Source organism: Chanodichthys erythropterus, chromosome 21 (genome assembly GCF_024489055.1).
Source record: "Chanodichthys erythropterus isolate Z2021 chromosome 21, ASM2448905v1, whole genome shotgun sequence".
Taxonomy (NCBI): domain Eukaryota; kingdom Metazoa; phylum Chordata; class Actinopteri; order Cypriniformes; family Xenocyprididae; genus Chanodichthys; species Chanodichthys erythropterus.
The window spans coordinates 28,881,566-29,024,016 of NC_090241.1; the positions used below are offsets into that span (position 1 = coordinate 28,881,566).

At 36.5% G+C, this 142,451-nt stretch overlaps 1 protein-coding gene across 2 annotated transcripts; it reads right to left on the reverse strand.

Annotated features, from left to right (window-relative positions):
• Positions 1-8,882: 8,882 nt before the first annotated feature.
• Positions 8,883-68,510, reverse strand: cntn3b (contactin 3b). Of its 2 annotated transcripts, none has more exons than XM_067372930.1 (22): positions 68,456-68,510; positions 64,202-64,337; positions 51,345-51,520; positions 46,213-46,308; positions 42,305-42,508; positions 39,369-39,471; positions 37,617-37,801; positions 33,999-34,135; positions 32,441-32,570; positions 31,831-31,981; positions 31,607-31,734; positions 27,642-27,817; positions 23,913-24,030; positions 23,057-23,215; positions 22,438-22,587; positions 22,026-22,096; positions 20,478-20,712; positions 18,164-18,273; positions 15,349-15,535; positions 13,053-13,165; positions 10,806-10,971; positions 8,883-8,983 (listed from the first exon to the last, which is right to left on the reverse strand). In XM_067372930.1, the coding sequence occupies exons 1-22, from the start codon at positions 68,508-68,510 to the stop codon at positions 8,889-8,891; spliced, it is 3,081 nt and encodes a 1,026-aa protein (XP_067229031.1). In that variant the 3' UTR covers positions 8,883-8,888. The 2 variants fall into 2 exon arrangements, with proteins under 2 accessions (XP_067229031.1, XP_067229029.1); XM_067372928.1 differs by having other exon boundaries at positions 64,202-64,346.
• Between the last annotated feature and the right edge of the window lie 73,941 nt (positions 68,511-142,451).

Sequence of the window (142,451 nt, forward strand, 5' to 3'; positions counted from 1 at the left end):
CAACTTGGCAACAACACTTTATTACAACAACTCTTCCTCTTCTCTAAAGCAGGCCAACATGGCCTCACCCCTGTTGTTGCGTGTTTCTGGGGGCAGGTTTATGTAAATTTTGGGGTTTGCGATGTCAACAACCAGACAAGAAGTTCGCTGTAGTCCCTACCAGCCGTTTGTTGAAGTCCTTAAAAAGCGATTTCTGTAAAAGAAAATATCTCCATTTGCATTGAACTTTGAGTGTCGTAACTTTGCAGATGTTGTTTGTGCTTAAACAACAACATTACACATTAACTAAAGTTAAAAAGTGAAATCACAACCAAGGACCCCTTTAAAGGTGCACTAGAACTTTTTTTTAAAAATAAAATTTTTTGTAATATAAGTCTAAGGTGTCCCCTTAATGTGTCTGTGAAGTTTCAGCTCAAAATACCCCATAGATTTTTTTAAATTCATTTTTTTAACTGCCTATTTTGGGGCATAATTAGAAATGAGCCGATTCAGGGTGTGTGGCCCTTTAATTCTCGTGCTCCACCCCCCAAGAGCTTGCGCTTTCCTTAAACAACATAAAAAAAAAATTAAAAAAAAGCTTATATAACCCTCAAAATGGATCTTTATAAAGTGTTCGTCATGCAGCATGTCTAATCGCGTAAGTACAGTGTTTATTTTGATGTTTACATTGATTCTGAATGAGTTTGAGGCTGTGCTCCATGGCTAATGCTACACTGTTGGAGAGATTTATAAAGAATGAAGTTGTGTTTATGAATTATACAGACTGCAAGTGTTTAAAAATGAAAATAGCGACGGCTCTCGTCTCCGTGAATACAGTAAGAAACTATGGTAACTTTAACCATATTTAACAGTACATTAGCAACATGCTAACGAAACATTTAGAAAGACAATTTACAAATATCACTAAAAATATCATGTTATCATGGATCATGTCAGTTATTATTGCTCCATCTGCCATTTTTTGCTATTGTTCTTGCTTGCTTACCTAGTCTGATGATTCAGCTGTGCACATCCAGACGTTAATACTGGCTGCCCTTGTGTAATGCCTCAATCATGGGCTGGCATATGCAAATATTGGGGCGTACACCCCGACTGTTACGTAACAGTCGGTGTTATGTTGAGATTCGCCTGTTCTTCGGAGGTCTTTTAAACAAATGCGATTTATATAAGAAGGAGGAAACAATGGAGTTTGAGACTCACTGTATGTCTTTTCCATGTACTGAACTCTTGTTATTTAACTATGCCGAGGTAAATTCAATTTTTGAATCTAGGGCACCTTTAAAACACAGTGTAAGGCTCCTGTTGTGTGTCATCAAGCTAACACAATTAACTTTTGACAGCCTTAGCCATACTTAAAATAAAATCAAACATGAAAAGAATTTAAAGTAGTAATTAATTTAAGTGATGGGTCTTCTGACCAAATGGCAGCCGGTTGTCCCAACGCACAGCAGAGCTTGTCTTACAGAGCCAAACAATAGATGCAGTCCTCTTAAAACCCACACTAAAGAATCCCTCGCGTCAGATATGAACCAGTACGCCATGATAATGAGGAGCATCGCCCCATGTCCTCACGCATACGACTACTTCAAAGGATTTACATCTGTGCCAGCAGACCATGTTGATTAAGAATGTTAGCCCTCATCCGCAAACAGCCTCAAATCAGCTCTCAAAACGCCAACATGTTATGCTTTTTCCAAGAGAAACTGGTGCTAGCATATGATAGAATCTGTCATGGATCATATGCTGGATTTATATACTGCAAGCAGAGTGCATGTCTGAAGACCTTAAGGCTAATGAGTGAATATATCTGTCCACTGAGACAGACAGCGAGAGACTTACTGGAGAGATATTATCTGGATAATAAGGACATTTGGGCAACTCCTTTTGACAGCAGCGTGATGAACCGCTTAGTGTGCTTTTACTCCAGTCTAACACAAACTTGTTATAGTTTGGAGATGAATAAATTAAGTGTACATATCATGTAGAGTAATTTTAAGGTCAGCCATATGTGAAACATCCATTATCACATGTGTAACAAGTTCATTTTTGAAATTCCATTCATCAAAACCTTATGAAATGAGTTAACAATCACCAATTTTCTTTTCTTTGTTGACATTTTTGTAGGGGGCAGGAACGGGACACACTGAAGGGCTCCTATTAGTTTGTCACAGCCCATTAAAATTGGACTTGACAGCTTGTTCTGTCTATGAAAGCAATGAAAACACTTTAAGTTAAAATAAATTCAAGCCACTTCCTACGCAACTGATCAATGGGTGGGAAATAAAGTGCAAGTGTTAATGTAACCACTGCCAACAAAACCAATTTTTGGTTTTGTTCAGAAATTGTACTGGTCCAGTTCATAGTCAATTATCTGACCATCATGTTTTACTTGAAATGAGCAAGGAAAAGTAAAGTGTGACTTATCGGTTATAATAAAATTGAATTACAGTTTGAAAGGAATGAGTTACCACCACTATTTCTTATTAATGCCAGTCATGACCAATCACAATGGTATGTGTCATGTCAGTGTGTATTTGCAATTAGGAAAGAGATGCCGACTTCCTCCAGACAGGCTGTTCAGTAACAAAATCTCTCGCTGGCATTAAGATGGAGCCTGGGCGTCTTCCTGACGAGCTTGGCATTTATACTTAATTAGGAAAACACTCTGGTCTGCTGAACCTTTAATTACACACCATTCATCCAGCTGCTGGATATGACCCAGACCAACCCTTTCCACACTCATCTGAAATTAGGCTTGTTTGGGGAGTGATACATCACTGCATATCGAACAAAGCGGCGATAAGTGGCCGAAAATAAGTGTGTGACTCAGCTTTATCTGAAGCAAAGTTTAGAGTCCAGACATGAGCTCCCAAGCTGCTTCAAATATTGATTAGCACGACCAGCTAATTAAATTACCATTAGTAGGCTACTATTATCAGGATAATATCACTTGTCAAAGGAGCAATTAAACGCTTATACTACTCTTGACATTTCAAATGAATATAAGCTATCATATGACATGATCACATGATTTGTTCTACTTTGTTGTACAAGCAGCCATTGCAAAGCTTAATCCAGTTTAAATCCCACAGATTAAAAACAGCCAGCGTATTATTCATGTACAATTTGGGGCTGGCCCAGCAAAGATGCTCTGAATTCAACAATCTAGCATTAGATTACATCTAAGAAGCTACATATGAATATTAAATGAAATGTTGCCTGTATAGTTACTGTTTCAGGTAAATTAGTTTTCTGTTTTGTTGGTTATATTTGGTGTAAAACACTTGAGATCCTCATTGTTTTATGCAACATAAATACAAAGTTCTCTCATGAAACGTTAGATGGTGCAGGCTAATAGGTCCTTTGACTCAACCTGCTGCTGCTCTACAATGTAGCATAGACAGTAGCAGATCTATACAGGTGGAGCTGGGGAAGGTGGAGGGTTACTGAAAACGCACTGCAACTGCTACAGCAAATGCTGACCAAGTATATGAAGGTTGAGCAGCAAGCTCATTGGCTACTGATATAGCAGGAACCAATCAGCTGTGCCGTATATGCGAGTGCGATCAGAGTCAAGCATTAATAAGTACAGCTTGCGCCGTGTAGAGATTCATGTCAGAACTTTGTATTCGAAAAATTATATATTAAGGATAGCCAAGTTACTGTTGTGAAAAAGTACAGTAGCTACAGTGCTACATTACAAGCTGCATAACTAGACTGAAATTAGTACCTTGAAATTACTAGTGGCTTGTAAAGCAACCATCTTCCTGCTATGTAATGTAATTGTAGCAGTTTAAAGCCCCAAATGAGATACACAAATGAGCCAGGCTTTTGACATTTTTATTAAGTTTTTAACAGGATTATAAAATTCAACACATATGCACCAAACATTTTTCCACATGCACAGTTTTAGTATACAAGACAAAACAGTTACTTTTCAATATGAAAATGTCATGTTATATGTAAGTCATCTCATAGAGATTATTCACTAATACATCAGTATTAAATTCCCAGGGCCGTGTGCAGTAGAAAACGTCAGTTTATCAATGCTGTCCGACTCTAAAAATATATAGTCACTATTTACATCTGGCCAAGGTCGTCGTTTTTCATTTCAGATTACTTAGAAACATAATTGGATTGTAGTGATAAGATCTGTCATTAACAGCTCAGATTTTCATATCATATCAAAGTTTTGCCAAAGGGAAACCATAATGTGAAGAAATGAAACTCACTGATTATACGGCATACACAAAATTAGACAAATTAGACTTCACAATTTTAAGAGTACCAAAGAAATCATTGCTATTAAACAACAATTATTGTTTCAGTGTTTATATGCATCATTACACAGATACTGTAACTGAGGGTTGATGGGGCACATTAGAACATAGTAGGAGAAAAACAGCAAATGGAAAAACTAACATGTTATTTCTGAAGAAGGTGTGATATGCAGCGCTAATTGTTTAATACGAAATGCTTATATTACATATCAAATATTTCATTTTCTTATGCTGAAAAAAAGAACAATGAATGCTATGTCTGAAATAATAGGCAACCGTAATTCCAAAGAGATAAACTCAACTATAGAACTATAAAGAACACTTGACCATAAAATAAATGTAGAACTGTTCATGATGCTGGCTTTAAAATGAAAATGAAAAGTGACTGCAACCCACTTTACTTCTGTAATGTAACAGGTTGAATTGTATGCAATATATCCACTGGGGAAAACTTAGATCAAAAGCGGTTTCATATGAAAGGTGTTGAAGAATAAGAGAACTTGGTGACATCAGTCGAAATGGAAAGTCGTTTGAGGGGTGAAGCCTATTTGAAATAAGTCACAATGAAACCAGGAATGCTTAAATGACTTCAGTGATGCTTAAATGTCATTCAAACTTTTGATTTCATTTGAAAGAAATACTTCTATTCAGCAAGGATGCATTACACTGATCAAAAGTGACAGCAAAACATTTACAGTGTTACAAAAGATCTCTATTTCAAATAAATCCTGTTCTTTTGAACTTTATAATTCATCAAAAAATCTTGACAAAAATGTACCACGCTTTCCACAAAAATATTAAGCAGCACAACTCTTTTCAATATAGATAATATGTGTTATCTTGACCACCAAATCATCATATTAGAATGATTTCTGACGGATCATTTGACACTGAAGACTAGAGTAATGATGCTGAAAAATCAGCTTTGCCATTGCAGGAATATTTTACATTTTAAAATATATTAAAAGAATAAACAGTTATTTAAAATTGTAACAAGAGTTCACAATACTACTGTTTTAACTGTATTTTTTGATCAAATAAATGCAGCCTTGGTGATCATACAAGACTTATTTCAAAAACATTAAAAAAAATCTTACCGACCCCAAACTTTTGAATGGTAGTGTATGTCTGCATATCCTGAAATGTAGTTATTTTCTCCCTCCACTGACACAGATGTATCGAATTGTTCTTCAAGGAACTTTTCAGCATTTTCTCTGCATCTTTTTGCTAAAACTTCAGTCTATCTGAGCACTGAATGGGAGAAGAGGGCAAGGACATCTCAGACACTCAAAGCACAAACTCCACTGACATGGAGATGGCTGACAGGAACACCGACATCAGTCAATCAAGAGTCTGCATTGTGACAGAGCAGAAAAATCAATATCCCATTGACTGGGCCACTGCAGCCTAATCAAGGTGCCCAGGCCTTTATGAAAGCTTGAAGGAGAACAGATAGGCTGTCCTGATTTAGACTCTGCAGCCTTTTTTTTTTTTTTTTTTTTATCTACCTCGCTAACTTTTTAATGTCTTCATAGGCTGTTCTGCACCTGTTCTGGAGTCTTGAACAGGAAGGCTGTGTCACCTTGGTTCACTACCTTGTGCTTTCTTCTGACTTTGAGAAGAACAAGTGCAAATTATGGACTCTACAGCCTGATACTGCCACGACAGAGCCAGGAACATATTGTCCAGTGAAGGCACTATTCCTTGGCAGCGAACCTCTGCGTTTAAAGGTCACCCCCAAAGTGCCTTGGCTTCTTGTCTCATCGAGGGTAGAAATGAGAAATTCGGAATTCAACGCGCATTACATGGGCATCGACATGAGATAGGATCTGCATATATTGGTAATGCAATATCATAATGTGACTTTTGAACAATAAGTACAGGATCAGAAAGGAGAACCACCTTGGTAGGGACTTCCGGGGGCTATCAAACATTGTACTTCTTTGCAAGGCTTTCAAAACTTTTTACATCCGCAAGGCCATTAGAGCTATAAAAATTTGATACGAGTCCCACTTCCAGCAGTGTTCCACGTCTTGTCACTTAGTTTTAAATTGTTTTGCAGTTTATGTGCCATTGCCAGTTTACTAACATGCACAGACAGGTACAGGTAGACATGTATGAGTGCCTTTCAAAAGCTTGTTTTTCAATATTCAATGTCGACTGTTAGGCTGTTTTGCATTTTGTTACAGTTTATATAAAAGTGCCCCATTATGCTTTTTCAGACATTAACTTTCATGTGTTGTGTTGCTGTTTGTGAAAGTAAAGTGTTTCCAAAATGTCAAAGTTAGTCAAAGCAGTATAAATGGAGTTGTCTCCCAAAAGAGACAACCTGAAGCGAGTCGTCAGTATTTCCAGACTAAAGGTGTGTCCACGCCATGTTGTAATAACCGTAGTTACGAGATTTCAGCTTGTAAAAAGCATTTATGTCCTTGCTGAGCTCATAATTACAGCATGTAAGATGGGAATTTTCTGAGAATTCTTACTTGTATCACTTGACCGCTGTACCAGCTGGCTGCTGCAGATTCATTTAGGCGTTGATAGCATTGCCTTCAAAACAAATAATACTCTGAGGACGTGAACATCTCCGAATAGAATGTCACGTGTTGCCATCTCGAGACTATGGTAATTACGGCATGCCGTGAATGCAGCAAAGCTTACTGCACAAACCTACGTAGGTTTGTAATACATTTTGTAACATATTTGCATAATCCTAGCCTAAGGTCTTCATTGGCTGCCCATGAACAACATCTACTTTGACCTGCCCTCAAACACTGTAGTTGTAGCTAGGGCCTGAGGAAGAGTTGGATGCAGTATAGGTCACCCTCTCCATGTAATCTAATGGGACGTGAGACAATCAAGCAACAGGCAATTGTTTTTCAAAGATGGTTTCTGCCATTTTAGGTGGTTTTTATCATGCTGATGTGAGATAAAGTGTTCTTTATTTAAATATGTTTGGTTTTAGTTAGTTATTTAATGCTATATAAAATGGGGGTGTGACGTCATGATTGACAACTGAGATGATGGTGAGCGGAGTAGTCACTGAGGCACCAACAGACTTTTTTCAGGATTTTAGGGAGGAGATTTAAACTAACTTTATTTCTACATTTCCGTAACTGTTCATTTTACACTGCCATAATGAGTTGTTCTGCAGTAAACGGTACTAACCATTTCTGCAGGAGTATGGACGGGGCCTTGAACACACTACTGCGCAGACTCGGATTCCAAGATGTCAGTACCATATCGGGACATTGGAGGCTTCACTTTTCTACAATGGAAGAGGTGCATCGTCCATCTTTTTTTTTTTTTTACAGTCTATGTTTCAGAAACTGTGACAAAAGAGGTGATGCTGCAATGTATATTGCGTGAAAATGAAAGGTTTTTTTTTTTTTTTTTTAACCTTGGATGCATGTAAACCTATTTTGGAGACCTCCAAACCAAAATTAGCAACCTTAAAATAGCATAATAGGGGCACTTGAATAGAATTAGTGGGGGGGTTTAGCTGGATGACATATATACGGAACAAATTCTTACAGGAAATGTAAGCCTTAATTGTGCAGAGTGTCTAATGCTTAACACATCAATAATTTAACTGTCATGATGTGTCAAACAAAATGCTAATACCCATCAGAGAGACTGAGAGGGAGCCTTTGGAGTCGATGGCACTGTAATTGGGGCGGGACGGCGTCGCTCATTTCCTAACTAATGGAGGATTCCCATTAGGACAAATCAATGCTCAGCTTTGTTAACCCAGACCCAGAACTTAGTTACCACAAAAGAAGCCACAAACGGCTCCAAAAATCTGCATTATATTAGAGCAACGTCCACCAACACTGATTTCTTAGCCCTTGTCCTCAACTGCAAAACTATTTTCATCTACTTTGGTGTGTACATGAATTTAAGGCATTGATTGTTCTTAAAGATCAGAGGAAAAGATGTCGCACACATTGGCACACTGCATAAAGAAGCGTATTATACAAAAACAAAAGCATTTTGTGTTTTTTTTTCTTTCTGGTTTTAGAGTGCCAAAGAAACATATTAATCGCAAAAAATCATTTTCTTAAACTGTTTTTTTGTCTTGTGTTCCAATTATAAAAATATCTAAACACTGAAAACAAGATCATTTTAGTTTAATTTATAAAACAATAAGCATAATATTATTAGTTACTATATTACATAACAAATATAATATAATATAATATAATATAATATAATATAATATAATATAATATAATATAATATAATATAATATAATATAATATAATATAAAACAAGTCTTAATATTTTATGCAGTTTTTTCTCAAGTTAATTTATCTTTTTTTAAGGATGTTTAGATATTTTTACAGGGGAAAAAAAAAAGAAAATTAAGAAAATGTTTTTTTTGCAGTTTGCTCTAGACCATCCCAAAAACCCTAATGACTTTCTTGTCTCTTGTCTCTGCTATGTTTACTAATGATGAATTCCCCAAGATTCCCATGACATTTCAATATCCGGCTCTTGTATACATGTTGCCGGTGCTGGGGAATCCCATCAAGCCAGACTGTATGAGCAAAGAGCAGAAAGTATGTTTCTCTTGGTGCGGCTGGGTCTGGTGCTCATGGGAGGCGAACATCAGGAGGCACTGAGCGTCGACAGAGCGCAGATGAGGAGCGGAGAGAGAGAAAGTGTGCACAGCCTTCCCGCTCTGGATCCACGTGCACCCATGCCTGTAAGCAAACGCAAACACAGCCATTTAACTTCCCAAAGGAGAGAAAGAGAGCATTGTGGTTTCAATTCTCAGACAGCTCCTTCCAGCATCAAAGAGCAATTGTATATAAGGTCAGCTCCACAATCTAAATTATTAGGCAATTTCCAAGAACAAAATATGGTCTGAAAATCTACAATATGTAAAAATCTAATACATTTTTTAAAATAATATATGATAATGCTTGAATTCATTGGTTGAGCTTGTCAAATGAAATGAAACATGATACAGTCAAACCAAAAATTATTCAGACATTTTTGATATATTTTCACTAGTGGGTGCAGGACACTATAGTTCATTTATGTAAGTGAGGATAGCAAAATAAAGTAAACTGTGACATATTATATCCAAAAATTCTTCATACAGTGGACTACCAGTAAAATTAATAAAAAATGTGGAACCAAAAATTCTTCAGACACTTTGACCTGACCATGTTTTGCTTAAAGGGATAGTTCACCCAAAAATGAAAATGTGATGTTTATCTGCTTACCCCCAGGGCATCCAAGATGTAGAGGACTTTTTTTCTTCAGTCGAACGCAAATTATGATTTTTAACTGCAACCGCTGCCGACTGTCAGTCAAATAATAGCAGTGATTGGGAACTTGAACAATAAGAGTCAAAAAAACTTCCATAGACAAATCCAAATTAAACCCTGCGGCTTGTGACGGCACATTGATGTCCTAAGACACGAAACGATCGGTTTGTGCGAGAAACCGAACAGTATTTATATAATTTTTTACCTCTAAAACACCACTATGTCCAACTTCGTTCAACTTCCGGCTAGTGAGGTCTGATCGCGCTCTGACAACGGAAGTGATGTCTCGCGCTCATTGAAGTATATGGGCGAGACATCACTTCCGTCATCACAATGCGTTTTTTGACCTCACTAACCGGAAGCTGAACGAAGTTGGACATAGTGATGTATTAGAGGTAAAAATTATATAAATAATGTTCGGTTTCTCGCACAAACCGATCGTTTCATGTCTTAGGACATTAATGTGTCGTCACGAGCCGCAGGTTTTAATTTTGATTTGTCTAAGCAAGTTTTATTTACTGTTATATTTGAATTTCCCATCTACTGCTATTATTTGACTGACATACGGCAGCGGATGCAGTTAAAAATCATAATTTGCGTTCGACTGAAGAAAAAAATTCACCAACATCTTGGATGCACTGGGGGTAAGCAGATAAACATAAAATTTTCATTTTTGGGTGAACTATCCCTTTAAGTGTTATCTGACATAATTAAGATGACACATTTTTTTTAAACTATAGTGAATAAACAATATTAATGAATGAAATGTTCAAGGTGTATACATTTTGGTTTGACTGTATATCTAACATATCTAATAGTTATAACCATAACAATAAAAAAAAGAAAAAAAAAAAAAGATTTGTGCCTCTAATGTTCATCACACCAATTCATGTTCATGAGGTATTGAGGAAAGAATCCTGTGATGAGAATGCTCGGGTTGAATCTGAAAGCAGATCTCTATAAGAAGGGGAAGGGAAGTAGAGCACGTTTTGATTGCTGCCCATTTGAGGGAATGAAGGAATTGGGGGTGATTCTCACTCATTTATATGCCGCTCGGGCTCCGCAGTGACAGAGATAGATAGCGGAGGAGTGTGTATTTCTTGAAAGGTCGGATTCTATGACACACTGAAAGACTGAAGCGAATAGAGCTAAATATTTAGGCATCCAAACTGACTGAATCCCCATTAAGAGCTTATCAATGCCAGTGGAAGACGAAATAAAAGACAGCATCAGGAAATGAGAGACTTACTGAGTTGGTGGATGTGGATAGGCTCGCTTCCTTCCCCCAAGCCCCCTTCACTGAGGGTCTTGATTTGAATGACGTAGTTGTCATTTGGATTGAGGGTCAACTCCACCGAGGTTTTGTTGGTGATGACGGAGTACATGTCGTTATTCCGGTGTCTTCTGTACAGCACCTGCGGATGATGGCACCCCAATCAATCAAAGTTTCATTCAGAATAATTAAAACTAGGGCTGTTAAAGGTGCCCTAGAATTAAAAATTGAATTTACCTTGGCATAGTTAAATAACAAGAGCTCAGTACATGGAAATGACATACAGTGAGTTTCAAACTCCATTGTTTCCTCCTTCTTATATAAATCTAATTTGTTTAAAAGACCTCCGAAGAACAGGCGAATCTCAACATAACACCAACTGTTACGTAACAGTCGGGCTCATTAATATGTACGCCCTCAATATTTGCATATGCCAGCCCATGATCGAGGCATTGCACAAGGGCAGGACGTCTGGATCTGTGCACAGCTGAATCATCAGACTAGGTAAGCAAGCAAGAACAACAACAAAAAATGGCAGATGGAGCAATAATAACTGACATGATCCATGATAACATGATATTTTTAGTGATATTTGTAAACTGTCTTTCTAAATGTTTCGTTAGCATGTTGCTAATGTACTATTAAATGTGGTTAAAGTTACCATCGTTTCTTACTGTATTCACCGAGACAAGAGCCGTCATTATTTTCATTATTAAACACTTGCAGTCTGTATAATGCATAAACACAACTTCATTCTTTATAAATCTCTCCAACAGTGTAGCATTAGCCATTAGCCACGGAGCACTATCAAACTCAGAATCAAATGTATACATCCAAATAAATACAATACTCACATAATCCGATGTATGCATGCAGCATACATGACGAACATCTTGTAAAGATCAATTTTGAGGGTTATATTAGCTGTGTGAACTTTGTTTATGCAACGATAGAGTTGAGAGCTCGGGAGGAGGTGGAGAGCGCAAGAGTTTAAAGGGGCTGCAGCCTGAATTGGCACATTTCTAATGATGCCCCAAAATAGGCAGTTAAAAAAATTAATTAAAAAAAATCTATGGGGTATTTTGAGCTGAAACTTCACAAACATATTCAGGGGACACCTTAGACTTATATTACATCTTGTAAAAAAATGTTTGATGACACCTTTAATCATTTTATAAAAATAAAATTAATTACATTAAAAGTCCATCAATTACATCTACTGCAATTAGTCACATATTTGCTGAGAAAAGCTCCAAAATTAATATAATTCTAAGACATTACATTTTTTGTAGCATTACCATACATACCGGACTCGTTAAAGTGCTTTTTTTTTTTTTTTTTTTTTTATAAAATCTTTTTATTAATTACACTGAATTAATGCATCAAAATTGACAGCTCTAATAAAAACTGAAGCAGATTTTTTTTTTTTTAATTATCTGGATAAAATAGTGCTTTCCCATGCAAAAGTCATAGCCATGAAACTAAAATACTATGGGTGGTTACCAGGGTGTTGCTAGGTGGTGTTCTGAATAGTTGCCAGGGTATTCTGGTCCCTAAAAATGGCTCACGTTTCTCCTTCAATACAAGCCTATTTTATCACTGACACAAGTCAGATCACTTGGAAAAATAACATCATATCTCTTCTCAAAAAGCTGATTTGAGGCATCATTCGTGTCTGTAGCAGTCTAAGTATAAGTAATAGCAGTGATGTTTGCCTCAACAAGAAGCACTAATGTGAGAGCGACATATGTATACAACCATGAAAGGAGTTAAACATAGGTGATGCCCTGTTATTCTAGATAATGTTTACTGATGCTAATGGCTAGTGCTTTTCCCCTGAGCTTCATGACTGTTTTCCCTTGTGGGGAAATTAGCACTGTGAGAGCTGTTAATTGCATGCATGTGTAATTAAGAGAGAGGTGGAACGAGACATGAAACAGCATATGCTGTGCCCTTATCTATAAAAACACACAAATGAATGTTTTTTGGGCATGTAACTGCCATATCTTTGTAGCTAAATTACTGCACCCGACAACCCTTATTATGTATATCAATAGTATCAGATGCAAATATGCATTGCAGTTCTTGTCGTCATTGTTTGGCTCACAATGTAGCAATGGATATGCCTGCATGCTACATGGAAAACAATAAATTACCTCCAGTAAAACTCTCATAAAATATCCTAATGCATTTTTCCTGGTGAAAGGAGATAATGTCACTCACTATGTAGCCGGTGACCTCAGATTCAGTTTCGAGAGCGATGACGGGATCCCACTGAAGCACAAGCTGAGAGCCAATGAGATTCCACTCTACATTCTGAGGGGGCTGTCCAGGTGCTGAGGTTTGCATGTGTGTGAAAGATATGGACAGAAGTAGAAAGAAAAGTTTCCCAATGTGCAATCAATTGTGTTATTGCATTCAGTAACATAAAAATGTTTGACAATTTTGCATTGCTAAATTAAAACCGTTTCTTTCATAGACTGACTTGGAAACTGTGATTCATACCAATTAGAATTGATTTTGGTTTTAAGCCTCTACAGTTTGATATTGTTTGAGCTATATCTCAGACAGTATCAAAGGGCTGAACATCTCACAAAAATTGTAGTAGTAGACAATAAGAAAAAACATAAAATAGAAAAAGAAAAGATTTTGGTTTTAAGCCTCTATAGGGCTTAAAACCAAAATCTTTTCTTTTTCTATTTTATGTTTTTTCTTATTGTCTACTACTACCATTTTTGTGAGAGATGTTCAGCCCTTTGGGTCAATTTCTGCTGCTTTTAAATGATTTACAAATAAAAATAACTTGACTTCATTTGACTACTACAAAAATAGATGGTTGAAAACTCCTTCATTTGGGAAAAACGCCTTCAAGTCATGTCACAGCAGTTTCTGTGAAAGGTTTTATCAACAACACAAAAGAAATTTACAAGCAATGTCTAGACTTAGCCATCTGTCCAAAAGTTATACGTTCTGAAAATTTTACAGGCATAACTCACAACACAATTCTGCTAGTTTATCTACTACTCTGTGCCTCAGGCAAACATGTCTTTGACAACTTTGAAAGATTTGATGATCCTTAAAAAAAACCTCTGCTGAATGTTTAAGGAGTTTATTCCTGCAGAAGAGTAAAGAAATAAAAACATAATTGTGAGAAGTGTAAAAAAGGAGACCTACTATGCCCCTTTTCAAAGTCTTGAATTTGCTTTTGGGGTCTACTAGAATAGGTTTTCAAGCTTATTTTTCACATATTTTACATTGCTGTAGCACCTCTCTTACCAGTCTGCCAGTAAACCTCTATTTAGTTCCCGTCTCTATGAAGCCCCTCCTTCTAAAAAAGTGCAATGTGCTCTGATTGGTTGACTAGACCAGTGTGTTGTGAGCGTGTTTCAGAAATGTCATGCCCTTACCGTATGCCCTTGTCAGGAATTATTTAAATGAGGAATATTAAGATGTATATGTTTCTGGAAGAAAACTCAAGACTACAGTTGAGGCATTTCAAGGAGTTCAGAAAGAATAGGGTTTTTTGCATTGAATAGTTCTAGGAACTCAGTTATAGGAACTACCCGCTAGGATAGTTCCCTGGGAACTAATTTCTCCCCCGGGCCATGTTCCTGGTCGCATTCCCACCGGGAATAGTAACTCTGAAGCGGCAGACAGCAGCATCTTTAAGCGCAGCATTTACAAACGCTAAAAAATAGTGAATGGAGGATGTCGTGATCGTAGCTGTGTTTGTTGTGTGTCGTGGGTTTCGTAATAACGGAGATGGAATGTAAATGCATAATTTACAAGACTGAAAGAGCAAAAAGTGGGGCTAAGAGACAAAACATCCTATGACAGTTATCAATATTGCATATCATTGAGGCGGAGAAAAGAACACAACCCTGCAGACAACAGGTAAATGGCGTTATCGCTATTTTCCATCTTCGTGAAGTAAATATGTTTACACTGCCATTTAAAAATGCCAGGTGCCAGTGTTTGACATGCGTTTGACCAATCAACGCACACTTACTTCACTGATAGTTCCTATAGTGCTGATTTAGACCCTACTCTGAAGTAGGAGCTAATTTAGTTCCCCCAAAAGGAGTTCCTAGAACTAAAATCGTTCCTTGTTCCTGTGGTGCAAACATGCCAAAATCCGGGTAATTCAGCCAATAGTTCTAGGGACTATGAAAATGTTCCCCCAGTGCGAAAGCCCCTAATGACTCTTTGGAGAGGACTCTGTAACTTTGCAGACCTTTTTCATGCTCAAATAGCAACATTACACACTAAAGAAATTTTTAAATTTAAAAAAGCATAATAGGACACCTTTTAAAAAAGATATATCTCACAGTTGTGAATATATTAAGTCAGAGTTTATTTATTTTTATTCTGACATTGAAATGGGCTTCCACTGAACCTCCCAACAGTGAATATTTTACCAACGTATTGTGGATGAGTATATAACATCTTCCAATTAAAAACACATACATCAAATAAATGTCTAAAAAATGTTTGAGATGGACATGGACAGAGTACTCACGTGGTTTTTTGGTGGTAACATTGACAGGTACAGACTGGGGGCCGGTTCCTGCAGTATTGAAGGCACACACCGCTAGGTAATACGGAGTGTTCCCCTGGAGGCCGCTGACATTCACTGCTGTGTAGTTTCCAGTGATCCGCACTTTTCCCACTGTATCCGGCTTGGTGTCATCTTCCCAATACACCACCTGTTCGCCAGGACACACAACAAGGGCATTTTATATATCCTTGACTATGATTTTACATGTAAACAACTCTCTGCCAATACAATTGCTCACTCTTGCAACCCACTGTGACCCTAAACATGCAGATTTTTCACAAAGTGCTACTACGCAAATAAGAGTTTTTGGCATGTTCGTTTAACTCAAACGACTGCTATCTCATAAATTCAAATACGTTAATTGGGTTTACAGTGTTAAATATCAGGAAAATATACAAAGTAAATGCCAAGATTTTTTTAATCAGCTGCCAAAGAAGGTGAGACATGATATGCACAAACTTCATTACAGTCATTACACTCGGCATGAGATTTCGAATGAGTCTTTGAACATGGCATGGTTTCACGAGATTTCACAGTATTTGATTTCATTTTTACCATTTACTTCATTCAGCTGATCATTTGTGTCTTTTCTGCAACTTGTAAGCTTGAGAACATATCTCTGGCTGTCTGGAAAAATGATATTTTTGTAAAATTGTATGGGGATTCTCTTGAGGATATGAAATTTCAATTAACTTTTAGCTGTGTGCTAGGTGAAAAACAATTAGATAGCGGAAATTAAATAATCAATTATTAACCTTGAGTCATATTTTATATCAATATTGAGGCATTAAGTATTTGATTAGATAATAATGAGATTCACCTAAGGGACGAATATTTCTAAATTATTTCTTTTCTTTTTGCACTCTGAAAGTGTATTTGCAGGATGTTACACATACAGCAGGGTTGTGCGTCATTCAGACTTAAATTGAGAATTCAGTTATTCATTCCAGTCCAGTTCCTAAATTTGAACTGAGGCAGCAAACAGGTTGCAGAATTTATATTCAAAATTGAATGCAAGGAAGTATAACTAAACAAATACAATGAAAGTCATTTAACTGTATTTTTCTAACTGACAGACAGACATACTTTTGAATGTATAGACATTTTTGTTTACACTACTGTTCAAAAGTTGGAAGACGGTAAGATTTTTAAATATTTTTGAAAGATTCTCAAATTTATGTGATTAAAAATACAGTAAAAAGTAATATTGTGAAATACTATTACAATTTAAAAGAACTTTTCTTTTTAAAAATAGTTCAAAATGTAATGTATTCGATGATGGAGCTGAATTTTTAGCATCATTACTCCAGGCTTCAGTGTCACATGATCCTTCAGAAATCATTCTGATATGATGAAATGGTGCTCAAGAAATATTTCTTAGTATTATCAATGTTGAAAACAGTTGTTCTACTTAATATGTTTATGGTAACCATTTTTTTCAGGATTCTTTGATGAAAACAAAGTTTAAAAGAACAGCGTTTTAAATATAAATTGTTTTGTAACTAAGTAAAAGTCACTTTTGATCAATTCAATGCATCCTTGCTTAAAATAATAAATGTCTTTAAAATAAAACTGACCCTAAACTTTTGAACCGTGAAGTATATGGGTCATTGACTAATAAAGCTTTGAAAAAAAGGCGTTTAAAAACTGATATAATGCATATTTGAGTCATGAACAATGTGTTTAAACAAATTTTGTTAACATTTCAAAATGTTTAAATTCATTTTTTGACTCGTCAGGCTGTACAACCAAATAGTTGTATGTATATACTGTAGTTGTAGCACCTGACATGGAAAGTGACTATTATTTAAATGTACTAAAAATTTATTCTAACTAAACAGTTTTTTTTTTTTTTTTAGAATAAAGGGATATATGTCATGAATTTATCAAATTTATTTAAAAGGAAACAATGTACAAAATATATGCATGTCATGTCATTGACCCATATATTTTCTCATATGCATTACCTGTGTTGAATTACTTTGATTTGTACTCAAAGTAAATCAAAGTAAATTCCTATTTCTGTTCCAAATGTAATTCCAAATGTTATTCCAAATCTATTCCAAATGTAATTCCAGTTTAGCATCCTGTGGGTGTGACTCAAATGAATGAAGTCATGAATTGAAAAGTAGCATTAAGTAAAAAAAAAAGCAAAATAGATGCATTTGCATTAGTGGTCTCTGACTTTTGGAGCTCACTGTTTGGTTTTGTGCAAGAGGAAATGCAGTGATGGTTTAAACAGGAATTTTCCGTTTCAAATACTGCAGGTGCTTCAAAGAACTGTGAGCACATATAAATGGTATATATACGGCATACAGCGCAGTTCCTTGATCCATGCTGCTTTGATTCGGTCTTTCAGTCCTCACTAACCAAAGACGAGACAAAAATAAAACCTAAAAAGTTTTATTTTTTCCTCCTCATCTAGAATCTAGTGACATGATAGTTCTATTCTTTCCAGACAATATGGCAGCTACCATGGCAACGTGGCGGTTTTGTGCCTCAGGGCAGGGGTGACAGAGATGGAGAGAGTGGCTTGTGAGAAAGCGAGACTCTCTTTGCATTCTTGAAAGGCCAGTGGAGAGCTTTCATCCAGCTTCTGAGAGACGCAGACATTTAACAAAGCAGCGGCGCTGTCTAAACACTGGCATTCTCGATGTTTGAGGTGGCATGGGAGAGGTGAGAAGCACTTTTAATAATTGCTTGAGATCCGGATTGCATTATTAAAGGGGAATCATGACATTCAAGGTAGCGAACGGCAAGACAATGTAAATCAAACCTCATATCCGAGAACTCTTTCAGGGGTGGACGGAATCGGCTCCCAGGTAACTTCGATGTCGGCCGCCGACAGACTTTTTGCTGACACTCTCTCTGGCGCTACGCTCGGCACTGCGAAGGAACAGAAAAATGTTGAGGCTCTAATTCAAAAAGCTTTACACAGCCAACGAGGTAAAATTGGATTAAGTCAGAGAATGAAGCCCTGGTCTCACCTGAGAGGGGCCCTACTTCATTTTAATGGGAACTGTGACTGACAGAGAAGGAGACAATCTGCTGGGAAAATTCAATTAACACACTAGCACATGAATAGGCCTGTAAGTGTCTAGCAGGATTTGTTGTAACCTATAGCAGCAATAACTAATATAAGGTTGTCATTCGCAGCTTGAACGAGGGAGGAGGGGCGAAAGCTGTCTCAATCAACTTATTCCATCATTCTCATTCAAGGTCACACCTGTATGCGCGAAGGGAGGGAACCGAGAGTGTTCGAGAACGTGAAGGGACTACTGCTGAGTCGGAATGTGTTCCTAATATTTTAGCTCCACAGGCCCACACAATGTATCACTGACTGGCCTATGTTACTATTTGTGGGTGATTAGGCCAGTATTGAAAACAGATAACATCAGCGCATATGCTATGAGGCTGATACGTAGGATTAGTAATTTGGGCTAATTGTACTATTTTGCTTTTATTTTCTATAATAATTATTACTATTTTCAATTTTAATAATGGTAAAATGAATGTAGCACATTTCCTCTCTTAAAGGTAGGGTAGGCAATTTTTTTCATAAGTACTTTTTTGTTATTTTTTTTACACAGCGTGTATTAAAAACCAGCCTATAATGATAAAAATCCACCCACTTCTTTTTTTATAATCCCCATAAATCATAAACAGTCTCTTCAAATGAACCATTCCAGATTTCCCCCTACTCTTACATAACAGGACCAACTTTGGACCACTCAGCAGCAGTCCAGTCCTTTTTGTCTTTAGCCCAGGCGAGACGCTTCTGACGCTGTCTGTTGTTCAAGAGTGGCTTGACACAAGGAATGCGACAGCTGAAACCCATGTCTTGCATACGTCTGTGCGTAGTGGTTCTTGAAGCACTGACTCCAGCTGCAGTCCACTCTTTGTGAATCTCCCCCACATTTTAGAATGGGTTTTGTTTCACAATCCTTTCCAGAGTGCGGTTATCCCTATTGCTTGTACACTTTTTTCTACCACATCTTTTCATTCCCTTCGCCTCTCTATTAATGTGCTTGGACACAGAGCTCTGTGAACAGCCAGCCTCTTTTGCAATGACCTTTTGTGTCTTGCCCTCCTTGTGCAAGGTGTGCAAGGTGTCAGTGGTCGTCTTTTTTACAACTGTCAAGTCAGCAGTCTTCCCCATGACTGTGTAGCCTACAGAACTAAACTGAGAGACCATTTAAAGGCCTTTGCAGGTGTTTTGAGTTAATTAGCTGATTAGAGTGTGGCACCAGGTGTCTTCAATATTGAACATTTTCACAATATTCTAATTTTCTAAGATACTCAATTTGGGATTTTCCTTAGTTGTCAGTTATAATCATCAAAATTAAAAGAAATAAACATTTGAAACATATATACACACACATATATATCACAGACATAACCAACAGTGTTTGTGAACTTTGTGTGTTTTTGACATAACCTTGTGAGCATTTGACAGTTTAAGTGCAATAAAGCGTGTAAGAGAAATCAGACAGCGCCATCTGACAGCTTTCCGTTGCGTGTGCTTCGGATGTGTATGCTCAGAAAACTATATCTGAAGCACATGCAGAATTAACTTTCATGATGACGAAGAATTTCACGTCAGCATGGCCGTGATCAAGATGATAATCAAAACCAAACAGCAGAGTATCTGAGGCACGAGTTGTACAGGCTCCACCCTTTTCTGGAAAGCGGGATGGGGAGCAGCAGCTCATTTGCAGTCACATGCATGGAAACAGCTTGTTTTTCCTTCCACTCAAAAATTTACATCATGGTATAATAAATGATCAGTGCTGAAACTTCACAGACACATTCTGGGGACACTTGAGACTAATATTAAATCTTGTAAAAAGGGGTATAATAGTTCCCCTTTAATTACATTAACACTATTGTCTGTAAAATAATAATTATAATATTTTTAATTATTTTATATGTTAAAATGATTATGAAATTGGCCATCACATACCAGTAAATACAAGTAAATACCAGTTGTTTTTATTACTTAAAATCTGTAAAAATATGGTTAAAATTAAATTATTCTATGCACATGTGTTTGTGATTGTGAGTGTTAATGTACACAAATACAGCTTTACCTTCCTCAGCAGAGAACACTGTTGCAATAGTGCTGAAAGGTCCTTCTCCGCGGTTGTTGAACGCTCCCACTTTGACATTGAATGGCGAGAATGGTGGAATGGTGTCATTGCGGAAAACGTAGCGGGTGACGCTGGGTGCAGAGATCACGGCGCGGGTCCAAGTGACCATGCCCACTGGCCGGAAAGCAATGATATAACCAAAACCTTCTCCGTTCTGCAACTCCTCTGGAACAGGCTTAGAGTGGAACACAAAACTATAGTGATATTAAAACAAATTGAGGTCAACACACCAACTGACCCACATGACAACAGGGCTTTATTAGCGCTTAGTTTAAAGAGCACTTTCTTTCTCAAGCCTTTTTTAATTATTATGCATGCAAGTTTCATGACCTCATATTAGCAGAAAGACTTCATGGAACATTTAAAGGACTTAACTTCCTAAAAAAAAAAAAAAAAAAAAAAAAAGCGAAATGGTAATAAATATAGTTTAAAAAAAAAAATCAATACTTTCCTCTTCTACATACACTATCATTCAAAAGTTTGGGGTTGGTAAGATTTTTAATGCTTCTGAAAGTCTTTTATGTCTACCAAGACTAAAAATTGTTGATTAAAAATATCAGTTTCTATTTCAATATACTTAAAATGAAATGTATTTCTGTGATGACAAAGCAGAATCATTAAACCAGTCTTCAGTGTCACATGATCCTTTGGAAATCATTCTAATATGCTGATTTGCTGATCAAGAAACATTTCTTATTATAAACAATGTTGAAAACAGTTGTGCTGCTTAATATTTTGTGGAAACTGATAAATATTTTGTGGAAACTGATAAATTATTTATTTTTTACTTGAAATGGAAATCTTTTTTAATATTATGAATTTATTACTGTCACTTTTAATCAATTTAATGCATATGCAATAAAAATATAAATTTCTTTCTTTCTTAAAACAAATCTTGCTGACCCCAGATTTTTGAAAGGTAATGTACTTATTTAACAACATATCTAACTTGATTGATTAAGCAGCATTCCAAATTTGTTTTACTGTTTGTATCACTCCACTTTTGCAGAAATTGCTATCACGTTACTCCACTCACTACTGTACCAGGATAGTTACAGAATAGTATGCAAAAATGGCCCTCCATCATGTGTTAGTTAGTATTTAGGTTGGCTTAAATGCACTAAATCACTGCGACAGTTCACAAAAGACTTTGAAAGTCAAATAGAGCAGCACATTTCTGCAGTATTTCTTATGCCCAACAGCAAAATAATGCCAGACTTTTCCCCTTCTGAACCCTTACTTCCTCCATGATGTATCAAAACTGAATGGAGCCTATTTCAGGTGAAATAAACTTCAAAGAAACTCTCTGGCCCTGAGTTTACTTCCATTTGGAGGAGAAGTAGTAAAGTCTGGAGTCCAGAGGCCATGAGGGAGGGGTCTTGGTGCAAGCAACCATCATAAAATGGCTACATTTCATTCTACACAATTAAGTACCGGCATTTAGCCCAGGCTGGTCGAGGTAGCAGTAAAATCTGACAAATGACCTACCTCCCATGTTATCACTAATTCCGATTTGGTACCTCCTCCGCCTCCGACATCAGTGGGAGCTGTGTCAGGCACTGCAGACAAAAACACAAAGAAGAGATTAAAACGCTGCCGGCAGAGCTGTGATTGGGATTTTTCATTGCAAGTGTGAGCATTAAAAGTGTATTTATATTTTCATCACATAAATACGCTAAACTATTACTCTCACGGAGGTTCTACCTTTTTTAAACCATGCCTCAGGAATTTATGAATAAAAGAATGCATAGGTTTGAGTGTTGCATGTGGAATAAAAGTGATGGATGTGACAGATGACAGGAGAATTGAGGATGTATGGTTTGCTCCAGTGCTTTCAATTTCAGTGCCTGTCTGAAATAAGGCGAAGAGATCTAGGGGAATCTCACACTAGCATACTTACTTGCATCTTCAGTTCTGATCTTGGTGGATGGGGGACTGGGCTCTCCCATCCCGACACTGTTACTGGCCAGCACTCTGAACTCATATTCCACCCAGGCGTTCAAACCCACAACGGTTGCGGTCAAAGTGTTCCCATTGATCACCTCAGGAACTGAGGATAAGAAGAACAGTAAAATACAATAGCAACAAACTGAAACAAAATATGTTTAAGTTAAAGCACTAAAATGACTTAAGTTAAACATTAAAACTGAAATAAAAATAATAATAACAAAAAACAAAAACAGAAAAACAACTAATATTATATATTTTAATTATATAAAAAATTAAAACCTAAAAATAATCGAAAAATATAATTATAAATTAAATTAAAATTAATTTAATTTTATACAACAATTACAATTAAACTAATAAAACAAAATACATATATGTAAAAAGTAACAAATTACAAAAGCACACACACAAAAAAAAAACTAAATATATATAACACCAAATAAATAATTTAAAAAATATATATTATTTTAAAAATGTTTTTAGTTTATTATTTCCATGTGCTGATCACTGAATCAAAATCAGTTCACACACATAAACACAATGGCATGTGTCTGAGATGGGTAATGTACCTGTGTCGACAGCTTGCCAGCCGACAGTAAAGGGAGTCCTGCCCTGGATGACATATCCTGTAATGGGACTTCCGTTGTCCTGGCCTGGGCTCCAGGACAGCTGGGCCGTGCTGTCTGTGACCTCCTCCACCACAACCAAGTCTGGGGGGCTGGGGGGACCTGACTCAATCACATAGCCCATAAGGAATTGAATTAATGAAGAACATTTGATTATATTCCACACCTGCTCAAATGTTACATTCGGCCCATGCATTGTGCATATTGATGACTTGAAACTGCCTCACTCTGATAAGATGAAGACTATTTATTTAGGAGCGTGTGTTCTAAGGTGTTAGACATGGCAAGCTGTTTGTGCTTGTGCATGCTTGCATCAGTTCTAGCAATGGCAACAAGTTGTGTGTATGTGTGTATGCTTGTATATGCCCAACTAAATGATTCACATTTCTGCTCTAAATAACTCTCTGCCATTTAAATGTTTTCTCTTCATTTGCACTGCATTCTGGGGCCCGTCGTGCTGCTTAGCCGATGTGTAAATGAGCCAATTAAAGACATCCTCTATGATAAACAGCTCCTCTCCAAACACCTGGGACAGAACCGTGATGTGTAATGACCATGAATACCAATGTGACTCACAAAAACACAGCAGCGAAGACGAGGCCCCATAAAACATCCCAAGTGACACATTTAGCACTCTCTGAACTCTTGCTACATTAGCAGTGCCCTTTCATTGAAATACACACCTCGCAGGAAACTCTTCACTGTGGAAGACTGTGTTAAATATACTGTATATAACAATGGACACAGAAGGCAAATATTGTGAATGTGGACATGTAAACCGAAGACAATTTTTTCCTACCTTTAACGACTAATATTGCATCAGCAGACAAGCTCTCGACGTCTGTGTCAACAAGGCAAACGTATTTCCCACCGTGATTAAGCTGGATGTTTCTAATCATGAGATCACCAGAAAAGCTCTGTTGAAAAAGTGGAAACACGATATAAAGATTAGTGATTTAATAATTAATCATGTTGTTACAGCACAAGACACCAAATCCACTCTCTACTGATAAACACAAGTTTCTTAAAGTGTGATGCCTTATCATTCAGAACATATTTCATGAATCAAAACACAACCTCAAGCACTGTATTATTTGACTCGTACCATTAAATTCTGGCACTATTTCCAAAAATGAGAGAAAAGGAGTTGCAAACAGGTAGTACAAATCAAACAGGATTCAACATAAATTATTTTATGATTCACACCAAAAGTAAATCAAGCATAAAATAAAATTGAACTTTATGGAAGCTTGTTTCCGCCACTAAATAAAGAAATAAAAAGGTAAAAAGGCAACTTTTTATCTCAATTCTGACTTTTTCTCACAATTGCAAGTTTGCAACTCACAATTCTGACTTTTTTTTCTCAGATTTGCTAGATCATGAGATTTAAACATTTCTGCAACTGCGTGTTATAAAGTCAGAATTGTGAGATATAAATTTTCTCATGAAATTCTTACTTTATAACTAACAATTCTGACTTTATAACTCGCAATTCTGGCTTTATATCTCGCAATTGTTCGTTTTTTTTCTCAGATTTGCGAGATTGTCAGAATTGTGAAATTTAAACACAATTGTGAGTTATAGTCAGAATTGCATCTTATGAAGTAAGAATTGCATGATTTAAACTCGCAATTGCATCTTATAAAGTCAGAATTACGAGACAAAGTTTATATCGTGCAATTCTGACTTTATAACTTACTGTATATCATGCAATTCTGAGAAAAAAAGTCAGAATTGTTAGATATATTCTCGCAATTGCAAGAAAAAAAATTGTGAGAGTTGTGAGATTAAATGTCGCAATTACTTTTTTTATTTCATGGTGGAAACAAGCTTCCATAGAAATTGCATTAGATTGATGTAATAAATAAATAAATAAATGCATGAGCCAAGTGTTCACACTAAAGTCAAACTGCGAAAAAAATCGTATTTATTCCCACATATAAAAGTGGCTCAGATCAAAATTGTAAATTTTATGATTTTTACTGTTTACACAGTCATCCAAAAAACGAACAAAAAACAAAACAAAAAAAAAAACAAAAAATCATAGCTTCAGTAACACAGAGCCTGTTTTTAACAGCAATATGTGCTAGTACATTTTATTATGTAATTATCACCAGAATAGAACTGAGGCAGGTGTACTGATCTTCCCTGTCATGCTATCTGCAGATTTCTGCATACTCAAACACTCATCCATCCCTTTAAAATGGCTGCTGTGCTCTTGAGATACGTGTGGACCTACATAAACAGTCTCGGTGACTAGCCTCCGGGATTCACTCAGATCCAGCTCTCTCAGCCACACAGGAGCTCAGTAAAACACACAGACTGTGGCTAATTGGCAAGACGATACTAATTATTCCACAATTACATAAGCCAGGACCAGGTAAATGAACAAAGCACATGCAAAGTGAGAGTGAATATTGTTCCAGATAAGCATACGGCACATTAAAGTCACAAAGGCATTTCTGGTACAGACTTCATTTTAAATGAAGATGCAGCTAAGAATAAGACGGCACAGTGTGCGAAAAGAAGCATATTAAATTAACACTTAAAGTCTTTATTTGAAAGGGTTTTATGATTGAACGCTGTGGTTTTGATGAATTAACATAGACTTTCTAAAAATAAATAACTCCAAGATTGCAGACACAATTTATCTCCGTGTTTCTCCCTGGCTTTTAAATAAAGTATGCCCAGAAGTTCACAGAAGCTAAACCCTGCATATCACATTGATGTCTCTAGTGGTCTACCAGCCCCAAACCACAGACCACCATTCTACTGTAATAGTACATGAAAGTGTCTGATGCGCTCAAAACAGGACCAGCACTTATGTTTGACTGTTGTTTCCTCTCATTCAAGTTCAGTTCCTATGAAACAATGCCTTAAACTCAATCAAAATATAAATAAGAGAGCCTATTCAATGGTTAGACTCCAAAATTTCAGGATTGGATGGGAAGACTGCAGAGCGGGTGATGTTTAATTATGGTAATGTACTCATCAGAGGCTGCTGAGATGGAAGGCGTAATCTTTGGGAGCAGAGAAAGTGTGAATCCGTGAAAGCCATATCTCATTATAACCCACATCTGCATGTGTCAATGTCATTTGTAATTGCCCTTGAGAGAAACCCATGTATGAACTTTATGCAGCCACTATCACATGTCATGACAATGAAAGGCAGGGACTGGCTGTGGGTTTGAGTGGCCCGAATCAAGTGGTGTGGGTGGGGAAATAACGAAAAACATTAAAACGTAATATTTTATTGGCATTTATTTTATAATAAATAAATTGAGTATTTAATAATTTATTTTATAATATTTTTTAAAATATATAATATAATATAATATAATATAATATAATATAATATAATATAATATAATATAATATAATATAATATAATATAATATAATATAATATAATATAATATAATAATATATAACTCTCTCAGCTCAATTAAATACAGGAAGTTATGATTTGCCTATAAAACTGACCATCTAAGGACCCCCTCGTACAGGCAGGAAGGTGCTAAGGTTCTGTTCTTTTCAAGAACCTTAGTCTGCACTCAGGTTTCAAATCTTAGAGCCAATTCTAGCCAACCAAGGAAAAATCTAAACTAAAACAGCAAAATGGAATGTGAAAGGATTTCTTATAAAGCAGGATTTCAATTCATTGGAGTTCTGCTGCAATAAGGAATTGTCTCCCCTGAGATGTAAAATATCCTGTGAAACTGAAAGGGTAAAATGGGAACAAGACTCTTAATTGATCTGGCCTCTTTCCCTGGTTCAGTTTGTAAAGACCAGCTGTTTGGTATACATGTTGAATCATTCACATTCAATGTAGGTCAACAACGGAATGACCCAGAACAAGGCGGCAAAATTCATCCCAAGAATCCAATTTCAAACTACAGACATAACGGCTGGCAAATCTCTTTGAGAGAGAGCATTCAATGTCCCAATAGCTTGTTCCTGTTCAGCACAATGATTAGATTAAAACCCAGTTACAGTACTTCAGGTTCTTGTGTCTGACATATATTCAATATAATGGACTGTATGCCGGGTTGTTTGGTTTGATTCAACTGATGAGCACAAAACAAACAAAACTATTTTTCATACAAATGAATTTTTTCCATCTCCTCCTAATGCTCAAACTCATCTTACTTTGAATTTAAGAAATTACAACATGCAGTTTATTGTAAAGATTTCTCATGCCAAATATCTTGTATGTTATTAAAAGGATTAATATTCTGCACATTTAGGGCATTTTTTTATGAAATGCACACAATGTTGGACAAGATTTTTTATTTTAATTTAATCATTTATTTTAGACCTGTGCGCTAATGTACCTTTAAGACTTGTTTGCAGTCAAGTTTTCATAAATGATTTGTGAATGTTAAATTATGCCTACACAGTACATCAAAACAGCAAGGAAAATCTTGTTTTCCAAGATATGTTTCCCTATGAATGTTTCAAGTTTGGAGGTGGTGGTGTGGGATGAGGATGCTGAGGTTGCAATATTGCCCTATAACCACAATACTCACCCCTCCTACTCGCTCGAAGTGGTCCACGTCTTGATGGAAATCGATGGGCTGACCATTGAAGGCCCAGGAGAAGGCCACGTCCAAGGCTGGATCAGCAGTCACCTGGCAGGGCAGCACGATGCTCTCCCCCACAGTGATTTCCGTGCTGCTGGGGCCCTGGCTGATCCTTGTGGGCTCTGTTAGTTACAGTGCCAACACAGTCTGTCAGTTTAGCTCTGGGACACAAACTAAAGCGAGAAAATTTCTTCTGTGACCAAGACAATTACTCTTTTCCAAAAACCTAGTGTGCTGCCTCTGAAAGCAGTATTTTAAGCTCCCAACACAAAGGCTGTTGCAAAAGGATAGGCTGCATAATTATTCTGCATTATAATATTAAAATGCACTGCAACAATCTCAGTAAAAAAAAAAATAAATAAATAAAAAAATTCAAGATGTCGAACAAATTGAGACAAATGTCAATTACAAATACACTTATTTCACTAAATAATGAAATGTATAAATATATAATAGTGCAAAATAGTTAAAACTCACCTTTTTAACTTGCATATAATACACTAATCAATTCACTAATTTACAATACAAGGCTTGATTGGATGAGCCACATTTGAACTGTTAAAAATAAAACAAAGGACTAAAAAAGACAAACAAGACTAAAATTATATTGAGGACATAAGGAAAAAAATATAAATGAATTATAAATAAATAAATAAATAATAGTTGCTTATAACATGATATAACAAAATATGGATAAATATTTTATCTGCAGAAAGGGAAAAAAAGGAAAAATCTGTAAAATTCTTAATTTTTCAGTTTATACCATTTAGATATTAAAAAAATGAGACACTAATGTTATTCAAAAATTATTTAGAAATTAATTAAAATATGTTGTGATTTTGTGATAAAACAAAACTTCCACTAAAATTACCAATATAATATATTAATTAAAATACTGTATAATAGGGACATAAAAATTATCTGCATGGTGAGAATGACCCTATTGGATTATTATTATTATAATTATTAATATATGTATTGAACATCGGTGTCTTCCATTGCCATAGTCCTGATGAGCAGTAGGCCGCTCGAGGCTGTGGGTAAGCAATTTTACCACAGCCTGCAGTGGTTTATTGCTGTAATAAATAATCTTAATTTCTAGGTGCTATACTTAGATTTTTGGCTGCTGTCTTTCCATATGGGGACTATTAATTTGAGAAGAACATAAAGTGGATTTTAATAAGAGCCAAATGAATTGGCAGCATGTCTGTGAGCAGAATACAGTTGAGTGAACTGAAGGCATTTTGTAAGGGAAAGGTCATTTTAATTAAATTACATTAAGCGGGTCAACTGCTGGTGCATGACAAAAACATAATGAGAGAAAAATACAAGGACGAGAAGAAAGAAAAAAAAAAAAACCCTACAAAAGACGTATGGGCTCACACAGATGCCTCAATGGCACACAGCTAATGAGTTTCTTCTGATTTGCCATGAAAATACTGCTGATTAAACCCGTAACCTATGTAATGTAGAACAAAAGTGAGGAATAACATTCATCCTATATCTTAACGAGGAGATAACAATCCACATGGATAATGGCCGCAGCAATTAAGAATGACCTTAACAAGGAGTAATTAGCGTAACGTGGACTGGACTGTGTGGAAGATTGCAGCAAGAGGCTATATGAACTAAGTAGAATTCTAGATAAGAGTATGTTATATCTCCACAATATAGACAGCTACTTTAAAGGGCCAGTTCAACCAAAAAGAAAATTTTATGGACTCAACTTCATGTTGTTCCAAACCTGTATGACTTTATTTCTTCAGTGAATCACAATGTTTTTCATGCAATTGACCCTTCGGAGGGAGTTTGATTGACAAGCGATCTAACCAATCATAATGCCGAATCCGCCATTTTGTCAAACAAAGCAGTCAGTAGTTAGAAAATTAACCTCAGTGGAGTTAAACTTGAAAAATTGTGTATATTGATGTCTTTCCGCGTTTGAAACAACATTCCTTCTCATGTTCATTCATGTTTATTTGATGCTATACATGAACTAGTAGAAAGAGATGATCAGTTTATGAGCCTCTTGAGCTGAGGCGCTACAGCAATCTGTCACCACCATGGTCACGACACATTAAAGAGCCACAAAACGTGTTTTATTGTTTGAATTTCTTAAAAAAAAACTACACAGTTTTAATATCATAAGTAACCTGCTCTGTCTTGTCTGTCGACGTGTTGTCAGTGTCCTCTTTGCTCTGCGCCATGGCTTGTTGGACAAAGCAACAGTAACTAAGGGGGGGCGGGTCTTTGCGAAGGATCAATTACAGTAAACAAGGAAAGGCCACAAAAGCATTAAAGGTGCAGTAAGTGATTTGTGAGAAACACTGTTGATATTTGAAACAAACAAACACACCCCTCCCTTCATTGCTCCGCCCCCAAAATGCAGGAACACGCAATGCAAGAGTGGATGTCCCTTTATCATAGCTGAAGCAAAGCAAAATAATGCTTTGCAAAAAATAAAGCAAAGATGACAAACAAACAACAAGGAAGAACAAAAACAGCTCTTGCCTCTAAAGTTCTTGCCTGATTACAACCCTTCTTTTTCCAGTGATATTCCTTTTTCTCTTTTGTAATGTCTCTCAGCCATCTCTCTTTCTACAGTCTTTCTTCAAATCTCCCTCTTGCTCACTCTCTCTCCTCCCCCATCATGAGTGTATACGTTCAACAGCATTTCTCAGAAATCACTTACTGCACCTTTAAATTGCATATATATGACTTGGAAATCGAACCCATAACTTTGTTGTTGTCAACGCCATTCTCTACTAGAAATCTACCTTGAATGATTCATTCAAGTATAGATGTTTGATTTGTGAATGAAAGATTCTTTTGAGTCAAATCTTACCAATGAATCAGTTTATGCGGTTCACAAAACTGAATGATTCGCTCACACATCTGACTTATTCAGTTCTCGAGTTCAACTCAACACCTTATTACCTGTTTCACAGTTCGTAGCTCAATGGAGGGGAAGATTAATAGTGAACAAAGACAGACAGACTTGAAATACTGCACACGACTCATATGGACTACTTTAATGTGGTTTTGCATCCTTTTATAAAACTTTAAAGCTCCAGCCTCCATTTGGTGCATGAAAAATAAAGCACAGTCCATTCTTTATATTTTCTCTTTTTGTGTTCCACATAAGAAAGAAAGAAAGTCATAAGAGTTCTGAACGACATGACAATAAGTAAATGATGACAGAATTAACATTTCTGGGTGAACTATTCCTTAAATAGGAGTTTGAAAAGATGTCTTAAAACTTTTAAACATAGAGACTTGACAACAAAAGCTATTTGTCTTGAAATAAAGTAGCGGCATTGTGTAAGACTTCTCAGTCTGCTTGATTATATAAAACAAATCTTATGCTTTGTGATTTTTGACTTGAAAGGCTGACAGCAGTGACAACGTAAACTTAGAAGAATGGAGCTGTCAATTGGCTAATATATTTCTTGAAACAGCTGAAGCAATGGATCATGATATATGCCAGATGTGGCATTTCATTCAAAGCTAATCATAGTTAAACCATCAAGAATACAGTATCTGAGTCAACAATAAGAGTGAACTGGACTGTGTATTGTCTGCACAGCAAAAATAAAGCTGTTATTCACCCAAAGCTACTTTAGAGCCTAAAGATAAATGCATGTTTATCAAAAGAATCCCACAATATTTTGAGACGGATGAATCAGCTTTTTTTTACAACAAAGAAATTACAATATGTCTTTGCTTGGAGAATAGTTTCTTTCATTTTTTATTGTTCCATTTGGCTTTTTGTTATTTTATTTTTTATTGTAATGAAAAATAGAAAAATAGTTAGGTGAGAGAAACAAGATCTGGAAAATGTTGCAAGCAGGATTCGAATCTCAGTGTGCACTAAAACACTTTTATCTAGATTATAAAACACAATGACTCACCTGTGATTATCAGTCTTCCTGTTGTGCTAGCTGTGCCAAACTGATTTTTAGCGATGCACGTGTAGCTACCTCCATCTCGCTTAGTTACATTGGCAATCTTAAGAGTTCCATTGGGGAAGAGGGAAATCCTTGAGAAAATTTGAAAAATCGATTAACATCACAAAAAATAAATCACATGGCCAAAGTCTTCAATGTGATAACATATAATCTTGAAAGCTAAATACCGTTCGTTTCTTTGCAGTATCTCAGTCCCTTTTTTCCACAGGCTAATGGCTCTGGGTGAAGCATGTGGCCTGCAATCTAGGCTAACGTCACTACCCGAGCGAGCCTTAAGCACTCGGCTCAAAGGATTCTGGGAGAAGCTGGGAGCAGAGGCTGTAGGAGACAGAGAGATTTGGTCCTCAGACTCACACTCAATGGAATCTGTGATGAACAGCAATTGACGTTCAAACAGCCTCTGGCAAAAAAAGGAAGAAAGCCTTTTTGAAAAGTCTAAAGGACTTAACAAATAGAGCCGTCCATTTCCACTGGCTGCTTCCAGGCCATTTGTCTTTAACTAAACTTACATTTTACTGTGCCATTCTGTGCCGTATCTTCAAAAGACACCATTTATTTGACACTGGCCTTGAACGGACAATACTGACCAATGTATTGTGATTAAAATGCATAAATTCCAGAATCAATATCGGGGAAATATGAGTGTTACAATGAAGCATTAAATCACACAGATGTTTTCAGTGCTGCCTTGTAATTTGAGCTTGGGCTGTGACTACACAAAGTTTTATCATTCAAATGAAGGATGGAGAGCAGGCAGTAGAAACACAGAGGTCGTACCAAGCACCATCAGTTCGGCGCTGGAATAAATGATGCCGTGCTTGTTCTCTGCCACACACTGATACATCCCGCCATCTGAGAGGTTTAGCGAGGAGATGGAGAGAGCACCGTTCTCTATTTGCACTCGGCCCTGTAGACACAAACACAAACAATCGGAGTAAAATGGTTGCTATGCGGTTGCTAGGGCATTGCTGGGTTGCTTGATTTCATGGTTGCTTACTGGCCCAAGTCAAAAGAGACTACTGCCAATTTTCTCTGATATTCTGGTCACAAGATATGGTTTGGGTCCCTCTTTCAAAGCAGGGTTATTATAGGTAACAAAAAAAAAAAAAAAGTTGAAAATGAAATATTACAAAAAATAAACTTATATTATTTCAGCTAGCTGCTAATTAAAACATCTAATTTTCATTTAATTTAACTTGATGTACTAAAATAACTAATACTAAACTAAAAATTTAAAACATATAAACAAAAACTAATAAAAGAATGATAAATAAATGAATAGGCCTATGACAAAAAAAAAAAAAAAAACTTTGACAAAAAATAAAATGAAAACAAATGATAAAAATAAAAGCAAATTTAAAACTATTAATAATAAAAACTATAATAGCATTTCAGTGATACTAAAATAATAACACTGCTTTACTGTAAGTCTATGGGATTTTGCCTTAATATAATTCAAAATAAAACATTTAAAACTAAAACCAATTTTGAATTTTAAAAGCTTCAAGTGAATTTATCCATTGCAACTTTGACAATAAATATTAATTTTATAATTTGCCACAAATTATACATTTAACAATGCTATTAAATTATCTAAATGTAAAAATATGGAAACTGAGCAAAAAAAAAAAAAAAAAAAAAATTAAATCAGCCAATGTATATCCAATATCAACCAATAAAAAAATAAAAAAATAAAAAAAATAAAAAAAAACTAATATTGACCAATAACCAATATATTGTGCATCCCTTGAATAATGGCTTGTTTTTAACATTGCTGCACTGAAAGTCTGTCGGGTTGAACATCTAAAAACAAGTTTGGAGAGGGTGGAGGAGGTTACAGAGGAGAAAGATGGAAAAATGCTGACCCTATGCTCCGATGAACAGAAAAGAAACGTTGAACATAACAGTGAAATACTAATGGCCAATTCATTTGGCATGGGCGCCCAGTCGGAAAAGTATGTGAGACAGGTAGGGAAGTGTTGAGCTGATGGTTCTGCTAATGGCATAGCAGACATTTAAGCCTATCGGCTGTTTTAAGGGCTGAACTCAGCACAAAGAGTCACAGGGAGAGATTGACGTGATGTGTGATGGAAGGGAGGGGAGGAGGTACGGGTCACTCTCGGTTTGAATGCAGGTCACATCTAATGGAGTCTCTCTGCTGCCTTATAACTGCTGATGTTTGTTGATGGGAGTCTCTCCTACTTAAACAGCTGTTGGCTTCTTTTTTACCTTACTTTTATGTCAGCAATGAGAATTTATGTTTGCATTGACCTTGAACTACAGTAAGAGCAGATAAAGCTTTTAGTCTCATTGTCTTTCAAAAGCTCTAAAGTACCTCTGATATAAGAGTTTCTCCATTCTTCAGCCAGCTGTAGGAGGGCTTTGGTTTCCCGTTGGCTTTGCACTCCCAAAACAGATTCTCCTCAATGGACAATGCTGTGTCTGCCATCGTTTGCAGCCAATGAGGTGTGGCTATGGAAAGAGAGCACACTGATAAATCATGCATTGTATAAAGGGTCGATGATGGACATATTCATCAATACACATAAATGAAATGTTACACTTGCATATTAAAACCACCCACATTACCCAAGGCTGATGAAGTCAAAGGTCTTGATGACAGAAACAATTAAAGTTAATTAATTGTTAATTTGTAACAGACCGGGGTGGGTTTAAATAAGTTTGACTTCTTCCCACTCCGTTTCGAGCAATTGATTAATTATGTTGTTTATGTAAGGTGAACTTACCTTGTATAATCAAATGCTTCAATTGCTTTATGTCACTATTGCTCGAAATAAATAAATAAATAAATAAATAAATAAATCAAGTAAAAGTTCACCCAACAATGAAAAATTCATCATTTGTTTTCTCACCCTACAGGTCTTTTTAAACTTATATGGCTTCCTTTCATCTGTGCAAATCTAAAGGAGATGCTACTGTAGGCTGCTCCTGGTCACTTCTTTTCAATGAAAGTAAAGAACCAAATATACACCGCCGTTTAAAAGTTTGGGGTTGGTATGATTTTTTAAAATGTTTTTTTTTTTGAAAGAAGTCTATTTCTCTCATTATTTAAATTGTATAGAATTGATTAAATGATACAATTTAAAACAGTTTATATTTGAATATCTTTTAAAATGTAATTTATTCCTGTGATAGCAAAGCTGAATTTTCAGCATCATTACTCCAGTCTTTACTGTCACATGATCTTTCAGAGATCATTCTAATATGCTGATTTGGTGCACAAGAAACATTTCTTCAAATAATTGTGCTGTTTAATAATTTTGTGGATTCTTTTGATGAATGGAAAGTTGGAATGAATGGAAACTCTAGATGGTGCAGGCTAACTCATTTGGTAGGGATCACATCATTATCTACATAGCAGCTGATTGGTTGTTTATGCAACAGAGGCAAATGAGCTGCGGCTCAACATTCCAACAAATACCGGTGTGTTGCTGGTAGTAGTGTGCAGGGCACTTTCAGAAACCCTCCTCCTTCCCCAGCTCCACCTGTATAGATTTGCTACGGGGTTCATTTATCTATGTTACATAAGCAACAGCAGCAGCAGCATGTCTTACATGCTCACAGCAATGTCTGTGAATGTAGTGGCAGTAGCAAGTCTTGGTACTTGCTCTGCAGCAGCAGCACCAGCAGCGTATCAGATCTATTCCACCAAGCCTAATTCATTACCATACCAATCTCCCGAGAGTTGTCATGACAGAACAACATTTATTTTTGCATTAATTTTGCATCAATGTAATACATTATTGCTGAATAAAAGTATTAAATTCTTTAAAAAAATAAAATCTTACTGAGCCTAAACTTTTAAAAGATAGTGTATATCATTTTTCGATGTATACAAGGAAATAAGTCTTTTTGTGTGCCATAAATCAGATTCATGAGGGTGAGCAAATGATGACACGATTTTTTTTTTTTTTTCATCTATTCCTTCAAAGTTAGTTGACTCACAGACAACAAATCCCATCCCACATTCACTCAAATTGCTCAAATCACACAGTGTGACCTATGAATTAATAATTAAAATAATTATCATTATCAGAAAAGGCTACAATCACATAAGCTGCTTCACCACCTCCAAAAAGGCTTGCCATACACCCATTAGCAAGTCTGTATAATACTAACTGCATGCTTGACGCTCCTAGAAAAACAAACAATAGACGACCCATTTCACAAGAACCATGTGAATATAAATCTTACTACTGAAGTGAGATGCGCAGTGAATAAGTCAATTCGATCACACCACGGGCACATGCTCTGTTCCGTGCTACAAATCCTTTGACCTCCTTCTGGAAGCTTTATTATCCTTTCGGCTGGCAAACATTCCAGTGCCACGTACAGAGCCTTGAGTTCAATTAACAAATTCGTATGATTGCATTTCTCTCCACAAATGTTAATTAAAAAAACCCAGGATAAGACCTATGAATCCTTTAAGACCGACACCAATCCAGTGCTTTTCAAACTGCTTGTTTTCTGCACAACGTTAAATGGTGGAACAGAAAATCTATTTTGGCAAGGCATACTCCCAATACTGCAAATACAGAAAATCCAAAAGCAGAGTGTGTGTTAGATATCTATAGAAGCTTGTTTCCACCATGGAATAAAAAATTACAAAAGGTATTTGCAACTATTTATCTTACAATTCTGACTTTTTTTCTTGTAATTGCAAGTTTACATCTTGCAGTCATGACTTTCTTTTTCTCAGAATTGTGAGATGTAAATTCGCAATTGCAAGTAATAAAGTCAGAATTATGATATAAACTCACAATTCTGAGAAATAAAGTCACAACTGACAACTTGCAATCTCACAATTTTGAGAAAAAATGAGATTAAAGATTTTTCAATTTGTGATGTAAACTTTTGCAAGAAACAATTTCAAGAAAAAAAGTAAAGTGTGACATAAAAAGTCACAATTATCTTTTTCGTTTAGTGGCGGAAACAAGATATTCCATACATATTTCATTAAAGGAATAAAGGTTATAAAATTATTAATACAACAACACCATACATTTCAAATTAAGCTTGACTTTTCATGGAATGCCACTGTGACCTTCTACAATGAGGTGCTTATTGCAGAAGGTCACAATCACGTGGATCATGAAATGTCATGTCTCTCAAGGACACAAGTCAAATGAGACACTTGTTATGACTTGTCCTCACTGTGAGTTATGACATATATGGCATAGCGAGGTTGTGTGCAGTTTTATGTGCTATAATGACAGTGGAAAATATCATAATCATGCCACTCCAGGTAGTATAGAACCTTATAAAACTGTTATAGAATATTAAACTTAAAATAGCTTTGCTTTCTTTCTGGTAAACATTGTTTTAATTACTGAAATATTTTCTTTACTTATTTGATTTTTTTTTTTTTTTTGGCCTTAAATTAAACTTTTTGAAAGGTAAATACAAAATAATTATTTTACTGCAAATAAATAAAGTTTAAGCAAACAATTTTTATTGATTAAATTCATGTCTTTTTAATAAATTGCTATAGAGGCAGCTGAATCTCCTACAAATTCAAATTAAGTGAACCATAATCATTTTTCTCAAAAGATAAACCATGATTCATAATGTTTTTATTGCAGAAATATAATTATATTTCTATACAACACCTCCAAATTAAACTACAACTGATGCTACTATTTACTGATTTATTGCTGCAGTTTCAAGGTGGGGCAGAACTGCCATATGGCAACAGTCATATTTCTTACTGTATTACTGTAAATCTTGATGATACAAGTTGATCTGTCAACAAAAACATCTATTTATACTTACCAAATAACAAATTCCAGTGGTAGAAAAAATACACACCAATGTATAACAATAAAATTATATGTTGACAATGGTGTTTATGATATATGATGGAAAGAGAATGAGGTATTAAATGAAAAAATCCATAACAACTAGAAATCGAGGATGAACGAAAACAACTCACCATGGAAAGACACACGACCCCTTGCAGCATTCTTTCCACGACTGTTTTCTGCTATGCACTCATACGTCCCTGTGTCCTCTTGTTGAAAACTCGGAATCTCCAGAATGGCGTTCGAATTTTTCAGTTTTACTTTGTTTGGGAACGAAACGTCACTGGTTCTTCTCCAGCTGATCTTAGGAACTGGACTGTGAAACCAGAGCAAAGCCATCATTAGCAGTTAGACAAATTCATTTGAAAGATACTTTCACCTAAAGCAAATATACCTTTTGTACTTCAGTATGTTAATTCCCTGGAAATTAAATCCATGACCTTGGCATTGCTACTGTAGAAGTTTTTGACAAGCGCTTTTATCAAAAGGGACATTCACTGCATCCAAGCTACGCGTTTTATTATTGTACATCTTGCATTTACATTTATGCATTTGGAAACCACTTTTATTCAAAGCATTCAAGGTCTTTAATCATTTATGTATTCTGTAGAAATTAAATTCATGACTTTGGCATTGCCAACTCCATATTCAACAAGCTACAGGAACTTTTTTTTTTTTTTAATCACACAATTCTATTTTAGGTTTTACGTAGAATTACGTTTAATGTAATGTTTGGTGAGAGGAAATCCATTTGGCAGATGCTTTTATCTAAAGTGTCATACAATTAATTCTAGCTATGCATTTGATCATTATTAATTATTGTTAATAATTATTATCATTAAATAGGTAAAAGTTCAAGGTCAGTAAGTTTAAAACAAAAACAAACAAAAAAAATCAGCAAGGATGCATTCAATTGATCAAAAGCAACAATGAAGACTTTTGAACTGTTACAACATATTTCTATTTAGAATAAATCAAAAAAAAAAATCCTAAAAAATGTATCACAGTTTCCACAAAAATATTAAGCAGCACAATGTCTCTTAAGCACCAAATCACCATATTAGAATGATTTCTGAAGGATCATGTGACACTACAAACTGGAGTAAAGTTGCTGAAAATTCAGCTTTACCATCACAGGAATAAATTACATTTTAAAATATATTAAAATAGAAAGCAATAATTTTAAATGGCAATAAAACTGCACAAAAGAGACTTTTTTCAAAAATGTTACTGAACCCAAACTTTTGAAAGTGGTATTGATTTAAATTTCATTCAACTTAAGAATTTTGATCAGTTGTATTCCAGAAATCAAATCCACGACACTAGCATTGCTAGCATCATGCTCTACCAGCTACAGGAACTCCCGCTCTACCAGCTACAGGAACTCCCATAATCCCATAATGTTTAGCAAAAGAAAATCCATTTCCCCCTTATTTCTTCAAAGACATACCCTATTAAGAAAATCTGAGTGTGAATGGATCTGATTCAGGATTGGATCTGGGGTGGCGCACTCCTTGTATTGTGTGAAAAGCCATCATCTCCCACTTCTTGAAAACCTGCATTACCCCTCTTTCTAAACGACAACCCTTCTGCTCTTGGTTTGAAAAGAAGCTTGCAGCTCTATTTCCACACTATTTAAGGAGTAAATCTTGCGGGTCATTGCTCTCTGCAAAGCAGACTATTATAGTGAAAAGGCCTCTGTAAAAAGCTTCCGTGACAGATTGCAAATCGCATTAAGAATGAACCTGAAGTGCTGATCACAAATTTGGTGTATTTTATAACGCAGGATAAAATTAAACAGCACTAAGCAAGGGTGTGAACTCTGGCAACAATTTGCAGAGAGAGGACACAGACAGACGCAGGTGTGTGCATGTCGGACTTACTTTCCCAGGGCGAAGCATTCTAGCTTCAGCGTGGATCCTTTAGCAGCTGGAATGGTGTCTGGGAAATGAAGCTCTATTTTGGGCTCATACTCTCCCATCGCTCCTGCCATGGGCAGACAATACACCACAGATGCAAACGGCTTTGTCATTCATGATTTACGATATACAAGCTTTGTACTCCAGAATACAAGCAAAACAACAACAAATGGCAAAACACAAAGACCTGTCAATGAGCTGGGGAACCGAGAAGATTGTGCCAAAAATACAGAGACACGTTATTAAAGATTTATGGAACAAGCATAATAAAAACAGGATCCATCTCAAATGGAAATGTGGCCTCCTTTGAGGCATTGTCAAGGGTGCAGGTTAGTGTTCTTAAAAGAGGCAGTTTAGCTTTCAAGACAGTGGCATAAATACACTCTCTGACATTTACGAATTTCTCCCTAAAAATGTCACATGCTTCTTTGACCCATGTGAGATACTTTGAAAAAAATCTGTGAAATCTACTGTAAAAAAGCTGTGTCTACCAGAACTTTACCATAAAAAATATGCTAGATACACTTTAAGTTTTACAGACTGAACAAATATATGTAAAAAAAAATTAAATAAATAAAAAAAACATGTATATTTCATTAATTGACATACCCTATTACTAAAATCTGTTTCTTACCTTTATAAAATACTGACAACATTTAAACAGGTGGCAAAGAGAAAGCTTCACCACATGTAGCTTTTCCATAAGCTGAGGTAAATACTAATATATAGAAGGTGTCATACACTCTAACACAAACCACCATCATCTAACACACTAAAATAATGCAAGATGTAACATAAAACCTTAATGTACATAACTGAAAAAAATAAAATAAAATTATAAGAAACAGTTATTTCTAGGGGTGTGATGAGACAGGTATCTCACGAGACGAGACAAGACTCGAGATTGAGTTCACGAGACGAGACAAGATGGCGAAATACATGACTAGAAAAAATATTCTGCAGGTGTATTTGAAATGTTTTAACTAATCATCTTGTAATGAATGTCATTTCAGTTCTACTTTCTGAGTATGAATTATCATATGCAATAAAAGACAACAATACTCAAGCACTATAAAAGGTTTTGCCACAAACTCAACGGACTGACTTCTCTCCTGTATGATTTCAGTCTCTTCAAATCTTACTGTAGATGATTTATGAGCTTCTTCAACTTTTGACCTCCTAACTGAACTCCTTTCCACAAACTGATCACATGAGAAATAAAACAGTATAAATGGAAATGTTAACACTTTACAATAAGGTCTCATTTATTAAGATTAATGTATTAACCAACATCAACTAACAATGAGCAATATATTTGCTACAGTATTTATTGATCTTTGTTAGTTGATAAAATATCATTGTTATTTCATTATAGTTCACAGTGCATTAACTAATGTTAACAAATGAAACATTATTGTTTGTGCTTAATAAGATTAAGAGAAAACTGTTATTCATTTTTATGGTAACACTTTACAATAAGTGCAACCATAATCGCACTCTCTCACTATTCAAAGTGCGAATAAGACCAAGATTTTCTTTGATACAGAGCTAAGGGATGGTTACAACTACACTGCCCAGCCTAATATAGCTTACATATTGAGAGATCTCTTTATTCATCAGGGAGCTGCTTTCAAAATGCGGGGTATTGATATCGCGTTTGAATGTGTGCTTGTTTACTTTCACTTTCGTGATCGCGCATACTCTGTAAATATAGAGCAGCGGCGACTGTCATCCAACTTAATTAATTTTTTATATTTAAATACAAAGCAAAACGACAGTGGAGGCGTAATGTAAACGTAGCGTTGGCATATTCTTTCCTAATCCTCCTAACACACAAGACTATTTTTCATCTCGATGAGAAATCTAATCACAGTTTAGTCTCGCGAAATCTCGTGACAAGAGATCTCGTCACACCCCTAGTTATTTCAATGAAAAATATGAGTTGTCACACAGAGAATTCTGGCAAAGTCTAGGTGACTTGTTCTTCACTTCCAAAAACTGAACATTTAACTGTATTTTACTGTAAAATTATGTGAAATGTCCCATTATATCTATTACAGTTTTTCACAATACAGAGTAAAGGTTCCTAAGGCCCTGATACACGCAGCAAAGTTCTTTTTCGGTTTTCGCTTAGGGTTAAAAAGAAGTTCGAAATACGTGACCAGCCGTGCCCAAGCTGCTGCGAATGCTGTTTAAATAAATATGTTAACGTGCTGCGCGCTTTCCTCCCAATAACACAATTAACAGACAACAAAAATGACGGCAGGGAGAAAACAAGAGTTAAGAAAGCATCTGAACATAAGAATGTGGATTTGTTTGCACCAGCTCTGCAATTCAGCGTTCAAGTCACATCACGTTTACTTATATAGCACTTTATACAATAGATTGTTTTAAAGATAACAGCTTTACAGTATTAACTGTGACAGTGTCGCTTTTGATTAGAATTACAACTTCATTGTCTTTAAATCAACTCTCCAGCTGTTTTTACTCACAGACGTCCAACCTCGACAGACTGAACAAAACAAAATGAACCATAGAAGATTATAGGTGGAGCCTCAGCAGACACCTACCTATTACATAATCACCAGGGACCAATGGTAGTACAATGGTGTTTACCAGCTGTAGCTTTTCTGGAAAGGTGGCTTTGGCAAGCTATTTCGAACTCCTGAAATGAACTCTAAACGAGCTTCGTTTTGGCCTGATTTTGTTCGAAATAACTTCACATCAGTTCGTTCTTCGATATCGCTTGAAGTATATCAGGGCCTTTAGTGTTAACCAAGTAACAGATTTTTCAAGTAGCATTTACAGTGTTTTATTGTTAAAATGCCAATCATTTTTTTACAGTGTATGCTCCTATATGGTGCTTAAACTGTACATTATTTGACAGACACCCCTCTTACCATCGTTTCTCAGCACTAAAGGTGTCGGCGAACTGAACACCCTCTCCTTGGTAATAGTGTTATTAACCACGCAGGTGTAATTCCCTACGTCAGATGGTTCCACTTTAGCTATGTACAGATTCCCCGTCTCCTGGGACACAAAGCGCCGGCTGTCTTGCTGGACGAAGTGAGGGTACTCGTTGAAGACCCAGGTGAATATGAGCTCTAGAAAGATGTCAGAAAAAGAGCGTTAGATTCTGACACAGACATTTATACTTTCAGAAAGGTGCTGAGTCACATTGTTCAGTAAACTATAATCTCAACTAGAAAGCGCGTACAAAGTGTCTGTATTACACCACTTGCTAAGCCTCGGGCTGACCTCCTTAGGGCAGGTGAGGCTCAGTAAACAGAGCGACTCTTCCTTTGTGAGGCGGCAGGAAAGGGAGCGAAACAAACTAGATTAAAGCGCCTCACTGGCACTCTTATGACACATGCCCTGTCCGGCTTCACCGTGGCTGGGGACGAAGGCTTCTCTGCTGGCGTCATTCATGCATGGCTGGCTCTTACTGAAAAGGGCTGAACCAAAGAAGACCGAAGGCCCTGCCACAGTGCATTAGTGTGTCATCTACAGGAGACTAAGAGGGGGAAGGGAATAGGAAAGAGAGGCTCGTGCACATGATGCAACTGTTGGAAAGGTATATGGGATGGCTGTCACTCAAAAAGTGTCTCCAGAGACAGCGCCGCCCATCCTAAGATGGGGAAACATGCTGGCAGGATGGCTGTTGTGAAGTTGAAAGCAATTCTTTATGATCAGGTTGGCCTGGAAATCCTTGCATCAGAGCTCAGTTAGCTTAATAAGAAGTGATAGCCTTTGTCAAAAGTTGCTGATCATAGAAGAATCGAAAAGACAGAATTGTTACTGAAAACACAAACAAACATGCTGTTTAGAAATGGAGGAGCCCATCACTGGGACGAATGAGGCAATCATGGGGTACATGACATGTCCTCTGCATTGTGATATACACTACAATATAAGAGATGTCTATGCTCTATTCTGACAATGTAAGGAAGTGAGGCATAATAGAAATGCTGGAAAATGGCCTACAGCTTGAAAATAATGGTGGACAAGGACAAGGTCAAAGAGATACATGCTCTGAATGCTCTACCATTCATTCAAAATATGTATGTTTATACTTGTAATTCATAGCAAATATATTCACCAACAAAAAGAGGCACAAAATCCAAAAGGTGTACTACTACATGTTAGCCTGTAACATGTCAATTCATAGATACCTAAATCATATGCTTCTATTCAAAAGTTTGGAGTAGGTAAGAATGTTTTTGGAAAGAAGGTTGAATTAATTTTATCAAATATACAGTAAAAACAGCAATATTGTAGAATATTATTACAATTAAAAAAATAACTTTTTTATTTGAATATATTTTAAATGCAGTTTTTTCCTGTGATGGCACCGCCTAATTTTCAGCATCATTATTCCAGTCTTTAGTGTCATATGATTCTTCAGAAATGATTCTAATATGCTCAAGAAATTATTATTAATATTATTATCATTGTTGAAAACAACTGTGCTGCCTAATATTTCTGTAGAAACCATGATATTTTTGTCCCCCCAAAAGCTCTAAGCTTATTTGAAATAGAAATATTTTATAACATTATGTTTTTATTGCACTTTTGATCAATTTCATCATTGCTGAATAAATTATTTATTTAAATGGTAGTGTATGTGGATTGATATTGTGCCATTTGATTTAGCAAATGTAGAGCAGAGAAAATGGTTTGATCACCCACTACTGTATATTTCAACAGATAAAATAGATGCACTGGTAAAAAAAAAAAAAAAAAAAGAAAAAAAAAAAGTGATTTAAATATTACTAGATTAGAACAATAGAGCTTCCTCCACTATGATAAAACAGGTTGGTAATAATAACCAATATGTTTTTTTTTTAGTTCAGCGATCTCAATAGACAGCTAGATCATGGGTACTTTGATAACAAGGCATTCTGATCTAGCAGGAAACTGCAAATGTGGTGCAGAGAAAACTTGCTTTTAAAATGTTTGATCACATGCTGTTTTACAACAATGAAAACATTCAGCATTGCTCTTGGGGAAAATAACTTAGATGTTTCAAATATTACTAGTGCAATAGCTTTTTCCACAATGATAAAACAGGTTGGTAATAATAACTCATTTGTCTTCTGAGTTCAATACGCAGCCTAAATCTAAACAGATAAAGAGCAACTATATTGTAATTCTTCAACTTATGCACAGCAAAAACTTTTATAATAGAATCACTTGGAAATATGCAAAGCTTAGCATTCTTGTTTGCATTTTTCAGTGATAAACAATTGATTACCTACTCTGCACAGAAAATGCATTTGTCTAAAAAAAAAAACATATTTCCTACTAATTGAATTGAGACTTCAATTTCAGGTCTTTATTTCCATTTGCCTCCAGATTCAGGTCTGATTGAAAAGAAAGTGATCCAAATGAGAAAACAAATTGAAGTCAAACAAATGATGGCAGGATCTGCGATCCATAGTAAATTAGTTTCTTTAGAAGGCCTAATGCTAACCAGCATGCTTACTCCAAGTAAAATGGCCATCAGTGGTTCAGAAACGGGTCTGCTTCACAACCAAGTGTGTTGATTAAATTTCTGCCTTCTCCAGCTCTTTTGAATTATTTATTTCTGGCTTTTTACTCATAGTTAGCCTACGTTTTCAATCGTTTGTGACATTAAAGCCAAACATTAGAGAATTCTCATATGAAATGCTCCTCTTCTGGGTTCTCTAATTAAACAAATGCTTAATTATAGATTTATCTCCGCAAACTATAATTGCCAGCCTATCAAACAAATTCACATCTTCTAATTTCTGACATCTCATTTGTCGCAGTAATAGTCACGACCTCTAATTGATATTGATGTCTCTCACTGCCTGGTTCTTGTTTGCACTTGGGGTCTAATGACTTCTGTCCAATTACAGCTGGTTGAATTACAACCTCAGTCTTCTCTAAGGATAGGCGCATATATGCCTAAGAGAAGCACAATTACCATGAAAACATGCATTTCCACCACATTTCTGTTCCAGCTTGTGAAACTGCAACATCGGAGTGTGAGTTTTTACTGTCTTTATCATACTTCTCAAATAGTAGTTTAAAACAGTCTATATCAATGGAGGCAACGTGAAACTTTTTTTTCTTTCCAATTTATCACCAACAGTTCATCTAAAAAAAAAGCCCTACACAAGTTTCACATAATTTCCCAGGGATGATGAAACAAGGACAAAATGGTTTCATGTTATTCAATGGGATGAAAGGAAGCATTTTATGATTCTAAGAACAAGAACATATGAATGTAGGCAGCACTTCACAGATTTGGACTGCTTTTTATTAGTCGAAAGTGAATTCATGTTTGCAACCCCGTTTTACTTGCATAATTTGACATTTTCAAGTGAAACAGGAACATTCATCAAGAAAAAAAAATGTAGGGCAGGAATTTCATCCATCAGGAAATGATTGGATGGTGAAAAGTGGGTGTCCCATACCAAAATGTAGCCAGACTGAACGACAGAATTCACTAAAACATTGCCTAAATATCTATTTGGCTATTGGTTAACATTATCTAATAACTTGTGCGACCCAGTGTTGTTATTGTTAATTAAAATAAACTATTAAAACTCATTTCAATTAAAACCAAAAACTGAAAATAAATTATAATTAAAAAACGTTGTATATAAATGATACTAAAATGTCATTGCTGCGGCCTAGGTGACATCAAAGGAACAGCAATGTTATTGCAAAAGGATTAAAGATTATGGAATCATGTTTTGTTTGATAAACCTATTAATCATTCAAAATAAGACAAAACACTCAATCACTTTAAAAGGCAAGATATACTGTACAGACTTACCTCCAGAATGCAAAGGTGTGCCACATAACAAAACAACCCCTTGGCCTTCCCTCACGTTGACAGCACTTCTTGTCTGTGTTTTGAAGTTTTCCAGATCTGTAACACATGAAATGTGGAATGAAATACATTTGTATGAGATAATTATGTTGCATACATAATGAAACCGCACTTTATATTATACAGTAGCAAAACAAAAAATGAAAACGCAATGTCGACTGCAACCATTTAGTAGCACTCAATATTTGAGAAAGCAAAAAGAAGCAAACAGAATCAGTGATTCAGAAAAGTCCAAAGCATACAATGCAGTCTAGTGAAACAGTATGATGGTGTATGAAAAAAGCAATGCTAACATTGCCTCTACCTACCAGCATCATTACCAGAGATATCTTAATCTCACCCACTGAGCCAGTAGCTTCCCTGTCAATACATGTCCACATGAGTCATCCTCACAAATTAACAGGAGGAGAGGAAGTTGGCAGCCAGCTCGTATACCTGGCATGATAAAAACCTTCTCCTTGTTTCGTGACAGAGAAGGCCTTCTGTAACGGTGGCCTGCTGTGCCAATTCCACACCCTTAAGCAAACAAGCCAAGAGCCAGGCTCCCAACACAAAGAATATAGAGTCAATGTGACCGATAAGACAAATTACAGATTAAAAAAAAAAACAGAAAAACAAAACAAGCAGAAAAAAAACATCAAGATTAGAGAGAGGTGGTGGAAAACAGTGGGAAAGATTAATGAGAGAATCCCCGCTGACCAAAAAGAAGTCCAATCGGGTCGTACTGAGCCTTAGTGGAAGTGGAAAGAGCAGGACTTGCTTGGCTCATAGAAACAGGATGAATGGCTTTTGAGCTGGAGCGGCGGAGCCACAGATGCTGATTAATGGTCTCTTGTGTTAAAATCCATAAGGCTGGACTCATGTGATGGCTGTAGACTGTGTGGTAAGTCAGACATCTTCACAGTAAATGCCGTTGCTTCATAAATGGAAAACATTCATATCTGGATTTGAAGGTCATATATTTGAGTGTTTATGGATTCATTTTTTATTACTCTTATTGATTCTTTCTTATGTGATGATGGAACATTCAACTCAAAGATCACGTTAAAGTGCCGCTCTTATGCTTTTTCAAATATTACCTTTCATGCTGTGTCATATAGCTGTTTGTGAATGTAAAAAGTCTGCAAAGTTAAGGTTCAAAGTGCACAACAAATAAATTTGTCTCCTAAAAGAAAGAATCATTTCTGAACTGCTAAAAGGAGTCATCAGTAATTCCAGTCTCACTTACTGTTACGCATCTACGTAACAATGTAACAAATTTGCATAATACCAGCCTATGGTCTTCACTGACTGTCCACGAAAGATGTCTGCTCTGACCCACCCTCAAACACTGTAGTTATAGCTGAGGCATGGAAGAGTTTGGTTTGTGTTGTCGACATGTCAAGAAGATGCTGCAAATCCATTTTTTATGCATTTCAAAAGGATGAGTAGGGCCCTATAATTTCCGCGATCACGGAATCGCGGAAACCATTCATAAAAACGGAATTTACTATATAACGCGCAATGTCATGGAATTTGTCAAATTTGATGAATGAATTAAAAGCAGGTCAGTAGGCCTACACGTAAATTAAATCGCGATATAGACTAGTGACTGAATATTAAACCGCAAAAAGACTATTTAAACATGAATCCTGCATGCCTGTGTGACTCAAATGAATGATGCGGAAGCGCAGTTTCATTCACCTCACACCGCCTCACACACAATCGCTCGGGCGCACGCACGCTGAAGCACATGCGACGCTCGCAGTGTTTTCGTCCTCTGTCGCCTCACTATATGAACGCACGAATTCATCTCCAGAGCTGCTCTGAAAGTCACTTCATCAGCATTTAACCGCTTTGTTTGAGAAAACTACCATCATAAACACAGAGAAACTCAAAGCTCTAGGCAAACCGTCAAAATTAAAGTTCGATTTAACTTGACAGAAACATACTGTTGTACAGTAGAATTTAGATAAATTAATTTAATAATAAATTATTAAAATATATTTTAAACAATAATCTCAGTGTTTCTTCCATGTTTTAATTTTAACAGTAAAGCTCTGTTGTGCAGCACATTGTTTGACAAAAAAGTTTAATTTCATGATTAAAAGATAAATTAAATGGTATGCGTTCATTTGACTGCTAGAAAAATTTAAATACACAACAGAACTTTTGAAGAAAAATGAATTAATATTGTTGTTTTTAAGAATTCAATTAATTAGACATGCTTTTTTGATTATTCAAATGGATTAAACCATTAAAATGGAATCCAGAAAACAGAATTTGGTAAAAAATAAAATTTGAGGGGAAAGAATAAAATGTAGGGCCCTAAAAAAAATGTAACTTTTTTGTTAAACTTTTATGAAATTGTTGGTAAATTGGACAAGATTCATTATTTGAATAAATTAGACATGCTTTTTGATTTAATTTAACCATTAAAATGGAGCCAAAAAATAAATAAAACGGAAAAAAACGGAATCCAGAAAAATTAAAACGGAAAAAAACAGAATTTGGGAAAAAATAAAAACAGATTTTATAGGGCCCTAGATGAGGACATGAGCTGGAATTGATAGAGCAAAATTGACGCCATCATTCATATCACTGTTTATCAAGCCCTAAGGAATCCTCCAGAGCTGAAATTCAGATATGTTAATAGGTGTTTTGTTTCCAACATGCGCTGCAAGCAGTAGGCCAATAACAGCAGATCGGGCTGTCTGACCAATCAGAACAGAGTAGGCTCACGGAAAGGAGGGGTTTAGAGAGACTAAATCTTTGAACAAACCGTTTTCAGGCTCTTTGAGTAATCGGGTGATGTGCAATGTAACTAAAACAATGATAAACCGAAAACTAAATTGAAAAGACGAGTTGGAATTTATGATATGCAAAAACAAAGAAAACAAAAGCATGCATATGATGATCACCCCGTCACAATATATATATGAGAGTCTACTGGTTAAATATCTGACTAATCCCAGTTGTTACAACTAGAATTTGCATTCTAGAGCGCTTGTGTGAGCCAGGGTTTGTCAGGTCACAAATCTGCTCTGTTGCTATTGCACCCTTGAGAAAGGTACTCATTCCAAACTCGCCCCAGGAGAAGATTACCCCAATACACAGCCAACAGAAAGCCACCAAGGAATAAATCTCCCAATGACAAATTTTACAGTTAAGCATGTATCTCAAACTGGCTTGAAAACGCAATGGGATGCAGTTTTCAACAGCTGTCTGAAAGATAAGAAATGCCACAATGACATATTATCAAAGCCAGCGGCATTATCATCTTATTAAAATCATAATTCCCCTTTGGCTAACCAATGATCAATATAGGAAATAAATGTCAAGCAAGTCCTGTTAACCAGTCCCCTAAAGTGAGATTCATTATCCCACCCATAAAGATGAAGAATCTGTCTCCTAAGGGGGACGTATGATGCTCTGTGTGGATCAATAGGTAGACGGCGTAAGAGTGAAGAGTCTTCGCCGTCAGACAAAAGAAGTCCATGGCCAGGCGTGTTCTTATCTCAAACAATCCTTCTCCCATCTTTGAGAAAAGCTGATTTGAGCATCTGATTTTTCTGAGCATGCACAAGGACAGCATTTTAAATCAACGGCACAGAGGCCAGGTGGCTAGATGGCTATTCTCATCCTTGGCAGTTCACTTTGTGGAGCAGATAATACGGTATTAATATGGCGAGTCAATACAAAGATGCTATTGAAGCTGGTGACTAATGAGAATGAGTGATGGAGTTTGAAGTCGATGAAATGGCACTTCACCCTGTGAAATTGTCACATTTGACAGCTCGTTTGATTGCTCTTTTTTCAGCAATGCCATGTGAATGCCAAATACTAAAGCTGGTGCTTTTACAATGTCGCTTATATACATCCAAGCACGCCTCCCATTTGCCATTGTTGGGACGAATTGTTAATCCTGCTCCAAACTCACTGGCATGGGTTGAGTTAATGTACATACACACATAAGCCCCCTTCATACATACAGTCTTTACTTGTAAAGTATTGGTAAATTACAGTTAAGAGATCATGTGTGAACAGGACCTTTTCAAAAATACCTGTAAATGAGTTCTGACAATTTCCTGGTATAAGAAGATGTAAAATTAACAATAAATTACTGGTATGATGGTGTGTGTGAACAAAGAACAGGATTACCAGTATAAGCATGTAAACATGTGCTAGAAAGGACATCGGACTGTTCTGCCACATCTCGCTCTCGAGACCATTCCTTCTTTTCTATTAATCTGTGCTGTGACTCTGCAGATACTATTGTGCACTATAGTAACTGTGGTACTATAGCTATTATGCGTCTCGTGTTTTTAAGAGCAAAAATTTGCAAAAAATGTAGTCGAATTGCATAGAGTGGTACTAAAGCACTTCACCTTATCCAGGTGGACGAAGAAAAATTCTAGGACATTTCAGATGATTGACATCAAAGAGTTTTCCTGTATTTTGGTACTAATGTGTGAATGGTATCTTTCTGGTAAAAAGATGGAACACAGATGCTTGTGTGAACGGCACATTTGTGTATTTACAAGAAAATTAATTCTGGTAATTTTTCAGTAATTACCGGGATTTCGGTGTGAAAGGGGCTATAGACTACATTCAAAAGTTAATAATGTGAAGTATTATTACAATTTAAAATAATGTTTAGTATTTTAATATATTTTGAAATATTATTATTTATTCCTGTGACCTCAAATCTGAAAAATTTCAGCATCATCACTCCAGTCTTCAATGTCACATGGTCCTTCAGAATTCATTATAATATGCTTATTTTGTGTTTAAGAAACATTTTAAAAGAGTTGTGCTGCTTAAAATGTTTGTGGAAACTTGAGTGGAAATCTTGATGAATAGAAAGTTCAATATAACAGCATTTATTCACTTTTGACCAATATAAAAGTTTAATTTCTTAAAAAAAACTAACTGACCTCAATCTTTTGGTAGTGTATGTATGTATGTATTTATAGTGGCTTTGGAAAAATGCATCTGTTGAATACATAAACTTATAATTAGACTGAAAACCCAAATTTTAACAATAAGAAATGACACACAGCATCTTTAAAAATATATGCAAATACATAACTCACATGCAAATTGTAGTGTGGCTCTCTGGCTGAGAATGGTTCCCCGGTTGTTGAAGGCAGTGCATTGGTAGACACCGCTGTCTTGGTCTCGATCCAGGCCAGTAATGATCAGGTTACCTCCAGACAGGCGACGCCTCTCGTCACCATGAAGATCAATGAGCGTTCCGTTTAGAGACCATCTGGAGAGACGCAAACACAATCAGGAGTGTGGTCTCCAGAGAAGCTAACTAACCAATATTCATCACATGCATCGATCTGATGAAGCCAGCTTCATTATACAGCCAGATTCAGCATAAAACAAAGCTCATAGCTGACATTTGTTTTCCTTCTTTGTTCTTTTGCAGTACAGTCTGACTAATAACTGATGAAAGCAAGCAAAACAGCACTCAAGAATCAGAAATGCCTAATTATTTATTGACCTTGAAGATGTGCAATGTGTAGTCATGAGTAGGCTGGTTTTACTTTCTAATTATAAAAAAAAAGCTTTCACACTCAACTATGAAACGTTCATTATTTTTCAGTATGATTTCAATTATTTAGCTACACTTGCATGTGTAAAATACAAACTTTTCAACATGGAGTGTGAAGAAATAGAGCAAATTAGCAACTCGGGCTGCTTGACAAAAATAATGCAGTATCTTAAGACTTATTCGGATTGCAGTAATCATTACTGGTTGCTGCTAAATGTTTTATTTATTTATTTAAATTTCATTTTACACACAAAATGTATGAACCTTTATCCAACTGAACCTAACTTTTAATGGAAGTATGAAGTTAGTTCACCCTTAATTGTAGCAGACATGTTGGATTACGGACATGTATAAGGTTTGATAATTTGTTTGAAAAGTGTGCTTAAGCAGTCTCTCTTTAAAATATATGCCAATTGGTTTAATATTTTGTTATGAAATGCAATGACATTCCTACTGTTTTAGAAGTCCAAATACTTTCTGGGCCACTTTACATCCAAGAAGGGTGTGATTTGTGAAATAATATTTTTTCTGCTTAGAAAAATCTTATTAAAAAGATACTAAAGATATCATTAAAATAGTTGACGTGACTTCAGTGGTTCAACCTTAATTTCATGAAGAGACGAGAATACATTTTGTGTGCAAAAATGAAAAAAAAAAACAAAACAAAACAATTTATTCAACAAGTTAGGAAAATTGTATTAAAAAGAAGCACATTTTCCATGAAAAAACAAACAAACAAAATAATCAATAACCTCAATAAAAAATGTATACCAACATATGTGACATGGAAAAACTGCATCAATTTGCACCTTTCAGGATAAATTATAGAACTCTACTATTCAGAATTGACCTTAAAAATCACCCATAGTTGTGCTAAATCAGGTATTTTTAGTTTGATACAGTCAAAACTTGGCAGAAAACCTTAAGATTGAGAAAAACAATAGGGGAAAAGGTTGGCAGGATCTACATTATTCCACTTGTATGAAAAAATAATAAGTAGGGTGGACAACGCAGTTTTAAAAAGTAACTTTGTAGACTCAAGTCTCTCCCAGATCTGACAGACAATAAAGCGTAGATCTACTGCAGCTCTCGGAAGCCCATTTCTACTGCATTATTTATTGATCTCAGTGTGGCACTCGAGTTAATCTGACTCCTTTAGTCATCATTTGTGAGTCTAATATCATAGCCACTGTATTTGATATCATTTACTGTGACATTCGGCCTGCAGCCTTATTCAGTTGATTACTGCGAAGCTGCTTGTTGTAAATATAGACAATATTTGTGTTCTCACAAAGTATCAAATATTATATTACAACATCAAACTAATCTAGTTTTCTAATACACTTTCAATAGCGTGATAAATCAACAAAGCTCCTACATCCCACATACAGTGGGGCCCTGTGTGTATAAAATGAATGAAATAAGTCTATTATCTTGAAAGGATCTAATATCATCTGCGTTGGTACATACATGCCTGCACAAAATAATGTTGTCATCAATTTCTTTGGTTCTCAAACATTTTAGGTAACTTTGATGAAACGAGAACATCCACAGACCATCTAAACACAACAACAGTTCCTCTCATTTTTTCACAAACTGAATATTTGTGAGTGTATGCTTGAGAAATGCTGTCACTATAACACCATATTTCAGTTAATATAAATATTAAGATGAACCACGATGCTGTAAAACCATCATTTGTGTTTTGACCAGCCATTTTGAGATCTATGCGAGAACCCTACAAGATAATACATGTGCATGTGTTAATATGCAAATTTTCCACTCTTTATTTGTTTCATTGCCTCAGCTATAACTGTTTGAATAATATATGTATTTTTTTGTTTTTTCAGTTTGAACTACAGGATTGGACATATCCCAGCCCTCAGAGGGGAGCTACTTCTGATGGATCAATAGCCTTAGAATTATATGGAAATAAGAATTATTGATTTCTAGCACGTGCTGAGATGCTGTATGAGTATTTAAGGTCATTCAATGATGAGAAAAAATTTAATGCTAATAAAATATCATGCGCTCTTTCAACCTTTCTTCCCCCCTTCTCTTTATCTTATGTAAGTGATTATATAAATCTTGTTTTTGCAAAAGTGCTACTCATTTTATGAACTATATATTTGTTATTGAGGAGAAAATTTACTCTGAAAAAATGTGTATCTTTAAAGTCGAAATGCAGTGTAAGTAGAGTTTTACTAGAGATCTTTTTTCCTACGTAATGTAATGTATATCCGAGTAAAACAGTTTATCATTGAAGAAAAAAAAAAAGTAGGACGGGGACTTGGTTCAATCTATTGGTTGTTGATTGAAAGTAGTCAAAGATGAATTTGTTATAAAGGGATGGGGTTAAAGGATTAGTTCACTTTCAAATGAAAATTAGCCCAAGCTTTACTCACCCTCAAGCCATCCTAGGTGTATATGACTATTATTTCTGATGAACACAATCAGAGAAATATTAATAAATATCCTGATGTATCCGAGCTTTATAATGGCAGTGATAGGGTTCAATGAGTATGAGCTAAAGAAAGTGCTTCCATCCACATCCATCCATCATAAACATGTACTCCCCATGGCTCCGGGGGGTTAATAAAGGCCTTCTGAAGTTAAGCAATGCTTTTGTGTAAGAAAAAATAAAATATCTAAACAAGTTTAAACAAGTTATGAAGTAAAATATCTAGCTTCCACCAGACCGCCTTCCATATTCAAGTTACGAAGAAAGTGTAAACTGGTGTCGCGTCAGTTACACTTTTTCCGTAAGTTGAATAGGGAAGGCGTAGAATGTAGCGTAAGCTTTGTGAACTGCAAGAGTTTTACACTTTCTTCGTACACTGAATATGGAAGGCTGTCCGGCAGAAGCTAGATATTTTACTTCATAACTTGTTATTTTTTTACACAAATGCATCGCTTTGCTTCAGAAGCCCTTTATTAACCCCCTGGAGCACATGTTTATGATGGATTTATGTGGATGGAGACACTTTCTTTAGCTCATACTCGTTGGTCCTGTTCACTGCCATTATAAAGCTCAGATGCGTCAGGATATTTAGTAATATTTCTCTGATTATGTTCATCAGAAAGAAGAAAGTCATATACACCTAGGATGGCTTGAGGGTGAGTAAAGGTTGGGGTAATTTTCATTTGAAAGTTAACTAATCCTTTAATGAAAACAAAATGATTGGATAAGCATACATCACCAGAGAGAAGACTGTCATTTCACCTGAAGATTGAGGTCAAATAATAATAAAAAAAAGCACATGCATGGATGAGTAGTTCACAATTAAATCAATAACATGCATTTAACAAATAGACTTTAAAGGTGCTCTAAGTGATGTCACACGTTTTTAGGCCAAAACATTTTTTGTCACATACAGCAAACATCTCCAAACTATCCGCTAGCTGCCTGTCCACACTGTACAGGCACACTGTAAAAAAAAAAGGCGGTCTCTGTAGTCACCATAAGCTCCGAAAACGGCAATAAAAACAAACTGGCGCAGTCTGGACCACGAATCATAATAAACATGCTCCAGCCAATAACCGACAAGAATGATTTTAAATGCACGTTCAGGAGGAGGAGGGAGGGTCTAGCTAGTCTCTGTTTTGTTTGACAACACTTCGAACGTCAACAGGAAGTTGCTCCACCCAGGATCACTTAGAGCACCTAGAGCACCTTTAAGGGTACAATAGCTTGTTACTGGGGCAGTACCTTAAAAGCAGTGTTTGTGAAAGTTACTTTTAAAAGTAATGCATTACAATATTGCGCTACTCCCAAAAAAAGTAACTTGCATTACTTATTTGAAAAAGCAACTCTAACACATTACTTTCAAATGTGCAACAAAATGTCTCTGTACTGATTACTTGAAAAAGTAATCTGATTACATAACTCGAGTTACATAGGGCTGAACGATTAATCGAAAAGTAATCGAAACTGAAATTCAGAACCTCTAACCGACTTAATTTTCCCATGTCAGTTATTTCGTTTTTTTAATCCCGTTAATACTTCGCCTACAATGAGCAGAAATCTGTAAGAAATGATACGAACCATAGATGACCAAAATCACTCTTTCAATAGGAAAAAAATAGCCCACCTTTAATAGTCAAGCAAATTTACAGTACAAACCTTGTCAGTGAACTATGAGGGCACAAAAAAAAAAAAAAGGTGGTGACAGACTATAGCTATCGTGGCTATAGTTTATGACTGATGATCTGCTTTCAATTTGTCCTTTTTTATTTAAAATATTCACAAATTTGTTAACTATAGCATGAAATATCTGATATTCCGATTGTCAGATATGTGCAAGTTGATGTGTTTTGCTGTTTAAACACCTTTGTGTACTGATATGAATAAAGCGTGTCATCTAATTATTATGGAAATTATGGCTTCTATAGACATTCGTGTGTATTTTACAAACACTAAATGTATTGTTTTGTTAGTACTCATGTGTATTTAAATGTCTGAAACATAAAAAATAAACATTATGTGGTTGAAAACACTGCATATTTGTGATATATGAAAAGTGCTGAGCGCGTCAGTCTCTGGTTTAGCGCCAGCCAAAGTGCGCACACACATTTGAATTTGGCAGTTGATCATGTGATGCACTGAACGTTCTAATCACACCGGTGTGATCGTACGCATCAAAGGGTTAATTGTAATCGAGGTAAAATGTTCAATTAATCAGGGTTTTTATTTTAGGCCATAATCCTGCCCTACCTAATAACATATTTATACTCTGAGTCTCAAAGATTATTTATTTATTTTCCATAGATGAAATACTCTTTTTGTATTCAGACCCATTTGAAATCATTCTAAAGGACAGCAATGGTCACAATCACAGTGGTAGGTTAAGGTAACAGAATTCAGCCTGGTAATTGGTGCATGAAAGATCGTTTTTAAAGGCGAGACAAAGAATTACAAACAACCCAGTCTCCAAGGAGCCCCTTAACAAGAATCAAAAAGGCTTAGTAGTGACAGGGAGCCAAAGTATTTTCAGATAATGAGTATAAAAAGTTCTCTGAGAAGTTTAATGGACAATTATGCTTCCCCCGCACAGCAAACTGTCCAAGCCTCCATCAGCATCACTGTCATTATGATCCTCACTGCTATTATTACTGTCACTATTAACGTCGCCTCATCACAGTTATCATTATAATCTCTCTGTTATTTCTGACTACATTAACAAACTGACCAGAGACAAAGCCTACACCTGGTCATTAGAAAAAAGTATCACGGAAAATGGACGTGAAAATTGCAAAAAAATAAAAACAGTGAAGTACGAAACAGTCAGCTTCAATTATCCGTCTAAAAGAATGCTCCGTAGTGCTTCGTACAACCGAGAAAGCAACCTGCGTTCAGCAAAGATCACGCTAGAGCCGAGTTAATGAGGGCCGACACAGGAGCACCTCTGACTTTCTCTGTGTAATCTGCATTTTAACCAGCTCTCCTTCACATTCTCGTCTCTGAAGACTGCCTGTTCCACGGACCAGGGTTCAAATCCTTACAATCGCAAAATCATGCTAGGCAGGTTGAAAATCCTGTCAGGTTAAGTGTAGGTTGGGAAAACAGATTCTGGGCTCTTTCAAAGGATTTAAAACAGCACCACGGGGAGGCTTAAAACGTAACTTTTCATGGCACTAACAGCACCAAGGTCATGGGTTTGATTCCCTAGGAAAGCATAAACTGATAAAAATGTATACCCTAAATGCAAGTTGTTAAAACTAATGTTAAACTTACAAGTAAATTCTTTCTGTAAGAGTGCTAGTCAACCACAAGAGCCCACAAAGGATTGTGGGAAGGAGTAATGGCTGTCCTATGGCCTCAATTTGCCTCACAGCTTACCTTATCCCTCCCTGTGGACCCACATTAATGCAACTTCGCTTTTGCTGGACCAAATAGAACAAACCACAGAATACTAGAGAGACACGAGGGTCAGGGATTTTACTGCATTGCAAATTTTTGCTCTGTGCTTTTATATGATAAGCGCTAAATGTTCTTCACAGAGCGGACCAATTACCTAAATGGGGCGAATGAAGCCTTGTTACACGCAAGTGTCACATGAAGCACAGCAGCATGTTCTGTAGATATGATAAAATATTATCTCGAGCAACACAACACAGGCCACTAAACCTGTGTGACACATTTGAGCTCTACTGAGAAGTTTTATCTTTAAAGCATTACTGGGGAAGTCATACAACTCTGCTAAACACCTTAAACAGCTAGACAGCCTTAGCAAACAGCACTGACAAAAAAGTGGAGAAACACCAATGGAAATTTAGGCTTTTCAAACAACACATCACCACCCTTACAACAACTTGTCATGGTTTAACTTTAGTAACAGTAGCTGTGCTATTTTCGCAGAAATGTCTATTAGGAGGAGGAAATCTATTTAATTTTATTACATCTGTGATTCTACAACTGTGATATTCAGGAGGAAGAGCTTTTGGAAAACATAAATTTCATTAGAAGCAGTCAGTTGTGGTCTAGTAGAGGGTACCGTCATAATTAATAGGTTTAACTTAAATAACACACACCATTATACATACCGTTCAAAACTTTGGGTGTCTCTCAATCAGCTCCCTAGCTCCCGAGCTCGTGAATCAGTATATCGCGTACATGAATTCAGGCACTGGTAAGGACAGTAAAGGACGCTGGTTCACTAAACATTGGGACACTTTTGACTCTATTTCTGGTGATGTGACAACATCCTCACTGTACAACGTCAATACTGGTATTTATGAACAACAGCCTAGCTTATATCTTTCTGACATTAATTGTAATGTGATTTAAAGTACATTATGATAAATTCTTTGCTTGCTACATATACGTGCAACATTTCAGCCGTAAGTAAATTATAAATGTTAGCTAGATTATGTTCATTACCTATCTAGAGATGTACATTTACGCTGAAATATAATAAAATAATGGTCTGTATTTTTAAAAACATCTATCACGCGTTGTTATGTGTAGTGAGTTGGCTCATGTGAATTAAGTTTCATGCTTCAGAACCTCCATTAAGGGAGCATAGTGAGAATCGATGCTCCCTGGTTTTCACGATGCATTGTGGGACTTTTTAGGGAGCGAATGTTTTTAGTGCCCTGGAAGGATTCTGCGATTGAGACAGCCCTTAAAATGGCCGACTCCCTGATCAGTGCCCTGACTACTGAACTAGGGAGCTGATTGAGACGCACACTTTGTTTTTATAAAAGAAATTAATACTTTTATTAAGCATTACATTGATCAAAAGTGACAGTCAAGACTTTTACATTGTTATGAACATTTCTATTACAAACAAATGCTGTTCTTTCTAGTCATCAAAGAATCTTGAAACGGTTTAAACAAAAATACTAAGCAGCACAGCTGTTTTTAACATTGATGATAATAAGAAGAAATGTTTCTTGAGCAGCTAATAAGCATATTAGAATGATTACTGAAGGATCATGTGACACTGAAGACTGGAGTAATGATAAAATGAAAAAAATATACTAAAATAGAAAGTTATTTTAAAATGTAATTATATTTCACAATATTACTCAATTTTTACACAAATTTTACTGTATTTTTGAGAAAATAAATGCAACCTTGGTGAGGATAAAAGATTTCTTTCAAAAACATTTTTTTTTTTTTAATTACCGACTCCTCCCGACACCTTTTGAATGATACACTCTAAAAAATGCTGGGTTAAAAACAACCCAAGTTGGGTTGAAAATGGACAAACCCAGCAATTGGGTTGTTTTAACCCAGCAGTTGGGTTAAATGTTTGCCCAACCTGCTGGGTAGTTTTACTTAACTCAACTATTGTTTAAAAATTACAGTATTGCTTACTTAAAATGAACCCAAAATATCTTTAAAAAATTAACATTTATTAATATGTTTAATAAATGAACATTTTAATTTCATTTTAGATTCATAAGTCAGCCATATAGTCATTTTCAAACAATAGTTGGGTTAAATAAAACTACCCAGCAGGTTGGGCAAACATTTAACCCAACAGTTAGGTTAAAACAACCCAATCGCTGGGTTTGTCCATTTTCAACCCAACTTGGGTTGTTTTTAACCCAGCATTTTTTAGAGTGTACAGTAGTATAATTTCTTGGTTTTTATATAATCCTATGGGTGTAAAAGAATACAGCAACTCCATTTTCTTTAAAAAGCATTCTTGAGAGAAAAGCCGAAGCCAGCCAAGTGCACTTCTCTGACTCAGCTCTGAGTTACTTTTCCATGGAATCTGAAACCGAGATGCAAAATAGCCTGGCTCATTGTTGTGTTCTCAAAGTTCACTCCGGCCCCGGCAGACACTGAAATACCACCAGTCTCTGTTGGAACACTGACAATTTCTCTTGACAAAGAAAGTAGCAGGATGTTCTTTGGAGACTCTTCCTCCACTTACTGTTTTGCAGCAGAATTGGCCACCCTTCAGTCAACATTAGCTGCCTCAACTGTTCTATGTTAACACAGTAAGAAATGACTGCTGGGGTGGACTGAACTTTCCGGGTGCCTCTTGACCAGATTGGATGTTATAAGACAAGCCTTGAAGAATGTCAGAGAGAACTTAGCAAATTTCTCTTTTTTTTAGGTCAAGAAATTATCTTTAGAGTGTCACCAATGCACAGCTGGTACCAGTGTTGGGGAAACTACTTTGAAATGATAGCTTGACAAATTATTTATATAGTGTATTTTCATAATAAGTACAGTAGTTGAACTATATAACACCGTTCTTAAAAAAAAAAAAGATATGCTACAAACTACTAAAAATAGAAAAATATCCAATGACAATTTATGATTGTATTTAAAAAATAATCAATTAGGGTGACACGTTAAACTTGAACAGATACATTTACTCCAAACAGATACATTTTGTTTAAAAAAAAAAAAAATTCTGGCACAAAATATTTGGGTTTTTCAATTAAAACTTTCAATTACGGTGACAATAGCTGGGTTTCCATCCAAATGTGAAGCAAATCTTTGCAAAAAAAAACCCCAAAAAACAAATGCAAATTAGGTGCGTAGGGTGTTTGAGTGGATGACGGTGGTATTGGTAACCTAGTAACCAACAGTAAATAAAACACCATCACCAGAAACAGCTGATTAGTCATGTGGGTTTAATGTTTGCCACGTCATAATTTATTTGGCAAATGCGTTTCCATCTCCCATTATTCACATGAACTCTTTTTTGCAAAATTCAAAAACCACCTCAAGCAAATGTAAAAACATTTTTCTGTAACATTTGGCATTTCCATCACTCATTTCTAATGCGATACTTCAAAATGCGCATAAAAACGGTGATGAAAACATTGTCAATGTCAAACTTGAACAGATGCATTTACTCTAAACACAACTAAAAAGTTATACAGAGAGTCTTAAATAAATAATTAATTTAATTTAAAAAAAAAAAAAAGTTTTAAAAAAGAAAACCTAAAATGGTGCACAGAAAATCTGAGTTTTATTTATTTATTTTGGTTGGTTGTTAATTTACATGAACAAAATGAACTAATTCATTACAACTTTTCAAATGAGAGACTTGCCAACTTTCCAAAGAAAGAGAGTTAACTGATTTGCAAGAATAAATCGAATTTTCCCATCAGAGATGGCTGTTTGGTCATGCAACACTATTACTCGTTCAAAAAAGTAGTTTGTTGCCAGAAAGGATTTGATTTTAAAAACAACTGAACTATTGTCATGCTACTGACAAATGTAGTTAGCAGCACCGCTACTTTTAGCTGCTTCCAACAATGGTTGATAGACTGTTTCCTCTCTTTGACAGTGTAAAAATCAAACAGTTACAGTGGTGCTCAGAATTATTGGCACCCTTGGTAAATATGATCAAAGATGGCTGGAAAAATAAATCTGCATTGTTTATCCTTTTCATAACACAAAAATCTAACCTTTTATTGAAGAAAAAGAATTGAAAGTGGGGGGAAAGTCACATTATGAAATACATGTTTATATCCAAAACACGTTGGTCACAATTATTGGCACCTTTTTATTCAATAGTTTTTGCAACCTCCTTTTGCCAAGAAAACAGTTCTGATTAGTCTCCTATAATGCCTGATGAGTTTGGAGAACACCTGGCAAGAGACCAGAGACCATTCCTTCATGCAGAATCTCTCCAGATCCTTCAGATTCCCAGCTCCATGTTGGTGCTTCTTCTCTTCAGTTCACTCCACTCATTTTCTTTAGGGTTCAGGTCAGGGGACTGGAAAACCATGGCAGAAGCTTCATTTTGTGCTCAGTGAAACATTTTTGTGTTGGTTTTGGATCATTGTCCTGATGGAAGATTCAACCATGGCCCATTATAGGATTTCTAGCAGAAGCGGTCAGGTTTTGATTTCTTATCTGTTGATATTTGGTAGAATCCATGATACTACAGTATATATCTGAAAAAGATGTCCAGGACCTCCAGCAGAAAAATAGAACCACAACATTAAAGATCCAGCAGTGTATTTAACTGTGGACATGGGGTACTTTTTATCCATGTGTGCACCAAACCCATCTGGTGGGTTTGCTGCCAAAAAGCTCTTTTTTTTAGTTTCATCTGACCATAGAAGCCGGTCCAGTTTGAAGTTCCAATCATATCTGACAACTTAATATACTGGAGATTGTTTCTGGATGAGAGCAGAGGATTTTTTTTTGAAAACCTCCTAAACAACTTGTGGTGATGTAGGTGCAGTTTAATATTTTTTTTAATCGCTTTCTGAGACTCAAGACTCAACTAATCTCTGCAATTCTCCAGCTGTGATCCTTAGAGAGTCTTTGGCCACTCAAACTCTCCTCCTCACCGCGCATTAGGACGATTTAGACATGTGTCCTCTTCCAGGCAGATTTGTAACATCTTTAGTTAATTGGAACTTCTTAATTATTTCCCTGATAGTGGAAATGGGGATTTTCAATGATTTAGCTGTTAATTTGGCCTTTGTGTTTCCTCATGTTTATACTCCTGTGGAACAGGAAGTCATGGCTGGACAATTTCATGTTTATGATCACCCTGGTGTGCTAAAAATTTTTAAATATGACTGGTAATAGACTTCAGAGATATTTTACTCATAAAAAAATTCTAGGGGTGCCAATAATTATGGTCAACATGTTTTGGAGAAAATCATTTATTTCATAATGTGATTTTCTCCCCACTTTCAATTCTTTTCCTTCTTTTTACTAATTTTATGAATTAAAGATCAAAAGGATAAACAATGCAGATTTATTTTTACAGTCATCTTTGATCATATTTACCAAGGGTGCCAATAATTCTGAGCACCACTGTACATGTATAAAATGTTTAAAAGCAATCACACAGTCACTTGGTTCAGGAAAATGACTTTTATGACAATCCAAAACCAAATATACCTAATATCTGTGAGAAAGGAATTAAAGAATTAAGGGAGTGCAGTGTATTTCAGTGTGACAAAGCTGAAAATGACTATTTTGCATGTTGTTGAATATATGCATGAGCCTCTTAATTTCCTTTCCACCTGAGTTTATTTATGGTTACATTTCCGCATAAATAAACCAAGAGCTGGGTCAAAAGTCAAACTTATTCGACCTTGCAGACTCTCGCTGAATTGTTTGTGCAAAAGTAAAGGTAGTATCATGACTTGAACTGTCACTGTGCTCCTCTTCTTCTCGTACATTGATACTCTCGTAATGTCCAGTTAAATTGGTGTTTTCCACAAAATGCACTAAAGGGAATTGTAAGTGTTTAAATCAAATGTCACTCACAAGGTTATAACTTCCCTCCCTAGTGCTTGCCTGAGCATTTACATGATGCTGACCCAAGCTATGAAACACAATATACCACAGAGCTAGAGCACGCTGCTATTTTCAGAGCAGACGCCTCACCAGGGAATACGCAGGACAGTATCTAAGAATCTCTAGCACAAATTAGTCATTTAGACCCCTCCCATTTTCAAAGCCAATTTCAGTCCTTACAACAGCATGCATTACCCTCTCAGAAAGATAAATTTGGCATGCTAATGCCTAAAGCTCTTGCTGAGATGTGTACACACCAAAGAAGTAATGAATCTTGAACATATCTTCATAAGTAGGCTAAATTGCCTTTTTGTAATTTTTTTAGATCAGTTTTAGTGAAGCTAGTTGATGCACATTTAAATTTGTTGACACTGGTGAAACTCTGGAAAGCAAATGAAAATGGGTCACAGTTGGATGCCACTAGAATAGGCTGCTAGAAATACAGTAGTTTATGCAATGGCAACCCCGAAGGACAGATAAATTGCCTCTCACCTGGAAAATCAATAGCAATCAGTGCCAATCCTTTTCAAGTTGATTCTTATGGGAATAAGCTGCCAATTTGCCAAAACCAACTGCTTAAATGGTTTGTAATAGCAATGAAAGGATCCATAAACTGCTAGCATAGAATGCTAGATCGGAATCATTCCTACCTGTTCTGAGGGGAAGGGACTCCAGATGCCTCACAGGTTAAAACAGCCTCCTGTTCAGCGGAATGGATGGGCAGTATCAGGTCCTCTGGTTCGGTTTTCCAGCTTGGACCAAGAAACTGTGTGTCTTCTGCGTGTGCTGATGAGACTAGGACAGAAGAATCCCATTTGGTTTACATTTAATTAAAAATTAAAACACCAATGTCCAATTTTGTGCTGTTATTGAAATTTCCTTAAAGGTTTAGAAGCATAAATAGATCTCAATGATTCATTCAATATCCATATCTAGTTGAGACAAGTCTTTAACCACAAAGTGAAAACAGGAAACAAAGCATATATATATATATATATATATATATATATATATATATATATATATATATATATATATATATATATATATATACACATACATACAGATCTGGAAAAAATTAAGAGACCACTCCAAGTTCAGAAATCCATGTTATATATATATATATATATATAGCTCTGGAAAAAATTAAGAGGGTCAACAATTTAACATTTTCATAACCTGGCCTAAAATATACATAGTGCTTGAATAAAAAAGAATAATGGCAATATTGTTTGATTAAATTGTGCATGCTTTGACAGCTGCTTTCATTTTGATAATACTACCAGAACTACAGTAAATGTCATTATTCACATATATTTTGTAGCTCCATACACTTCATTTTTCTAGAAGTGTGCTTCAGGTGACATCACACCCCCATTGTCAGATGTAATATATCTAAATAGATTCAAAACACTTGCAGCCATTATTTTCTCTGTATTAATTAACATTATACAGGGATACACCCTGCAGCCATATTTGTGAGACAGCCAGAGAATTCTGCAAATATGCTGAAACACCATACTACAGGAAAATATACTCCTGTGTCAGCTGCTGTTGTGGAAATATCAACAGAAAAACGGTTGTGTTTTTCATTTCTGAAATTACACACCATTACTATAGGTTATTTGATGCATGTACCAGTTATAATTGTTCTGTGTTTCGGTTTCATGAATACAAGATGAAAAGAAAATGATTTAGTCTATATTTCTCCACACAACAGCATTTGCACATCTCATTGATCAAACCTTCTGTTATAAATACAGCCATCAATGGAAAAAAAATAAGTTGTCTCTGTTGTTGCATTTGTAATCCACTGCATCCAGAGTGGCAGGAAGAGGCAGCAGTTTTTAATAAGATTCAGACAAACCTCCATCACATCCCATAATCATCTTTGACAATCACAGGTATTGGGCCACAACTTAACTGCAGCCTTTGTGGAGGCCAACCATAAATGGATATAAAAGTACTGGATAAAGAAAAAATATATTATATATAAACTACTGTTCAAATATTTGGGGTCAGTAAGGTTTTTACTTTTTGAAAGAAATTCAAAATAAAAGAAATTAGAAATGAAATAAAAAAAAAGGATCATGAATTGAGAAATCAAATTTTCCTTGATCTTTTGACATGTAAGAGGTCATTGTACTATAAAAATATCCTGTAAGTTTCAGAACTCAAAACTTCGTCATTAGTCCAAAAACAGCTTTTATTGAAACCAAGCTGTGAAGATGACTCGTTTCGGATTTCGTCACATTATGACATAATAGATCAACGCCTACTTCTACATCAGTGCATCTTTATTTTAGTTTGTTCAGTACATTTCACTGTGGATTCTTTGGTAAATCAGTTGCAATTTTGGCACATGCTTTGCAAACAGACTTTTACTGCAAGATATGATTATAAGATACTTACTCCATATAAGTTATCGTGTTAATTCTAATGCCTAATCTGTCATCATTGATTTCTGATATGTAATGATTCATGTAAAGTCAGACGTTCTTTGTCTCATAATTGTTAATTGCTGTTTATGCTTCAGTAATTCGAGCCATTGGCTAAATAGTCTACTTCATATTTGTAACGAGGTTAGTAGATATGGGAAGAAGGAGGCGGGAACCGGCGAACATTGAACGTAACTTTTAATGTAAAATAAACAAAGAACAAAACGAAAGTAATGCCGGCAGACCCTCGCGGACGTTTGCCGGCCACACAAACATAACAAAACATAAAATAAAGTCCAGGCCTGGTCCTCTCTCGTCTTTCATTGTAGTCGCTCCTCCTTTTATGCCTCCGGAGCTCCTCCGTGAGAGACTCGAGGCCGGCACGCCTCGCAGGTGACGCTCATTATCACTCGCGTCACCGGCCTCGCGCCGTTCCCTCACGGCTCTCGCCCGCCCTGCTCGTCACATACCCCCAACGCCCCTCGCAGGCCGGGGGGTACCTCCGAGACTGCGCTCTACTCCCCCCCGGGGCCTGTCTCGGCGGCCGCAGCACCTGGGGGTAAGGACAGACGAGACGAGAGAAAGGAGACGGAAGCAAGGGGAGCGACAGGACGAGAGAGGGGAGAGAGGAAAAAGAAAAAAAAAAAATTCTTGGTCCGGTTCCCCGACACACTGCCGCTTGGTCCTCAGCCTGCCGAGAGGCTCTTCTTCGCGGTGCCATGCGGTGGCACTGGACGCTCGGTGGACGGCCCGATCCTCGACCGCCTCCTGGCGGCCGGCGATGGCTCCTCCGACTGAGGGCAGCCGGCAGCGAGTCCCCCGTTCCCTGCTCCTCCCCTTTATGGCGGACGGCAGCAGGCTCCGGCCCACGGCGAACGGCGGCGACTCCTCCGCTCCCTTTTGGACGGCAGCCACCCCACCTCGTCCCAGGGGCACGGCCTCGAGCTCTCCGTCCCACCTTTCACAAGGCTCCAGCACCACCGCTTCGGGCAGCCTCTCGCGGTCTTCACTCCCGCGCTGCCCGAACTCCGCAGCACCGCGATCCCCCTCAGCAGCGAGGGCTCTCCGACAGCATGTCCCTCCTTCCTCCCGGGTTTCGGCACCAATGTAACGAGGTTAGTAGATATGGGAAGAAGGAGGCGGGAACCGGCGAACATTGAACGTAACTTTTAATGTAAAATAAACAAAGAACAAAACGAAAGTAATGCCGGCAGACCCTCGCGGACGTTTGCCGGCCACACAAACATAACAAAACATAAAATAAAGTCCAGGCCTGGTCCTCTCTCGTCTTTCATTGTAGTCGCTCCTCCTTTTATGCCTCCGGAGCTCCTCCGTGAGAGACTCGAGGCCGGCACGCCTCGCAGGTGACGCTCATTATCACTCGCGTCACCGGCCTCGCGCCGTTCCCTCACGGCTCTCGCCCGCCCTGCTCGTCACAATATTGTTTCTCTTAGTAGGATGAAATCGATCTGTTATGTATTTTCAGTTGTGATTAAATTATATACAGAAAGAGATCAAAGAATGCTCCCTTTATAATTGATGGAGCTGTCAATCACACAGTGCGAGTTTATCAATGGCTGAGTTCTGGACTCGATCTTGCCAAAACTCCTGTTATAATCAATGAATCTGTTTACACTGCACAATAAATCTTTTATTTAAATCATGTTTGCACTGTTAGTTGTAATGAAAGCATTCGAGAGAGTGCAGAAAACAAGATGCAATGATGGGATCACTGCATTCATGCACTCAACAGATAAGTCTGTCATTGGCTACAATGCTCATCGCTGCAACTTTTCATGCCAGGGGAGTTATTATAAATAAATTTGAACTTTCTATTCAAAAAGAATCCCTAAAAAGAAATAATATTTACATAAAAATATTAAGCAGCACAACTGTTTTCAACATTTCTGAGGGATAATCAATTATTCCTGAAGGATCATATGACACTGAAGACTGGAGTAATGGCTGCTGAACATTCAGCTTTGCTATTACTGGAATAAATTACATTTTAAAATATCTTTAAATAGAAAACAGTGATTTTAAATGGTAATAATATTTTGCAATATTAATGTTATTACTGTATTTTGAATTAAATAAGTTAGCAAAATAGACAAAGCATTTAATTCCTTACCAACCCCAAACGAGTGGTGATTTTTTTATATTAGTTTAATACCTCAAACACTAAGCATACTGCCATTAAATAAAGTATTACTTTCTCAATATACTTATATTTATTCTCTGGACATAATATGATAATTCAATTCAATGATATTCAAAACAACAATATCCTATGACGAATGCGTGTATCAACTCATCACATCTCAGTGTCTTGTCTCAAACCTCCACCAAGGACTGAATGAATCAAAGGCTTAAGATCATAATTAAATTGTTTCTTTTATGACAGTCCATTGCACACATTCAAAAAACAAAACAGTAGTTTGAAAAAACAGCAGGACAATAATTTACCTGCGAGGCAGCCAATGATTGATAGCACCACAAGTCGTTTCCATAGTAACGTCATCTTTAGTTGCCAAGGGCAAGTATGACTCTCATCCAATTGCTTGTGAATGGAATGATTTCTCCCTTGAATATGAGACGTATAATCTGTGGGGGAAAGTAATTACAGAAATAATTAAAATAAGACATCCTGATTCAAATATGACAGATGTGCTGCATTTATAGACTTTTCTGAAAGATTACACTTCTGTTGAAGTGATCACCTTGACTGTAGGGACAAATGTGAAATGCAGTTGGATCAAAGAGAAAGTTAACAAATGAGTTGTTTTCAATGTGACGGCAACTAAAGCACTGCAAACAAATGCCCTGGGAGACTCGAGTCAAAATGTGCAGAAAATCAATGCAATGATGTTTTGAGTATAAATGACAGATGGGAGCGACGCTTCGATGGAAAAATAAAACAAGATAGCAGGCAGTTAGAAACCTCCAACTGTTAACTCTGTACAAAATATTCATTGCACATTTAAAAGAAAGTAACAACTTCTTTTGAGAATTTCTGCTTTTGTTGTGAAGCCTGATGCAGTCTAAATTATGCATTATTATTCATGATACCAAAGAAACAAACAGAAACCTGCAACATCAGAGAAATCAGGGGGCTGGAATTTGTTGACCTCAAAAGCTACTTTCTCTTGACTATTAATAGGAGCTAGAAGCCAACCTAAATACTGTTAGCCGCTTTCACTAGCACATAGCATTCCACCCACATATACAGGCAAAATGACATCTTCGGAGGCCCTGCGTAGGGTTGAATCTGACAGAATAATTCGCAATGACTTCTCGGAGGACCTTCCATTTTGATTACCAGAAATGCAGCCATTTACATATAAGGTTTATGCATATCTCAATTACAATGTGATGCCATCTTGCAGGAAATATTCTTGCATTCAAAATGGAACAAAAAGCAGGGGTCTTAAAGTGTATTTTTTAATAATATATTTTTAATAAATAACAATAAAAAAAAATAAAAAAAGACTGCAGACTGTAGAGAATACAAGAAGTAAAGTGTACTAAAGTTAATACCTTTAGTATTACATGTACAGTTTTCACAGCAATGCCATAGAAAAAACACTTTTGGTTTCCCCAATAAGCTTTCAGTGAACAGCTCTTGAACCTTTTTTTTCTTAGTGTGAAGAACTTTTAAAAATCTGAAGAGCCTGTTTCCACTATAAAGAACTTTTTGTGAAATGGAAAGATTCCACGATGTTAAAGGTTCTTCATGGAATCACAGATGCCTATAAAGAACCTTTATATTTAAGAATGTATATCGATTATCTGTTTTTATTGTTAACTATACAGTAGCGATGCTTTATATGTTGCTCTTTTATATGCTATCATATGGAAGTTTGGATCAAAAAGCTACATTTTCTGTATTTAATACTCATAGACATTTTCCTGACAGACTGAAAAGCACATTGGGATTTTTATAACATTACACAAGGGGCTCACTCCTGTGGGTATCGGAGATTTTCCTTTATTTGCTTTATTTTGCTTTGAAAATCCCTAACTGTCACAGTTCCAGCTCTATGGCCTGAGGCAATATGATTTTTTTTCCTATCTACAGAACCAGTTAGTCAGCCTTTATTAAACACCCTGAGGTTTAAAACCATTTGTATACACTCTTTTCTCAGTTCTGTTTCATAAAGCTTACTCATTTCTTGTATACTGGCCCTTTAAATCAATAAACGCATGAAGGCTTAGAGGAAGGGTAATCTGCTATCTTTGCATTATAATTGCATAATCTTCAGAGGAGCCCCTTGTTTAGTGCTGTATCGTAGTGGGGATAACTGCTGGGTGTATGTTGTAATTGCAGGGACAGGGGGTCTCTGGGTGGATTTGTCTAGCGTCTTTTAAGTTTGGGGGCGCATTATGCCGTAGGAAACTCTGTCAGATTGGATTACACAGCTAGGCTTTTGACACAGGACAAGAGGGAAGAGGAACTGTAGCTACAGTACTCCCATGAAAAGCATTTCAGTTGTCATTGTTTCTTATTATGACCTCTGCATGTAACCAGAATGTAACTTTGTTTTAAAAAGTGGTTGTGAAAGGAGTGTGTATTTGTGTGTGTGTGTGGGAGGGGTTGCTTGTTATATCAGAAATGCATATTGCTGTATATGGACGAGTCAAATACCTCTTGGATTTCATCAAAAATACCTTAATTTGTGTTCTGAAGATGAACAAAGTTCTTACGGGTGTGTAATTAATGGCAAAATTTTCATTTTTGGGTGAACTAACCCTTTAAAGATTTGTTTGTCCTAATGGGCTGGTGGTAAAATTTGTGTGCCAGAGGTTCTGGGTTCTAATCCACCCTTGAATAGTTTTTTTATTTTAATTTTTTTTCTCATTAAAACCAAATATGTTCTTCAGTGATTGTATATGAAGAGCAGGGACATGTTTGTGTGCATTTTGTTTTGTGATTTCACCAGAACGATTAGTCTCCGCAACGGCGTTAAGCAATAAATTGAAGCGCTCGTCTATGTGAAGACTGTACACTACCGCCAAGCGAACACAGTTGCCTTCCGCCAATGATAACAGCAGCAACAAGCACTCGGCATGATTTCAAAAACAACACATCCCAGCGCCAGATCACCTCTTATTTAAAAACAATGGACAAACTGCTAATCAACTAGAGATGCTTCTTTTGTACTAGGTACATCAGTGCCGCAAGATGTTTCAAAAAGTGGTGTGAAAAATATCGACCCTGGCAAAAAGCAGTGAGGACATGTCCTACCTGTAAATTATGCCTACATAATGCCTGCCTGCAATGCCTGCATGCAACCCCCTAAATCTAACAGGCACACCAACAAAATAAAGGACAACTCGCACACTAGATTTCTGTTGAAAAAAGAATATGTAAGTTAACAAAAAATGGATGTAGTTTTCATGTTTTTGTGTGCATGTCACATCCAGCAACATGCAAACAGGGCATGAATTGAAATTACAACTAATCTCTCATGAGCCTCCCAAAAAACTGAGCTGTGGTGTCATTTTCCACCAGCTTCCACAAAATATCTTATTAAGCAAAATGATGAGCATTCGACTGGCAAATGTAATGAGGCAGTGCAGCATCACCTCAGCAACAGTGCTTTGGAATTGCAAGCCATTGCATGCTTCTTTTGCTCCAGTAAATGCGATCACTACTTGGTTAGCATGAACATTGTTTTGGCATATATTTGATCTAAAAAGTGGTTAAAGGCTGTTTTAACCAAAGAAACGATTGCAAAGGATCAAGGAGTGGGGGGTGGGTTGGGTTGGGGGCAATTCATGCTGATTACATACGTGTCAAGATCTGAGGACTGGAACGGCATGAACAATGTTCATGTAATTATATTCGGATAACACAATGTATTACATAGATGATCATCAGTATGGGGTGTGTTGATGAACATGGCGAGCACTGTTGGTCTTATTATAGTGCATGATTTGCCAGCAACCCACTGGTTAATGATGAAAACTATATATTGAGCCAATCATTGAGTAAATCTCCCACTTGAAGCTATAAAACAGATTCCACTATAGATGTTGATTTTGTGGTTGAAATCCTATAATCTGATTCTAACAATGTTAGGTGATTTTGTAGGATGTGTTCTAGGGGTTGCACGACTACTGATTTCTCAGTTAGTCAATTATTTATCAAAATAATGCTCGAGTACTCATGGTTTTTGTTACCGTTTAAAAAAAAAATGTTGTCAACAAGTGTTTATTAATTGACAGTCCAATGTTTGCAGCAATTATGTCTCTTATGTATTGTATAAACATTAAAATAACAGGTTTCATTTTGTATTTGAATGGTGCAACATTATAACCTTAACATCCGCATTTTTGTTGTCAAACAGTATGTGCATACATATACTGTATAATAAAATTAATTTTAACAGTTAACCTAATTAGCCTATTATATAACATTAGCCTCCTCATATAACATTTCACAGGTCTTCAGTAGTAAAAGTAATAATGGGTCTGTATTCATATCAGATCTTCACTCAATCAGTTCAAAATAGTTTATAATAGAATAAGACAAAATTCATGTAGTCTATGTGCTGTCATCATCCTCCTGCCACATACTCTCTTGGCTCAGTGGTTTGCGACTTGCGTTAAGAAAAACAAGTTCAACAACATATGAAGGATGCAGTATGGTTATTAAGCAATCCTGTACTTGATGGCTTCTGATAGCACCGACGAGTGGCTGAGGTAATCAACCACTTAATCCTAATGTGTTTCTGGATCAACATCCTTGTAGGTCCTGGAACGTTATTTTTTTCAACCAAATTATTTTTAGTCAGTTGCATCCCAGACAGCCCTGAAAAACAATGTTTTTTGGTTGGAATGTTGTTCCGAGACCAAAAACTAATGTTGATTAATGAACACATCCTACTTGGAAAACTCAGTCATCTCTTGAAAATCAGAGGTTCTAGAGGGAACAGCCCCTGAAACCATCTCTGTCATGCTCCTGAGCAAGCCACTTAACCCCAGGTTACTCCAGGCCAGGGGATTTTCTCTTTAATAAGTGAGCTTCAAGATGCTTTGGGGAAAAAGTATCAGTTGAACCTGAGCATAATGTGAACTTTTAGACTATAATTACTGTAGATCAGTGGTTCCCAAACTTTTTAGCTTGGAGTACCCCCTGAAGGCATTACCATCCTTCCGCGTGCCCCCTCTCTTGCACTTCGACTGCACACCTTTACCATTAAGGGACAATATTTGCCCCCTAAATTGATTTTCCAGTGCATTTTTTTTACCTTTATGAATAACTTTATAAAATAAATAATGTTTTAAATAAAAATGTTCAATAGAGAAATATGCAATGATGGTAAAACTAAGTAAAACTTTTAAATATTAAACTAAAACCGCCAGTAGGTGGCAGCAAGTCACTGTTTTTATGAGTGAGTCATCGAGTCATTAATTCAGTAACGAAGCAAGTGGCTTTGAATGAATCATTGAATTGACTCTCACAATTCGTTCAAAGCCGCAGAATTGTTAGCGAAACACAGACGTGTGTTGTAGTTCTGCTGTGGTTTTTGTTATCATTTCATTGCAAAATAGAGTAAATGCTGGCAGTACTGTGTTTAAAATGTACGTTTTGTTTTTTTACCTGTTGTATAATAATGTCACGTCATGTGGATATCTGAGAACAATTAATTCTTGCTCGTTATCATCATTAAATACAAGAACTGACACAAGGTATGTTTTTGTACCGGAGAAAGTTTGAGTCTTAAATCGAAATTAATCCATTATCTGTGTCTATATTTGTTCTTCGTGCGAGTAAGTGCTAATTCCCCAAGGTGCACTGTCGAGAACGACAGTAATTTAGCGTGATTTAAGGCAGCATATTCGGCACGCAATCTATCATATGCATGCTGCTTGTGTGGATACAGTCATTTTTGACAGCAAATGATGAGGTAATTTGATTAAATGTACTGGATTCACGACATTTTGGCAGTTAGAAATACATGCTCTATTTTAATTTTATTTTAATGTAGAATTAAATGAACTACTCAGCATTTTGTTCGCATACCCCCTTTTGTCACTTCACGTACCCCCAGGGGTACAGTTTGGGAACCACTGCTGTAGATCAATATAACTATAACTACTGTAGATTTGCTTGGTAGTATCATTTGGTGCTGGTTTCATACTCCTGCTATAAATCGTCAGTTTTTATAACAATGTGAAGAAGTTGACTGTATATGTTCCATGCATGACCATCAAACCATAGAAATTCAAGGTAGAAAAGACATCTGCTGCAACCAGTGTTGGTAGTGTATAATACTATTAAAAAGTTTCAATTAATTTAAATAAATATTAAATAAAATTTTGGATATTCGATGAAAACTTGTAAACTTGTAATATGTCAAATCTTTCCAGAGATACAGCCTCAGATGAAATTTGCAAATTTGTTGATGCAGTATACGAAAGCTTTTCCGTCTATCGGCACAAAATCCGTGGCTTTTTTAAGGCAAGGCCTGAAGATGATCTGACTCAAATCTGGTGAAAATTGGACAAATAGTCTAGGAGGAGTTTGAACAATTAGTTTTTAAAGAAAATCAAAATGGCAGACAGGAAGTTTGGCAGACTATGGCAGAATTGTTATCTATGTTCTCGACACAACACAAGGAATTTATTAATACCAGTTTCATTACAATAGGTAAAATTAATGAAAAGCTATTACCATTTTTTGACGACAAGGTGGCATTGTCATTTTGAATACCATCACGGGCATAGTGCCGATGACACTTATCCAGATTTGTAACGATACGTTCATGCGTTCATAAAATATAGCATTTTTCATCTAATTTCAAAATGGTCATCGCCCAAAATGGCCAATAAGGGAAAATTTGAAAATTAGCATATCGTTTCACTTGGCATGCTGCACCGAATCTAAAGAGACCACTTTTGGCCAAACTGGTCAGAAATTATGAGCAAAAATAGCTTTTTTTCATATCTCCTCACCACTAAGTGACACTGTACCGAAACTGTGAAGGTATCATCAGGTCATGGCTGTCATAACGCACACCAAGTTTGGTCTGAATATGCTATAAAGCATTGCGGACAAATAGCCTCGTGTTAATTTTGGCCGTGCTTTTTGTCAAATTCGTTTGCACATTATTTGAGAATGGTCTGACTAATCAATTTGAATTGAATTCCATGTTTTTGTTTTTGTTTTCTGGGGGGTTTTCTGCATAGTCTGAAGATGATCTGGTTCAGTTTTCATGAAAATTGGAGCAATAATCTAGAAGGAGTTTGAAAAAGTAGGCTTTTCATAAAATACACAAAATACTTCATTGAAGCAGCTTGAGTGCAAGTGTTCAGCAATGAGTGAATACATAAATGTGCACAAATAAGGCAGAATCTTTGAACAGCGGTATACACAATTCATCCATGCTTATCCATCACAGCATTTCCACCATTCATTCAGATTCCTAGAACAACAATCATAGAGACATCCCTTTTTGTTGTAAAATTGAAAGGCATGTTCTCTAGAAATGTTGTGGGGCAAGGACAGAAAGTGCACTTAACAGTAAGATGGCAGCCAGTGATCCATCCCACAACCCAATAATCACAGTGGCAGATACCCATGCTCCTTCTGCCTTGAAGGGATATTTCACTACAAAATAAAAATCTGTCATCAGTTGCTCACCCTTGTGTCATTCCAAACCTGCATTACTTACTTTATTCTGAGGAACGGAACATTTTTAAAGAATGGTGTAGTCTCCCTTTTTTATAGAAAATAAATGTGGACTCAAACTTTGAAGCTTCAAAAAGGAGGCTAAATCATCATAAAAGATGGGATCCACCAATATTAAAACTCTTATATTTTCATTATTATTTTCATTTTATTGCTGATAACCAATGAATAGCTGATATTAAAGTTATTTACTATTTTGTTAAAATACATTAAAAATAAAACAATAAACCTCTGAAGATCTTATGAATTTAGCTATCAATTTAGGTAAAAAAACTCATTTTGAGATTTGCTAAAGATTACTTCTAAGTGTTATTAAATTATTAGTGTTTTTAAAATTAAAATTAGCCATTATAATATTGTCAGTGAACGACCTTGCTGTTATCTAATTAAAATTAGATAATGGCAAGGTCGTTCACTGAAAATATTATTCATGAAAAATGTAGTAATGTCCAAATTGTGAAAAAAATGCTCTTTTGAGTCAAATTATGAATTAATTGCTTGATCTTGTTCACAAAATCAGTCTTAAAGATTCATTTACGAATCAGACTGATACAGTTCTCAAGTTCAACTTACTACCTCAATCTCAATGATTTGATCAGTTAACAGTTCACTGGAGGGGAAGATTATTAGTGAAATATTACTGACTTGACTACAGAACACAAGGAATACAGCGTCACATGGACGACAAGTACTTTAAATTCCTCTAAATTTCTCTGTTTCTCTTCCAGAGAAGTAAGAATGTCATGGTTTTAGAACAACATGATGACAATTTTCATCTTGGGGTGAACTATTCCTTTAGGCTTCAACTTGAGATTAAAAAGATAGGGAAAATGCACTTGGAAAGATAACGAGAGAGAAAAAAGAAGTTTGTGATCCAGACTGCAGGAACCAAATTCCAAAGATGGATATTAAGAAAGACAGAATTAAGAAAAAAATACTGTTATATAAACTACCATTACTTTCATCTCTAATGAATTCCACCCACATGTTCAAATGTATTATTAGTCTGTCTTTAAATAAACTTTATATGCCACAATGAGAGAAATAAATAGTCTCGGAGGAAGCCAAGCTGTGCTGTGGAGTGGTTCGACTGAATTCTGCACACTGCTGTCTCCCAGTGTTCTCACCTCTAATTTGGCTATGCTTGTTAGCAACAAAATGGGATGAGCCATGCATCCCAGATGCATCCATAAATAAACATGAACACACGAGAGAAGGATCCCATTCCTATTTGAATAGCAGATGTGGTGTGGATAGAGAGACGAATGTGTATTTTCTCCTGTGTATCCTTCCTCTCTCTGTCTCACTCCTTCAATACATAATGGCACTAAAGTTCTCAAAGCTTAGTCACACCTTTGTGAGATTATAAACCAGACGACAGAGGCAGTGTTGGCTGCTCTGAGAAGAGGCTGATAGTTTATTGATCCACCTAACACTTGTTTGAGGGCTTACTTCAAACGCAACCAACCCAGATCAGATCACTATCATAAAAGTATTATCCTCTCACTGGCAATTGTAGGGTTCTCAGATTTTTTGACAAATTCATTTCCATGACATTTCCAGTCATTCCTGGTTACTTTATGGTATTAAATTAAACATCTAGTGTACAAATGTCTCAAACAGGACCCTCAACAGACAGACTGTTTCATGCTGACAAGTTATGTTCTACACAACTATTTACAAAAAAAAAGAATTGATTAAACATTTAGAAGAACAGAGCCTTTTTTTTTTTTTTTTTTTTTTTGGAAAGCATTATTCCCTGAAATTTCTCTCCATGGAATTCCATATACACGTACTGTAGCTTCCATACGGTGCGGGATGCTTTATAAGAGAATTTTGCTATGGGTGACTAGTATCAGAATGGAGATGCTGAAGATAGGTAGCACCTGGCATTTACATCCCTTATAAATTGGATCTTGAGTCTTTGAGAAAATATGAGGTTATCTGCAGTAAGAGTGAAGTTTGTGCCCCATGTGATCTTCTGCCCTACATGACTGAGATTCAGGTGCAGTTCACTTAATAAATCACACGTGCCGTGACTATAAAAGCATAAGTCACTGTCAGAATTCACAGAATTGTTCAAATTTGTTTAACAACAGCTGATTAAAAACTGTTTTGCACTGTTGTTGACATTATATCATAGGTCAAAGAACATATGGGTCATCATGCCAATATGGCGGATGTAGCTCGCTACCACACACCTGCATACCTGAATTCCGAACGCTCATCATCGATCCAGAAGTAAGTCCTCCATTGAATTTAGTGTTTTGAAAGTGCTAGGTTTCGGAAACAAGTTTTCCTGCATTCGACTACTATTCAGTGGCTATTCTACAGCGCTGCGCATGCGCAAGATCAATTTAGTCGGATTCTTGAACGATCCGTTTATGATTAGTGAATCTAAAAAACATACAGTGCAATGAACATAGAACGATTACTGAATAATTGTGATCCAGTGAATCAAAAGCAATGGATTTTTGTGATACGATTCATTCCAATTCCCGACAGAATGACTGATTTTATTGAAGTTATTCATTTATTTCAGCTAAACAAACCAGAAACTGTTAGCCTATGTTATTGACAGGCTACACATGCAAGATATGAGTTATATTTTAATTGGTTGTATAAAAATAATTGAATGAATGAAATGTTAACACATTTTGTGTTTTATATTTGATACTCTGAAAAAAAAAAGTCTGTGAAGTCTGTTTAAACGCCTTTTGAAAGAATTCTTATTAAATAGCATATTATATGTTAGCATATAGACGACCTGTTCTTTTGAAATCTTTTGACTCCCGAGTAGTAGGCTAATTCTGTAAGAACTGCATTTCTTTTATAGTAGGCTATTTCCTCATATTCCTTCCTTAAAAGCAGGCTACTACAATTCACATTCTTACTTATCAGGTCACTGCATACTACGAAAGTCATTGGGGTCGTGGTCATGTTTTCATAAAAGCGGCGCAAATAAAATGCTTTTCGTATTTAACATACATCATTATTCATAAAGATATAGATAATGTAGGCTATACTTTACATTATTTGGCATCTCGAATAAAACTTCGGCTTACAGTTTAACTTTGAATAATCTACCAGTGCATACTAGCTAATGAATCCACTCACCGAGTCACCGTGATGCGCTCCCGTTCACTGTATTCCGAGTCAAAATTAGAGAAGACGTGGGAATTTACTCCATATTCAGTGATGAGATGAACCTCAGCACCTCTAACCCCCTAATGTCGTAGGCAACATCTTTCTGATATCGTTCTCTCACTTTTAGTACAAAATAAATGCCCTCTAAATCGAAGACTCTGTGGAGACGGACAGGAGAACGAGATCTATTCCCTCTCGTGCACAGAGATGCTCCTCGTATTCCCGCAAGCGCCCCGCAATTAGTCCACGAATCACAGCGCTCCGGCTTATCCACTGCACACACGTGCCCCGTGATCGGTACCGACCAGCAGAGTGATCCAAAAGACGGTTGGTTAGGTATATATGATGCGTATCTCCTCCTCCAGCAGGCGCTCAGTGGATGAAATGCGCAGTTGTGGTACCTAACGTGCTGCTGCACCTCCAGCTGAGAGTGTCTCTGTAAGCACGCCCCAAATTCAATGAGCAAAGTGCCTCAAAGCGATGATTTTTATGTGATAGTGATGATAATCATTCGCATCACTTGTCTAACGCCTGACCTCTCCTGCAGTGCCATTTCTGGTTTGTGATATAGTAATTAAAATGGGATGTCATAAACTGACCCTTAAGAATCTTATTTGCAATCCTGCAATATTAAAACTGTAATAACATAATGGCTCTGCTTTAATCCCCCTTACATTTGCATAAAGCTTATCTATGTGTGCTATGCTGAGATAGGACAAGGGCAGCTCAGGATAAAGCTAATATGTAAGAAGATTCATTTGTTCCACAAAAGCATCCTCCCTGTAGCATTTTCGGTTTGTTCACAGCTCGACTGAGATGGGTGCTAGTTGTCACACGTTTTACTCCTGTGAATATTTCTCAGGGCAGGTTTATTTTCGAAAATCAATTATAGGCACAAACTTTAAAGCAATTAAACAAGTCCACCATAAAAAAAGTTCATTGAACACACATCAATCAACTCAATGGGGCATGTTGTCACATTATAACAAAACAAAAATGTCATATATGAAGAAGAAAAATATCAAACCAATGTTTTGGCCAACAGAAATAGTAATCATTTTAACGAATAAAGATAATAAAACGTGTAAAACATATGTGACAACTATTAAGCTGCCATTTTGTGTTAATTTAATTAAGCAACTATTGAAATGAAAGGATATTGGAATTTTAGTTTGGAGGACAGAATTCTTTATTATAATTTACTAAATATGCAATTGGACCTCTGCCTCAAAACCTTATAGGTACTGACATATAGCCCTGGTGAACTTCCATGTGTGACAATAAGCCCAAGTCTCCCATGATTTAAACTGACTAGGAAACCAGTGAATGTCAGATAACCCTACTATTCCAGGTCATTTGGAATTCAGCAACAAAACAGCACACCCTACTGCTGAATGCCCCCATAACACAGTCACTTTTCCTCTTCTGAACCTTGCACAACCTTTGTCCTTCAATGCTATAAATTGCTGGGGAAAAAAAATAAATAAATAGTGTAACCCAGCCTGAGGTGGTTTGCTGGTTGTAGCTGTCCGATTTCTGCTGTCCAGACTGGTTTGATGGTTTTGGAGGGTTTTGGGCACCTATTCAGGCTGAGAGACCAGCTAACCAAACTTAAAGGGGGGGGGGGGGGGGGATTCTCATGCTAAACATGCCCAAAGTTTCAAAACACGCGTTGGACGTATGGAAGTATTTGGAAGTATTTCTGTGCCAAATACACTGGCAAAAAAACTGGCAGAACCTTTGCAATGGGCTTCATCACTTGGAATCTGCTATGGAGTTGATTTATTATTACAATTTTTCCCCTTACAAAATTGTTTAATGCAGCATTCTATATGTGTATTATAGAATTATTATAACATAGTTTGTGGTGGGGTAAATTAAACGTGATATGTGGTGACGTCACAATCGCGTTGCATTGTGGGTTATGGAGCTGCCTGAAGTGTACATATGAAGTAGACTAGACAGAGGGTCTGTCCATATAAACTTCCCTCATCCACTTCACGAAGTGCAACACACTTCAAAAGGGCGGAAGCGATTCCCCCGAAGGGAAGTGCTTAGGGAAGTTTGTGAGTGCGTGTCTAAAACTGGAGTGAAACGCAGCCCATGAGCAAGAGCACGCCCATCAACGCGTTTCGTTAGGGATACGGAAGCCGAGAGATTTTTCAGCAATGGCTGTGTCCCAATTCAGGGGCTGCACCCTTTGAAGGCTGCATACATCATCAAGGTAGTCTAATTTATGAAAAATAAGTGTTAGATTGCAATGTTAGAAAGAAATTATAGTATTTTATACCTCACAATGAATATCAGTCAATTTTATTATAGTTACTTTTCTTAAATATGACATCCTCGATTAAGTATTCAGCCTTCAAATGTGATCTCTGAAGGACACAGCCTTCAAAATGAGATGCAGCCCCTGTTAACAAAGGAGTGTGTTTTTGGTTGTGAGGGAAAGATGACCTTTTTCAGCTTCCCAAAGAAACCAGCGTTAAGGGAACCGTGGATGAAGTTTGTTTTTCCGGGGCAGCAACGGAGTTGTGCATGTATGTTTGTTTGTTTCTAGGATTTCGGTGATGAATACTTTGTAAACAAGTCCCAGTTCGGCACTGGATTTGCAGATCTCAGGTGGTGAATAAAGCTGCATCAGATGTCTGTGTTTTGTTGGCAATCAGCGCGCAAGTGCATAAAATGTAAACACCACAAACGTTTTTAATCCCTTTGTATTTATAATGACGTCGCAGACATTGCTACGCAAAAGCTGCGCGCACTCGTGACTCTTTTGCTCCGCCCACGGCACTGACGGCAGGCACGCCTTCAGCAGCTCGGCTTTTTCCGGAAAGACTCGGTTAAGCGTATCTATCTTTTAGGTTTGTCTCAAGTCCGAGTCCAAGGTCTTATTTTCTGTGGCTATAGTCAAGATCAGTTTATTCGATTTTGAGTCCAAATGCTCCTGAAATATGGACTTGAGATGGACTTTAGTCCGAGTCCGGCTTCGTCTGAATTCAATTTCTACAACACTGCAACTTAGGCTGGTCTAAGGTGTTATTTTACAGGAGATACTGTAAAATCCATTTACTGCTAGAATTCAACCATATTTAAAGGATAACTGGAAATACCTCCCTATGATTTTTCAGAGTGAACCAAACACTTAACAGTGTCAATCAATAAAGCCTGAGGTATCTGAAGACTGGATTCATGGCATGGTATTGTGGCCCAGAAATGTAGTTTCTTCTTTGACCCTGTGTCAAAACGCAATGTGCTTTTTAAGAAATCAAAGAAAAACAGAGGAGACAGTGATGAGAGATGGAGCAAAAGGTCTTTTAGAAATGTCTGGTAAATAATAGCACAGTTTTTCATTTAATTATGTGCACTGGACCCTGAGGAGCTCCTCATCTATGGAAGAAAACATGTTCGGTTGACAACCGCATGACCTGCTGCTTTGCGAAACACTCAGTGAATCCGAATGGTTGACTGCACTGGCTAGTGTTATAGCATGTAATTTGCAACATTTAGCTTGAGGTGAGCATGAGCTGATATTTTTCAGCACATAAACATTAAAGGAATAGTTCACCCATAATGAAAATTCTTTTTAACTTACCCACCCTCATGTCTTGTGTCATTTTCAGTAGAACATGCAAGAATTTTTGACAAATCTTATTTAAAAGGGGATGATTATCATTGAATAAAGACTTTTCCTTTTATCAAATGGTTTCAGAAGATTTGAAATTTCGTCTATAGGTCGTTTGGAATATTTTTATGGTGCTTCTTTTTTTTTCTTTGTCCTTTTTGGAGCTTGACAGATTTGGTAACTCCACAAAGATTATCGGAGTATGTTTTACAAGATAATACTATTTTAGTGTTTCTACTCCAGATGTTACATGCAGTTTCTTTGTAATTATTAATGAAATTTACTAGCAATTTGAAAGTGAAAACTGTTTCAAATTTAATTTCTACACTATTTTTTTTTCAGTGTGTGAGTTGTTTATCGAAAAGAGCTGTGTAAAAATAAAAAAATAAAAAATCTATTGGAAAAAATATTATAACATACAGGTTTGGAATGACTTGAGGGTGAGCAAATGTCTGAAATGAAAGCTCTAAGTTCTGCCGAGAAGACTCTAATGTTATGTCACTTATTAGTTTAGATCTAACCAATCATTATCTAACACTTGGGGTATAAAAGATCGGTACTTACACATGTCTGAGTTTGCAGATGCTGGCGCCAACCTTCACCTCCATCCCCACCACCACAAGGATGGTCCCTGTCCATACCTCCCAGGGGGTCAGCTATGCCCCTGCCTTTATCTCTAGGCAGGAAATGCAGAGCCTACAACCCTCAGGATGTGTGCTACGGACGGGGCCTACGCCAAAGAATTTGATCTCATATTTATTGTTAATAAATTACATTGTTACATTATCTTGCCTCCCGAGTCTCTCTGGTAGAACTATTTCTTTAAGGTTTATGAATATATGAACAAGGGTGCTGGATATTAATACTTGGTTTTATGGCGTACATAAATATTGTGTCTTAAATAGACAAGTAACTTCTGGTTGCCTCCTAGCTGAGCCAGCAATCCAAACATCTAAGCAAACATTATTATGAAATGCAGCACTAACCTCAGATTTCATTATCCAGGCTTGAGGATAAGACTCTGGCTATGTGCAATAAAGACAAATCTTCTCACGTTATTTTATCGTGTGATACAGAAGGGAAAATGGCATCAAACAGAATTTGATCCCTCATTTGGTGGATATCCTGCAGGGGTTTGTGCACTTCAAAGCTGGGCAGGTGACACAGATCCATCTGGTTCCCCTATAGGCTTTGAGTAAATCAAGGGCACCTCACTGCTTATTCAGCATGACATTTCTTTCATTGTTTTCTCTAGACAGTGCAGCATGTCTTACTTGGGCATTCTTGAGACATAGATGAGCTGTTATCTCTTGTGATATGTTTTCTCCAGTTTCTCTTTTATCTCTTTTTTTTCCCCAATTGGTATCTACAGCTCAGTCTACATGAACACTTTTAGAATACATTGTTTCCAAATACAGTTGACATTGTTTTTGCAGTATTGCATTTTTAAAGCACATATGAATGGATTGGGTTTAAAGGGTTAGTTCACCCAAAAATGAAAATGACCCCATAATTTACTCACACTCAAGCCAACTCATTATTTTACTTTATAATTTTTTTGTCTCACAAAAACGCTTCAATTCACTTCAGAAGGCCTTTATTAACGCCCCAGAGCCACGTGGAGTATGTTTTATGATCAATGTATGCATTTTCTGGACTTCAAAAACTCATCCTCTATTCACTCCCATTATAAAGCTTGGATGAGCCAGGATATTTTTTATTATAACTCTGTGTTTGGCTGAAAGAAGAAAGTCATATACACTTAGCACGGCTTGAGGGTGAGTAAATTATGGGGTAATTTCATTTTTGGGTGAACTATCCCTTTAAATGAGGTAAATGAAGTCCTAAAAAGCAAATCTCGTCTAAAGAGGAGTATTTAGGTTTGATGTTATTTATTGATGGATCCATTAATCTTCATCTGCTAATTTGTTTAGAGTGCAATTTTACAATGCTCTGAATTCCAAGAAAATCATTATTTCTGGCTTTTAAAAATATATTTAGTAATGGGACTCTTGAATGACCTGTCAATCATGGCTCATCATTAATCATAACCAAATAGTGGGGGAAACTTTTAATGACTTTTCGACAAGTCATCAATCATGAATTTCATAGCCATCAATCAAACTGTTGAGGGAAACTTAATTAAACTGAAGGCTTGACCTATATATTTAGTTATTGGTTTTAATTTTTAACAAATAAAAGATCTTATTTAAAAAAAATATTGTAAAAAAAAAAAAAAATGCATTTGCAAAAATTATTTAAAAGCTGTAAAATGCCATTTTATCTTAACCATTTAATATATGGTTTCGTTTTCAAATTTTCACCCATGACCTTCATCAACAGCAAATTTTCTTTCAGGCTAAATTTGATGAAATACAGTGTAAAAACGCAATCATTAGTGTGTCACACGTTTGCTGCCTGGCCACTAAAGTAATTGACATTATGCTTCCATCAAACTATATCATAGACTGTAGGTCAGGGGTGTCCAGTCCTGCTTCTGGAGGGCCACTGTCCCGCAGTTCACCTAATCAAGGAAACTTCCAGACAGATGTGAGCTAAATTCCAATAATTTCCAATTCTGACTTGAATTTTGAGATACAAACATTACTAAAGATTGTGCCAATCGCTCTTTTCCGTGCAATTAAAACGAATGGAAACTGAATCTTTTAAGCTTTTACTGATCTTTTATATGACTGAATCTTTTATATGACTCAGAAATAACTTCCTTTTTTTTTCTTCCAGGGAGTGATTTCTTTATTTTTACAGTAGAAGCCATGCATGTGTAATATCTCAGAAAAATTAATAACAATAAAAAAAAAGCTGAGTGTTAATCAACATCTAGTCAAAAATTTGCATTATTCAACATTGAATCCAGCATGATTTTATTCATTCAACAGTTTAGATAGCGACACAATGTCAACCGAAATTCTAGCAGGGGTTTCATATTGTGATCAAATGTTAACTCTTTGTGTTTTACAGTTATGCATTGTTACAATTATGCATCTTTAATGACACAGGAAAGTGACATGATGGTCAATGTTTGGTTATGGTGCAATACAGACCCCCATTGCTTGTGTTATTGTACATGTCATAACTAAGGGCTGCAGGATCAGTTCTCAACGTGTCCAGCGCACCAAACAGCCCTATTGACTAAATTGTTTGATCCACAACAGTGAGAGGAGAAGCAAGAACAGAAAAACACAGCAATTGAAGCATCAATACAAACACACGTGCCTTTTTTTCTTTTAAATGGCTGCATGGTTGACTGCACACTCATCTTTTATGACTTCTCATTTGGAGGCTGTGACAGCCCACTGGTATTAATTAAAAAGAGAGGGAGATCTGTACCGCTCAGCTCTGACCCACGACAGACATTGCTCCCAATTAGGTGCTCTCTTTCCGCAAAGGCTTTTTGGCAACGTGGTTTTCGGAGTGATGATTTTAGGTTGTAAACGATAGCACAGCTGTGACTCTAGTTTATTCCTAACATGATGCAGTGCTGTGGACTCTCTTGAAACCTCTTATACTGTAACCCAATAAAGTCTCACTAAGTTTTTTCATATTAAATATTTTGTTTCTAAACAGAATATTGCGTGACTATAGAAGCTTGTTTCAATAAAAAATAAAAAGGCAATTTTTTAGCTCACAATTCTGCCCTTTTTTCTTGGAATTGCGAGTTTATGTCTCACAATTTGGTCTTTTTTCTCAGAATTGCAACTTTATATCTCAGTTCTGAGAAAAAGAATTTTGAGTTATAAACTCGCAATTTAAAAAGGTAATTGTTTGTGATCATTTTCCTCAAGTTTATAACTTGCAATTTGGACTTTATAACTCACAATTGGGAGCATATTTCTTGTAATTTGGCCTTTATTTCTCTCCATTCTACACTGTAAAAAAGAACTGTTGGTTTAACTTAAAAAAGTAAGTTACCTGGCTACCTTAAAATTGTGAGTCCATTGAAAATAAAAAATGTGAGTTAATACAATTGGTTTAATCAACATAAACTCAAAATATTATGTTATCTGAACCACATTAATTATCTAAGTTGATTTGACAAAAGAGAAATGTTGTGATAACAAATCATGAAAATATTTTTTTTTACAGTGTATGTTTATAAATACAAAGTTCTGGCATGAAACTCTAATGGGCAGGCTATGATGATTGGTTCCTGCTGTATTAGTAGCCAATGAGCTGCATGCTTAATCTTTAAATACATGAGTTAGCATTTGCTTAGCAGTGCGGCATGCTTCAGAAACCCTCCACCTTCCCCAGCTCCACCTGTATAGATCTGCTATGGGTTATTCACATGCGCTATATTGTACAGCAGCAGCATGTCTCACTTGCTCACAGCAGCATGTTATGTATGTATTGGCAGTAAGAAGTCCCGTACTTGCTCTGCAGCAGCAGCAGCAGCGTAGCAGATCTATTCCGCAAAGACCAAACATATCTACATTGTCATACCCATTACCATACCAAACACTCCGAGAGTTGTCATGACAGAACTCGCAATTCTGACTTTTTTATAAAGATAATTGCTTTCTGTGCAATCATAATGAATGAAAACTGAATCTTTCAAGCTTTTATTGATCTTATATGACTGAATCGGAGTCAGGAATAACAGTTTTTTTCCCAGTGAGTGATTTCTTTATTTCACCGTAGCCATGCATGCATAATATCTCAGCAAAATGAATAAGAGTTTTACTCCATGTGAAAGCCAAATAGTACAGAAATTATTTGTTCACCACCCACTCCATAGCATCTTCTGACTCCTCAGATTTGGACCAGAAGACGTAGACTCAAGTAATGAAATAATAAAAATGCACTGTTTTCCAAAGTATTCTCTTTGGGTGGACTGTTCCTCCTGGGGAACAAAATAAATAAATAGGCTCAGACTCTCAATAAGCAAAGCCACATAAAATGTCTGTTGAGTTCTTTAGATATGAAATATCTGTTGTGCCTTTTTGAGTGTTGCAGCTGTCAATATCAATCTTATCTCTGCACAGCCTGAGCTTGTTTAGTGTCTGTGTTTGGTTCTTTTGGCAGATAGAAGAATTTTCCTCTTGACTGAGCATGTTCGCAACACTCAAAAACCCAGCGCCAGCTATTCAATCCATTGCATCCCACTTCATTTTGAGATAAAACAATCTCTGAACCAGGGGTGTCACTAGACCCTTTTTACTAAAACTTCAGCAATATGTCATTTAGTGAAATACAGCTGTACCCCGGTAAAATATTACTGATAACACATCCTTGTCTGATAATCATTTTCCTTGGTAGTATTTCAGAAATATACATGTGTGTTTCATCAGAATCAGAACCAGAAGTGATGCCACATTTGTAAATGAATCACTATTGATCTTAATCAGGGCTGGGCAACTCTGGCCCTCAAGATCTGGTTATCTCTCACTAAACTGATTATCAGAGAGTAGTGGGTCTATTCCTTTAATAACTGAGGATAACCACTATTCATTTTTCACAATTTAAATATTGTCAACACACTGTGCAAATGAACAGCTTGCCCTTTCCAGTGTCTTTCTTCTGGATTGGTACAAAGTAACTGTCAAAAATAAGTGTACAGTATTCTACATATCTGCTTTTTGACACATGCTTATTTATAGCATGTGTATCATCACTAGGGATTCTGAATTTCCTAAGGGGATCTTTAAAACTGGATCATATCCCAAGAGACCCCTGCTAGCCTGCATCTGACAGCTAAAAGATCACTACATTTATATGCTCAACAACAAATCATATGCACATAGAAGCCAGAAAGGCAAGACCTTAATGCAAACTAGCACTTTGAATTCATCTCCTTATCCTGCTCTGTTTGTAATATGAAGTGTTATAAGTGTTGCTGTATTCCCATGGTGCTGTTCTATGGAAGAACAGGAAGCGAGTGAGCTTCTGATGTTTTCTTGCTTATCTTTCTCAATGTAGGTTAGAGGAAGTGTGAAGCCCAGGTGGTGTGTGATTCTACAGAGCATTGTCTGAACCAATACATACGCTATTATTGTGTGGCATGCCTTTTGTTTACGCCTTTGAAAAGGAAATACAGTATGGAACCGCCAAATTTATGCAGAAATGTATGTGTGCATGTGTTAAACTTTTGGCTGCCCTCCAAACATGAAAGAAACAGAATGCAGGTTTTTCTCATATTCTTTTCTCTCTTTCTATCTCTGATGGCAGTTCTAATTAGCATTTTTATTCAAGATAAGTTTGGGTTTGCTACTCATTGATCAGAGATCACTCTTGTGCATCATTGCATAGTGAAATTACAGTTGGTTGCTTTTTATACATTTAAGGCAGTATCTATTTATTTATTTAAAATGTTCAGTTAAATATCAGATCACTAAAATCTGTTTGCAGCAAATCCGACCACATTTTAGCCAATAAGAAAACCTGGAGGCAGCTCTCTGCCAATGGTTTGAGTTTATAAAACTAGGATTGTTTGTGAATGTGCTTTGCAAAAGTCATTATTTGAGCTCTATTTGCTCATAGAAGGCCTAACCATTGTAGCAAACATAGATACATCATGTACATGATACCTGAAATCGTGGCTCGTTAAGGAGTAATTTAGGAGTTGTGCCTGTTGGACAATAAAAGAGGCAAACAAAATTTAATAGACTTGCATTGAATTAGGGACTCATATCATATTAACTGAGTAGAATATTATAGAGACACCCAAGCAACCACTTAGCAACCATAGCACAACAGAACACCATAAAGGGTGTTATTTTCTTAATTTGTCCGTAAACAACCAACCACTAACAACCCTAATAACCGTGTATCAAACACCTAATGAGTGCATAGCAATGACCTGGTAACCACTCAAAACACTCACGTTTGTTGCCACAAGAGATGAAAAAAGTGTTCACAGCAGGTTATTCTGAGAAACCATGTTGGGGAAAGATACCTTTAAAGGTGCCCTCAAATGAAGAATTGAATTTATCTTGGCATAGTCAAATAAAAAAAGTTCAGTACATGGAAATGACATACAGTGAGTCTCAAACTCCATTGTTTCCTCCTTCTTATATAGATCTAATTTGTTTAAAAGACCTCCGAAGAACAGGCGAATCTCAACATAACACAGACTGTTACGTAACAGTCGGGGTGTATGCCCCAATACGCTAGGCAGTAACGTCTGGATCTGCACAGGTGAATCATCAGACTAGGTAAGCAAGCAAGAACAAAAGCGAAAAATGGCAGATGGAGCGATAATAACTGACATGATCCATGATATTTTTTGTGATATTTGTAAATTGTCTTTTTAAATGTTTCATTAGCATGTTGCTAATGTACTGTTAAATGTGGTTAAAGTTACCATCGAATACTTACTGTATTCACGGAGACAAGAGCCGTCGCTATTTTCATTATTAAACACTTGCAGTCTGTATAATGCATAAACACAACTTCATTCTTTATAAATCTCTCCAACAGTGTAGCATTAGCCATTAGCCACGGAGCACAGCCTCAAATTCATTCAGAATAAAATGTAAACAATATAACAATATACAATACTCACATAATCCGACACATGCATGCCGCATGCATGACGAACACTTTGTAAAGATCCATTTGAGGGTTGTATTAGCTGTGTAAACTTTGTTTATGCACTGTTCAAGGCAAGCGCGAGCTCCGTGGGCGTGGAGCAGGAGAATTAAAGAGCCAGTAGCCCTGAATCGGCTCATTTATAATGATGCCCCAAAATAGGCAGTTAAAAATTGGGTATGGGGTATTTTGAGCTGAAACTTCACAGACACATTCAGGGGACAACTTAGACTTATATTACATCTTTTTAAAAAAAGTTCTAGGGCACCTTTAAAAGTAATGCATTACAATATTGCGTTACCCCCTAAAAAAAGTTACTAATTGCATTGCTTAGTTACTTTTTATGGAAAGTAATGCATTACATTACTTTTTCATTACGTTTTCTCATCTGGGCTGGGCTGTTTGTTTGTTTTTATAACAACAAAAGAGTTCTGTTTTTGGCAAATGTAAAGGCCCTTTCACACCAAAAGTGAAATTAATTGGCCTCAGGCTGAAGGAAATGTAAATTCACACCTGTACAGTAGAGGGCGCAGCTCAAACAAACATGCCTTTCAGCTGTGCTGTTATTCTGGAGTACAGAAGAATATGATGCAGGAGAAGAAGTAAATGAGTAAATGTATGCTCACATTTAGTATAGAACTAGTCTAGAATAAGCATCTTAGTGCACACAACGCCTCTGCACTCTGGATTTCCCTCAACATGCGGACAGGAGAGCTGTCAGTCAATAAATGGGAGGACAAAGTAACTTGCATTACTTCTTTGAAAAAGTAACTTTTTTGTTGTAATTTTAAAAGTAATGCGTTACTTTACAAGGCCTAATATAATTTTACATTTTAATTTAATACCATTTTCACAAATGAAAACCAGGCTGTGAATGACAGATGTACAGTCCTGTAATGATCGAAAACTGTGATCACAATCTTACGACCTATTGAACAGACGTCGATTCGTCACAGCCTCGTTTTCATCCACCAAATTTTAAACATGCGTCTATCCTGTCTAAGGACAGTTGACCTATTTGTTTTCATTTACTCAATGTGAAGAAGGAAGACAGGCCATGAAGACAGCAGCGAATCCCCCCTCATTACTCCTGTGCCTCATGAGAAAGATGCACCACAACCACCACCGATATCTTCACTTATTCAGCGTGGCATCCTTTCGAGCCAGGGCGTGCCATTCGCCTATTTATTTAAACGCCATCAATATTTAATTTGCGAACGTGTTGCGGAAGATCACAAGAGCACTCACAAAGGACCTCAGGCTGAATATGCAACGCCTTGATAAATATTTCAGCACTCCATTTCGCCAGCTCCCCCACTGACTCACTGTGTGCCTCGAGCTGATGCATGCAAGAATTAAACATGTTATAGTGGTATTTGTTCTTGAAAAAAGAAACAAAACAAGCAGGGCATTGCTGAGGTGAGACATTCAGGAGAAGAGCATTTAGGTATGATATCACTTCATTATTGAAGCAATCATAGGCACGCACGCATTCAAACACTCTCATAATGAAAATCAGTGTATTCCTACTATGCAGTACATTGTCATCTTAGAATATAATATTGGATATAAGCCTAAGTCACTATATATATACATATATACATTTACATTTACATATATGTATATTTTATATATATATATATATATATATATATATATATATATATATATATATATATATATATATATATATATATATATATATATATATATATATAATAGCAAATTAACATATCGAGGGTATGCATAGCCAGCAAACTAGAAAATCCAAGGCCTCAAGGAGCAGCTCCTGTAAAGATTCTCTCTCCACTCATACGTGGGCATCCATCAATAAGGCAATTGTTTAAGCTCCCAGCAGAGCTCGGCTCTGCCTGTGAAATTTATGAGAGCCAGAGCAAACAGACGAGTGGATGAATGGCGAGGGAGAATCCCGCAGGCAGACGGAACAGAGTCCTTAACAATAACAACACAATCAATCAGGTCATACACACTTCACACTCAAGCCCAGGACTGATCCCAACATCCCCTCTGCATCTTCTGACTGGCTCATTATTGTGCTTCATGGTAAAAGGCTATTGATAATGAATAATAGGGCACATGCCGCTCGTTTTTATACCAGATTTAGTGACTCATATGTAGCATTTGTTACCATCATCATCAAGTTATTGAGTACATGGATGCAACTTCCTCTGAATATTTTATTTTTCTCTAGATATTGTTGCACATATGGATGATTGGAAAGATTTATGTGATGGCAACAACTTGAAAATGACAAAATTGAATATAGATGTAAGAAAGCAGTTTGCACTAAATTACACAAATTCACCATGTGGATGATGTTAACGTCTTCACATCGTTTTCACACTAGAAAAAGCCTCATGGTTAGCCAAATAGCCGCTGGCATCCTAACAGTAATCAGTCACTGTATTTTGCTCGTTATGCAGCCCACAGGCTGCTGAGAGAAGCTCGGAGGAGGGCTTTATCCACATCGCAGCTGTGAATAGCAAAGCTTAGCCAGGGTTCGGGTGATGGCTTTTGAATTTACAAAGGATTGCTACAACTGTGCATAGACAACTACTAGCATGAAGACTGGAGGCAATGCAGAAAATCTGAGGTCTAGGGTTGCAAGTGCACATGGGATCGAAGAACAGACAGCAGAAAGTCTTGCCACAAAGAAAAAATGTGTTTTGCCTACAAAAAATGATGCATCTTTTGAATAGAAAAGATGTTACAGGATCGAGACACAATCCGTCCCCGCAGCGGTGTGGTAACACGGCGCGTGGGGACTTCATTATAGTCTCGACTGTCAAAGTTTGTGATGATCACAAAGAATTTTGCCTATTTGTTTGTTTCTTTTCTCTCTTGGCCTATTATTTGTTTTATCTCTCTCACTTGTGCTTTTCTGCATGCATTTTGCTCCTGCTTGGCAACATTGGCCAGTCCCACCTTAGCAACTGTGGCCATCCGCAATAAAATAGCAGACAAGCTTTTGATCTTTTCTGAAGAAAGTTTTTTGGAAAGTCCTGAGTTTTTGGTTAGTTTTCAGTGGAATCTTGTGGAAATTATCCCGAAGTAGTAAAACGTTGCTGCCGTGTCACTTAGTAATAGTAACCCAGAAGTTGTACGCATAGTATTTTTTTCCCTTTTCCAAGTCTTTAAATTAGAAGTTTATGCTTAAAGGGTAAGTTTACCAAAAAATGAAAATTCTGTCATTAATTACTCACCCTCATGTCGTTCCACACCTATAAGAACTTCGTTCATCTTTGGACAGAACACAAATTAAGATATTTTTGATGAAATCCAAGAGGTGTATGACTCATCCATAGACGGCAATATAATCAATACTTTCAAGGTCCAGAAAGGTACTAAAGACAGCATTAAAACAGTCGACATGACTGCAGTGTTTCAACCTTAATTTTATGAAGGGACAAGAATAATTTTTAAGTACAAAAACAAAACAGAAATAACTATGTCACATTTTTGGGTGAACTAACCCTTTAAGTGTCCCAGCCCTCATTCCAAAATGAACATATATAACATATATATAGTAGTAAGGTATAATCAGTAACATCACTAATATGTCTGCACCTGTGAGGCTTAATTTGATTTCGTTTACATATTAATATAGTAAGAAGAGCAGTATTAATCATGATACTGTAATCACTATCAAATGGGCCTTTATGAAGTGTTTGCAATCTATACAGTTTTAATCACATTAGTTTAGAATAATTTACTGTGTAATTTATATTACTCTTCAAAAGTGTGGGGTAGGATTTAAAAAGAATAAATAAATTCCTACTTTTATTCAGCAAAGAAGCATTAGACTGATCAAAAGTGACATTAAATACATTTATAATGTTACAAAATATCAAAGAATCCTGAAAAGAAATGTATCATGGTCTGCACATAAATAATGTTTTTAACACTGTTAATAATAACTAAAAAAAAAAAAAAAAAGAGCACCAAATCAGCATATTAGAATGATTTCTGAAAGATCTGGTGACACTGATGACTGGAGTAATGATGCTGAAAATTCATTTTTGTCATCACAGGAATGAATTGCATTTTAAACTATATTAAAATAGATTTTAAATTGTAATAATATTTCACAGTATGACAGGTTTTACAGTACTATTGATCAAATAAAGGCAGCCTTGGTAAGGAAAAAACATTTAAAAACATAAAGATTCTTACCTACCGACCTCAAACTGTTGAATGATAGTAACTATTCACTTTTTTAAAAAAGTGAAATGCATATTCAGACCCATACAAAGATGATAGATTAATTTTTAATTCATTGCACCAAAATCTGTTAAATTGACAACCCTAATAATAATAAAATATGAAATAATAATAATAATAATATGTATTTATTTATTTTATTCAATATATTATTAGAGTTGTTATTATTAGAATTTAAGGGATTATTTTAGTGCAATTATTTATATTTATGGGTGGCATATGAATTATGTAGCATAAGTCAAACAGTATAGAGACAGTGAAAAAGTCTGGTGTATTTTGTTTCCATTTAAATGCAAATGCATAGCAGTGGTGACTAGTGACTAATATTCAACTTTTTTCCATTCAATGGTATTGTATTTCACTATGTATTTGTTTATCTGCAGCAGCACATTGATTTAAACCTAAACTCCATGAAACATGAAATGAAACAGTGTTGTGTGTTTATGCCTGCAAGGCTCTCTGTAGCCTGAGAGTTGTGTGAAGTCTAGAGTTCTTAATTGTATTTTGGTGCTAGCACCACCAAGGCCAGTCAATTTAAGGAGATCTCTCCACAATTCTCTCTCAAATGAAATTTGGTTCAGACTCTCAAAGCAGTTGTCTTGTTTTAGGTGTATGCAGAATAGGTTTTGCAAACAGAGAAATGGAATTTCTTTCTGGTTTGAATAAGACCCGAGGGACAGAAAGTTTCTCCTAAAACATGTTAAGTATCCTTAGCCACACACCTACTCACCTTAAAAACAGAATATATGCAATATACACCAGAGGCAAATGAGAGAGGCTTTCTCTGCCAGCACTTTACAGCTTCGAACTTTTCCAAAAGCTCTCATTTAAAATTGATCATGAAGTTCAACACTTGCTTAAAAGCTTAGAAAAAAAATGCATATGTGTTGTTTTGTGAACACTTCCCAACAGAATCCATAAAATGTGCTCGTGACTATGGCTAAAAGGCTGGTTAATGCCTTGGACTGCATTATGACGAGCCCTGCATACATTAAAGCTGCTGAAGAATTGCTGTGCTGTATTGACTTGCACGGTGAAGTTGTTGTTTAGTATTCTGCATTCATGTCTGTGCTATTCTGTAATGCATTTACCTTAACTAAATCCATTGTGCAATTGAAAGGAATAGGAGGATTGTAATTAGCTGCAGTCATTTCTTAATTTCTCTGATTGATCAAGACAGAATGCAAATTCTTCAATACAGCCTAAAGAATCAAACATGCTTTTACGAACTGTCTAACAGCTAAGAAATGACACCTGTTCTCTATGGCGAGCACAAGACACAATGTCCTTGTCCTTCAGCTGTACTTATCTGCTTTGCTGTGGGAATCCAAATAAACCCTCTAACCACTCTTTTATATAATGAGAATGGGGACATACATATTGCAATTAATCTCATCATTTCTCAATCTAATTTGTTTTATCTCTGATGGAGAATGTGTTACTTGATGGTCTCGCAAAGCAGTTCAATCTGTGTAGCTGTGTGGTATATATGTATAGAAACTCAAAGATATCTTTACCCTAAGAAAGGTGAAAACAATTTCAGTGATCATAAAAGATTTGGTATTGGAAAAATCAGGCTTGAATCACTTAGTCTGTTCACAGATGGACAGTTAATTGCCTTTGTGATGAATTTTAATCTGACCGTAACTGAAATATTTGTCAGAGTCCTGGATATGCAGTTGTCAGACTTTTTCAAAAGTATAACCATTAACAGGTAAATATTGCATGCGTTTGCATGAAAATAACCAAAGTCCTTTTATACAAGTCAGTTCACTCAGCAACAACTTTGGCAACATGCTGTTATTTTCTAACTAGGCCAGTGGTTCTCAGCCCTTTTTAGGCCATGTGCTTTGATTTAGAAAAACCAAAACGGTTTGGTTACCAACATACTTCAAAGTATCTTCTTTCGTGTTCTTCTATAGAAGAAAGAAAGTCATGCAGGTTTGGAACTACAAGGGGGTGATGATAACAGAATTTTAATTTTTGGATGAACTATCCCTTTAAAGACTGAGAGACATGTTCCATATATAAGCAATGTCAATATAGCAAGTGGTCTATATGCGATTCAGCCATAGGTAAATGGATAAATGAATAAGAAACAACAAAGCAGTGTCTTTAAAAACCCTCTTTTGTGCAGAACTACTTCCTTTTGCCACAGATTCAAATCTCAAGCTGACAGTTTAACAGTTGATCCCAAGCCTCCGTTACTAATTCTAAAACGTCACTTTAGAACTAGTAACAAAGTTGCTTCATTGAAGCTTATTGTATTATGTAGAGTACTATTATGGTATGAGAGAGAGATCGACTAAAAGTGTATTACATGAATTTGATATAGCATTCATTCTTCCATAGTATAATATTTGAATGTCAACTGAAAGCGATATCTTTGTCCTTTGAAAAGTTAAGAGGCTTTCCCATGACAATGTAATGTAACTTTCACTTAAGTCAAAATCGCAATCACTAACAGACCCTTTCTCAATACCAAATACGAAATATTATATGTATAAAATAATGTTTATTGAACAATTATATTTAAATTAACAACAATAGCCATAATAATAGACAATAGGAAATTAAAGCTGCAAGCAGCAATGAAAGGGTCCTGCACCTGGGCTTACCGCCATCTGGTGGCCTTAGGAAAACTGAACAGTGGGTGATATTCATTTAAGCAGATAAATAGAGGAGAAAAATGGCAGTATAATTTTGATGCACCACAGTTCCTGCTGCCAGCAGGTGGCGCTTTGACTATTACTGAATATTGTGAGGTAGATGTCTTCAGGCCAGGACTATTATCAAACGTGAAGTTTGGAGCAGATCGATCATTGTATGCCTGAGTTACAACAACTTCCTGTTTCGTGCATTAATCGCATACATTAGCACCTAGCCAAGTGTTGCATGATTTAACATGTTTCTAGCATGTTTAGTACTTCATGGCATATGCATTGTGTTTCTGGGAGTGAATTATAGTGCAAAGCATGCCATTTCCTGTTGTTAGCAGGTGGCGCTATGACTAACTATTGGCATATAGACCTTAACAAAATAACCTTCTGGGAACCAAAAACTAACGTTCTGGAAACATTATAATAACATGATGAGAATGTTAGATTAACGTTATACAAACCAAAAACTAACACGGTTTCTCCTATCACTGTTATGCTGATGACACACAACTCTACCTCTCATTCCAAGAAGATGATTCAACAGTTGCTGGTCGCATCGCAGCCTGCCTGACAGCCATTTCTGCCTGGATGAAGGACCACCACCTTCAACTCAACCTTGCAAAAATGGAACTGCTTGTGGTCGGTGCCAACCCAACACTTCTTCATAACCTTTCAATTCAACTTGGGTCGTCAACCATTACTCCTTCCAGGACAGCCAGGAACCTTGGAGTGTGATGGATGATTGTTTAAACTTCACAGATCATATTGGTACTCGGTCCTGCAGATTTGCCTTGTACAACATCAGGAAGATTAGACCCTTCCTATCAGAGCATTCCACACAAATTCTTGTCTAAGATCTTGTTCTATCCAGACTGGACTATTGTAATGCTCTCTTGGCTGGCCTTTCAGCATGCACTGTCAGGCCTCTACAACTGATCCAGAGTGCTGCAGCAAGACTGGACTTTAACGAATCGAAGATAGTGCACGTCACTCCTCTCTTCATCAGTCTGCATTGGCTGCCAATAGCTGCTCGCATCCAATTCAAGGCTCTGATGTTTGCCTATAGAACGACCACTGGCTCTGCACCGCTATACCTTAACTCACTACTTCAGACTTATCAAACTTATCAAACTTGCGTTATGCAAGTGAACCTTGTGGTGCCATCACAAAGGGGCACAAAATCGCTCTCACGGACCTTCTCCGGGTCTGTTCCTGGCTGGTGGAATGACCTGCCAAACTCTATCTGAGCAGCTGAGTCTTTAGCCATTTTCAAAAGTGCTAAAGACATATCTTTTTCGTCAGCACTTGACCCAGTAATAGTAGCACTTACCTTGATTTCTACTCTTCTTCCATCCATTTGTGTATTTATATATAAAAAATAAATAAACTACGAACACTTTACTGACGTAACTGACTTCACACAGCACTTACATACTGTTGTTCTCATGTTGATTTGATTGATTCTTCTATTTCTCATTTGTAAGTCGCTTTGGAGAAAAGCATCTGCTAAATGACTAAATGTAAATGTAATATAAATGTTATACTAACATTATAAGAAGAGAATAATAACATTATACAAACCAAAAACTAACATTCTGGGAACGTTAGATTAATGTTAGAATAACATTAGACTCACGTTAGAATAACGTTTTGGGAATATTAAGAAAACTTTCCTGGCTAACCATAAGTTAGATTAACTTCAGAATAACGTTATAGAAACCAAAAACTATTGTTCTGGGAATGTTAGATTAACGTTAGATTAACGTTCTGGGAACGTTAGATTAATGTTAGAATAACGTTATAGAAACCAAAAACTAACATTCTGGGATTGTTAGATTAACGTTAGAATAACCTTCTGGGAACATTAGATTAATGTTAGAATAACATTATACAAACAAAATAATAACATTCTGGGAAGGTTAGATTAACATTAGAATAATCTTCTGGGAATGTGAGATTAATGTTAGAATAGCGTTATACAAACCAAAAATGAACATTCTGGGAATGTTAGATTAATGTTAGAATAACGTTATTCCAACCAAAAACTAACATTCTGGGAACGTTAGATTAACATTAGAATAACGTTCTGGGAAGGTTAGATTAATGTTAGAATAACATTCTGGGAACATTAGATTAATGTTAGAATAACATTCTGGGAAGGTTAGATTAATGTTAGAATAACATTATACAAACCAAAAGTGAACATTCTACATTAGATTAATGTTAGAATAACATTATTCCAACCAAAAAAATAACATTCTGGGAACGTTAGATTAACATTAGAATAACGTTCTGGGAAGGTTAGATTAACGTTAGAATAACATTCTGGGAATATTAGATTAATGTTAGAATAACATTATACAAACCAAAAACTAACATTCTGGGAAGGTTAGATTAATGTTAGGATAACATTCTGGGAAGGTTAGATTAATGTTAGAATAACGTTATTCCAACCAAAAACTAATGTTCTGGTAACATTAGATTAATGTTAGAATAACATTAGAACAACGTTAGAATAACATTATGAGAACATTAAATTAACAGATTAACATTAGAATAATGTTCTGGGAACCAAAAATTTACGTTTTGGGAACTCTAGATTAACCTTATAATAACGTTCTTTCATGTATTCTAGACTATTACTCTGTAAAGCACGGTGGTCAACTCTTGTTGTGTTTAGTTGTGCTATAAAGTAAATGAATGAATGAATGAAGAATAATGTTCTGGGAATGGATGAAATGGATGAAAACTCAAGATCTTCACAATTTAATGTCACCAAGGCCTTTAGATTAGACTAACCAAATATGACATTTTTCTGATTAAAGCTCTAGAAGGAGTTAAAGTACAACGTCTGGAAATGGCAAAAACTGCAAAAATTTTGCAGAGAAAATTCAAAATATCTCACTTTCTGTTGGATTTTGAGATTTTGCACCCAGGGACATTTTTTGGATTTATTGGGCTGTTACATGTGTCTAGCGAATTTCATACCTGTATGCGAAACGTAGCGTGAAAGGCGCTTAATTTAAATTTTGTAGGTGGTGCTGTCGAACCATTTTGCCACACCTAATTCATAAACCCGTATCTGACGTAAATTTTCACCACTTCTGATTAACCCAAATCTGTTTGCTCTGGAACAGGTAATAGATTAATAAGACCAAAGATTGCCCATTTGATATAGCCCAAAAGAATTCTATCTCAAGTTTAACCACTATCTACATAAGAGCCAGTGGCAGAGATTAAACTGTTATCGGCAGGTATATGAACTCTGAATGGCCGCTGACAACCTGGAGCTCACATCTCCAAAAGCATCTATACAAATTGTAAAATAGGCACTATGTTTATATATGAGGCACATTTTTGAGGTCTCAATAACTATATTCTGCTTTAACAAAAAAAAAAAAAAAAAAAAAAAAAAAATTAAAACTACATTCTGTGACACAGCAACAGTAGTATTTGTAAAAAAAAATGGTGGACTTGCTTGACCGCCATGACAGTTGCAGCAAGCGCAGTCACATTCAAAAACCAGAATGAACTGTTGTGTGTGTGTGTATATACTCTAACATGTCTCTTTATTTTAATTAATATCAATATTCCAAAATAAAATATATAAAGTGACTATATGCTCAACAGCTTATCCCACAAAATTTCAGAAATCTCAGATGCACAAAGCAGTTTTAATATTATATATTGATCTGAAATGAGTACCCCAGCTAACAGGGAACATTTCCATGACTTTCACTAACGTTATGTAAAAGTTATGTAAATGTTAGAAAAAAACATTTCCAAAATGATAGAATGGAATGTTCATCAAACGTTAACATAAACCAAGAAATAACATTCTTGATACATTAAAAAAACTGGACGTTTTGAACGTTTAGAAAACATTTCAAAATAACGTTTTCGTAACTTAAAGAGAATGTTAACAAAACGTTCTGACAACTCCTTTTTGTTAGCTGGGACTGTACCACCAGTGGTACTAGGCAACACTTAACTTCTAGTTATAGTAATCTATAGTGGGTGTAACATGAACACTGATGCTCCCAAATAGAGACTCAGGAAAGCAGCCGTGTTATCCAGAGCCTCTTCACGCATCTCAGGAACATTCTGGGCTGAGATCACTGGCTTGTGTAATCCTTTATAGAGACAAAGGGGTTGTGTTTAGTGCTTCACTGATGCTTTGCTTGGTGTAAGCTTCTTGTAAGTACTTTCGCAAAGTCATTTCATCACAAAACCAGGATTTTGAGGAACTCACAGAATGATGCTCGCAGTCATTATGGCCTTTCTGAGTAGAGTTGGGGATTACTGCGCTCTTCTAGCTGAAATAACAACGAAGGCTCTGATTGGTATCTCAGGCCAACAGGTTGAAATTTTGTCATGACGGTATTTGCGGCTGAATTGGGGAGGTCATTTCTTAGACATACTGGATAAATAACCATTGTGAACATGAAGAAATGGTTTGAAATGGTTATTTTATCAGCAATGTGGGGGGAAAGAAAGGTACATCAAATGTATATAAAGGCCTGGAAATGATTTTGTGCAATAACTTCCAGTTAATGCTGTATTGACCTTCAATGTGGCCATTTAATCACAGAGATGGAGTTACAAAGCATTGCAAAGCTTATCTGCTATGGCATTGAAAATCAAAGCTTTAAGCTTTAATAAGCTTTCTTGAGAAAAATCAGAATTATATTCACAATACTTTTTTCTTGTATAACCCCAGAACTACATCAGTAAGGCTTAAATACCCCTTTATCGACAGCTACCCAGGTTTGTGTTATTTTTAGTATTAACGCTATTATCCTTAAGTTGGTGTTAACCCTTATGCTGTGTTGAAAATCCTTTGCTTAATTTGGTGTTCCCCATCAAAAATGACTGGCCTATTAATTAAATCGATTCTAAATCTCTAGTTATGCTCAAGCTTATTCACCTAAAAAAAGTGATTTAATGTAATTTCTTGCTTCATGTTTGAGAACTATCTTTTTCTACAACAGATTATGAATCAGCTTCACTAATGTGGGTGTCTTGTGCCCCTCATGACCACTGTACTTTAGATGTTTGAGTCACAGAGATTTGTAGAGCAAAGCTTTCATGTCAGAAATCTCTGAACATCTATATTCTAGGATGTAAACAGGATATTATAAACTTACATGACATGAGCCAGAATTTTGAAACCAATAAATCACAGATGGGCAGAGAACATACAGAGTGAGTTAACAGATCTTTCTGTGAGCCAGATCCATCTGCACAATGCATTTCAGAATAAACTGGATGTAGATTTGGAAGCTGGCATGGCTTTAAAAAACAAACAAGTAAATGTATTTTTTTTTTAAATTATATATATAATAAAAATGCATCTAATTGATTGCGCACAAAAAAAAAAAAACCCACAGCTGTTATGTTTTCAGGCAATTTCAAGTTTAATTTTGAAATGACATACAGTAGGGATATGTAAGTGGCTGAGTGTTTACTTACTTTTTAATAATTAACACCATCACTGTCTTTATTCAGGCCGATTCGAGAATGCACACGAAAACAAGAGGTAGGATTTCTCGCACAAACCAATCATATCCAATCATAACCAATCATATCCAAGCATAGCAGTATGGACACATTGCCTCCTCTTTTCCCCATTCATTCTAAATTACCCCCACCAAACCCACCACACGCTTTAGGGGGGCTGTTATAAGTTAATGGGATCAGGGGAGGCAAGCCTCCCACTTTAATATTACCTGCAGGTGTCACTGTTGGACAGTGTTACTTTATAAAAATGAGTGACTTTTACACATTTTGTAATATTTGTGTAACGCAGTTTGTAAATATGGGAAGAAGGAGGCGGGAACCGGCGAACATTCAACAAAACTGAGAAAAATCTGGGTCCGGTTCCCAGACACACTGCCGCTCGGTCCTCAGCCTGCCAAGAGGCTCTTCCTCGCGGTGCCATGCGGTGGCACTGGACACTCGGTGGACGGCCCGATCCTCAACCGCCTCCTGGCAGCCGGCGATGGCTCCTCCGGCTGAGGGCAGCCGGCAGCGAGTCCCCCGTCCCCTGCTTCTCCCCTTCATGGCAGACGGCAGCAGGTTTCAGCCCACAGCGGACGGCGGCGACTCCTCCACTCCCTCCTGGACGGCAGCCACCCCACCTCATCCCAGGAACACGGCATCCTGGTCTCCGTCCCACCTTTCACTAGGCTCCAGCACCACCACCACCAGACCTCTTGCGGTCTTCACTCCCGCGCTGCCCGAACTCCACAGCACCGCGATCCCCCTCAGCAGCGAGGGCTCTCCGACAGCATGTCCCTCCTTCCTCCCGGGTTTCAGCAACAATGTAACGCAGTTCGTAAATATGGGAAGAAGGAGGCGGGAACCGGCGAACATTCAACAAAACTTTAATAAGTAACTTTAATAACGAAAATAATGCCGGCAGACCCTCGCGGACGTCTGCCGGCCACACAAACATAATAAAACATAAAATAATATCCAGGCCTGGTCCTGTCTCATTCTTCACGGTCGTCGCTCCTCCTTTTATGCTACCGGAGCTCCTCCGTGAGAGACTCAAGGGCGGTGCGCCTCCCCACCTCGTCATCACTTGCGTCACCGGCCTCGTGCTGTTCCCTCATGGCTCTCGCCTGCTCTGGTCGCCACAATTTGCATTGTTTTATTTTTGTAATATCGATTATTTTATCATCCTTTTTTTGAGAAAACACTGCCCCCCTTGCTCTCTCAGAGGAAATGCCCCAAAATATTATTATTATTATTTATACTTGTCAAAGGAGAAAATGCTTTATGCAGTGAGATTTTATACAGCAGTTACGACATCCACCAGCAGCTAACTCAGCCATGCTAACCAGCCAAACCTTGACATCTTGACACCCTCCTAATTCAAAGAAATACACACTCATTGGGTCACATGATCAGTATGCTGAGGCATGACACATCTTTTATTACCAGTAAAAGATTGGATGCAAACATGCAGAGAAGATAAGGAGAACACATCAAAATCCTCAAAAGAGATGTGACATCCTGCTCCTTAAACCTATAACCATTGTGACATCAAAAGCAAGCTGCTTAGGAAGATCAGAAAGAGTACGATTTGGGAAGTTGAAGTGGCATTGCCATGCACGTCCACAGAAATTCTTCTATATGAAAAATCCAGCACTTGACAAGCAGCTATGTCTGCGTATGTGACTGTGAGTGTGGATAGGTGGGTGTACAAAAATTAAAGACAGGCTTTTGACACAATCCTTGTTTTTATGATTCATCTTCACAGTCGTTTTAAAAATGATGGTGCCCCGTGTAATGCAATAAGTCACGTATTTCTTTTTCCACTTTAAAGTTTGATTAGAGTCTGGATTGGTAAGGAAGTTGTGAATGTGTTCAGTCTTAAATTATACTCAAGGTTTGATTTCTTCATGAAACTGTATTTCAAAGAACAAGGACACACCAGGGCAGATGCACAGCAGCAGTTTTACTTAAAGGGATAGTTCACCCAAAAATTTATATTATGTAATTATTTACTCACTCTCAAGTTGTTCCTAACCTGTATTTCTTTCTTCTGTTGAATACAAAAGAGGATAATAACAAAAGTTACCTAAGTTGTTAACTAATGTTAACCAATGAAACCTTATTGTAAAGTGATTAGTAAATACAGTAACAAATGTATTGCTCATTGTTAGTTCATGTTAGTTAATCCATTAACTAATGTTTAACAAATGAACCGTATTGTAAAGTGTTACCACTACTTTTAACAAATGGAAACTTAATGTAAAGTGTTACCCATTTTGATTATGCAAAATATAATTTCTGTCTTTATTATTATTATTATTCCGTTTTAGTCTTAGTATTACATTCCTTGACACGTTTTGCGACATTCACTCTATATTAACAGCAGATTTCCACAGACATGCATCATTTATTCCAGACATCATGGTTATAATCGGACTCCATGTTTAGCAACTTTTCAGACAAAAATGTTGCATTATATAGGTGGAGGCCCTCAATATCCAGAGAAGATGAACAATGAAAAGCCTGTCTCTGGGTTCAAACGAGAGGGAAGCGTGATTCATTATGCAGTTGAGAGTGGAGTTGTACAGCTGTTGAACATCACCCAGGACAGACAGAAGTGCCACCAAATTAATTTGAAATCCGCCCTCCATTATGAATGAGGGCCAGGTGTTTCTCATTAAAAGTGGGCACACTGTCAGGAACACTTCATGCTCACATGTGTGCACACACACACACACACACACTTTGGTGGGTGTAAATTTATACAATACAAATAAGATGGTGGCAGAATTTACAACTGCCAGACGATTTTGTGTGGTTGTAAGTGTGTGTGATTTTGTTATTCTTGGGATATAAAATGTCTGAAAATCTGTTAGGACTCATTGAAAAATGCCAAAATGGTGGATTTTAGGGTTGTGATTTGTCTATAGTATATTTTATTTTTTATTTTTTTTAAAGGAAATTGTTGAAGAATTGTTGCATGCCCATACTAGCTGACATGTTGCCATGGGTGTTGCTACTAACAACTAAGGTGTTTTGGTTAGTTGCTTACTGGCTCAAAAGAGCTTAATAGACCACACTTATCTAAATATTCTGGGCCTTTGGAAAAATTGCACACTTCATCCTTAATGATAATAGAATTATTTATATGTAATTATACACTACTGCTCAAAATTTTGGAATATGCAAAAGGCTGCATTTATTTGATCAAAAATAGGCCTACAATAAAAACTGTAATGCAGTAAAAATACAGCAATGCTGTGAAATATTATTACAGTTTTTAAATATGTTTTAAAATGTAATTTATACCTGTCATGGTGTAACGATCACCGTCTGTTCCTGTCACTCCCCGGACTACACTTCCCACAATTCTCCCTGTCAGTCACATGTTCACATCACACCAATCACCTGTTGCCACATCCACCCTAGCACACCACACTATCACCACACCCAGCTGCAGCTCATAACCAGGACTATAAAGGACCGTCACACACACCACTTCACCGCGAAGTCTTGATTATTGCCCCGGCTGTCATTTCTGAGCGTTTATACCCTGTTTGTTTTCCCGTTGCTATTCCTGTCTGTTTAACGTTTCCTGACCCTTTGCTGCCTGCCCATCGACCCTGTGCCTGCTCCCTGGACTGTGAATCTTGCTTGTTGCCCTGATCCTCTGCCTGTCTCTGACCACGTTTCTGCCTGCTCTACATTGCTGTGTTTGCTGATGCTGACCCCTGCCTGTACTACTACGATTACTTTTAATAAAGCTTGCAAAATGGATCCCATGTCGAGTGTTGAATCATTACACATGGCAAAGCTACATTTTCAGCAACCATTAGGAGTCTTCAGTGTAAAATGATCCTTTAGAAATCATATGCTTTTATCTTAATTATTATCAATTATTATTGGTGCTCAATTATTAGAAATGGTTCTTATTATGATCAATGTTGAAAACTGCTAACTGCCATGATAGATTTTTGAAGGATTCTTTGATTAATACGAAGTTTAGTGAAACAAATTTATTTGAAATAGAAATCTTTTGGGTTGCACTTTATGTATACTCACCTAAGAAAGTACTGGTTAATATAAGGTACATGGGTTAAGGTTAGATTTAGGGGTAGGTTCAGGTTTAGTACCTAGTTATTACCCAGTTATTGTAATTACTATAATAAGTACATATGTACATGGGGAACAGGACTGTAAAATAAAGTGCTACTACCTTTTGTAACATTCTTTGTTGTCACTTTTGTTCAATTTAATGCATCCTTGATTAATAAAAGTACTAATCTCTTGAGAAAAAACAACAACAACAACAAAAAAAAACACTCAAGCCAAATTTTCACAACCACAATTTCCACAAAAAAAAAAGCAGCAAAAAATATTTTCATCATTAATAATAAGAAGAAATGTTTCAAATCAGCATATCAGCATATTAAAATGATTTCTGAAGGATCATGTGACACTGGAGTAATGGTTGAATGTGATTTCACCAAGTAAAAAATGTTTCTGAATCACATCTTTGTTGATCCTGGAACAACAACATCAACCAATCAGATTTGAGGGACAAGTTTACAGTTTATGTCAAGTTTTGGCTTACAACCATGGTGTCAGTTGCAGTTTGATTTTGTTTTCTGTCTTTGCTTTCTCCCTGCTTGTCAATTTCGTTTTTTGTTACCTTGGTTACTGATTTGATTAGTCATTCTGTTCAGTTTCCTAATTAGTTCCCTTTGTTTGTTGTATTTCCTTGTGTTTCATTTGAATTTTGTCCATTCTCTTCAGTGTATCATGGTTGTTATACCTTGCCTGTTTTCTATAGTGAGTTTTGTGTTGTGGAATATTCATTAAAGAATTTTGAATTATATAATCTTTGTCATGTTGCTTCTACATCAGTGTTATTCACATATCATTTCCCTCTGATATAAGAAAAGGTATACAGTTAGGACTACATTTTCGGACAGGAATGTTGTTCCAGGATCAACAAAATATGTTGATCCAGGAACATGTCAAAATTATAGTGACTGGAGTAATGGCCGCTGAAAACTCAGCTTTTGTCATCGTAATATGTATATAAGTATTTATTTTTTGTAACTGTATTTCCCAATATTGCTGTTTTTACTGTATTTTTAATCAAATAATGCAGCCTTGGTGAGCATAAGAGCCGGTAGTGTGCATGTATAATATTAAAATTATAAAATTTAAAAAAAAAAGAAGAAGAAATAAAAAAACAATCCTATTGGTCCATTCTCAGTTTCCAGACAGTCAGTTGTGCTAGAAATATGCAGATCCCTCCATCTGCTGTCCTAGACAAGTACCCTTAGCAGCCTTCCCAGTGCCAGAGCACTCGATCTCACCCGGACTCCTGCTTCATGAGTTGATCTAGGGTGCTAATGTGACCTGATCCTCAATCAGTGCCAGGTGTTTCTGCCAAGAGAAAGGACTGAAAATAACCCTACAATTCATCATGGGAAATAGCCAGCTGGGTGAGTGCATGTATGTGTATGCATGTGTTATGCAATGGTTTATTCAACAGGAACAAGAGAGGCAGCTTCAGATGAAAATAACCAACAGTGTCAGTCCATATAAATATGTGTATATATAATGTGATATAATATAATATAAATTAATTTTATTTTTTTAAATGCTGAACTGATCCATTTTTAGTGACCACTCAGCAGTACCTGTGCCTGTGGTCTGAATCACACACACACACACACACACATACACATATATATATATATATATATATATATATATATATATATATATATATATATATATATATATATATATATATATATATATATATATATATATATATATATATATATATATGTGTGTGTGTGTGTGTATGTATGTATGTATGTATGTATGTATATATATATATTAAATAACAACAGTGTACACATCATATAAATTTGGAACATGAATTTTCTACTAAAAAATCCCAAAGATGAGACTTTTACTCCCTATTTCAGAAGTTCATCACAAGCAACTTCTATTCAAACAGCATTATTCAAAGTTTCCCCTTTTGTAGACGTCTTGAATGACAAATGTTGCTGTTATCCCAGTAAATACCTTGACAGGTTTTTATGCAGTTGCAAAAAATGTGTCCCAGGGCAATAATTGCCACTCAGATTCATTCATACTGCTCTGGAAATATCCACATCTCTGAAAAGTGATGGCATACCAATCATTTTACAAAAGCATTATGTACTAGCAATCCATCTATCCAGGCAACACCATTTCATTTTTTAAAATCACGGTAATTCTTTTCTTTTCACACAGGTCTAGGCTTGTTTAAGTGAAATAATTCTTATGTGGTTGATGGCAAACTGTTATTATTCTCTACTGAAGTGGTGAAACAGCTGCTAAATCATTTCCTCTGCATTGCAGGTGGATGGTAGTAGATAGTAGATACTAGATAGTAGTTGAGAGGCGTTTCAGTAAGTAGGTTGTCAAGGCTATTTTATTCAGAAACATCGGATGAAGTGATTGTTTTATCTTTAATACAGACGATGCTGAGTAATTAGTCATAACCAAAGGAAAAAAAAGATAACTTTTTCCCGTGAGTCCACCATTTTAGCGATGTTATAATGTTACCTAGCTTGTTTGCTAGCTTGTTTACGATAGCTTGTTGGATAAAGTCACCCACACCAACAACAACTAACATAGTGATAAGAATATGTGAACTGTAATAAAGCTAACGTTAATTGATTTAATGTTGTGTGTTCGGTTTTGCTCAATGTGTATTCATCGTATTTTGGTGACTTGGTTGTAAACAACTTCAAAAATACTCCTATAAATAAATGATTTTGAAGAAGAATATTTTGGTCAATTTATTCAGTTTTTTCATTGAACCGAAAAGAAACATTGAGCATAATGGCTAGTCTCCATGTTAAAATAATAGTAAGGTACAGTAAGCGATTTATGAGAAAAGCTGTTGATATTTGAAAACAGTCCAAACAAACACACCGCTTACTGAAAGAAATCGCGTACTACACCGCAACACACAATACAAGAGTGGATGTCTCTTTATCATAGCTGAAGCAAAGCAAAATAATGCTTCGCGAAAATAAGAAGATGACGAAAGAAAGACAAGGATAAACAAAAAAAGAACAGCTCGTTTTGATATTGGGTGACCTGTGATGTCACATGGGCAAATATATTTGCATATGACTGCCTCTAGAGCAAGACATCAATGAATGGTTATACATCATCACACAATAGTCCCCGCCCACTGGCATTCAGTCACTTAACGGCTTACACTTGGCCACAAGCAAATCAAAAGCAAATAGAATCTATTATAATCACTTGTCATTGTTTGTCTAGAGCTGGTGTGCTACTGGCAACTATCTACAAACTCTTGCTTGTATATTGTGTTTTTCAACTTTGATTAAAAAATTCTTTGTTTATAATGAGGAGGACGTTTTAAGCTATGAAACTTGCAGGCTGTTTTAATGGTACAAAGACCTCTTATATGTCAAAAGATCAAGGCAAATTGGATTTCTCATGTCATGAAATTCTGCATCAAGGCTGAATTTCAGGAAAGAGACTTCAGATACAGTGCTAGGGACCACTTAGGCCTACATAAAAGCATCCAAAAAGCAGCATGTCATAGGACTTTTAAGAACAGCTCACCGGATGCAAACAATCAATGCTATCAGTGTGTGAATTTCATGCAGTTTACTATAAAAAAAAAAAATCAGCATGGAATTCATTACATTTATATTAAGACATAACAGAGGTTATCAAACTGGGCTCGCAAGAGTTTGCTAGAAGGTCCATGGAAATTTTGAGACAGAGAAAGTGAAATATTTTTCTGATTGAATAATATAATTTTATAAAGGATTTTTTTTTTGTTAACTTAAGATGTTAATTTTATTAAAATATATAATTTATTATACATCAAATTTCTAAATTTATTACATCTATATATATATATATATATATATATATATATATATATATATATATATATATATATATATATATATATATATATATATATATGTATAATGTGAATGTATGAATGAATATATATATATATATATATATATATATATATATATACACACACACACAAACCCGATTCCAAAAAAGTTGGGACACTGTACAAATTGTGAATAAAAAAGGAATGCAATAATTTACAAATCTCAATATTTTATTCACAATAGAATATCGATAACATATCAAATGTTGAATGTGAGACATTTTGAAATGTCATGCCAAATATTGGCTCATTTTGGATTTCATGAGAGCTACACATTCCAAAAAAGTTGGGACAGGTAGCAATAAGAGGCCAGAAAAGTTAAATGTACATATAAGGAACAGCTAGAGGACCAATTTGCAACTTATTAGGCAAATTGGCAACATGATTGGGTATAAAATTCCCCCAATGCTGCGGTGAAAAATAGTGGAGCAATATCAGAAAAGAGTTTCTCAAAGAAAAATTGCAAAGAGTTTGAAGTTATCATCATCTACAATGCATAATATTATCCAAAGATTCAGAGAATCTGGAACAATCTCTGTGCGTAAGGGTCAAGGCCGGCAAACCATACTAGATGCCTGTGATCTTCGGGCCCTTAGACGGCACTGCATCACATACAGGAATGTTACTGTAATGGAAATCACAACATGGGCTCAGGAATACTTCCAGAAAACATTGTCGGTGAACACAATCCACTGTGCCATTCGCCGTTGCCAGCTAAAACTCTCAAAAAAGTCAAAAAAGAAGCCATATCTAAACATGATCCAGAAGCGCAGGCGTTTTCTCATTTAAGGCTCATTTAAGGCTCATTTAAAATGGACTGTGGCAAAGTGGAAAACTGTTCTGTGGTCAGACGAATCAAAATTTGAAGTTCTTTTTGGAAAACTGGGACGCCATGTCATCCGGACTGAAGAGGACAAGGACAACCCAAGTTGTTATCAGCGCTCAGTTCAGAAGCCTGCATCTCTGATGGTATGGGGTTGCATGAGTGCGTGTGGCATGGGCAGCTTACACATCTGGAAAGGCACCATCAATGCTGAAAGGTATATCCAAGTTCTAGAACAACATATGCTCCCATCCAGACGTCATCTCTTTCAGGGAAGACCTTGCATTTTCCAACATGACAATGCCAGACCACATACTGCATCAATTACAACATCATGGCTGCGTAGAAGAAGGATCCGGGTACTGAAATGGCCACCCTGCAGTCCAGATATTTCACCCATAGAAAACATTTGGCGCATCTTAAAGAGGAAGACCTAAAGCTGGGTTCACACTGAGCGATTTTTAATAGTCCTAGGATTATAGGAATCTTTTAGGATTTGCAAAATTTGTCTCAGAAGACCAAATTGTGGCCAAAATCGCACAGTGTGAACCAGCCTTAAGACAGCTGAGCAACTAGAAGCCTGTATTAATGGGACAACATTCCTATTCCTAAACTTAACCAACTTGTCTCCTCAGTCCCCAGACATTTGCAGACTGTTATAAAAAGAAGAGGGGATGTCACACAGTGGTAAACATGGCCTTGTCCCAACTTTTTTGAGATGTGTTGATGCCATGAAATTTAAAATCAACTTATTTTTCCCTTAAAATGATACATTTTCTCAGTTTGATTGACATTTGACATGTCATCTATGTTGTATTCTGAATAAAATATTGAAATTTGAAACTTACACATCATTGCATTCTGTTTTTATTCACAATTTGTACAGTGTCCCAACTTTTTTGGAATTGGGTTTGTATTATTTGTTTTTGCTTTTCAGTCTTAGCCTGTTGTGATGAAAAAGTGTCTCCATTTGCTCACATCATTTCTGTCTAGGAGGAAAAAAAAGATATTATAGAGATCTCATTTGTAATTTATTTATTTATTTATTTGCTTTCCTGTGGGTTTCAAAACAGCATTGTTTTTGCATAGCTGCCATGGTTACAGTGACATTGATAACTTTCCTGTCTGCAGGTGTCCAGCTCTGGGAAAGTTTCAATCTCTATGTTCATTATGTCTTCTTGAATAGTTCAAAGCCCTGCTGATGATCTGCGAAGCACGTGTCATGTATGTCACGTCTTTCTCACGATTCGCTGTTACATGAAAAAATTCTTCATTACACCAAGTTCAGGACAGTCAGAAAATTATTCATTTAACAGTTAACCTCAGTGTACTTTGCCTAAGTCTAGCAAAATCTTCAAACAATCCTCAGCAATACTCCTCACCTGTAAGACCTTGCTTCTGCTTCAATATTTTATTTGTGTTTTTGTCTCTTTGTGTGACATCAGTGGGTTCACCTGAGCTGCCCCAATCCAAAGCAAGGCTGAACCTGCTGAGGTCTGAGGTCTGAGTTAACCCTGAAATAAAAATGATAGGTACCCTATTGACTCCATTTTGGAAATTTTATGAGATTAAAGTGTAGTTAAAGGAATAGTTTGCTAAAAACTAAAAATTATGTTTACACAACAACGATGTACAAAAAACAGAAACGTTTTTTCTTTGTACAGATGACGACATTATCAAAACTTTCCCCGTCCACACGGATCCTCGAAAATGACTAAAAACTCTGTATTACGCATGCCAGACAAGTAGTTGGCGATGTCACTTTGTAAAGAAAGACTATACGCACCTGTGCATATATTATTTCACAGAGTACACCTCTTCAACCGCTCATTAACGCAAGTGTCTTATCAGCTAATCACATGGCAGCAACTCAATGCATTTAGGCAAGTAGACATGGACAAGACGATTTACTAAAGTTCAAAATGAGCATTAGAATGGGAAAGAAAAGAGATTTAAGTGACTTTGAACCTGGCATGGTTGTTGGTGCCAGACAGGCTGGTCTGAGTATTTCAGAATCTACCTGATCTACTGGGATTTTCACACACAACCATCTCCAGGGTTTACAGAGAGTGGTCTGAAAAAGAGAAAATAACCAGTGAAAGGCAGTTCTGTGGTTGAAAATGCCTAATAAATGCTGAAGGATTTTGTTAGTTCATGATATCCAGTATGCTGCATTAACGTTAACGAACTGAACCTTTCTAAAATGTTATCTTGCGACAGCCCGACAGAGTACTAAAACGAATCAATCACATTTGCAAATTAAGAAAGAAAAAGTCTTAGTGCAGCGTTCAGGAAGCTTTGAACCTTAGATATTTTATCAATGAAAAAGTCTTTAATCACTAATATTCAAATGTAATATCTGCATTATGACTGATGACTACTTGAGGAACATCTGCTATGAGCATAGCTTGTATTGAGCTGTATGAGTGACTCTTATGTGGCTGTTTTTCTTTTCAATAATGGCTGATACTGCGGCATAGCATCCTAGATCTGTGAGCCGGCACTGGTCTCTTCACTCAACACTAAGAAGGAACATCAGACTATTTAAAGCTCTCAACCAGCCAGTGAAGCACCCTTCAAACCAGCAGTGCTCCCTATGTAACAGGACGCAGGTGCAGTATGACTGTACTGCAAAAGCCAATTAACAGGGTAGTCTGCTTCAAGAGACATTCGAATGATAAAATTACTGGATCACAACAAACCATGCATGGCCATATTTGATTCAGAGGCCCTAGACATCTGCCAAAACTCAATACAGAACATTAGAAGACCTTGTCATGGTGCATATATCGGGTATTGTTCCAACCCAGCACAATCACATAATCTAAATGCCCTCAGTATGAGACTAGAGTTATATCTAACAATTTTTTTCTTTCAGTTTTTGTTCAATATTGATGCCTTTCCTGTGAGAAAACAATACCAGATAGCAGCTTTGTGCCAGAACAAATCCTGCCCACATCTGCCACGTGTGGTATGATGATCTGGGCCACATTTGACGTGGAATGATAGCACTTGGGCTCCTGTTTGCCAGATCTGAGCCACAAGCAGGCCATAGCAATGCCACATGTCAACCAGGAGCAAAGACATAAACCAGAACTGGACCTTATCTGAGCCACAAAATCTTTATATATTATTTATAGAATCATCTTAGAATTAACAAGCCTGTTTACAAGCAGAATCACTGAAGGAAAGAAGAGAAAAGAAACAGGAGACAAACAGAAACACAAGAGCTACAACTGACTTCAGCCACAGCCTTAGATGAAGTCAGCTGAAGATAAAAGAAGACATTAAATCTCTCTGGATCTCAGCAGAGGAGGATTAAACAACTCCACAAACAGAATTACAGCTTCACATATTACTAACCAGATTGATTTTATTTCTGTCATTCATCTACAGAAGTTCTTATTAACGCTCATGTTTGTTTCATCTGAAGTCATCATAATGCTAATTGGTTTACATTAGTTGGGCTCTTAACTCATATGTTTGTCAAACACATTTGCAGTAACAAAAAAAATAAATAAATAAAAAATAATAATAATAATACATTTAAATTATAATCTCTGTTTTACTGCAACATACAGTAAATAATAAACTACAATGACAAACACAGATATGAAATCTTGTAACCGAAAAAAACGACTGTCACTAAAATCTCATAAAGGAACAAAACCGACTGTCATTGAGATCTTGCAAAGGAACAAAACTGACTGTCATTGAGATCTTGTAATGAAACAAAACTGACCATCATTGAAAACTTGTAACCGAAAAAAAAAAAAAAAGACCGTCATTGAAATCTCATAAAGGAACTAAACTGACTGTCATTGTGATGTCGTAATGAAACAGAACTGACTGTCATTGAAAACTTGTAAAGGAACGAAACCATCTGTCATTGAGATCTCGCAAACGAAATGAAACCGATTGAGATCTTGCAACTGAACAAAACCGACTGTCACTGAAATCTTATAATGGAACAAAGCTAATCAGAAGATTAAGAAAACACAAAAATGATTATTGTTATTCTAAGAAAACACACAAAGACATAAAGAATCAGCACATGAATCTCAACAAAGTTGAATCAAAGGAAAACTGTCATGCCGCAATGAATGCTGGGAACAATAGTACAAAACTCCCAGTATACATCACAGCATGAATAAATTATGCAGCTGAATTGTCCTGTTATTTTCTTAAATTCTAACTATTTGCTTTTATTTTTTTGCTGGGGTTTTTGTTCTGTCTTTGAGCAGCTTGACATTTTTGTGACATCCAGAGCTGGTCTGATTGTCTGAATATTTTGTTGTCATCATTGTTGGAATTCATATGCTGATTGCTCATATCTATGTTTGTCATTGTAGTTTATTGTTCATGTTTTTTTTCTCCTAAATGATTTCTGCAATACAGTGTTATTTCATGTTGCAGTAAAACAGGGTTTGTAATTCAAATGTATTAATAGCACAACACAGTTATTACATTTTATGATGATTATAAAACCATCAAAAACCACGCGAATAGCATCATCTGATCTCATTTCAGCTTTCTTTGCTACTGTAAATGTGTTTGATAAACACACTGTCACAGCAGCCAGAGAAAACAAACATATTATAAGAGTTAAGAGCCCAACTAATGGAAACACCAATCAAACATGTGACATTGCTAACCTGCTTGTGGCTCAGATCTGGCAAACAGGAGCAGGCCATCATTCCACGCCACATGTGGCTAAGATCATACCACGCATGGCAGATGTAGGCCGAATCTGGGATTCCACAAAGTTGCTATCTGGGATGTAAATCCCTATACATTGTTCACTTGGCATCTAAGGATATGAAAAGGGTTGAAGCACATCAGTTAAGTGGGATCAAGTATTCATTGCAGTTTCTGATGTACAATATGTCCCTCAGATTTCCATTTGTATTGCTTGATATCAAATCAATGCTATAACGCATAAGCGGAATGCAGTATAATAACAAATTAAACATTGCAAACAAAATTATGTTTGCATAACGTTTTGCTAATGTTAAGTTATAAAAACAGTAGTTCTAATATTTATCTGAATGTTTCAAAAACTTTTTTTTCCAGGTTTTACATGCATTAAGGAATTTATCATTTAACAAACATTATGAGAGCATTATTTCTGAATATTCTCTGAATGTTTAAAATGTCCAGTTTTTTAAATGTTTCAAAAACTTTTTTTCTTGGTTACACAGAATGTTAAGGAAACATTCCATTTTAACATTTAACATTATGGGAAAGTTACTTTTTAATGTTCTTTGAACGTTCTGCACAATAGTAACGTTTAAAAAAATATAGACGAATATCTAACTGAGCAGTCCATGAACAATGTATAAATGTTTTTGTGTAAGAACATTAAAACTCTGAATGAATGTTCTATTAACATTACTAGAATACTGTTTATTCATAACTTCGAGAGAACCTTGCCAGAACGTTTACCAAAGTTCCTAAAATGTTCCCTGTTTTTGCTGGAAAGCAAGTGCCTTTCCTCTAAACATCCATTTTCTCATATAGGTCGTTTTAAAGTTTTAACGTTTTAAAGTAATGCGCCCTCTAGCTGGCGTAAAAATAACGACAGTGTCATATGACTGTTGTTACCAATCAAAATGCGTGTTCATTTAAATGCAATGTGTGGACTTTTTACACCATTTGTCCTATTTCCATTTAGCAAAACTCATTTTTTTAAATCTATAAATCAAACGCAAATTGCATTTTATTCAGTGTGTTGTTTATTTTTATAAGCTTTTATTCAAACAGTCTGCTAGTGTGATATTTATAGTTTTATATTCATTCCTATTTATTTTAGAGAAATTAAACCTTGCAGATGTACTGTAAAATTTCAGCATAAACTTGGATTTTTTTTTTTTTTTTTTTTTTTGCATACTCAGCACAGTATACATACTGGATACAGCAGCAAACATACGAATAGTATGATAATATGCTGTTCTGAGCATAGCCATTGGCTTGAGATGGGGTCATACGCCTCTGCTCTCTGTTCCAGTGAAATAACAAAATAAATACGCCCCCAATTCTGATATGTATTCATTGATATGCAGCAGCAATTTTTTTTTTCTTTTCTTTCTTTTTTTTTTTTTACATTTGTATCCACAGGCTGGTTTTGAACCCTTATATGCTGTAGTGATATTTGACTATTTATCTATTTTTGCCTCTTCTGTCTCACACATGCCCTCATTCTACTTCTGCTCATCTATATACTGTATCCTAACCTTTCTCTCTCCTTTTTCCATTCAATCAGCATCTGTCTGGTCTTTATTGCATCAGCATCATCACAAATGAACCAAATTCCTTATGTTCATATGCACAATATGTCCTCAAGATCCAGATCCACCAATAGTTCATCCAAAAATGAAAGTCATCCTCATGTCATTCCAAATCTGTATGACTTTCTTTGAACTGTGGAAAAAAAAAAAAAAAAAATTGAAAATAAATAAATATATATACAGTCGTGCTCAAAATTATTCATACCCTTGGTAAATATGACCAAAAGGCTGTGAAAATAAATCTTCATCGTTAATACTTTTGATCTTTTATTTAAAAAATCTACAAAAATCCAACCTTTCATTGGAGTATAATAATTTTAAATAGAGGGAAAATCTTGTTATGAGATAAATGTTTTTCTCTAATACACACTGCTCACAAATAATCATACCCTTTTATGCAATACTTTTTGCAACCTCCTTTTCCCAAGATAACAGCTCTGAGTTTTCTTCTATAATGCCTGGTGAGTTTGGAGAAAACCTGAAAAGAGATCAGAGACCATTCCTTCATGCAGAATCTCTCCAGATCCTTCAGATTCCAGCTCCATGTTGGTGCTTCGTCTCTTCGGTTCACTCCACTCATTTTTCACCAAACCCATCTTAAGTGTTTGCTGCTAAAAAAGCTAATTTTTTGTTTCATCTGACCATAGAACCCATCCCGTTTGAAGTTCCAGTAGTGTCAGTCACTTTTAAAATGTTCTATGGTCAGATGAAGCAAAAAAATGTGCTTTTTTAGCAGCAAACAGATGGGTATGGTGCACACAGGGGTAAAAAGTACCCCATGTATACAATGAAATATACTGCTGTATCTTTAATGTTGTGGGCCTATTTTTCTGCCGGAGGTCCTGGATATCTTGTTCAGATACATGGCATCATGGATTCTTTCAAATACCAACAGATAGAAAATCAAAACCTGACTGTCCCTGTTCGAAGTCACATAATGGGCTGTGGTTGGATCTTCCAACAGGACAATGATCCAAAACAAACATAAAAACCAACACAAAAATGTGTCACTGAGCACAAAACCAAGCTTCTGGCATGGCCATCCCAGTCCCCTGACCTGAACCCTAAAGAAAATGAGTGGAGTGAACTGAAGAGAAGAAGCACCAACATGGAGCTGGGAATCTGAAGGATCTGGGGAGATTCTGCATGAAGGAATGGTCTCTGATCTCTTGTCCAGTGTTCTCCAAACTCAACAGGCATTATAGGAGAAGACTCAGAACTGTTATCTTGGGAAAAGGAGGTTGCAAAAAGTATTGAATAAAAGGGTATGATTATTTGTGAGCAATGTATATTAGAGGTCTGTTGTTTTGGTGGCGTGTTTGCGAAATGTACAGATAGTAGTTGTGCAGGAAGTAGTGTGGTCCATGAAAAATTCCAATACATGGTCAAGAAATGTATCCTATATGCATAATTACAGTGCAAAAAATAAAATTTTTCTTTGGCAAGCTCAAAGCAACAGATTCGGAAATGCTTATGACTGACAAGTCGGTGACCTTGGCTTGCTTTCACCTCATAGCGATTGGCTGCCTTCTGGCATTTTTCGCCTCTCATTTGCATGAAGTTCAGCATTTCTCAACATTTTGGCACTCTCACAGTTTGCTCTACTCCACCATTGATCCCACAATCCCCTGCACAAGCCTGCCGCTGAGCTCCCATAGAGAGTGAATTGGAAAAGCCCTTGCCTTTTAGGGTCACAAAATAACTGTATCCTCTTTTGTTAGACGCCCCTGGACATTTGCAACCTCTTACTTGGACACTTTTTGTTTTTTCCACCCGTTTTTTTGTTTGTTTGTTTGTTGTTGTTTTTTGTTTTTTACTTTTGTTGCATCTCCCTTAATCCCTCAGTTGCTGTCGTCAACTCTCGACACTCACTTTCCTTTTTATCTTCATGTCCTCGCTGGAGTCAATAAACTAAAACTCAAGGGGGGGTGTAGCAAAGGAAGGATAGAGTGTCATGTGGTATAAAAATTGAAAAAATAAAGTTTTGCGCAAACTTTTGTCAGTGTTGATAATTAATGTCAAAAAAGTGCAGTGGTATGGGGCAGCAGTGGCTTCATTTTGAGCCTGACATGGTCGCAGTGCGCCAGAAGGCTTCAGAGAGCTTCAAGGGCTGCAGAAGAGACATATTCCAGCAGAATGCACCGCCAAGCCCTGCCACTGCCCCTCTAATGAGGAGAGGGACTGTCAACAATCGTGTTTCTTGCTCCCTAGCCAAGCCTCACTCCCTGATTTGTTCTGTTTCCTTCTCCTTCTCGCTCCCTATGGGATCTCAATTCCCTGTAGGCCTTGCCTGCCATTCACACTGACTTCACAGATTAATCAAATGCCCTCTGAAGTACACTCAAATGCACTCTCATTTTCACCCTGACCAATTTTGGACCCGTTACCAACGTGCCTGTTGTGATTGGCATCATCGATAGTCTTGTTAAGGGGGGGCTAAAGTAGGCCAAGATGCATTCTCATGGCCATTTTCCTGCACATTTTAGAGTGGCCTTTTATTGCGCACACATGTGCAATAATCATGCTGTCTATTCAGCATCTTGATATGACACACTGTGAGGTGAATGGAATATTTTGGCAAAGGAGAAGTGCTCACTAACACCAATTTAGACAGATTTGTGAACAATATTTGAGAGAAATAGGCCTTTTGTGTACATAGACAAAGTCTTATATCTTTGAGTTTAGCTCAAGAAAAATGGGGGCAAAAATAGTCTTGCGTTTGTAATTTTGTTCAGTGTATTTACCTCTTATCACTGTAAAGCTGCTTTGACACAATCGGCATTGTAAAAAGCGCTATACAAATAAAGGTGACTTGACTTAAAGTAAAACTGTCCAACAGCAACAGCTAAAGTTTTAGACGGAGGCAGCATCTCTATTTTCTTCCTTTCAACTCATTATGTACTCATAGAGGTCCCGAAGCATGACATGGACTGCAAAATACAGTCATGTGTGAGAAGGCAGTGCCTCCATGTCAGTTTGATTGGCTAATTTACTGCGTCAGTGTGATAGTGCCTACCTATGGTGGTTAAAATTCACTTTGCAAATCAGCCAGAAAAAAAAAAAGTGATTGCTTGCTTGGTGAATCCATATAAAAATCATCAGGAGCATTATTTTACATTGGGCTTATTTTGATGTTATCCTGAACAGATCGTTTCTCCAAAAAGGTTTTTCTCAATAAAATGTCAATGGGGCCCCAAAACATTTAAAATTACATCTTTCTACTAGAAGAAAGAAATATGAGTGAAAATCTGCTATGTAAATAAATGCAACAAAACTCTCTTAATCTATTAACCAACTGAGAAGATAATGATCAAACTACATTTTATAAAAAATCACCTATATTACATTAGCATATGAGAGTCAAACTGGATGACTACAAGGATTTATCTCAAGATAACAGTTCATCCATTACCAAAATTATGAAAAAACATCAGTCAAGAATAGAACATTATTGGAAATATTCAAATCAGGAATGTCAGAATCAGAATGTGTAGTTTGTGCATAAAATGTTAATAAAAACCAGCATATTTAAATTATGTTCACCAACCCGACAAAGTTTTTCAATTGGATTGCCGTTTATTCTCTTTAGCGAGCAATGTGAAGTATTTCACACAGTTCCCTGATCATTCTGATTCAATTTCATTGAGTGAAAAACAAATTTATACTCAGAAGTGTTATATATTATGCACATTATTGTCTCTGACAGACAGCATGTTGAAGCCATGTTCGTGAAAAGCAATGACGCATTCAAAACATATGGTAGTGTGGGTTTTCCAGGAAATGTTAATACTCGCTGGACCTCTGCTTCTCATAAATACTATGTATTGTGAACATTATTTTTTGACAGACATCAATGTTGTGATATTGAAATGATGTGGATTTGAAAACAGATTAATCATAAGGTAATAATTATTTATTTCTTGATTCCCATTGATGTTTTTTCTTATAATATTCCAACTGACAGCCAGCCTAAGTTTTTGAATGACATGATAACGTGCGTAAGGGGTGAAATATGTTTGATTTTTTTTTTTTGATAACATGATGGAGATGTTTGAAAAGCTTTTTGCATAGTTCATTATACTTATTTTAGGGAATGAAGTTTATTTTGTGGCTTAAATAAATTAGGCTACATGTTACCTAGAGATTGACATGTTTGGCTTGTCAAAAATGTTACATTCAGCTGTCGCAAATTCATTGACTTTTGAAAATTAAGTTTAATTTTTTTTTTTTTTTTAACAGGAAAGGAGTAGTTTTGATGCACAAAGTTGTTTTTATTGTCTCTTATGACAAAAATCTTTTATTTAAACCCATGAAAATTCAGATCCTGTTAATAATAGTAAAAAAAGTCAAATTGTTTCACCGCTTTAGCAGATTTGGACTTGAATACAGATTACAGATTTTAAACAACTTAAAGGGATAGTTCACCCAAAAATGAAAATTTGATGTTTATCTACTTTGTTTCTTCAGTAGAACACAAATAATGATTTTTAACTCCAACCGTTGCACTCTGTCAGTCAAATAATGCTAGTGGATGGGAACTTCTACTATAAGAGTAAATAAAACTTGCAAATTAAGACAAATTAAACCCTGCGGCTCGTGACTACACATTGATGTCCTAAGACACGAAACGATCGGTTTGTGTGATAAACCAAACAGTATTTATATCAATTTTTACCTCTAATACACCAGTCTATGTCCAACTGCATTCATCACTCGATTCGTTTGGTCTGATCGCGCTCTGACAGCGGCAGTGATGTCTCGCTCTCATTGAAGTTTATGCGCGAGACATCACTGCCACTGTCAGAGCTCAATCAGACCATACAGGGTTTAATTTGGACTTGTCTATGCAATTTTTATTTACTCTTATACTAGAAGTTCCCATCCACTAGCATTATTTGACTGACAGATGGCAACGGTTGGAGTTAAAAATCATCATTTGTGTTCTACTGAAGAAACAAAGTCATCTACATCTTGGATTCTCTGGGGGTAAGCAGATAAACATCAAATTTTCATTTTTGGGTGAACTATCCCTTTAAGGGGCAGTAAATGATGACAGAATTTTTGGGTCCAGCATCGGTCCCACTAAAAATCAGAGTGTGGTGTTTTTTATGTAAAGATCCTATAAAAAGCTATACTAACAGAAATGTTCAAAAAAACGTGGTTACAAACATAGTTCGAAGAAAAAAAAAAAGTAATACATTTTTATTAGTCTTGACGATTGCATTTTCTTTTTGAAGTAAATTTGATCTTAAAAATTAGATTAAAAATACTCAGAGTAGGATTTTATGCAGTAGACAATATCGTTCTGTATGTGCTTAATGAACTCCACATATTTAAATATTTTCCCTCAAGAACAATGGCTTCTAAATTTGGCAAATTGTTAGCAGATGGCGCTTGGCATGAGACTACCCAAACGATGACAGGTGGTATCATTGATATTTGATAGGGAGATGGCCTCTTCTGTATTTCCTACTTTTTCTAAATTATCAGCGAGATTGAATGTGTTACTAGATCTAACACCACGCTTGCCATAAATGTTCAAAAAAGGGGGTTGTGGGGGTGGTTGTCTAACCATGAAGGGCAAAAATTAGGCCACATGCTGTGTAAAAGTGCTTCAGTGGTCAGTGCACCAAATGGCTAATTTTATGTATGAACGTGACCTGCAGTATGTTTTTGCACATTCTGAGATCCAAAGTTGGTGTTATAGATAAATAATCAGTGTGGGTCATTCCAAGATAGAAGATTAACAAGGAGATTTCCTTAACAGAATGTTTTCTTGTTGTAAATGTAAATTTTATATGTAGCATGTGCCTCTGAAGAGCAACAGCAATACATTTAGAGACAATATTCATTGTCTGTTATGTAATTCATAAGCAATTACAGATAAATTATTTGAAGTGTAAAAAATGCTCATATTTATCCAAACTGACCCTTGATAATGCTAAAGAGTCCAAACATCCATTCTGAAAGCACCTGAATAAGTAATAACGTTTTTTTTTTTGCTGGCGAGGAGCTCTATTTAAAATCAACTGCAGCCAAAGCAATGCATTACAGTGTAAACCCATGCTGGGTCTCATTGGTGTGACAGAGGCCATACTGAAGTAATTAAGGACAGGGTCTTTGCTGAAGGGCACAATAAACAGTCCTCTAGAGACCAAATGCACCACCATTAAGGCAGCAGGCCATTGCTTCTCCTGAGAACCCCTTGCTGACACACACAGAAATGGGTCTTAATTATAAATTCAAGAAAAAAACATAGGGGAAGTGAGCATGCAGGCACCCTATTTACAAGGGGACATTGAAAGTCAATGGATGTGTAATGTGTGACCGAAGTAATCCATGGTTGATCATAGGCGTGTTTAATTAATTATTTGTTCGCTCATTTCTAAATCTACTTTCTTTTGACTTTTGTTACATTTTCTGATATCACTGATATAAAGTGGATAATTTTTAAGTATGTCATATATTTTTATAAATTGATCAAACATGCACTTTAAGTATAGTGTCCTTGTGCATAGTAAAAGTGTTAATAGTGCATGGGTGTGTGATGAAATACTAATGTCTTTGGGCTTGTGGCGCACCATGCAAACAGTTAGCCCATATGGCCTCTATCATGTCACTTTCTGAAAATTGTTCAGTAGGTTTATGGCACTTTACTTTTTCCATCAATAGGGGGCATCATATACTTAAAAAAGCTTTCAAGTTTGTGCTAATGCAATGAGGGCCAGCTTTATTAGTGCTAGACAGAGGAGGGCAGCACATGCCCACTTTTAACAGAGGCTGAATTCAGGATACTACTCATCATTTTTACCAAGTATATATAAACCAAGTATAAATAAATGTAATTATTATTATTATTTTTTAATTATACTTGCATTTTAGTGGGAAAGCACACACACACACACACACACATATATATATATATATATATATATATATATATATATATATATATATATATATATATATATATATATATATATATATATATATATATATATATAGTACAGTCCAAAAGTTTGGAACCACTAAGATTTTTAATGTTTTTAAAAGAAGTTTCGTCTGCTCACCAAGGCTACATTTATTTAATTACAAATACAGTAAAAAAACAGTAATATTGTGAAACATTATTACAATTTAAAATAACTGTGTACTATTTAAATATATTTGACAAAGTAATTTATTCCTGTGATGCAAAGCTGAATTTTCAGCATCGTTACTCCATTCTTCAGTGTCACATGATCCTTCAGAAATCATTCTAATATGCTGATCTGCTGCTCAAGAAACATTTATGATTATTTTCAATGTTGAAAACAGTTGTGTACTTTTTTTTTTTTTTAAATTCCTTGATGAATAGAAAGTTCAAAAGAACAGCATTTATCTGAAATACAAAGCTTCTGTAGCATTATACACTACCTTTCAAAAGTTTGGGGTCAGTAAGAATTTTTATTTTTTTGAAAAGAAATTAAAGAAAAGAATACTTTTATTCAGCAAGGATGCATTAAATCAATCAAAAGTGGCAGTAAAGACATTTATAATGTTACAAAAGATTAGATTTCAGATAAACACTGTTCTTTTGAACTTTCTATTCATAAAATAATCCTGAAAAAAAATATGGTACACAAATATTTTGTACAATTGTACACATTAAATGTTTCTTGAGCAGCAGATCAGCATATTAGAATGATTTCTGAAGGATCATGTGACACTGAAGACTGGAGTAATGATGCTGAAAATTCAGCTTTGCCATCACAGGAATAAATTACTTTGTGAAATATATCCAAATAGAAAACAGTTATTTTAAATTGTAATAATATTTCACAATATTACTGTTTTTACTGTATTTTTAATTAAATAAATGTAGCCTTGGTGAGCAGACGAAACTTCTTTTAAAAACATTAAAAATCTTAGTGGTTCCAAACTTTTGGACTGTACTGTATATATATGTATCTGCTTTCCCACAAAAATGCAAGTATAATTTAAAAAATAAATAAATAAAAAATAATTACATTTATGTGTTCATTTATTCCTTTCAACCACTCCAGACACAATTTATATTCTTTAAACCAACCGCTGAACCACAGATACGGGATTGTGGAATATCATTACACAGTGAAGGATATATTATTATTATTATTATATACGAGAATGTCATATCTCCTCTGCTTATGGGCATGCTGATATAATAATAATAACTATAATAATAATATTTGTATATTATTGGAGAGATTAATAATTATAATAATTATTATTATTATCATCATCATCCATACTGATGTATTGTAGTATTACAAAAAATCTCATTACTACTACTCACCACTATGCAGACGTTCCTGTAACATCTGTTCATTTGCAAACATCTGTTCAGTTGTGCTTCCACCTCATTACTGACTTGTTGCTGTTGCAATGAACAATGCAGAGACCGAAACGAAACAAGCATAAACTTACATAACAGTTCTGTATTTGTGAACACTACTGAATTTCTGCACAGTCCACTTGTATTCTGAACATGCAGACAGCAATCAAAATCACTCTTTCGTTTGAAAGAGGAGCCTCTAGAGCATAGTTTATTCATTAGTCAGTCTAGACCTCCATGTCGGTCTCATACAAACAGATGCATTCACACACACACACACTGCACAGACAAGAACCTGATTAGTGGGAAATGTGATTCCGCTGTTTGGTGTGACTGACAGTGTCAGAGAGCGAGGGTCTCGTCTCTGGATGATACCATCAAAGTGCTGCTTTATTTGTCTTGATGAGGAGGAAATGCCATGTCTCCTCTGCTCTAGGGGGCAAGTTGATGTCATCAGAGTGGCAATGGGAATGTCTGCCTAGCTCTGCAGCTGCCAGAAGCCACAGCGGAATAAGGCACTTAGCTGAAATCGCATCATGATGTAGTTTGTCGGGCCAACATATTACATAGAGGTAGAAATTGCTCCATGCTCGTTTACCTTCCCGTCCATGATTTAAACCTATGATAAGGTGTTTGCTTATAGCTGTAGCTTAAGTGTTATACAAATACTGTACATTCCTAGCTAAACAGACTGCATTTATCAGTGTGCTTGCTAAGTGAAGCATCCATATAGCGCATACTTAAGTATAATAAACTGCAGTGTGAAACTCTTCCTGCACCATTTATGCTACAGGCATGAAATATTGTTACAATTCAAAGTGACTGTTTTCTATTTTAAGTATATTTTAAAATGACATTTATTCTTGTAATGACAAAGCTGAATTACTCCACTGTTCTGTGTCACATGACATCCTTATATAAAATCTTATAATAAATCTTTCTTTTTTTATATGTGTGTATACTGTCAAACCAAAAATGATTTAGACATTTTTGATATTTTTACTAGTGGGTGCAGGACACTGAAGGTCATTTATGTAAGTGAGGATAGCAAAATAAAGTAATCTGTGACATATTATACCCAAAAATTCTTCATATAGTGGACTACCAGTAAAATTGATACAAATTTGGAATCAAAAATTATTGACCATGTTTTGCTTAAATGTTATTTGACATAATTAGGATTTTTTTTTTTTTCTGACAGTTTATCTCTGAGATCTTGTCATATTTTATTACAGTTTTGTAAATAAAATGTATTAATGAATGAAATGTTCAAGGTGTCTGCATCATGATGCCGACATTTGCTCTTCATATTTTCTTCAGAACTTTTCTTGCGAAAATGCATTCACTTACTTGAATGCATTTTATGTGAACATTTAATTTCATTTATTTCCAGAGTGTTTGTGGATAATGGATCCATGATTAGGATGTTGTTTAATGTGTCACATGCTGTGCTGTTTTGATTTGAAAATAGTTGTGAGACGAACCGTCTGGTTCCATGCTGCTGCCAGGCTTATTGCGAAGAGGCACATGCAAATTTCACGCAACACTGCCTGGCTTTGTGTGCGCGAGCAGACATCTTTGAGCTCAAGGGGCAGGGCACTTTCTCCACCCTGACAGATTTATCAGTCGCCCTTTTGTGTGCTTGTTTTACTCTGCTGTGGATCCTTATTGCTTAAACCTGAAATAAACACACAAGGTCCATCAAGATTATCCCTTAGCGGAGATGTACAAAAGCAATATATAAGAGCTCTGAAGGGACCTCCCAATCTAAAGAATCCTCCAGAGTGGCATGGTGCAGATGCATATGGTTTGCATGTGATTATAAAGGGAATGCACTATAAAAACAAAGCAGTTGATGAATGTGTTAAAAGCAAAGGCTTTGCTGAAAAATAAATCCTATATTCATCGCCCTCACAAATGAATACTACGCAGGCTCTAATGATATGCATTTGGATAGCTAATGAACTTCCTGCATGCCACCTAGATTGCATTTCTATAGCAACCGCTGTGTGCTTTTAAAGCAGTTGCGGCTGTAGTTGGGGGAGGAGAATACAATAAAGAGGATGTGGAAGAAGATGGAGAACTTCACATCCCCTCTTCAAGACCTCTAAACGAAGATTAAGTTTTTCTTTTATCACAACTTTGAATTTAATTTACTTTGATGTAGTCTTGTGTACTAATCTCCCATTTATCCACAGGCAACAGGCTACTGCTAAGCGTTAGCCTTGAGAGCCAAAAAGTGGAACAGTAATGCTTAATGAATGATTATTTGTGGTCATTGCTAATGCAAGTATCACTATTGCTTTTGATCATAGGGGTTTGAAAAGACCCCTAACCCTAAAGTATTCAACTTTGGTGCATAACTCATTCTGCACAGTGGGAAACCTCAAATTGTGTGAATTTTTGAGGACAGGTCTTGGATTTTTCTCCTGGTGGATGGGTAAATAGAATGGGTGGAAAATCACTTGACTGACACTGAATGAGGGACCCAAGCAATATACCAAAATTGTATGTCAATTTAGTAAACTATATATATATGAGCAATATCACATGAGTAGCTGTGCGATATGGCTGTATATCAGCACGCTGTGATTCGTCCGTAGGCACGAGGCCGCAGGCCGAGTGGCGTAGGTAATCACAGCGTGCTGATATACCGCCATATCGCACGGCTACGAGTGTGATATTGCGTTTATACAACAGTTCGACGGCACAAGTGTGTAAATAAATAAGAACAACAACGGAGTGTCTTTAAAATCCTCTTTTGTGCAGCACTACTTCCTTCCGCCACGGATTAAAATCTCAATTTGACAGTTGGACCAAGCCTCCGTTACTAATTCTAAAACGTCACTTCAGAACTAGTAACGAAGGAACGTTTCAAAACTCAAGTTGTCAGTTGAACCAAGCCTCTCCGTTGCTAACTCTAAAATGTCACTTAAGAACTAGTAACGAAGGAACGTTGAGTCGCTTCATTGAAACACATTGAATTTTCTACAGTATTAGAGAGAGAGAGAGAGAGAGAGAGAGAGAGAGAGAGAGCGCGAGAGAAAGAGAGTAGGCTATTACCTGTGTATATTGCATTACATTCATTCATCAAGGCGATGTCCATAATATTACATCCTTTATACAAGTCCGTTTAAATGTCCGCTTAGGTAAGCGATCTTTGTATTTGTCTTTTTTTCAGCTTTAGGAATTTTCCATCCATAACACCACAGCGCCAAAACAACTTCCTTTTGCAAAAGTTCCTTTCAATTTAAAAGTCTCTTGTGACTCACTGACTAATTCTCCTGTAAAGTGTTGCCGCCATCTAATGGCGTATTAATGTAATGTTCACTCAATCCATATTACTTAAAGGTGCCCTCGAATGAAAATTTGAATTTATATTGGCATAGTTAAATAACAAGAGTTCAGTACATGGAAATGACATACAGTGAGTCTCAAACTCCATCGTTTCCTCCTAAATCTAATTTGTTTAAAAGACCTCTGAAGAACAGGCGAATCTCAACATAACACTGACTGTTACGTAACAGTCGGGGTGTACGCCCAAAATATTTGCATATGCCAGCCCATGTTCCCAACATTATCATTATGAATGGCATTAGACAAGGGCAGGCAGTATTAATGTCTGGATGTGCAGAGCTGAATCATCAGACTAGGTAAGCAAGCAAGAACAACAGCGAAAAATGGCAGATGGAGCAATAATAACTGACATGATCCATGTTAACATGATATTTTTAGTGATATTTGTAAATTGTCCTTCTAAATGTTTCGTTAGCATGTTGTTAATGTAACGTTACTGTTAAATGTGGTTAAAGTTACCATCGTTTCTTACTGTATTCACGGAGACAAGAGCCGTCGCTATTTTCATTTTTAAACACTTGCAGTCTGTATAATGCATAAACACAACTTCATTCTTTATAATTCTCTCCAACAGAGTAGCATTAGCCGTTAGCCACAGAGCACCATCAAACTCATTCAAAATCAGAAGTAAACAATATACAATACTCACATAATCCGAAGCATGCATGCCGCATGCATGACGAACACTTTGATCCATTTTGAGGGTTATATTAGCTGTGTAAACGTTGTTTAGGCACTGTTTAAGGCAAGCGCAAGCTCTGTGGGCGTGGACAACGGGATTTAAAGGGGTCGCAGCATAAAATCGGCGTGTTTATAATGATGCCCCAAAATAGGCAGTTAAAAAAATTTATTAAAAAAAATCTATGGGGTATTTTGATCTGAAACTTCACAGACACATTCAGGGGACACCTTAGACTTATATTACATCTTTTAAAAACATAATCTATGTCCACCTTTAATGGACATATTTATATAAAATAATATTTATTGAACAACATATAAGCACAATTGTACAGTTCAGTCAAACATAAACCACTAGTTATTAAAAAAAATAGGTCACCATTTATGCTGGTATGTGGGTTTTACAAATATTTAACGAATGAAAAGGATTTTAAAGAGCTTGTGACAAAACCTCCTAACTCCATTGGATCCTCAAACTGTCAATCAAGTCTCATTAATCCGCCTCACCTCTGAATGAAGTGCACACGCAGTTTGGACATCTCCTCTGTGCAATGCAAAGGTAAATAAAGATCTGATGTTTGGAAAAAAAATTGTAAAGCGTTTTCTTTACTCAAAAAAACATATGTTTATAAAGTTTAATGTTTTACATATTTGAAGCGGAGAAGAGTCTGATATGTCCCGTCTAGTTGTAGTCAATGTGCTATATAAGGATGTAACGTAATGTTTATTATTATCAAATTTAATATAGCACAATTCGACTTGCTCTGTAACAAATAATAGATTAATAAGACCAAAGATTGCCCGTTCTATGTACTCAAATTGAATTATGTCTCGTGTTTAACCACTATAAGAGCCAGCGGCAAATCCCTGAGGCACTGGCCGAGATGAAGCTGTTCTCGGCGGTTACAGAAGCACTGAACGGCCGCTGACGCACTCGAGATCGCATCTCCGAAAACGTCAAAACAAATTGTAAAATAGGGGCTGTTATTAAATATGAGTCACATATTTCAGGTCTAAACAACTACATTCTCGCCTAAAAAACTATTAAAACAGTTCGTGGTACAAGAAGTAGTATTTGTAAAAATTACGGTTGATTTGATCGGCCGCCATGACGGTCACTTCAAGCGGAGTGATACAAATGGTGAAAAGGCAGTAGGAGTGCTGTTAACACTGAAATATCGCATGGCTATCAGCCAATCAGATTCGAGAACCAGACAGAACTGTTGTATATATATATATATATATATATATATATATATATATATATATATATATATATATATCAGAGTTTCCGCTAGAAAAAAATGGTGCCGGTCAAAGTGACCGGCAGAGGTTTCGTTTTCCGGACATTTTGATGATATGCTGGTCAAATATCGCCTCTTAATTAGTCAAGTTGAGGAAAACTGAAAGCAGTTTATGTAACTTAAAAAATTACATAATCAGGCCGTATATGCAACATGTTTATTAGCCTAAATTTCAAATAGACAGAAAAAAACTCAAATTATTCGACCCTCTTGTGAATCCGTTGCGTCGTCCTGCCTTTTCGCAGCGCGAACAGAACATTTTTCCGTTACCATCAACTACCTCACATCTTAGCCATGGGAACTTGTCACTCCATTCCGACCGATACGCCCTACACTTCGGCTTTTTCTCCGGTGGTGGCGGAGCTGTCTGGCTCTGGACATCTGAGGCTTCAGGTGTTCCTGATTCAGTATCCTCCTTCGCGTCAGGCCTCTGAAAAAAACTTTTTTCTAGTCTGCCTGGGCCTGGCCATATTTGAAACGTCTCTCAATAGTTCATGGTTTAGGTCTATATTATAGCCGTTAAGCGTGAGCTTTATTTGAAATGCAACATGCGATGTTGTTTAAAAACTTTCAAACGGTCGATTCAGATTGTGTTAGGGGGGCGGGGCCGGGATTATTAGGCAGTTTTAATCTGACAATTTGACCGGAGAGATTTAATTTTGTCGGACATTTAATTTTTTTCCCGGCCAATGTCCGGTAATTGCCGGACAACGGAAACCCTGATATATATATATATATATATATATGTGTGTTATTTTTAAATATAAACATTTATATAATAATATATTATATTATATTGATGTATAATATATAATAAATATTATATATATTATATATAAACATATATACACTGCTCAAAAAAATTAAAAGAACACTTTGAAAACACATCAGATCTCAATGGGGAAAAATATCATACTGGATTTCTGTACTGATATGGACTGGTTAATGTGTTAGGAATGAAAGGATGCCACATCGTTTGATGGAAATGAAAATTATTAACCTTACAGAGGACTGAATTCAAAGACACTCCGAAAATCAAAGTGAAAAAATATACAGTGAGCAAGTCCATTTTGCTGAAATTTCATTGCAGCAACTCAAAATGTTACTCAGTAGTTTGTATGGCCCCCACGTGCTTGTATGCATGTCTGACAATGTCAGGGCATGCTCCTAATGAGATGACGGATGGTGTCCTGGAGTATTTCCTCCCAGATCTGGACCAGGGCATCACTGCACTCCTGGACAGTCTGAGGTGTAACCTGGCAGCATCGGATGGACCGAAACATAATGTCCCAGAGGTGTTCAATTGGATTTAGGTCAGGTGAGCGTGGGGGTCATTCAGTGGTATCAATTCCTTCATCCTCCAGGAACTGCCTGCATACTCTCGCCACATGAGGCAGGGTATTGTGGTGCACCAGGAGGAACCCAGGACCCACTGCACCAGTGTAGGGTCTGACAATGGGTCCAAGGATTTCATCCCGATACCTAATTTTGGTTCGGGTGCCATTGTCTGTAGAGGTCTGTGCGTCCCTCCATGAATATGCCTCCCCAGACTGTCATTGACCCACCACCAAACCGGTCATTCTGAACCATGTTACAGGCAGCATAACGTTCTCCATGGCTTCTCCGTCTTCTCCAGACCCTTTCATGTCTGTCAGATGTGCTCACCTGCTCTTATCTGTGAAAAGCACAGGGCGACAGTGGCGGACATGCCATTTCTGGTGTTCAGTTTTAAATGCCAGTCGACCTCCACAGTGCCGGGCATCTAGAGGATGTCGGGCCCTCAGGCCACCCTCATGAAGTCTGTTTCTGATTGTTTGGTCAGAGACATCCACACCAGTGGCCTGCTGGATGTCATTTTGTAGGGCTCTGGCAGTGCTCATCCTGTTCCTCCTTGCACAAAGCAGCAGATACCGGTCCTGCTGATGGATTAAGGACCTTCTACGGCCCTGTCCAGCTCTCCTAGAGTAACTGCCTATCTCCTGGAATCTCCTCCATGCTTTTGAGACTGTGCTGGGAGACATAGCAAACCTTCTGGCAATGGCACGTAGTGATGTGCAATCCTGGAGGAGTTGGACTGCCTGTGCAACCTCTGTAGGGTTCAGGTATCGCCTCATGCTACCAGTAGTGACACTGACCATAGCCAAATGCAAAACTAGTGAAAAACAGTCAGAAAAGATGAGTAGGGAAAAAAATGTCAGTGGCCTCCAAACCATTCCTGTTTTGGGGGTCGTCTCATTGTTGCCCATTTAGTGCACCTGTTGTTAATTCATTAACACCAAAGCTGCTGAAACTGATCAACAACCCCCTCTGCTACTTAACTGACCAGGGGTGCGTTTCCCAAAGCAAACTATGGGTGCAAGTTCCGTTGTTACCAATAGAGTTCAATGGGACTTACGAACATAGATGGCTAACGATGCTTTTGGGAAACGCATCCCAGATCAATATCCCAGGAGTTTAACTGACTTGATGCTATTCTCTGATTAAAAGCAGCATATATAGATATGCAAGATCACGTGACAATGAAGACTGGAGTAATAGCTGCTGAAAATTCAGCTTTGTTATCATATGAATAAATTATATTTTAAAATATACTAAATTAGAAAACAGATGTTTTTAATTGTTATAGCCTAATATTTCACAATATTACCATTTTTACTAGGGATGTGCCTGAAATTGCATTCTAGGGACATGGTGATGGGGGAAAAAATACGAGACGGGAGGAAATAATATATTTGAATTCTTTTGCGTTCTGTCGCAATTATATAGTTGGGTAATTAACTAAGTTGACCACACATTTTACAAGATAAGATATGTGTCAATGGCGCTCAGGATCTGTTGCGCACCAAATCTTCAGACATCGTCCTGTCAGTCATCTCTCCTTACGGTCATCACGTGATAAGTGAAATCTGATGTGCCTTAATGTAACCGACTAGCACAGCACTATTTGCCAAATAATGTCCCTTATGGGGATCCGTTATCAAGTTCACGCCTTAAATACGTTATGTTTGTGCTTGAAAAATCAACGCGTTGAAGACGAGTATTCAACACATATTTAAAGCATAAAATATGTGTATTTTATGTGTTGTTCATGTGTTAAAATTTTGGCCTTCCATAATCCGTACTGCCTTACTCATTTTCCGTGTCTTCCCAAATTCAAATTGGTGAGCATAAGAGACTTCTTTCAAATTCAAAAAAACTTTTGAATGGTAGTGTAGCATCATGTAGGTTTTTTCTTTTCTTTTTTTCTTTGTGCTTTCCATAGATGCGCACAAAGAGAGAGACCTATCAGATCTTCTGTCTGGATGGAGAAACAGTGGCAGCCATTGTATAGAGAAAAAAAACAGGAAGGGAAAGAGAGAAAAGGGGGGATTGCGTGAGTCCATTGACTTTGACATGTGGGTGTCGTATGTTCTCTCGGAAACAAATGTCGTTCTATCACCATCTAGTCATGTCTGACCAATCCTATTTCCCATAAGGATGACCGTTCACTGATTCACACGCTGATCTGTGGGTTCTATTCTTGACATAGCTGTGTCTTGTCTTTATAAGAACCAGTCATTCATGTTTCATTTTTTTTTTTTTTTTTTTTTTTACAATGTGGAGTAGTAGCTATTTCATGACATTTCTTTAACGCCTCACCCAGCCGCTTGAGTTGCAAAGCATTCTGGGACTGCACATCCAAGAACTTGCTGATAAGACCTGCCATATCACTTAAAACCTATTAAAAGAACTACTTGCATGTCACTTTATAAATGTCAGGAAATTCTTATGAGATGCTACAGCGTACGCCGCAGGCTCTATTTGATGGCTGTCTGTCACCCGGTGTAAATGACTCAGGTGCAAAATACAGAGAGTGAGATGGCTGGTGACTGCAGGCGACAGAAAATGGGGTGAAAACACCAGGTCAGGCTTCAGTGCTTGTCACTCAACTGAAAAGCTGTATTTTCTTGTTTTTCTTCTGTGCACCATAAAAGACAGAACATAATAGGAGAGACCTTCTCTGTCTTTTCCATCTGTATTTCACTGTCACTAGTCTACTTGGCTTTGTCTATTAGTAACAGGGTTATTTTAGTATTATATATATATATATATATATATATATATATATATATATATATATATATATATATATATATATATATATATATACTATAGTACATATTAATATTTTGAATTTACTTTTATTTTTTTTTTAGCTTTATTTATATGTTTTTAGTAATTTTAGTACTCCAACTTAAAGTTATTTCTGTCATGACAACTCAGAATATTTGGCATGGTAATGGATATGACAATGTCAATATGTTTGGTCTTGGCGGAGTATGTTATGCTGCTGCTGCTGCTGCTGCTGCTGCTGTTGTTGTTGCTGCAGAGCAAGTACGGGACTTGCTACTGCCAAAATGTGTTTGTAGGTTAAGGACGTCTAGAGTTTCATGACATAACTTTGTATTTCAGTTAGATGACAAGGCAACATTTCTAATTTGCATTTATGTTTTTCACCTATTATTCATATTTTATTTTGTTTTATTTTAGAACAATACTTGTCACTTACTGTGAGTACTGAGTACTGCTTGCCTATTCACTACGCATCATGATGGTATTGTGAGTGGTATTTCGCATGTTGCTATGCAGTTGCTAGGGTGTTCTGGGTGGTTCCTAGATGGATGCTTACTGCTATGTTTTAAAATAGGGCTGCACGATTTATCGTAATTAAACTGCATGATTTGGCAAAGGAGGTGATTATTTTATGCACAGCTTGTCAGAGCTGTACGCCTCTGTGATCAGTAGTAAATGCTTCTCCATCTGAAAGCCAGAGGGCACTCTTGCACAGAAACTCTAAATATGCCCTGCTGCAGAAGAAGATAACACGCATCATTCCAGGAAATCCCTATGGGCATCATACTATTGCTGTAACTGAATAAACAGAAGATTGAAATGCTTTGATTGATAAAAACACAGCTGCCTTATTCTGTGTAAGAAGCCACATCATCTCACAGAAGGATGGTCAACTGTCGTTATGAAGTGAGTTTGGAGTAAAGCATGTTATTAAATGTTGTCTTTTGTTGGCCAAGATGTTAATAAATGCTCCTCACGTCTGGAAAGATGTTTGACGCGTGTTGCTTTTTCAAACTCGCAGTGCTTTCAGATGGATTAGCATTGCTTACATGTGCCACAATGATGCTTAAAGGTGCTCTAAGCGATGTCAAGCATTTTTAGGCCAAAACATTTTTTTGTCACATACAGCAAACATCTCCTCACTATCCGCTAGCTGCCTGTCCCCTGAACACACTGTAAAAAAAACGCAGTCTCTGTAGTCGCCACAAGCTCCAAAAACGGCAACAAAAACTACCTGGTGCAGCCTGGACCAAGAAACATAATAAACATGCTCCAGCCAATAACCAACAAGAATAATTTTAAATGCGTGTTCATGACTGTTTCAGGAAGCACGGAGGGGAGGGTGATGAGGAGGAGGAGGAGGAGGAGGAGGAGGAGGAGGAGGAGGAGGAGGGTCTAGCTAGCCTCTGTTTTGTTTGACAACACTTCGAACATCAACAGGAAGTTACTCCACCCAGGATCGCTTAGAGCACCTTTAATGTTGCTATGCTATACAGGTGTTCTGGATGTTTTAAGCATGTTGCTATGTGGTTGCTAAGGTGTTTTGGGTGGTAGCTTACTGAAAAAAAAAGTGTCTATAATGTTCTGGTGTGTTGATATGTCAGAAGCCACTCCTTCAGTGTTAATTTAGGGGATTTTTGGCCCATGTTTTTTTATTGTGTGACTTGTTTCTAACTAAGCAATCAGATATACAGAAGACGGTCTAGTGGAAGCTAGATATTTTACTTTATAACTTGTTAAATATGGATATTTTTAATACACAATCGTATCGCTTCACTTCAGAAGGCCTTTATTAACCCCCCGGAGCTGTGTGGAGTACGTTTATGATGGATGGATACACTTTCTTTTGCTCGTGCTCGTTGGTTCTGCTCACTGCCATTGGATGCATCAGGATATTTATTAATATAATTCCGATTGTGTTAATTTGAAAGAAGAAGGTCATACACCTAGGATGGCTTGAGTGTGAGTAAAGCTTGGGGTAATTTTCATTTTAAAGTGAACTAATCCTCTAACACCTTAACTTTATGGTGCTGTGTTTAACATATAATCAAGTACTAACATTTTCTTCAGATAAATGTAAAAAATCTAGCTTTTCTCTGCCTCTTTTGTGCTTTCCTCCCTTTCTTCACATCATCAGCGATCACTACCCCCAAACTAAACCCCTAAAACATCTGTCTCACCTTTAATATCCAATTACAAATCACTGCGCCGTGGGCATAAAATGTAGAGACAATATACTGGGGACCATTCTTATTGATTTTTGTCTCTTTTCTTTAATTAGCTGTGTGGTTTAAATTGTGATTTCATCTGCCCCATGGCCTAACCATATCGATTGCCTGTAATTTCCCCTAAAACAACTGTCCTCCACATTCATACATTTTCCCCCCTCTCCCGAGCCCTTGGCTTGCTAACTGCTATGATTCTGTCTGATAGGTGGAGCGAGCATTCGACTGAGAAGTGGCAAAATCTCATCCCTCGGGAGAGAAAATCTATTACCATGTTTTGAGTCACCAGTGGGATTTGGGGGCCAAACAGCAAAACTGTTGTGTTTCCTCATCTCTGAATTTCATCAGGGGAATTGAGCAAACATGTCAATGAAATGCCTGAGGGGCCGTGTTGAATTTTTGATGAAGCAAGACCTCTTTTGAAGAATAGCAACAGCATCCCAGTGTTCATTTGCCGTGGTTACATTCACCCAACAATAAGTTCAGATGTACAAGATCAATCTGGGAGGTTTTCCTTTTTCGAAGCATGAAGCTTCTTTTGTGTTCCGGTGACATCAGATATAGAGATGCAAGCCTCTCTTTGGTGCATCAGGGTAAGAAATGAAAGTCATTATTTGCATGAACACACTGTCATTGTGCAGCAATCATCCACTGAGAAATGTAATTATGCTACATTTAATTCTTGCAGAGCGGCTGTGGAGAGCTCAGGAGACAACTTCAAATGTTATGCTTGCATGAGCTGTAAATCATTTTTTATTTTTATTTTTTTGCATTATATTATACAATTGCAGCAGGAGTACTTTTATATGACTTATCAAAGTCATATTTTCTGAGACATTTTCCATCTCTCAAACTGTCCGCCCTCTCTTCATTGCTTCATTACCATTTAATGATTCTTTGAAAGCATATAATTAAGTTCTTCATCAACACCATGGATCTCTCCAGGGTCTGAACATCTTTTGTCCACTATGGGATTGGAAAATGCCTCTCCACGTATCCACACATTTTAATTACATGCTCACCACCAGTTATGGCCTTTGCTTCAGCTCAATGACGAGGTCGGCCAATAAGATTCGGGCTGACAAAATCCACATCTTCCAGTGACATTTGCTTGGGTTTTGGAGGGGGGAGGATTACAGGAAGCAGCATATGAAATCGTGATAAAGGTATTATGTGGTTATTAAGGGAACCTCTAGTCAATAGCCCGCCACATGAGAATCTCATAATCTGGTTGTAATCAGATGAGTATGCTGGAGCAAAAGGGCATTACATGCTGTTTCAGGGGGAAGATAATGTGAAATGATTATGTGGAATAAAAATGTCTTATTGGTGTGTAATCTTTCATTTTCAGTAAACATGGACACATCCTATACTTTGGAATAGAATGTTTGACAGAATGTGTTTTTATTTATTTTTTGTCTGTGTCTCCAGGTAATGGAAGATTTGACATCCATCTAGGGAACCAACATGCTTTTAGCTTGACGAATCAAAAATCCACTCTTGATGTACAACATACTCAGAGGGAATGAGAGAGACCATAGGTCTACTTAAAACCCTTCAAGATTCCTAATAGCAGATATTGTAATTTCAGACATTAAAGGCATTGTAATTTCCATCCATCCATCCATCCATCCATCCATATATTGTTTAATGCAAATATTATAAAATTCTATCTGTTTTGTGTGTTTGTGTGTGTACTATCTATCTATCTATCTATCTATCTATCTATCTATCTATCTATCTATCTATCTATCTATCTATCTATCTATCTATCTATCTATCTATCTATCTATCTATCTATCTATCTATCTATCTATCTACATATATATATATATATTATTTGTATATAGAGGTTATTTTAACTGTCAGGAAAACATATTTAGCCAAGGTTAAATCATAATTTCTAGTTTGTTTGTTTGTTTTATGGCTTTACTCACTGTTACAATTATAAATAGTCTTATGCAGTTCCCACAAAATATGTCTAATTGCAGTCTACCCTCAGGGGCAAATCTTTAAAGTCCAGTGTTTTCTATACCTCAGAGGGAAAATGCATATTCAGACCTATAAGGTCAGCAGACCGCAAACAGGCTGCATACTCATTTCCACTTCATTTATTCTCATTACACAATCCTGGGGATGTCAATGGAACCATTTCTGCTCCATTGATACACCAGTGCATGAGAGAGGTAGGGAGAAAGAGAGAGTCCAGATAAAAGGTATTATTGTATTCAGGTTGAACTGGTGAACTCTGACACTTTTGAAAGAGGTTGTAACTATTTGCTAACCAAACGATGACTGTTCATTCCTCCATTTGCCACTGGTAAACACAAGAAGCTTTAAAATTTCAGGGCACTCGCATATATGTCTCTGAAGAAAAACAACTGATGTTTTAATTTGGTAATTAATATTAGAATAGTAGAAAACATTTAGTAAACTTTAAATGTTTGCCATATGACATTAAGTATTTTAGTCTGGAAAAATGGCAGGTTTTACATCTGTTTTACACACCCTCTACATCCACAGTGATATTCACACAGCAATCAAGCTTGACTAACAAAAATCCTGCTGAGATACTGTTCCCAATCTGCATCCAGCTGAGCAACATGTTCTGCTACACTACCCATAACTCAGTGTTACTCCCCTAACCTTTCAGTCATCACATGTCTGATACTCATCACTATAGATTGGTGTAGTGCAAGCACTTTCCTGCCCCTGCAGTAGACACTTAGATGTGACAGGTGTCCGCCGGCTGACAATAAATCAATTTGGATTTAAGAGAGCACCTACTGAGAAGCAGTGGGCCTCATAAAAAGATCCAATTACATTTTGTGCTGGGTGAATCTATGATCTTGTAAGCCTCTCAATTAGGTTAGACTGGCCCAAATTAGATTAGTTTAGATTTTCGCTGGTCATTTGCTGTCTTTGAGGGAATCCACTAGAATGAGTTAGGCACTCGTTTAGGAGGTATGAATTTCCTCTGTTAATTCTGATGTGTTGGCTATAATAAATAAACTCAGCTAAATGGGTACAAATTGATAACTAGGAGTATAACTGACAAAAGCTGTCCACACTAGCAATGGCAATGTAAACTTTAAGAGTATGGACTGTGGCTTACAGATACTGTAGCAGCCCCAATATATATATATATATATATATATATATATATATATATATATATATATATATATATATATATATATATATATATATATATATATATATATATATATATATATATATATATATATATATATATATATATATATATATATATATATATATATATATATATATATATATATATATATGTATATATATATATATATATATGCAAAAGGTAAGTGTGCTTGTACAAATAAGATTTAGCTTTTTATTTGTCCTTTTTGGGGCTTTCTTCACTGTATATATGAGCTCAAACCTATGGTCACTAATCACTATAGCACACAGGCCAATTTCCATGACAATGTAGTGGCTGTAAATGTTAGCACACTACACATAAGCCAGAAGCTGCCAATTGTGCTGCTGTCTAAGGTGCTGAAGACACAGCAGGGGCCAAATATTTCATCCAAGTCCTCTGCATTAACATTACACTATTTTGACTCAGCTGGTCTAAGCTGGTTTAGGCTGGTCTCTCAGCTGGGTCTAGCTGGTCTCCTAGTCTGAAAAGTGCTCCAAAACCCCTCTAAAACCAGTCTGCCTGCTCAGACCACAAGACCAGCTTGGTTTGAACTTTTGTGTTTTTTTTTTTTTTTTTGTAAGGGAACATACAACATTTGAAGTCATGTTTTATGGCCATTTGATTTCATAAAAATGCATATTTATTATATATTCGAACCCATTAAACAAAAAAATAGAAAGAGGAATATTATACAGTGATTCAGTACCCTACAAATACCCCTAAGACCTCATAGTGTATAGTCTCATACTATGAGAAATTCATAGTCACCGTTTGGCATATTGTTAGAGAGTCACTGTCATGAGGAAGGGGGTGTGTTAACCCGGTCACAATGTAGCGAAGTTGTGAAGGGTTTTCTCGGTTGCCATGGATTTCTAAAAGCTATTGACTGCGTTCAGCCTTTCACTGAACGTATTTGTAAGAGAAACGTACCACTGAAGGAAAAGCATCATCACTCGAGACATTCTGGTGTCGCGCGCTGACTAACAGCTCGAGCTCTGCATTCTTCGCATACAAACTACTGCGAAAGGTAGGCAATACATTGTTTTTTTTGGAAAGGAGAGGTTTTATTCTGTAAATATCATTAAATACGCCTGTTTTAAGACTTTGCAAGCCTCTTATGGGATGTATGTGAGTTATTCTAAAGCGTTCTCTGCTTTTGCGCATCTGACAGGTGAAATCAAAGCCGGTTATTTCGAATTACTATGAGTAGCGTACTTGATCTGAACTCCAGCTGTAATAGGAAACGCTGTAGTTTGATTTTTATTTACGGTTTGTGTGCTTATACAGCTATATTATGGAGGTTTAGATTATTAAATTATGAATAGAGACGTTTGCTATTTTCTGTCAACGTTTCCCTGCAGACATATTGTAGTCAGAACTGCATCATAGATTTAAGCATAGTGGATATTGTGTTTTTTGCTTGAGCCATATAGATGTATACCTAATGAGAAAACTGCTAGATTTGCAACTTTCTTTCTCTTGGTTTAATAGTGTATCAGTGGCATTTTGTTCTCATGGGACTTCAAGGATGTAGTATAATCTGTGAATCTAAAATTCACTCTGGCGTGCAGATGTTTATAGTACAGATATGTGGTACTTTCATTGCACTTGTGGTGCTTGAAACATATTGTGCTTTTGAAAAGCATGCCCTTGCTAGCCCTTGACATCCTTACCACCAACATTAGTCTTGAATAGATGCTAATTTTCCTCTACAGGATTGATCTCTTGTG

Excerpts from the sequence above, each read along its gene's own strand:
- cntn3b (XM_067372928.1), bottom strand. The coding sequence starts at position 68,510 with ATGACGTTACTATGGAAACGACTTGTGGTGCTATCAATCATTGGCTGC. Across the intron at positions 37,802-39,368 it reads GAATGCTTCGCCCTGGGAAA|TCCAGTTCCTAAGATCAGCT; the intron begins GTAAGTCCGACA and ends CTGGTTTCACAG. Across the intron at positions 8,984-10,805 it reads TATCCACATCCACCAACTCA|GCATGGGTGCACGTGGATCC; the intron begins GTAAGTCTCTCA and ends GTTTGCTTACAG.